The 144179-nt window shown below is 36.6% G+C and overlaps 1 protein-coding gene across 2 annotated transcripts; it reads left to right on the top strand.

Moving 5' to 3' along the window:
• The first annotated feature begins 45748 nt into the window (after positions 1-45748).
• Positions 45749-124282, top strand: PJA2 (praja ring finger ubiquitin ligase 2). 2 transcript variants are annotated; one of them, XM_036847859.1, is made up of 11 exons: positions 45755-45887; positions 52104-52165; positions 70665-70782; positions 72111-72311; positions 73765-74815; positions 86578-86763; positions 98691-98876; positions 104382-104493; positions 118139-118253; positions 118642-118763; positions 121098-124282. In XM_036847859.1, the coding sequence occupies exons 3-11, from the start codon at positions 70752-70754 to the stop codon at positions 121221-121223; spliced, it is 2130 nt and encodes a 709-aa protein (XP_036703754.1). In that variant the 5' UTR covers positions 45755-45887; positions 52104-52165; positions 70665-70751; the 3' UTR covers positions 121224-124282. The 2 variants fall into 2 exon arrangements, with proteins under 2 accessions (XP_036703753.1, XP_036703754.1); XM_036847858.1 differs by lacking the exon at positions 52104-52165 and having other exon boundaries at positions 45749-45887.
• Positions 124283-144179: the final 19897 nt, after the last annotated feature.

Genomic DNA, 144179 nt, shown 5'->3' with positions numbered 1-144179 from the left:
GTCCATTTACAAACCAGTTCTTCTTTTTTCACATGACATGTTCTTCCCCAGTGAAGATCATCTATGCCCATCAGGGAGTAAATAAAGGTACTGGCATCAAAGTAATTTGTGGACTAAGAAAGTCTTTTCAGAAGAGATTAGTCTGCAGGATAAGGAGGAGTTAGGTAGAAAAGAAAAAGGGTAAGGATATTTCTAGATGGAGGGAAGAGTATACATATCTAGAAAGACATATAGATAAAAGAGGGACAAAATTTGCAAGTCTAACTTAATAAATATTTGCTGTGAATATTGAATGAAAGAATGAATATTATAAAAGGATTTTTTACCAGAAAAAAAGTAATTATTTTGCTAAATCAGCCGTGCAAATTATACAACCTGAATGAAATTAAACTAAACCTATAAGAACCGGATCTGTGAGTAATTTGAGTGAATAAAAGTGAAACTATCGAATCCTCTAACTAGTAAACTAGTGTCTCAATCTGCTGGAAATTGTCAGCATAGCACTGTGCTTTAGGTCAGATTGATATGTGGGAAGCTCGTCTGGACAGCTTTGCAGATTGACAGTCTGTGAACCTCTCTCCAGATGCTATAAAAGATTTTGCAGCAGAACCTGAAAGTATACTTCACCACAGGGTGGAAGACCTTCATTTTTAGTTGTACTGCTTTTTAAGTCTATCAACCATAAGGGCATGTCAAAATCCAGTTGCTTTCAAATGTTAATACCCCAATGACACATGGAGTGGTGTGTATCCCCTTTGCGGATACAATTTTTAAAATAAACATTTTCATTTTCTTAGACTTCTCATTCTCTCAGCTGAGAGAATAGAATAGTCTCTCAAAGTTACAAATTCATATCCAAAAGCCGGAATGAAAAGAAGCCACTCTCAGCCTCTCTGCCTCTGTGAGGACAGTATTTTGACTACGTAGGTCATGGGATTTTTGCCTTTAACAGAATACTTCCTGTTGTTTAATCTTTATGTTTTTTTGAACTGACTGTTTCCATGTCTGTAAGATTCCTATAGCTGCATCAACAATGACTAAGAGCTTGAGGAGCAGTTCCCTGTGCAGAGTCAGAACTTCAACCGAGTCCTGTTGTTCCATTTCTCTGGACTGCATCGTTCTCATCTGTGCTAATATCACAGAACTGTTAAGAGAATCATATAAAATAAAATTGCTTCTTTACATCGTAGAATGCTATCATAGAGTTGTTGTAGAAATCTCCTAAACTTACAGGAACTACCTCCTGTTTGGGTTAAATTTCTTTTTATTACAATGAGAAAGAATTAACAGGATATCCACAGATAGAACATTTCATACTCCCTTCATTCCCTATGAATTCCCAATTAATAGTTGCTCCTAGTTCTTTGTCTAATGGTGAGAATCTTGTCTGAGCTGTCCTGAGCCCCAGAGCTGAGGTCTCTTAGGTGGCAACTGGGGAGTATATAACAGAAAATGTTTTTTCATAGTTCTAAATCCAAGTCTCTATCGGGTGGGGGGGGCTCCCCACATAAAGAAGAGTATATTCTGACCCTTTTTATTATTTTCCACAAGGTAAAACTGTGACCTCAATGAGAAATTCAATTATAGATTCATTGCAGGAGTTGCACAGATATTACCCACATACTCACACTCCAGACATACAGCCTCTTTTTCAGAAAAGGGCCCTGTGACCCTGGGATACTTTGCTGAAAAACAATGGTCATGAGCTAATAATTCCATGTTCCCATAAGAAAAAAAATCATCGCATAGAAACACCAGAGGTCTCAAGCCCATTTGGGAATTTTTAGGAAGCTCTCTCATAACAAGTAGTATAGCATGATTGCACAAGAACTGCCCCAAAGTAAGTAGAGCTGGATTCTAGTCTGGTCATCCTACTCTGTATTATGTGACAAGTCACAACTTTTGCAGTGTATGTTTCTTTACCAGCAAAACAAGTTCATATGATCTCCAAGACCCCTTACAACTCCAACATGCCATGATTTTTCTCATTACAGCTGTCTTTAAATACACAAACGCTGATGCCATGTATTGGAGGGGAGAACAAAACAGAGTTTGACATTGAAATTATTGCCCTCGGTCATCCATACCTAAAAACTTAAGGTCTGAATAAGCATACTTTATAACTTTAGCATGCCTAAATGGTCAAAATTGTAGAAAGGTAAATAAACAGTCTCATAAAAGCAGTAAGTTATAAAGAATCTGTTTTATGGAACAAGATTAAATTTTTTGCAAAGGAAAAACTAAAAAAATAAAAAACAGAGTTTGAATCTCTGTTTCAATGACTTAAAAAATTACAGTTTTTAATCAGAACGGCAAAATCTTTAGTGGTGATAATGAAGGACCAATAATGATTTTCTCTTCTTCATGCAAACGTAGAAGGATGTTATCTGCATAGAGGCTAATTTTGTACACCACTGAACCAGAACAGATCCAATGACTAGGCCTGAACATGTATCTCAGTGAGATTGCAAAGGGCATTGATGAGAGAGGAGGTGAGAGGAGATGAGGTCTCTGTATCAAGTAAATTATCTATTTGCATCTAAAAGCCACAGTGTCTATTCAAATGCCATGTTTTTGAAAGGGACAAATATTCCTTGGCTAGTTCAAAAGCTCTGAAGCCATTTTGGGGTTTCTATTCAATAGAATAAAAGGGAAGAACCAAGAATTTTAAGTTCAGTTCAGGATTGAAATACTCCTAAGTGTCAGCATGCTGCTAAATATATGCTACATGCATAATTTCCCAGACATCACTGACTATGTCTCTCAGTTTACTGATAACTTTGAAAAATTAATTTGATTCAGTATCAAAAGTTGTCAACATATTAAAGTAGTGACATCAGGGTTTAAGTATAGGGGAAGTCATCTTAGAAAGGTTGAACTTAACAAAAAAGCCTTGATTTTCTCCATACAAAGATAATCTTAATAAATTCAGATAAAAATTTTTTTAAAATTAAAATCACCTGCAAGCCCACCAGTCCATTAATATTATCATGTGTTTTCCTTTGAATTTTTTCATGTATAGGTGGGGTTGCTTTTTTTTTTTAACAAAAATAGGACCATGGTGCACATATTGCCTTTTAATTTGCTTTTCTCACCAACCCTGCATATTGAACATCTTCATAAATCCCTGAATTTTCATGTATAAACAGTTTCATACTGGCACTTTGAAGAGACCTAGAGCTTCCTCTGAGATTCCTGAGGTGTTTTCAGGGTTTGGACTGTGGCTGAGTGGACAGAGTGCCTCCCCACCCCGACCCCATCCCAATCCAACCTTCATCAATAGGAGATTTTTAAAAAAATATGCTTTACTTTTTAAAAAAACAACTTATCTCTTTCAAGGGTTCTGCTGCTAAAAAGAAAAATTAAAAATCACTGCTCTATATAAATTTTAATATCTGTAATTTGGGGCATATACATATATATATGTATATCATATTCTGATTAATAGATCCCTTTTGACATAGTAGGTAAGAGTCACACTTCCTAGGTTTGAATCCCAACTCTGTCACTGACCAGCTGTGTCACTATAGTGGTCTTAAAATACCCACAAATTCTTTGACACTCCTGCCATAAGTATAGATATAGATAGATATTAATCAAGAACCTGTATTAATCAGAATGCGTTCAACTTCAATGACAAATAATCCAACCCAAAATGATTTGTGCAAAAAGAAAAAAAAAGGAATTTATTTATTGGCTTACATAGCTCTTCATATTAGCTTCAGGTAAGGCTGGATCCAGGTACTCATCAAATCTCAGTCTGTTTCTAACTCTTGATCATTCAGTCATCCTTTCTTTTATGCTAACTTTATTTTAAAATTTATCTTCTTGTCAGGGCCCCTGAAATTTCTAGGTTTATATCTACCAGTTTTACATTATAGTCAGAGTTCTTACTTGTAACCACAGACTCTGAGTCTGAGGATTAAACAGAAAGTGAGCTTATTAAAAGACTACTTTGTAAGCTACAGAATGGTAAAGGCTAAAGAACCATGCCGGCAGCCAGGCTTCCAATAAGAATGGTCTAAAGAAACTACCACGATGCTGCCACTGACACCACCAACACTGGGTGCTTTGTTTACACTGGTGCCAAAAGCTCAAATGCTGATGGTAGTAAGGCCACTGCCAGTCCAGAACTCAACTGTGCAACCACTGCCACCCTCAAAAGCCATACATCTTAGTCGTTATCCTCGCCAGTCAAATAGGGCCCCGAGAGCTTCCTTCCTTGAGTTGTTGACTTCCCAATCAAAGTTTCGCATGACAGAGTGATTGATGGAGGCATATAGGTCATATGCCTGTTTCCTCACTGCTAAAGAGACTGGATTTTCAGTATTCTACCTTGGTGAGGCAGACCTCATAAAGTAGAAATTCTGTGAAACTTGGGCATTTGTTCAAAAATGCTGGGCCAAAAGCACGATGAATATCCAGAAGAACAGCTCCAGGGTAGAGTGACTGTGCAGGAGTTACTGGCTTAAATACAGAAGCAATTTCTCTATTATCCACACCCAGAGCATAGTTTGACTTCAGCCTCGTCTCCTCTCCAGAGTCAGAATATTTGCCTGTATGAACCAAAACCAAGATGGAACGGTGTCTTCTTTCCAGAATCCTTCCAGCAGGCAAGCTATTTCATACAACTAACGTATTGTGAGCTTTAAAATAAGTGCCATGTGAGAAAGGAAGTTAACCTGGCAAATGGTCAAAACATAAAATTGCAAATGAGTTAATGACATTTCATAATTTTAAACTTTGCCTCTTTGAAAAATAGTTGAGATTTACCACTATCTCATACATGAAAAGTTTAAGAAAAGAAGAATGTGCAGATGCCAGCATCTGAACAATTTTTAGCTGATAACATAGTTCCTTTGGTATTGTTAACATGCTTGGATCTCTCACTCAGATATGTGCTATGGTCTTCACAAAAGGGTTTTAGGACATTAATCACTCATTCTGGAAACAAATGTACCCTCATCTGATGCTGATTGCTATTATACAGTTAATAAGATAAAAATGCATCAAATATTAAAAATCAATTAAGTTACAGAAAACATGATGAATGATCCAAAAGGACTGAATGCCGTCTAGACTAAGAACAAATTTTTGCTTTGATTATTTTATGGATATATCTTTTATAATTAATTTAACTTGGCAACTCAACATTTTTGCACCTGTCTATTGCATTTCATAATATAAAGATAAATTTCTAAGGCTATTATCCATGCTTTTCTTACATGTTTTTCTCCATATGGAAACAAATTTCTTACATGCTTTTCTCCATATGGAAACAAATTGAAAGTGCTGTGCTTGTCAGAAGCTAGATTTGGTGTGTATAGAGAACTATATATAGAGATGGCCCTCAAGAACTTAGAAATGAAGGAAATGGATTGCTTTATGAGACAAACTGTAAAATGAGCATAATTACCATATCTTTGATGGGCAAATTATCCTGCAAAAGAGATAACTTTCTAGCCCTTCAGAACTATAAAGTTTGGATGATGTTTATATCCATACCTGTCATGTCAGCCCAGGAAATCCAGAAAAGGAGAGTCATGGAGTGTAGTTTGGGATCCTTCCCTGCACACACAAAGGAGAGTTATCAAGGATAACATTGGCAGTGTCCATCTCAATGGGTTCTTTTTTTTTTTTTTTTTTTTAAACATCTTTATTGAAGTATAATTGCCTTACAATGGTGTGTTAGCTTCTGCTTTATAACAAAGTGAATCAGTTATACATATACAATATGTTCCCATTTCTCTTCCCTCTTGCATCTCCCTCCCTCCCACCCTCCCCATCCCACCCCTCTAGGTGGTCACAAAGCACCGAGCTGATCTCCCTGTGCTATGCGGCTGCTTCCCACTAGTTATCTATTTTACATTTGGTAGTGTATATATGTCCATGACACTCTCTTACCCTGTCACATCTCACCTCACCCCCTCCCCATATCCTCAAGTCCATTCTCTAGTAGGTCTGTGTCTTTATTCCGTCTTGCCACTAGGTTCTTCATGGCCTTTTTTTTTTTTTCCCTTAGATTCCGTATATATGTGTTAGCATACTGTATTTGTTTTTCTCTTTCTGACTTACTTCACTCTGTATGACAGACTCTAACTCCATCCACCTCATTACAAATACCTCCATTTCATTTCTTTTTATGGCTGAGTAATATTCCATTGTATATATGTGCCACATCTTCTTTATCCATTCATCTGTCGATGGACATTTAGGTTGCTTCCATGTCCTGGCTATTGTAAATAGAGCTGCAATGAACATTTTGGTACATGACTCTTTTTGACCTATGGTTTTCTCAGGGTATATGCCCAGTAGTGGGATTGCTGGGTCGTATGGTAGTTCTATTTGTAGTTTTTTAAGGAACCTCCATACTGTTCTCCATAGTGGCTGTATCAATTTACATTCCCACCAACAGTGCAAGAGTGTTCCCTTTCCTCCACATCCTCTCCAGCATTTATTGTTTCTAGATTTTTTGATGATGGCCATTCTGACCGGTGTGAGATGATATCTCATTGTAGTTTTGATTTGCATTTCTCTAATGATTAATGATGTTGAGCATTCTTTCATGTGTCTGTAGGCCATCTGTATATCTTCTTTGGAGAAATGTCTATTTAGGTCTTCTGCCCATTTTTGGATTGGGTTGTTCGTTTTTTTGTTATTGAGCTGCATGAGCTGCTTGTAAATCTTGGAGATTAATCCTTTGTCAGTTGCTTCATTTGCAAATATTTTCTCCCATTCTGAGGGTTGTCTTTTGGTCTTGTTTATGGTTTCCTTTGCTGTGCAAAAGCTTTTAAGTTTCATTAGGTCCCATTTGTTTATTTGTGTTCTTATTTCCATTTCTCTGGGAGCTGGGTCAAAAAGAATCTTGCTGTGATGTATGTCATAGAGTGTTCTGCCTATGTTTTTCCTCTAAGAGTTTGATAGTGTCTGCCCTTACACTTAGGTCTTTAATCCATTTTGAGTTTATTTTTGTGCATGGTGTCAGGGAGTGTTCTAATTTCATACTTTTACATGTACCTGTCCAATTTTCCCAGCACCACTTATTGAAGAGGCTGTCTTTTCTCCACTGTATATTCTTGCCTCCTTTATCAAAGATAAGGTGACCATATGTGTGTGGGTTTATCTCTGGGCTTTCTATCCTGTTCCATTGATCTATATTTCTGTTTTTGTGCCAGTACCAAACTATCTTGATTACTGAAGCTTTGTAATGTAGTCTGAAGTCAGGGAGCCTGATTCCCCCAGCTCCATTTTTCGTTCTCAAGATTGCTTTGGCTATTCGGGGTCTTTTGTGTTTCCATACAAATTGTGAAATTTTTTGTTCTAGTTCTGTGAAAAATGCCAGTGGTAGTTTGATAGGGATTGCATTGAATCTGTAGATTGCTTTGGGTAGTACAGTCATTTTCACAATGTTGATTCTTCCAATCCAGGAACATGGTATATCTCTCCATCTATTTGTATCATCTTTAATTTCTTTCATCAGTGTCTTATAATTTTCTGCATACAGGTCTTTTGTCTCCTTAGGTAGGTTTATTCCTAGATATTTTATTCTTTTTGTTGCAATGGTAAATGGGAGTGTTTTCTTAATTTCACTTTCAGATTTTTCGTCATTAGTGTATAGAAATGCAAGAGATTTCTGTGCATTAATTTTGTATCCTGCTACTTTACCAAATTCATTGATTAGCTCTAGGAGTTTTCTGGTAGCATCTTTAGGATTCTCTATGTATAGTATCATGTCATCTGCAAATAGTGACAGCTTTACTTCTTCTTTTCCGATTTGGATTCCTTTTATTTCTTTGTCTTCTCTGATTGCTGTGGCTAACACTTCCAAAACTATGTTGAATAATAGTGGTGAGAGTGGGCAACCTTGTCTTGTTCCTGATCTTAGTGGAAATGGTTTCAGTTTTTCACCATTGAGGACAATGTTGGCTGTGGGTTTGTCATATATGGCCTTTATTATGTTGAGGAAAGTTCCCTCTATGCCTACTTTCTGCAGGGCTTTTATCATAAATGGGTGTTGAATTTTGTCAAAAGCTTTCTCTGCATCTATTGAGATGATCATATGGTTTTTCTCCTTCAATTTGTTAATATGGTGTATCACGTTGTTTGATTTGCATATATTGAAGAATCCTTGCATTCCTGGGATGAACCCCACTTGATCATGGTGTATGATCCTTTTAATGTGCTGTTGGATTCTGTTTGCTAGTATTTTGTTGAGGATTTTTGCATCTATGTTCATCAGTGATATTGGCCTGTAGTTTTCTTTCTTTGTGACATTTTTGTCTGGTTTTGGTATCAGGGTGATGGTGGCCTCGTAGAATGAGTTTGGGAGTGTTCCTCCCTCTGCAATATTTTGGAAGAGTTTGAGAAGGATAGGTGTTAGCTCTTCTCTAAATGTTTGATAGAATTCACCTGTGAAGCCATCTGGTCCTGGGCTTTTGTTTGTTGGAAGGTTTTTAATCACAGTTTCAATTTCAGTGCTTGTGATTGGTCTGTTCATATTTTCTATTTCTTCCTGGTTCAGTCTCGGCAGTTTGTGCATTTCTAAGAATCTGTCCATTTCTTCCAGGTTGTCCATTTTATTGGCATAGAGTTGCTTGTAGTCATCTCTCATGATCTTTTGTATTTCTGCAGTGTCAGTGGTTACTTCTCCTTTTTCATTTCTAATTCTATTGATCTGAGTCTTCTCCCTTTTTCTCTTGATGAGTCTGGCTAATGGTTTATCAATTTTGTTTATCTTCTCAAAGAACCAGCTTTTAGTTTCATTGATTTTTGCTATTGTTTCCTTCATTTCTTTTTCATTTATTTCTGACCTGATCTTTATAATTTCTTTCCTTCTGCTGGCTTTGGGATTTTTTTGTTCTTCTTTCCCTAATTGCTTTAGGTGCAAGGTTAGGTTGTTTATTCGAGATGTTTCCTGTTTCTTGAGGTAGGCTTGTATTGCTATAAACTTCCCTCTTAGCACTGCTTTTGCTGCGTCCCATAGGTTTTGGTTTGTCGTATCTCCATTGTCATTTGTTTCTAGGTATTTTTTGATTTCCCCTTTGATTTCTTCAGTAATCACTTCGTTATTAAGTAATGTATTGTGTAGCCTCCATGTGTTTGTATTTTTTACAGACCTTTTCCTGTAATTGATATCTAGTCTCATAGCATTGTGGTCGGAAAAGATACTTGATACGATTTCAATTTTCTTAAATTTACCAAGGCTTGATTTGTGACCCAAGATATGATCTATCCTGGAGAATGTTCCATGAGCACTTGAGAATAATGTGTATTCTGTTGTTTTTGGGTGGAATGTCCTATAAATATCAATTAAGTCCATCTTGTTTAATGTATCATTTAAAGCTTGTGTTTCCTTATTTATTTTCATTTTGGATGATTTGTCCATTGGTGAAAATGTGGTGTTAAAGTCCCCTGCTATGATTGTGTTACTGTCAGTTTCCCCTTTTCTGGCTGTTAGCATTTGCATTTTGTACTGAGGTTCTCCTATGTTAGGCCCATAAATATTTACAATTGTTATATCTTCTTCTTGGATTGATCCCTTGATCATTATGTAGTGTCCTTCTTTGTCTCTTATAATAGTCTTTGTTTGAAAGTCTATTTTGTCTGATATGAGAATTGCTACTCTAGCTTTCTTTTGATTTCCATTTGAATGGAATATCTTTTTCCATCCCCTCACTTTCAGTCTGTATGTGTCACTAGGTCTGAAGTGGGTCTCTTGTAGTCAGCATATATATGGGTCTTGTTTTTGTATCCATTCAGCCAGCCTGTGTCTTTTGGTGGGAGCATTTAATCCATTTACATTCAAGGTAATTATCGATATGTATGTTCCTATTCCCATTTTCTTAAATGTTTTGGGTTTGTTATTGTAGGTGTTTTCCTTCTCTTGTGTTTCTTGCCTAGAGAAGTTCCTTTAGCATTTGTTGTAAAGCTGGTTTGGTGGTGCTGAACTCTCTCAGCTTTTGCTTGTCTGTAAAGGTTTTAATTTCTCCATCAAATCTGAATGAGATCCTTGCTGGGTAGAGTAATCTTGGTTGTAGGTTTTTCTCCTTCATCACTTTAAGTATATCCTGCCACTCCCTTCTGGCTTGCAGAGTTTCTGCTGAAAGATCAGATGTTAACCTTATGGGGATTCCCTTGTGTGTTATTTGTTGTTTTTCCCTTGCTGCCTTTAATATGTTTTCCTTATATTTAATTTTTGACAGTTTGATTAATATGTGTCTTGGCGTGTTTCTCCTTGGGTTTATCCTGTATGGGACTCTCTGTGCTTCCAGGACTTGATTAACTATTTCCTTTCCCATATTAGGGAAGTTTTCAACTATAATCTCTTCAAATATTTTCTCAGTCCCTTTCTTTTTCTCTTCTTCTTCTGGGACCCCTGTAATTCGAATGTTGGTGCGTTTAATGTTGTCCCAAAGGTCTCTGAGACTGTCCTCAGTTCTTTTCATTCTTTTTTCTTTATCCTGCTCTGTAGTAGTTATTTCCACCATTTTATCTTCCAGGTCACTTATCCTTTCTTCTGCCTCAGTTATTCTGCTATTGATCCCATCTAGAGTATTTTTAATTTCATTTATTGTGTTTTTCATCATTGCTTGGTTCCTCTTTAGTTCTTCTACGTCCTTGTTAAATGTTTCTTGCATTTTGTCTATTCTATTTCCAAGATTTTGGATCATCCTTACTATCATTATTCTGAATTCTTTTTCAGGTAGACTACCTATTTCCTCTTCATTTAAGTCTGGTGTATTTTGACCCTGCTCCTTCATCTGCTGTGTGTTTTTCTGTCGTCTCATTTTGCTTAACTTACGGTGTTTGGGGTCTCCTTTTCACAGGCTGCAGGTTTGTAGTTCCCGTTGTTTTTGGTATCTGTCCCCAGTGGCTAAGGTTGGTTCAGTGGGTTGTGTAGGCTTCCTGGTGGAGGGAACTAGTGCCTGAGCTCTGGTGGATGAGGCTGGATCTTGTCTTTCTGGTGGGCACGTCCACGTCTGGTGGTGTATTTTGGGGTGTCTGTGGCCTTATTATGATTTAGGCAGCCTCTCTGCTAATGGATGGGGCTGTGTTCCTGTCTTGCTAGTTGTTTGGCATAGGGTGTCCAGCACTGTAGCTTGCTGGTCGTTGAGTGAAGCTGGGTCTTGATGTTGAGATGGAGATCTCTGAGAGATTTTTGCCGTTTGGTATTACGTGGAGCTGGGAGGTCTCTTGTGGACCAGTGTCCTGAAGTTGGCTCTCCCACCTCAGAGGCACGGCCCTGATGCCTGGCTGGAGCACCAAGAGCCTTTCGTGCACACGGCTCAGAGTAAAAGGGAGAAAAAATAGAAAGAAAGAAAGAGGCTATAATATAGTGAAGTAAAATAAAGCTATTGTAAAGCAAAGCTATACAGACAAAATCTCACCCAGAAGCATATACATATACACTCACAAAAAAAAGGAAAAGGGGAAAAATTAATATATCCTGCTCCCAAAGTCCACCTTCTGAATTTGGGATGATTCATTGTCTATTCAGGTATTCAACAGATGCAGGCACATCAAGTTGTTTGTGGAGTTTTAATTCGCTGCTTCTGAGGCTGCTGGTAGAGATTTCCCCTTCTCTTCCCTGTTCGCACAGCTCCTCGGGTTCAGCTTTGGATTTGGACCCGCCTCTGCGTGTAGGTCGCCTGAGGGCGTCTATTCCCCGCCCAGACAGGACGGGGTTAAAGGAGCAGCTGCTTCGGGGACTCTGGCTCACCCAGGCCGCGGGGAGGGAGGGGTACAGAGGAGGCGGGGCGAGCCTGCGGCGTCAGAGGCCAGCGTGACGTTGCACCAGCCTGAGGCGCGCAGTGCGTTCTCCCGGGGAAGTTGTCCCTGGATCACGGGACGCTGGCAGTGGCGGGCTGCACGGGCTCCCGGGAGGGACGGTGTGGAGAGTGACCTGTGCTCGCACACAGGATTTTTGTAGGCGGCAGCAGCAGCCCCAGCGTCTCACGCCCGTCTCTGGGGTCCGCGCTGATCGCCACGGCTCGCGCCCTTCTCTGGAGCTCGTTTAGGCGGCGCTCTGAATCCCCTCTTCTTGCGCGCCGCAAAACAAAGAGGCAAGAAAAAGTCTCTTGCCTCTTCGGCAGCTGCAGACCTTTTCCCAGTCTCCCTCCCAGCCAGCTGTGGTGCGCTAACCCCTTCAGGCTGTGTTCACGCTGCCAGCCCCAGTCCTCTCCCTGCGATCTGACCGAAGCCGAGCCTCAGCTCCCAGCCCCGCCCGCCCCGGCGGGTGAGCAGACAAGCCTCTTGGGCTGGTGAGCGCTGCTCGGCGCCAAGCCTCTGTGCGGGAGTCTCTCCGTTTTTTCCTCTGCGCCCCTGTTGCTGTGGGGTCCGCGCTGATAGCTGCGGCTCGCGCCCTTCTCTGGAGTTCGTTTAGGCGGCGCTCTGAATCCCCTCTCCTCGCGCACCAGGAAACAAAGAGGGAAGAAAAAGTCTCTTGCCTCTTCGGCAGCTGCAGACTTTTTCCCGCGGACTCCCTCCCGGCTAGCTGTGGTGCACTAACGCCTTCAGGCTGTGTTCACGCCGCCAACCCCAGTCCTCTCCTTAATGGGTTCTTAATGAGAGGGAGTCTTAGGCATCATACTTTGATTACTGTCTCTAGGGCAAGACTATGTCCATGGAGATTTGGACACATCAGCCCTGATAGTAACAATCATTTGATGTATCTATTGCCTGTTGCTAAAATTTTTATGTTCAGATAACCTTTTAATCATATAAACTTGATTATAAAGAGGGAAAAGCTCTTCATTCTGACTGTGGGTCTTCTAGTTCCCATGACAGTTGTTTTTCATTTTTAGTTAGTAAATTCACATTCTGATATCTCCTGCAATCTCCTGAGCAGCTTATGTTAAATCAGTGTCACAGGACTTCTAGAAATTGACCATTATCAGTGGCCTCTCCCTGAGCCCACTTGCAAATGCTAATCTATCTGGGAATTTCTATACTTGATCCTAAACTAAGCCACCATGGCTACAATATTAGAAACCAAATCAAGGTCTGTAAACCAGAGTTTGCTAAGAAAAAAACGAATTGGGGATGTCTGATATCACAAGGTGGATTTCAACATCCACCACTGTGTAGGTGGCCCAATCAACTGAAACCTACAAATGAACATTATTCTCAGAGCCTGGAACAGATAGATGTATGTGGCTCAAGCAGCCCTTGAAGTGAGATGTTCCTCCCTGCATAACTGTTAGTTTTATGGTGAACAGTGTGTGTGTGTGTGTGTGTGTGTGTGTGTGTGTGTGTGTGTGTGAGAGAGAGAGAGAGAGAGAGAGAGAATCTAAATAGATTTTCCTGATGTCTGACCTGGAAATCAAACTAATACCAGCTCATAATTGTCACTGTGGTGGCCATTGTGATAGGTATCGATCACGCAAGTAAGAAAGGGGGAGCAGGTTCGGAGTACCTCTCTGTGTAGCTGTGTATCGTATATCCTGGGCCTGACCTAATAGAGGATCCTGATATATGTATAATTCCCCGGCCAACATTGCTGCCTCCATTATGCCCACTATGGTCACTGTTACCCTCTTTCCAAACTCCCAAACCTAGGAGGGGACTGTGTATCAATTTCAAGCTGTCCATGAACAGAAATCTTCTCAAATGTGGGTTTTGCCACAAGTCAAATAACAATTTACTAGCTGACATTAGCGGAGTGCTTGGTATGTATCAAGTGGTTATGACTGTCCCTGTTAGCTAGAACTACTGGGATGGAGTGGGGTGGAAGAACACTTTTTAACAAAAGGTTAAAGGCTATCTCCAAAAGAGGAAAGATGTTCTGCAAAGACAAAATTAGAAATGTTTTAATTTGTATTTCTCTAATATAAGTGAAATTGAACAGCTTTTCACATATTTAACAGCAATTTTTGTATCTTTTTTTTGTGAATTGCCTGTTTCTCTCTTTCCCCCATTTTTTCTAATGATTTTTGATCCTCTCCCCCTTTATTTTTTATCTTATTTTATTTTGAAAATAGACATTGTTTCAGAACAGTTTTAGTACTAGTTAGATATTCCATACGATGTCCCACTAGTGGCATTTGTCTTATGTTTTCCTCATGATAAGACTGGGGTCATAGGTTAGGGGGAGGAAGACCCCACAGGTCAAGTGTTGTTTTCATCACATTTCATTGAGAGTATGTACTACCAGCAAATGATTTATGAATATTGAGGTTGATCTTGATCACCTGGCTGAGGTGGTATATGTCACGTTTCTCTGTTGTAAAGTTACTCTTTTTTCCCCACTTTCCATACAGTCCTCTTCAGAAGGAAGTCACTGTGCACAGACTGCCCTTAAGGAGTGGGGTGTTACGCTTCCCTTCCTTGAGGTTGGAGTATCTACATAAATTATTTGAAATTCTTCTGCACAGATTTGTCTCTTCTCTCCCATTTGTTACTTTATTTAATCATTTGTTTCTATCAGTATGGACTCATTGATATTAAGTTTCCACTCTGGGCTGTAATCCATACTACTTTATTTTCTTGCTCAAATTGTTCCCACTTTGGCCAGTAAAACCCTGGGTATGGAGATTTCTCTTTTAAAAGGTTTTAAACTACTAATTCAATTTCTTTGATAGTTATAAGACTAATTGTTATATATTTTATCTTTTGGTGTTAAGGAATTTGTCCATTTTATCAAATTATTGAATTTACATGTGTTGGGGGTTATTTTAGTGTTCCTTTATTATCCTTTTAATTTCTGCAGAGTCTATAAATATCCTCTCTTGAATTCCTCGTATTGGTAGTTGGTGTCTTCTATTTCCATTTGTCAGACTTGCTAGAGTTTTATCAATTTTATTAATCTTTTCAAAGAAACAGCTTTTAATTGATTTTTCTCTATTTTTATACTTTGTCTCATTAATTTCTGGTCTTTATTATTTTTTAATGCTTGCATTGGATTATTTTGTTCTTTTTCTAGTTTCTTGAGGTGGAAGCTTTATTTATTTGAAACTTCTTTTCTTACAGTATAAGAATTTTAATACTATAAATTTACCTCTAAGCACTGCTTTAGCAGTATCCCACAGATTTCGCTAAGTTGTATTTTCATTTTTATTTAGTTCAACATTTTTTATTCCCCTTGAGAATTGTCCTTTGAGTAGTGAATTTAGGACTGTATTTTAAATTCCAAGTGTTTAAAGATCTTTCTGTCATTTTTCTTTTATTGATTTCTAGTTTAATTCCATTATAGTCAGAATGCATTTTGCATGACTTCAATTCTTTTACAGTTGTTAAGGTTGTTTTATGATCTAAAATACGATCTATCTTGGTAAGTGTTTGTGCACTTCAAAAGAATGTGTTTTCTGCTGTTGTGGATGGAACACTTTATAAATGTTAACTAGATTCAGTTAGTCGATAGGATTCAGGTTCTCTCTGTCCTTGCTGATTTTCTTTCTACTGGGTCTATTTTACTGATAGGAGAGTATTGAAGTTTCTCCTCCTTTCTTCAGTAACAGAACTTCCAAATTATAGCTGGGCATTTCACTGCCTAGCTAGAGGTCGCATTCTCCAGCTTCTTTGCAGCTGAGTGTGAACTTGTGATTAGTTCAGGCAATGGGATGTGAGCTGAAGTGATATGTCACTTCCTAGTTATACCAAAAAACAATGCAACTACCTTACTCTTATCCTTTCCCTTTTTATTTGTCTGGGAAATGGGAAGAGCTAGAGCATAACTATCTTCATCCCACAGATGGAAACCACATGTTGAAGATGGCACAATAGCCTTGTACTGCCCAACCTTGGACTATTATGTTGAGAAAGAAATATGCTTTTATCTAGTTTTAAGCAACTCTGCTTTGAGGGGGTTTGTTACTTCTATTTAGCTTATGTACTACTAGATACCAACATTTAATGAATTATATTTATATATTTCATCATGTATAAAAGCCAAAAATACAATTTTCAGTGAAAAGAAGTTGTTGAATGATTTATACAGGTTTATATAAGTGTGAAAATATGAAAAAGAAAACTACGTATTGTTTATATATAAATAAATAAAATTATAAAATGTATGCACAGGAATGATACATTCAGGTTAGGACATATATCTAGGGAAGGTGGGAGGGAAATGAGATTTAAAAAACTGCACTCAAGGGACTTTGTTATATTTTATTTATTTTTAAAAATACTGAAGTAAATAATTATATCAATAAATATAATTGCAAAACTGTATGGTATACATGTATATTCATGATAAATTTCTCTAGATTTTTATAAATGTTTGAAATATTTCACAACTAAAAAATAATTAAAAATAAAAGCCTACATGGAGAAAGTGGTATTTCCCTTGAAGGATATATGGGATTTACACAGTCATATTTTATCAGTCTGTATTAGTTTCCTACTGTTGCTGTAACAAATTGCCACAGAATTAGTGGCCTAAAACAACACAGATTTATATCTTACAGTTTTGACGGTGAGAAATCCGAAATATGTCTCACTGGGCTAAAATGAAGATATCAGCAAGGCTGTGTGTTTCTGACGGCTCTAGGGAAGAATCCATTTCCTTACCTTTTCCAGCTTTTAGAAGCTGCCCACATTCATTGGCTTATGACTCCTTTCCATCTTTAAAGCCAGCAATTGCGGGTCACATGTTTCTCTCTCTTTCTGATTCTTATGCTTCCCTCTTCCCTATTTAATATTGTGTGATTACATTGGGCCACCTGGAAAAATCTCTTCATCTTAAAATCAGCTGATTAGCAATCTTAATTTCATCTGCAACCCTAATTCCCCCTTGCCATGTAGCATACTATATTCAGAGGTTCTGGTGATTAGGTTGTGAACATCTTTGGGGAGCCATTATTTTGTCTACCACAGAGGCCATCAGTATTCTTTGTTTACAAGCAATAGAAATTGTCTCTAACTTAAGCAGATAGAGAATTTATTAGATGGATAAAGGTTTAGCTCATAGAATTACAGAGAAGCTGAATAATTTTGTGTTGGAATGGATGTGAAACAGAGCAGCTCTGGATAGCTAGAAAGTAGGAGATGTTTGACAATCTTTTTAATAGACACTACTATCTTGATGAATAGTTCCAACTATGTTTATTCTTATGCTGTTCAAGATTGAAATTCCAGGGAGAGATAGATTCTGACTGGCTTTCCATAAGTAATGTATCTACTCCTTAGCCAGAGTTGGGATGAACACCTTGATTGATGGACCCACAAAAATTGTATGCAATGACAGGAAGTTCTTCCTCAATGGAAAATCTAGATATTATTACCAGAAGAAGGAGAAATGTATGTTAGGCAGGCAAAATAAGAGATGCCTTAAGGTAAGAAAAGGTATTCTGAGTAATAATAGCATTGGTAGCCAGTTGTAGTGGAATCACAATAAATTATATATATTATCAATAAGTTTAGTTTGGCTAACATAGAGCATGTAAATAGCCCTTCCAGGATAACAACAGGAAAGTAGGCTCAGCTGTGTAGAACTGTCCCTGAGTGTGCTGGTGAGAGATTTTACCCAATGTCACAGGGCATAGACAGCTACCAAATGCTTTAGGATTGAGGAATACTAATAGCCACTGTAGTTAAGCAATCTCAGGTCAATGGCTTTGGGAACAAACGGAATAGCAAGTTAGATTCAAAATACAGTTATGCCACTAATAGCTAAGAACAAATCTTACCTAGTTATTTCCATTCTCTCTTGCATTAGAAACAAAGTTTCTAGTTAGTGAAAGACAAGTATGATTTCCTCGAAATCAATTATTTCTTCAGATCTTTGGGGAAGAAGGCAAGATTCATGATTTTCTGTAAAGATATATCTAAAAAGTCCTACACAGAGACTCAGCATAACCTTCCATAATGACAATCATAGAAGCAAGCATACACAAAACCTTCTTTATCCTATCCCATTAATTTTTGTCTTTCAGGCCCCTTAATTATCTACCTCATCGTTCTTCCTACCCAGTAGCCATTTTTTCCCAGTTATTCAGTAAAGGAATTTGTACATTCATCCTAGCCAAATCCTTAACTAGAATATGCTCCACACAAAATTGTTAGATGATTTTCAAAGAAACTAATTTTAAAAGTCACACGTTTGAAGGTTGATGTTTAGGCTTCACAAAGAAAAATTGCTAAAGTAAGTAATTCGATGCTCAAAAATATTTGCAACTTACATCCACGACAAAGATAAAAAGAATTCCTGGCCAGAACTACTACTCCTCAGGAATCCTGGAAGCAATATGAAACTCAAGCTGTGAATCTGAAAAGGAATGTAAAGTATTAACAAGTACTATCAATGTACCATCATCATTGCCTAGAAATATTTTCCCCTTGCTTCTGAAACATCATCCATTTTTATCTGGATTATAACAGCTCCTCTTCTGTCTCCCTTGTTTTGTTGGCCAGTGGAATAGATGAGTCATTTCACCATCTGGGCTAGAGGAAAAGATGTATGGCTGAATAAAGCTGAATATTATCTGCATAATGATGGCCCTGCAGTCCAAAATATCTCTCTTTCTCAGTGTCCTCATCTACACTTAATCTTTCTTCAAAACAAAATTAAGGGGTATTCTACAAAAGCAATTTCTGGCTACTTCTTCCCACCTCTAAGTCAACATTTCCAAACTTTTGGCAATATAAACTCCAGGCAGCATTGACTTTTCAAAGTCTTAGTAATGGCTGAAAAGCCTGGATTAAATTAATTTAACAAAACAAATACACCATATTTTTTGAGGTGCCATTCAAAATTCTTCATAACAACATGCCTCAAAAGCAAAGTCAGCACTTGAAGAGATAAATGTCGGTCTTTGCTTAGAGGTAGAATTAGGGTTGCCCAAATGTTGCAAGTTTTCAGTTCATCGTTTGTGTGTGTGTGTGTGTGTGTGTGTGTGTGTATGTGTACATTCATATATACTTTGCTAAATGCCAGGGTACAGTGGAGAAAAGAAAAGACACATATCTTGTCTTCATAGAGTTTATAGAGGAGTGTGATCAAACATACAGACTATCTACAGAATACATATGTATTTCTAGGAATATAAGACCTGTGTTTAAGACACAGGTGATCATATTTTGTTTGTGTAAGATTACTTTCTTTTCATGAGTTAATGCAAGCCATATGGTTCATAGCTTTATATTGTTGTATTATATATATATATATACATATATATGGTTATGCTCTATTTTCAATTTTTAAAATACAACTAAGAATTTCAGTTATCTGAAGAAACAAGCCTACTAATAAAATAATAGCTTGAGTACTGACAAGTATTGCTGAGGAAACGTGACAAATGCTGTGAAGAGTCTGTTAAGTTATACAAGGTACAGTTGAGAGATCTGGTAATGTTCAGTATGAAAAACAGATGACATGTGTATACAGAATCTCAGAAATTTAGAGCTGATAGGGGCTTTATTAAGATAATTTAATCCAAATATTTCATTTTGCAGAAAGAATGATATGGTAACTTCTTTTAGTCTACGGAATTGGTCAGTGGTAGAATCAGGATTGCAACCGAAATCTCACAACAGTTCAGTGTTCTTTCTTCAGTTTCATTCTACATTTTCATGGCAGCTGACGTTCAGTTTCGGAAATGCTGTTATCATCATCATCATCAGTCAGTCAATCATTATCATCACTAATATTTGTTGAATGCTCACTCTGTGTTGGTTACTGATCTAAGCACTAAATTACTACCTTATACCTCATAATAACTCTCTAGGGTAGATGCTGTTATAATCCTTATTTTTCAGATGAAGAAAATAAGAATTAGAGAGGTCACCGAGCTAGTAAGAAACAAAGTCAGGAATCAAGTATTGGTCTGACTCCAGTAGTTAAAATAAAACTTTTAAGTATTGCACTCTATTCTGAATAACTAGAGTCATCAGATCTAGGATTCATGGGTGGATGTTATAAGAGAGAAAAGTTCATCTTATATAAGGAGGAAATTTCTAACATCACACTACTAACAAGTCCGTTGGAATGAAACCCCATTTCAGTGAGCTCCCTAAATACTGCAAGGGTTCAAATGGATCTTGGGGAAGGATTTCTGCATTGAGTAAGAAGCTGAACCATTGATAATCAACTCTTTCTTTTAAATCTTCAGATTTTTTATCTTTCAGAAATCATTTGATACAGTGTTGTAGATCTCACAGCCTATTTATCTCTGCATTTTGCTGTTACTATAATTAGAAGAATCTATTTTCTAAACATATTTAAGCATTCACATTTCTAAAAGTTATGCCGAATATTGGTTCTGAATATCGGCTATGTGCTCTGAGGAGGCCATTTATTACTTCTTTTGGTTACCTGGAAACCAAACTTCTTTGCTGTTTGAGGAATTTCTTACTATACAAATCCTAAGGGAAGGCAGAGCTTCCCATTATAGTAGCAGAAAATGCCAGATACCTGCTTTCCTACTCTCTACTGGCACATGACTTAGGCTCTGGTAATCAGATGCCCCTCCAGTAATTTTGACTCAGGAGCTGGTGATGTAAAGAAGCATGGTCAGGGAAGAATTCTTTTGGCAATAACAGCAACCAATTTTCAGAGGCAGAGTTGCCAAGCCTGCACTGGTGCAGGCTGTATCATCCAGTGCTCAGTGGGGTGGCAGCAGTGTACTGATAGCGTGGTTATATGGCATATCTTAGACTATGATTCTGCATGCCCAACCTCTATTTGTCCCTGCCATTTCCCCAAGCTTACTTCTCCAGTCTTCTATACACTTCTGGGAACTACCCAATATATATTTTTAATTGAAGTATAGTTGATTTATAATATTATATTAGTTTCAGGTGAACAACTTAGTGATTCTAATTTTTACAGATTATACTGCATTTCAAGTTATTATAAAATATTGGCTATGTTCCCTGTGTTGTACAATATTTCCTTGTAGCTTATTTATTTTATGCATAGTAGTTTGTACCTCTTAATCCCCTACCCTGATCTTGCCCCTCAACCCTCCTCATTCCCCACTGGTAACCACTAATTTGTTCTCTATAACTGTGAGTCTGTTTCTGTTTCTTATATTCATTTGTTTGTTATATTTTTTAGATTCTACATATAAGTGATAACATACAGTATTTGTCTTTCACTGTCTGACTTATTTCACTAAGAATACTATGCTCTAGGTCCAACCATATTGTTGGAATGGCAGAAATTCATTCTTTTTTGTGGCTGAGTAATATTCTATTGTATATATTTTAAAAACGCATCTTCTTTATCCATTCATCTGTTGATGGACACTTAGGTTGCTTCTGCATCTTGGCTACTGTAAACAATGCAGATCTGAACATTGGTTTGCATGTATTTTTTGGAATTTGTGTTTTCATTTTCTTTGGATATATACCCAGGAGTGGATTTGCTGGATCATATGGTAGTTCCATTTTTAGTTTGTTGAGAAACCTCCATACTGTTTTCCACAGTGACTGCACCAATTTACATTCCCACCAAGAGTATACTAGGGTTACCTTTAATCCACACCCTCACCAACATTTGTTATTTGTAGTGTTTTTGATGATAGCCATACTGACAGGTGTGAATTAGTATCGCATTGTGGTTTTGCTTTGCATTTCTCGGATGATTAGTGATGTTGAGCATCTTTTCATGTGCCTGTTGGCCCTGTGTATGTCTTCTTTGGAAAAACGTCTATTCTTGTCTTCTGCCCATTTTTCAATTGGGTTACCTTGGGGTTTTTTTTGATACTGTGTTATATGAACTGTTTATATGTTTGGATAGTAACCCGTTATTGGTCATATCATTTGCAAATATTTTCTCCCTTATAGTAGGTTAGCTTTTCATTTTGTCAGTGGTTTCCTTTCCTGTGCAAAATCTCTTAAGTTTAATTAGGTCCCATTTGTTTACTTTTGCCTTTGTTTCCTTTGCTTTAGGAGACCGATCCAAAAAAAATATTGCTATGATTTATGTCAAAGAATGTTCTGCCTATGTTTTCTTCTAGGAGTTTTATGGTTTATGGTCTTACATTTATATCTTTAATCCATACTGAGTTTATTTTCTGTATGGTATGAGAAAATGTTGTAATCTCATTCTTTTACATGTAGCTGTCCAGTTTGCCCAGCACCACTTATTAAAGAAACTGTCTTTTCTCCACTGTAATTCTTGCCTCCTTTGTCATAGACTAATAGAGTAAGTGCAGGGGGTTATTTCTGAGCTCTCTATTCTATTCCATTGATCTATATATCTGTTTTGTGCCAGTACCATGCTGTTTTGATTTCTGTAGCTTTGTAGTGTAGTCTGAAGTCAGGAAGTATGATACCTCCAGCTTTGTTCTTTTTTCCAAGATTCCTTTGGCTATTCAGGGTTTTTTGTGGTCCAATATAAATTTTAGGATTATTTGGTCTAGTTCTGTGAAAAATGTCATGGGTGTTCTGAAAGGGATTGCATTAAATCTGTGGATTGCTTTGAATAGTATGTACCTTTTAATAAAATTAATTCTTCCAATCCATGAAAATGGGATATCTTTCCACTTATTTGTATACTCTTCAATTTCCTTCATCAATGTCTTATAGTTTACAGAGTATAGGTCTTTAACCTCTTTGGTTAAATTTATTCCCAGATATTTTATTATTTTGGGGACAACTGTAAATAGGATTGGTTTTTTTAATTCTCTTTGTGATAGTCCATTATAGTGCATAGAAAAGCAACAGATTTCTGTATATTAGTCTTATATCCTGCAAATTTACTGAATTCAGTTAGTAGTTCTAATAGTCTTCTGGTGGAGACTTCAGGGTTTTCCATATATAGTGTCATGTCATCTGCAAAGAGTGACAGTTTTATTTCTATGTTTCAAATTTGGTTGCCTCATCTTTCTTTTCCATGTCTGATTGTTGTGGCTAGGACTTCCAGTACTATGTTAAATAGAAGCAGCAGGAGTGGTCATTCTTGCCTTGTTCCTGATTTTAGAAAAAAAGGCTTTCCGTTTTCACCATTATGATTTTAGCTGTGGGTTTTTTGTATATGACCTTTATTATGTTGAGATATGTTCCCTCTATACCAACTTTGATGAGTTTTTATCATGAATGGACATTGAATTTTGTCAAAAGCTTTTTCTTCATCTATTGAGATGATCATATGGTTTTTATTCTTCAGTTTGTTAATGTGGTGTATCATACTGATTGATTTGCAGATATTGAACCATCCTTGCATCCCTGGAATAAATCCCACTTGATCATGGTGTGTGATCCTTTTTATATATTGTTGAATTCAGTTCAGTAATAGTTTGTTGAGGATTTTGCATCTATATTCATAGAGATATTGGCCTACAGTTTTGTTGTATGTGATGTCTTTGTTTATAGTATCAAGGTAATTGTGGCCTCATAGATGAATTTGGGAGTGTTCCATCCTCTTCAATTTTTTGGAATCATTTGAGAAGGATAGTATTAGATCTTCTTTATATGTTTGGTAGAATTCCTCTGTGAAGCTGTTTGGTCCTGGACCTTTGTTTGCTGGAAGTTTTTTAAATTACAAATTCAATTTTACTACTAGTGATTGTTCTGTTCAGATTGTCTATTTCTTCCTGATTCAGTCTTGGAAGATTGTGTGTTTCTAGAAATTTATCTATTTCTTCTATGTTGTCCAATATGTTGGCATATAACTGTTCATAGTATTCTCCTATTATTATTTTTTATATCTCTGTGGTATTGGTTATTTCTCCTCTTTAATTTCTTATTTTGTTTGTGAGCTCGGCTAAAAGTTTATCATTTTGTTTATCTTTTAAAAAAAACCAGCTCTTTGTTTCATTGGAATTTATATTGCTTTTTTGGTCTCTATTTTATTTATTTCCTCTCTGATCTTTATTATTTCCTTCCTACAGCTGATTTTGAGCTTTGTTTTTTCTTCTTTTTCTAATTCTTTAAGATGGTAGGTTAGGGTGTTTATTTGAGACTTTTCTTGTTTCTTGAGGTATACCTGTATTGCTATAAACTTCCCTCTTACAATTGCTTTTGCTGTGTCCCTTAGATTTTGGAAGGCTGTGGTTTTATTTTCATTTTTCTCAAGGTATTTTCTGATTTCCTCTTTGATTTCTTCATTGACCCATTTGTTTTTTAGTAGCATGCTGTTTAGTCTCCACGTTTGTGTTTTTCTCATTTTTCTCTCAGTAATTGAATTCTAGTTTCATAATGTTGCGGTCAGAAAACATGCTTGACATAATTTTTAGCCTCTTAAATGCATTGAGACTTGTTTTGTGGCCTAGCATGTGATCTATCCCGGAGAACATTTCTTATGTTCTTGAAAACAATGTGTATTCTGCTGTTTGCGGATGGAATGCCCTGTAGATATCTGTTAAATCCAACTGATCTATTGTATTAATTAAGACCGCTGTTGCCTTAATGATTTTATGTCTGGATGATCTGTCCATTGGTGTAAGTGGGGTGTTAAAGTCCCCTACTATTATTATATTATTGGCGATTTCTCCCTTTATGTCCAATAATATTTGCTTTATATATTTAGTTGCTCCTGTATTGGGTACATATATGTTAACAAATGTAAAATCCTCTTCTTGTACTGATCCTTTTATCATGATATAATGTGATTCTTTGTCGTTTGTTATAGATTTTGTTTTAAAGCCTATTTTGTCTGATATGAGTATTGCTACGCCCACTTTCTTGTCATATGTTTGCATGAAATATCTTTTTCCATCTCCTCACTTTTAGTCTCTGTGTGTCTTTAGCTCTGAATTGAGTCTCTTATAAGCAACATATAGGTGAGTTTGTTTTTTTTTTTTAATCCAGTCAGTAACCATATGTCCTTTGATTGGAGCATTTAGTCCATTGACATTTAAATTGATTATTGATAGTGCTTAATGTCATTTTTTAACTTGTTTTCTGATTATTTTTATAGTTCTATGTTCATTTCTTTTTGTTTTAGTTTCTTTCCTTGTGGTTTGATGTTTTCTTTAGTGGTATGCTTGTTCCTTTCTCTATGGTTTTTGTGTATCTACTGTAGGTGTTTGATTTGTGGTTACCATGGGGTTCATATATGTTGACCTAGAACTATATTTACTTGTTTTAAACTGGTAGTCATTTAGGTTCAAAAAGAATCTAAAACATCTAAAATATCTACATTTTTTACTCCCCTCCCCTACATTCTATGTTTTTGATGTGTTCTACATCTTCAAGTTTATCCCTTCACTGTTTATTGTAGTTATTGTTTGTCTTACTTTTTTTGTCTTTTAATCTTTGTACTATTTTATTTAAGTGGTTCATCCACAGCCTTCAGTATACATTTGCTTTTACTAGTGGGATTTTTCCTTTCCTATAGATTCTTACTTCTTGTTGTAGCCATTTTTTTCTACTTAGAGAAGACCCTTTATATCTTTTAGGATAGGTTTAGTATTGATGAATTCCTTTAATTTGTGCTTGTCTGAGAAGTTCATTACCTCTTCTTCAATTCTAAATGATAATCTTGTTGGGTAGAATATCCTGGATTGTATGTCTTTCCCCATAGCACTTTGAATATATCATGCCACTACCTTCTGGCCTGCAAAGTTTCTGCAGAGAAATCAGTTGATAGCCTTATTGCGGGGGGGCGGGGAGGGGATGTCTCTTGTATATGACTCTTTTTTTTTTTCTTTTGCTGCATTTAGACGTCTTTCTTTAACTTTTGCCATTTTAATTATGATATGTCTTGGTGTGGGTTTGTTTGGGTTCATCTCTTTTGGGACCCTCTGTGCTTCTTGTACCTGGATATCTGTTTCATTTTTCAGGTTCAGGAAGTTTTCAGTGATAATTTCATCAAATCCATTGTGTACAACTTTTTCTCTCTCTTCTCCTGGGGACCCCTACAATGCAAATATTTGTACCCTTCATGTTGTCCTAGAGGTCCCTTAAACTGTAAAGTTTTTGTTGTTCTTTTTGCTGTTCTGAATGTGTGATTTCCAGCATTGTATCTTCCAGATCACTTCTGCGTTTTCCCATATCACCCAGTCTGCTATTAATTCCTTCTGGTGTATTTTTTATTTCAGTTATTGTATTCTTCAGTTTTGACTGGTTCTTCTTTCTTTAGTTCTGACTGCTTCTTCTTCATATTTTCTAGTCCCTTGCTAAAATTCTCACTGTGTTCACCTATTCTTTTCCCTAATTCACTTAGTATTTGTATACTAATACTTTGAACTCTTTATCTGATAAATTATTTGTGTTTCATTAGCTGTTTTTCAGGGTTTTTCTGTTGTTCTTTCATTTGAAATAAATACATTTGTCCTCTCATTTTGATGAAGTTTCTCTTTCTCTATGAAATTAGGTGAAATAGTTACCTATTGCAGTCTTGAAGGGGTTTTCTTACATGGGAGTGTCCCTTTACAGTCTTTGTGTACCCAGTGACTTTGGTGGGAGAATTGGATCTGATGTGAACATGAGTCATGCCCTCCTTCAGGGTGTGCTGATGGCTATCACCTTGGTAGAAAGTGACACTGGATCTGGAGGGACTAGAGCCAGAGGCAGTTGTGAGCCAGGGCTTCTCCTCTGCTCAGTGGCCAACACCACCCATCACCTTATGGGGGCAGGGTTGGGTCCCAAGTTGCTGGAGCAGAAGTCTTGATGGTTGGGTCCAAGCTGGCTCTGTTCTCTGTAAGAGTGAGATTTCCTCCACTGCAGCACTGACACTCTTGGCCCAGAGGGGAGCAATTCTGGAGCAAGAGCATCTGGAGCAGGTGCTCAGTGTGGAACGGGGTGCAGACTGTGTCAGAGTCCTGGACTGCTCCTGATCTACTGCCTTTATAGGCACCAGCAATGACCACCCTTACCCCATTCAGATGCCATTCTGGGTCCAGGCTTGTACTGTGCCTTGACAATTCCACACTACCATCAGCTCTGTCAGCCCTTATCTTAATGTGGTGTTGTGCCACAGAGCAAGTGTGGCCAGAGTGGGCGCTTGGCTCAGACTGGGGGGCACACAGTGGCAGTCACAGGAAAATGGCCAAAGTCCTGGGCTATTTCCATCTGCTTCCTCTGCCTTGTTTTGGGAGTAAGCAAGTGTTGGCTCACCCTTCACAAGAAGAGTCTAGGTTTCTAACAGCCCTCCTGCTAGTCTCACTGGTTTTCAAACCAGCTAAGCAAACCCATCTTCCAGGTTTGGATCCCAGGGCTGTGGTGCCCAATATGGGGCTCAAACCACTCATTCCCCAGGGAGGATTCCCCTCTTCTTCTGTGTTCCCTGATGAGTGTACAGGTCCTGACCTTTCTACCTATTATGTGTTGATTTTTTCTTACATCCTTGATTGTGCAAGAATCTTTCTGCCAGTCTCCACTTTGTTTTCAGTGAGCATTGCTGTACCTATAGATGTATTTTTGATGTGTTCATGGGGGGAGGGTGACACCATGTCCTCCTACTCCACCATTTTGATCTCCACACCAGTTTCTTTTTCAGTACTTTCACTTACCTCTTTAATTAACCACTTTGGGTTAATTACAACCTTAACTGATACAGTCCCCATCATAAGGAAACAGAATTCATCACTTTCAGTTTAAATATATACTCTCTTTCTCTTACAAATATGGATTAATTAGAAATTAAATGAATCCCTACTGTTTTTAGTGCTCCTTGCCTGGCAATGCTGAAGACATATCCGAGTATAAGATCCAGAGAAAGACTTCTAGGCTTGAATTATCTATTAGATCAAAGAGTATTTTTGAAACAACATGTTATGTCCTCTTCCTCTTGAATCTACATGAAAATAATATTTTTAAAAACTTATAAGTATAAACCCTAAATTATAAAGGTAATAAGAAGAAGGACATCAGCACATGAGAGACTTCAATTAATTTATAGGAAATAGAAATCAAATGGAAAATGTAACTGATGGAACCAGTCAGAAAAAAGCTAAAATCTCAAGGATACTTAGAAGGAGTTATAGCTGATGTGGGAAATTAGCAAACTTAAAAGAGCTTCAGACATACTTGGTATTCAGCAAGCTAGATATTAGAAGTACGAAAAGCATAAGTAAGATACGGAACTGAAAAAAGATAATTGAAAGCTCTATGTAAATGCTAAGCAACAGAAATATACTTTGAGCCACATATATAATTTTAAATATTATAGTACCCAAAGTAAAAAGAAACAGTGAAGTTAGTTTTGATATATTTAAATTAACCCAACACATATCTGAAATACTAATTTTCAGTAAGTAATCAATATAAAAATTTTAATGAGTTTTCTTTTTTGTACTAAATCTTTACACTCTGGTGTGTATTTTATACTTACAGCCATCTTAGTTCAGACGCTACATTTCATGTGCTCAGTAGCCACATGTAGCTAATGGCTACTATATTGCACAATGTAGCTCTATATGAAATTCCATGGGGAAAAGTGAACAGTCAAGTGTCCATCTCCAAGACAGAATAGTTAAATGTGCTTTCACTCCCCTGAAGAAACTGAATGGCCCTGGAGCAATATTTTGGCATTTTAATATCTGTGATTCTCACAGCAAAAGAGCTTCCTCCGCTTAAAGACAAATAAAAGGCTGTCTTCCAGTCAACAAGCCCCATTCATATTCACAGAACTTACAATTTACTTATTATTTTCAAATCAGAACACAAATCAAGGGTCATCATATATGTAAAGAAAGCTTGTAATAAAAGGGAGAGGAATATTGAGATTAAAAAATACTATAAATAACATTGAAGGAAACATAACAGAAGGGAGCTTTAAAAAAATAAAAGAAACCTTTAATTAGAATTTTTGGGGTCAGCAAGATGGCAGAATAGGAGTTTTCTATCATCATCTCCCCCACAGAACACTGATTCTGACAACCACCCATGGTTAAGATCACCTTTGTGTGAATCCAGGAGTCCAGTGGAGAAGTTTCAGCACGCCATTGGAACAAAAAAATCCAAGAATAGGTGTATTGAAGAAGGTATGAAGAATAGTTTCACTGTACCCATGATACCCCTTCCCCAAGGCAGCACAGCTCAGTGCTGAGAGAGGTCCCTTTAACCAACAATTTCTCCCACAGGGGAAAGTGAGAGCACAGTGAATGAGTACCCACAAAAATGAGACAAATAGATGTATCTATCTATGGAATATTATTCTACCTTTTAAAAAATTGCCATTTATACATGTGTGAACCTGGAGGACATTATTCTAAGTGAACTAAACTAGACACAGAAAGACAAATACTGCATGATCTCACTTACTTGTGGAATTTCAAAAAGTCAACTCATAGTAACAGAAAGTAGGATGGTGGCTACCAGGGTGAGAGAATAGGGGAGATGTTGATCATAGATACAAACTTTCAGTTATAATATAAACAAGTTCTAGAGGCCTGATAAATAGGCCTAATATAATATATGGTGTCTATAGTTAATAATGATGTATTGTATACTTGAAATTTACTAAGAGGGTATATTTCAAGTGTTCACACACACACGCACACACACATAAAGTAACTGTATGATGTGATTACTATGCTAATTAGCTTGATTGTGGTAATCACTCCAAAATGTATATGTATAGCAAGACATCAGATTGTATACCTTAAATATATACAATTTTTATTTGTCAATCATACTTCAGTAAAGCTGAGTGGGGTGGAATTAATCTTTGGAAAGATTCAAGAAAAGATTACATACAAAAAATAAGAGCAGTATGGCATAAAAAAGGAAAATATCTTAGAAATAAAAAATATGAGGGCTGAAGAAATAATTCAGTAGGAGGAATTAACATTTAGAAACTCTTAGAAAGCTGAAGAAAATTTTAGAGGATGAAAGAGTGAGAGCAAAGAATTGAAAGATATCTAGAGACAGAGCAAAGAAGAGAGAGTGAAGGAAATTATCAATTATAATAATATTTAAAAAAATTTCCCTGTGCTCAGATTTAAGTCTTCATACCAAAACTTACCCAGTGCCTAGCACATGAATCAAAATAGACCCACAATTTAGAACAAATTGTTGTAAAAGTTTAGGACACAAAAGATAACGGAAATCTTATCTAAAAAAAAAGTGCTAAAAGCTTCCAGAGAGGATAAACTACAGGTCCCCTACTATATCATTTAGAAACAGTTTCAGAAAACTGAAATCCACTCTAGTAAAATTTATTATATGATAAAAAATGGCTGGGAGGAAGGGCTGATGAAATAGGCTCTGATTTGGGCATCCAAGAACTATCCACAAAGTCACACTGAAAAGCTGGACCACCAAAAGAACTTCTGCCCTTGCCATGAACAGAAAAACAGAGTATCAGGAGCTGTTTGGCAATTCAAAGAAATGATCACCTTAGTTCCCAGCTCGAGAACTGCATCATCTCCACCACAATCGACACCAACAAAATGGATATCTCACCTCCTAACTCTGGACTGCCACAAAACTTAAGAGCAGACACCAGGACCTCGGCCACAGCTGCTAGAGATAATTCCAATTCTTCCAACCTGGGCTTACAGCAGAAATAAACAGAACAGTAGAAGGTAAGCATTGACTTGTGAGATTCACTTTCACCTTACAAATCTCACATGAGTGCATGTAATTGGCAGAACCTAAATCATATCTGGAAACTTAGCAGCAATAGAATCGAAGAAGGAGAGTTCTTAACTTTCCAGTTTTCAGATATCTCAGAACGTTGTAAGGAAAGCTGAAGAGGTCAATAATCATTGTCTGTCACACTCCAGCCCCCACTCTCTTCTTTTCATACTTAAACTTTCACACAAAAACAGCTACCATATAACTGCATTTAGTCTTTCTAGGAAAGAGAACCAAAGTCTTATTGGTCACTGCACCCACTTCTCAAAACAATATTGATGTTTTGAAACCCAATGGTTCTCAAATCCTAGCCTGCATTTGATTCACCTGGAGGGCTCATTAAACACAGAGTGCTGAACCTTAACCCCAATGTTTCTGATTCAGTAAGTGTGGGATACAGCTTGAAATTTTGCATTTTCAACAAGTTCCTAGGTGATGCTGTTGCACTTGTGCAGGTTCAATAGGTTGAGAACCACAGGTGTAAGTTTTCGTTTTTTTTTTTTTTTAGGTCTTAAAGCAACATTCATATTTGCTCATAATAGTTTTTATTTTATTTTATTTACTTTTTTATACAGTAGGTTCTTATTAGTCATCAATTTTATACACATCAGTGTATACATGTCAATCCCAATTGCCCAATTCATCACACCACCATCCCCACCCCACCACGGCTTTCCACCCTTGGTGTCCATACGTTTGTTCTCTACATCTGTGTCTCAACTTCTACCCTGCAAACCAGTTCATCTGTATCATTTTTCTACGTTCCGCATACATGTGTTAATATACGATATTTGTTTTTCTCTTTCTGACTTACTTTACACTATATGACAGTCTCCAGATCCATCCATGTCTCAACAAATGACCCAGTTTCGTTCCTTTTTATGGCTGAGTAATATGCCATTGTATATATGTACCACATCTTCTTTATCCATTCATCTGTCAATGGGCATTTAGGTTGCTTCCATGACCTGGATATTGTAAATAGTGCTGCAGTGAACATTGGGGTGCATGTGTCTTTTTGAGTTATGGTTTTCTCTGGGTATATGCCCAGTAGTGGGATTGCTGGATCATATGGTAATTCTATTTTTAGTTTTTTAAGGAACCTCCATACTGTTCTCCATAGTGGCTGTACCAATTTACATTCCCACCAACAGTGCAAGAGGGTTCCCTTTTCTCCACACCCTCTCCAGCATTTGTTGTTTGTAGATTTTCTGATGATGCCCATTCTAACTGGTGTGAGGTGATACCTCATTGTAGTTTTGATTTGCATTTCTCTACTAATTAGTGATGTTGAGCAGCTTTTCAGGTGCTTCTTGGCCATCTGTATGTCTTTGGAGACATGTCTATTTAGGTCTTCTGCCCATTTTTGGATTGGGTTGTTTGTTTTTTTAATATTGAGCTGCATGAGCTGTTTATATATTTTGGAGATTAATCCTTTGTCCATTTATTTGTTTGCAAATATTTTCTCCCATGCTGAGGGTTGTCTTTTCGTCTTGTTTATGGTTTCCTTTGCTGTGCAAAAACTTTGAAGTTTCATTAGGTCCCATTTGTTTATTTTTGTTTTTATTTCCATTACTCTAGGAGGTGGATCAAAAAAGATCTTGCTGTGATTTATGTCAAAGAGTGTTCTTCCTATGTTTTCCTCTAAGAGTTTTATAGTATCCGGTCTTACATTTAGGTCTCTAATCCATTTTGAGTTTATTTTTGTGTTTGATGTTAGGGAGTGTTCTAATTTCATTCTTTTACATGTAGCTGTCCAGTTTTCCCAGCACCACTTATTGAAGAGACTGTCTTTTCTCCATTGTATATCCTTGCCTCCTTTGTCATAGATTAGTTGACCATAGGTGTGTGGGTTTATCTCTAGGCTTTCTATTTTGTTCCATTGATCTATGTTTCTGTTTTTGTGCCAGAACCATATTGTCTTGATTACTGTAGCTTTGTAGTATAGTTTGAAGTCAGGGTGTTTGATTCCTCCAGCTCTGTTTTTTTCCCTCAAGACTGCTTTGGCTATTCGGGGTCTTTTGTGTCTCCATACAAATTTTAAGATTTTTTGCTCTAGTTCCGTAAAAAATGCCATTGGTAATTTGATAGGGATTGCATTGAATCTGTAGATTGCTTTGGGTAGTATAGTCATTTTCACAATATTGATTTTTCCAATCCAAGAACATGGTATATCTCTCCATCTGTTGGTATCATCTTTAATTTCTTTCATCAGTGTCATATAGTTTTCTGCACACAGGTCTTTTGTCTCCCTAGGTAGGTTTATTCCTAGGTATTTTATTCTTTTTGTTGCAATGGTAAATGGGAGTATTTCCATAATTTCTCTTTCAGATTTTTCATCATTAGTGTATAGGAATGCAAGAGATTTCTGTGCATTAATTTTGTATCCTGCAACTTTACCAAATTCATTGATTAGCTCTAGTAGTTTTCTGGTGGCATTTTTAGGATTCTCTATGTATAGTATCATGTCATCTGCAAACAGTAACAGTTTTACTTCTTCTTTTCCAATTTGTATTCCTTTTATTTCTTTTTCTTCTCTGATTGCCATGGCTAGGACTTCTAAAACTATGTTGAATAATAGCGGTGAAAGTGGACATCCTTGTCTTGTTCCTCATCTTAGAGGAAAGGCTTTCACTTTTTCACCATTGAGAATGATGTTTGCTGTGGGTTTGTCGTATATGGCCTTTATTATGTTGAGGTAAGTTCCCTCTATGCCCACTTTCTGGAGAGTTTTTATCTTAAATGGATGTTGAATTTTGTCAAAAGCTTTTTCTGCATCTATTGAGATGATCATATGGTTTTTATTCTTCAATATGTTAATATGGTGTATCACATTGCTTGATTTGCGTATATTGAAGAATCTTTGCATTCCTGGGATAAATCCCACTTGATCATGGTGTATGATCCTTTTAATGTGTTGTTGGATTCTGTTTGCTAGTATTTTGTTGAGGATTTTTGCATCTATATTCATCAGTGATATTGGTCAGTAATTTTCTTTTTTTGTAGTATCTTTGTCTGGTTTTGGTATCAGGGTGATGGTGGCCTCATAGAATGAGTTTGGGAGTGTTCCTTCCTCTGCAATTTTTTGGAAGAGTTTGAGAAGGATGGGTGTTAGCTCTTGTCTAAATGTTTGATAGAATTCACCTGTGAAGCCATCTGGTCCTGGACTTTTGTTTGTTGGAAGATTTTTAATCTTTACTTGTGATTGGTCTGTTCATATTTTCTATTTCTTCCCTGTCCAGTCTTGGAAGGTTATACCTTTCTAAGAATTTGTCCATTTCTTCCAGGTTGTCCATTTTATTGGCCTAGTGTAGCTTGCAGTAGTCTCTTAGGATGCTTTGTATTTCTGCAGTGTGTATTGTAACTTCTGCATTTTCATTTCTAATTTTATTGATTTGAGTCCTCTCCCTCTTTTTCTTGATGAGTCTGGCTAATGGTTTATCAATTTTGTTTATCTTCTCAAAGAACCAACTTTTAGTTTTATTGATCTTTGCTATTGTTTTCTTTGTTTCTATTTCATTTATTTCTGCTCTGATCTTTATGATTTCTTTCCTTCTACTAACTTTGGGTTTTGTTTCTTCTTCTTTCTCTAGTTCCTTTAGGTGTAAGGTTAGGTTGTTTACTTGAGATTTTTCTTGTTTCTTGAGGTAGGCTTTTATAGCTATAAACTTCCCTCTTAGAACTGCTTTTGCTGCAGCCCATAGGTTTTGGATCATCGTGTTTTCATTGTCATTTGTCTCTAGGTATTTTTTGATTTCCTCTTTGATTTCTTCAGTGATCTCTTGCTTATTTAGTAATGTATTGTTTAGCCTCCATGTTTTTGTGTTTCTTTCGGTTTTTTCCCTGTAATTCATTTCTAATCTCATAGCGTTGTGGTCAGAAAAGATGCTTGATATGATTTCAATTTTCTTAAATTTTCTGAGGCTTCATTTGTGACCCAAGATGTGATCTATCCTGGAGAATGTTCTGTGCACACTTGAGAAGAAAGTGTAATCTGCTGTTTTTGGATGGAATGTCCTATAAATATCAATTAAATCTATCTGGTCTATTGTGTCATTTAAAGCTTCTGTTTCCTTATTTATTTTCATTTTGGATGATCTGTCCATTGGTGTAAGTGAGGTGTTAAAGACCTCCACTATTATTGTGTTACTGTCCATTTCCTCTTTTATAGCTGTTAGCAGTTGCCTTATGTATTGAGGTGCTCCTATGTTGGGTGCATATATATTTATAATTGTTATACCTTCTTCTTGGATCGATCCCTTGACCATTATGTAGTGTCCTTCCTTGTCTCTTGTAACATTCTTTATTTTAAAGTCTATTTTATCTGATATGAGTATTGCTACTCCAGCTTTCTTATGATTTCCATTTGCATTGAATATCATTTTCCATTCCCTCACTTTCAGTCTGTATGTGTCCCTAGGTCTGAAGTGGATCTCTTGTAGACAGCATATATATATGGGTCTTGTTTTTGTATCCATTCAGCAAGCCTGTGTCTTTTGGTTAGAGCATTTAATCCTTTCACGTTTAAGGTAATTATCTCTATGTATGTTCCTATGACCATTTTCTTAATTGTTTTGGGTTTGCTTTTGTAGGTCCTTTTCTTCTCTTGTGTTTCCCACTTAGAGAAGTTCCTTTAGCATTTGTTGTAGAGCTGGTTTGGTGGTGCTGAATTCTCTTAGGTTTTGCTTGTCTGTAAAGCTTTTGATTTCTCCATCGAATCTGAATGAGATCCCTGCTGGGTAGAGTAATCTTGGTTGTAGGTTCTTCCCTTTCATCACTTGAAGTATATCATGCCACTCCCTTCTGGCTTGTAGAGTTTCTGCTGAGAAATCAGCTGTTAACCTTATGGGAGTTCCCTTGTATGTTATTTGTCATTTTTCCCTTGCTGCTTTCAATAATTTTTCTTTCTCTTTAATTTTTGCCAATTTGATTACTATGTGTCACAGCATGTTTCTCCTTGGGTTTATCCTGTACGGGACTCTCTGAGCTTCCTGGACTTGGGTGGCTATTTCCTTCCCCATGTTAGGGAATTTTTCGACTATAATGTCTTCAAATATTTTCTTGGGTCCTTTCTCTCTCTCTTCTCCTTCTGGGACCCCTATAATGCGAATGTTGTTGCGTTTAATGTTGTCCCAGAGGTCTCTTAGGCTGTCTTCATTTCTTTTCATTCTTTTTTCTTTATTCTGTTCCACAGCGGTGAATTTCACCATTCTGTCTTCCAGGTCACTTATCCGTTCTTCTGCCTCAGTTATTATGCTATTGATTCCTTCCAGTGTAGTTTTCATTTCAGTTATTGTATTGTTCATCTCTGGTTTTCTGTTCTTTAATTCTTCTAGGTCATTGTTAAGCATTTCTTGCATCTTCTCGATCTTTGCCTCCATTCTTATTCCGAGGTCCTGGATTATCTTCACTATCATTATTCTGAATTCTTTTTCTGGAAGGTTGCCTATCTCCACTTCATTTAGTTGTTTTTCTGGGGTTTTATCTTGTTCCTTTATCTGGTACATAGCCCTCTGCCTTTTCATCTTGCCTATCTTTCTGTGAATGTGGTTTTTGTTCCACAAGCTGCAGGATTGTAGTTCTTCTTGCTTCTGCTGTCTGCCCTCTCCAGGTGTAAGATTTAGAATAAATTGTGTCACAGGCTGTAATTGGTATAGTATTTGTAACCTCTTTTTCAACTACCTATTTCATGTTTCTTTTGCCCTGTTGGTGGTCAAAGTTCTTTTTAACTGTTCGGTGGGGAGTCTCAAAACAAACTGGGAACACGTGTTTGTAGATGACTCAGGCTCTTCCAGGATGGGTGATTGAATTACAGTATAAAGAAATACCTCTCCCCCATCCCCTTTCTCTCCCAGCAGTAGGTGGTCCTTATGTCTACAGGTAATATCAGTAGACTTCTCTTGAGTTACTCCATAACATTTTAGGCTTTATCTGTTACATTATCTAGTTTTGCTTAATTAATACAAGATTTCTTATAACAAAATATTGTAAATACATGGCACTGACCTAGCAGTTGGTCAGCAGATGGTAAAGTATCTGATAGCAGATGCTAGAAAAATGGAGATCCATGCTATGCAGTCTCAAAGCATTTGGTTAAAAAAGAGCTATCACTGTGGTAATTTGGGAGGCAGATAAGGTGCCTGCAGAGTCTACAAAATTTTGAAAACAGAATGTCAGACGTGTGTGCTGTTGCCACCGACAGTTTATCAAAGTATAAGATGAAAGAGATGAGCTCAGGCAAGAAATGGTTGTATGTAAATAGGAATAGAGAAATTCAGAAGTTTGGAGCTGCAAATTACTGGAAAAGTGGACTTCCACTCTAAGCTGTGAGATAAAAGACTGAGAAAGGTTTTGATCAATACAGGCCAATTAAGACTAATCTTCAGTCTTTCCCACCCAAGCCTGATGGCCTCAAGGTAATCACCATTAAATGGAAATAGAGAGGCATGGAGGTTAGAAAGCAAAGAATTAAACAAGACTTAGAAATAAAATCTGGGAAAGAAGTCTTGATATGGCTAATATCACCTAAGACTGCATGGAAGAAAAAATGTCAAAAGTTTAAGATTTGAAAAGAATTTTATTGATAAAGAACCATGATTCTAGATAGTTCATGACTAAAAATGCGTTTCCTTGTTCAAACTTTAAAACAGTCATCTGGTGTACTTCTGGTTGCAACCACAATTGATACACATCCATCAGACTAACCTTCCCACTGAAAGTAATTATAAAAATGGGGAAAATATATAAAACAATGTTTGAAGGCATTGAAGAGGTAACAATACAGGTAGGACTTAAGAACCTATGATTCTTGAGAGTAGTGAAACATATGGGAAGCTTCACATTCATCCTGGATTTTTCCTTGAGAGCATTTACCATATTGTGGTGCCAAGTACTAGAGTTCAAGCCAAAAGTGGCATTCTTAGTACACAAGGAGACAAGAAGTCAGAAGACAGAGGGCTGTACATAAATGATATTATTACCAATGGTTTACACAATCCAGAATCAGCATTCCAGGGAAATAAGATGGGTGTTTTCAGTAAAAAAAAAAAAAAAAAAAGGTGTGAAGAATGGAAATGCATTTTGTTAAAGGGGAAAATGCTAGTTTTGTCCTAGAGCTGTTTGTTTCTGAATGGAAAAGAAAATAGGGGACGGATTAATATGGATACAGAAAGTTATGCAAGGTTTGTGGAAGAGGAACACTGAGGGAGTTTTGTGCTTGGTCAGGATTGGCTATGATAAGATTGAATTTAATTAAGAAAATGGATTTAAGGGTAAAGTGTTACTAAACCTGAATTTTGTTTTCTCTCTAAGAGGACAAAGTTTTCTTAAAATATTGAACTGCTTTTGATTAATAGGTTGTGTGAGTTTCTTTGTATTTAAGTGATTTATTACAACTTTTGAGATCTTTTATTGTCACTTTGCTTGCGTGAAGGCATATTGTTTCACATCGACTTAAGATCCTATTTGACCAGGTGTTTTAAAACTTCTTGATATTTTTGACAAATTCCCAAACGTCAAATTTTAAATAAAGTTCATTTGACTTCTAGCTAACTTTGAGGTTTTCCAAAGGGTCCCTGAAACATCTCAAAATATTTGTTTTTTCTCTATCTCAGAGAGTAATATTAAAGTAATTAAGCTTATTTGGTATGTTGAATTACAAGGGAAACATTATTGAATGAGTGGTGATAAAACTTCTTTGGTTGTATTATGTGGGTAGATGTTATTAACATAGATATTCTAGAAATTATATGGAACTCCTAAAATTCTGGTATGTCCTGGTAAAATGTTATCAGTCATATTTCTAGTAATTATCTTAAATTGCTATATGTCATAGCAGTAGCCAAGTTTCTTTTCAATTGCATTGTAATCAGTTCTTTAACCTCGACTTTTTAAGTCTTTTGTCATTTATTGTTGTACTCTGATGCTTTTTCAAAAATGCTTTATCTTCAAGAAGATTCATAGAAATGACTTTTTGACAAGTACAGGTTTCTGATAACTTTCAGATCATACCACTGAACTGGGTAAGGAATTAAAGAATTCTAATGGAAAACCTGATGACTTCAAAAAACTATTAACAGAAGATTAAGATCAAGGATAAGTTACATAGGACTGAACAAACTTATGAGTATGGTTATAATTTTTCTTTCTGTCTGAAATATCACTGTTTTTTAACCTGTGTTTTCCAGATATAAGGAAAGCTTTAAATTATACCTCAATAAGTAGAACTGAAACATTTATCTTTCCTCTCTACCTGATCCCTCCAGAATTTGGAAACTCTTAAGTTCCCAGAAGCTTTCTCAGGCATAAGGAAGGCCAGTTTCTAAAAGGTGCCAGAATCTCAAGGTATTTGGCAACCTCCAGAAGAGAAGAATTCACCCAAATCCCTCACCCAAATCTGTAGATATCACAAGTGGAATCTATGACACACCCCTGGTGTGGCTTTCCTGGCCTTTTGAGAGTTTTTGGTTTTTGTTTTTTTAAAGTTCAATCTGAGATTACTTATGAAAAGTTCCAGCACAGCCAGTTTGAAAAAGCCTATGTCATCAATTAACCAGACTTATTTCACAAACAGATTAGTCTTAATTTGGCTATATTTGGTAGAAATGAGGGTAATTTTAGGGAGAAAAAGATTATGTTTTAGTGAATATTAAATTCTAGTTTTGTTAATTGAGGTCTGTATTTACTGGCTAAGACTCACTTTCTAGATAGCTCCTTGTAAAGTTTAGTTATTAAAAGGACACTCCAAGTTTGTTTCTGAAGCTTATCACAGTGATCTAACTTTGGCTGAAAGTCGGATTCACCATGACCTGCAACCAGGAGATTATGCATACTGGAAAAGATTTCACATAAAGGACTCTTTACAGCCACCTTGGAAGCAACCATCTCAGGCCTCTCCTGGATGAACTGCAACTCCTGTTTTTGACACTTGACTACAACTAAGACCAGCACTACCAGGGATGAGAAGAAGATGACATCTGAAGTATGAGCTAACCCAGGACACTGGACTAGGCCTGTATACTGATTACTTTGACAATTGCTCATGCTTTTGCTTATAAACCAAATGTATTTTTTCTTTGTGCTCAATCTTATGCAAGTTTCAAAAACTAATCAAATTGCTGGGTTTATGGCCAATTACCTATGTCCATTACTCCCTGTTTGCCTTGGTGGATTTCTCCTCTCCAGGGTTCTAACTGGATGGCTCTTAGAAATTTTTATTTTAAAGGAAAGAACTCTAGCACCACTCAAGCTAATGTTACCACCAATATCACTGAGACCCTCGTACCCAGTCAATTAATAATGCCTATTCTGACCTTGGCCATAAATACTCATTTTTATTAGATATTGAATATTGGGTGGCTCCTAACAGGATCTAATGGATTTCTGAACAAGTTTATGACCTTGGCTCTCTCCAGGTTGCTTAGGAAGGTATATAATTGGTGAAACAGCTCCTGCCAATCTGCCAATCTGCCTTTAATGCAGGCACATGGGGTTTGATCAGTTTTCCAATCATCAAAAGAAGGGTACGATCATTTGATCTCAATATTTGTTCCTTCACTTGGAATAGAAGATATCATTATTCATATAAAGGCTTTAGCAAAATTCACTCAGCAAGCTTTGAATGATAGTAATCAAACCATTAGCTGCTCAATTCGGAAGTCTCCATGATGAAAAAAGCAGTCTTACAGAATTGCATAGCCCTCAATATTTTAGCTACTTCCCAAGGGGGAACTTGTGCAGTAATATGTACTGAATACTGCATCTTTATACCTGACGAGTCTTCAGATGTAACCAGTCTTATGACCCATAGGAAGTGTCACATTTCTGCTCTGAACAATCCTCTTCCCAGTTTAGGGGAAACATTAGGAAAATGGTTTGATTCAGGAGGATCTTGGCTTAAATCTTTGCTAATGATGTTGTTGATCCTACTGGCAATTTTAGTTACAGTTTGTGGAACTTACAAGGTAAGAGTTTCTTGCCTTTCACGCTATGTGTCACTTGCTCATACTAAGATAATGATGTCTAAATGACTTGAAACTATAGATTACACCAATAGTTCTCTATAAAATAATGGACATATACAATGCACATGTGAGAAAAATTGGCTTAAGTCTTACTGGACAACCTAGAATTGACTGTCAGTCCTTGCCAAACATTCTGCTATTATAATCCCTCAAAAAAAGAGAGAACCAGGCTATTAAGACTTGGCATCAGGACTTCCCTGGTGGCACAGTAGTTAAGAATCCGCCTGTCAGTGCAGGGGACATGGGTTCGAGCCCTGGTCCGGGAAGATCCCACATGCCGCAGAGCAACTAAACCCGTGCACCACAACTACTGAGCCTGCACTCTAGAGCCCGTGAGCCACAACTACTGAGCCTGTGTGCCACAACTACTGAAGCCTGCACACCTAGAGCCTGTGCTTTGCAGCAAGAGAAGCCACTGCAATGAGAAGCCCGTGCACCGCAACCAAGAGTAGCCCCTGCTCTCCACAACTAGAGAAAGCCCGTGCACAGCAACCAAGACCCAATGCAGCCAAAAATAAATAAATAAATAAATAAATCTGTTAAAAAAAAAAAGACTTGGCATCAAGGGACATGATGATGCAGTGCAGGCAAGCAACCACCCTGGAAAATATTTGCTCACCTACTGCTTTCTATCGAAAGGTTAATAATCAAAAGGGGGAAATTGTGAAATAAAATTCATATTTCATGACAAGACAAGAAACATTTAACCATAAAAAAATTTTTATTCTTCTCCCTTTGGCTTCCTCTCTCCCCTCTACTGTTCATTATATATTGACCAAACCTCCCCCATCAGCAGAAATATCTGCTCAACCATAAAGAGCAACATTTTCCTGACATCAACAAGACAACTCCTTAAAAGATAACATTGCTTCTTGATCTTGTAAGGGACCACAATGATGCTTAGATATGGATTATGTAAACCGTCAATAATACATCATTTAATGCACAGCCCTGTCTCAAAAAGCTTATATAACTGTGCCTTGAATTGTAATGGGCGGAGTATTCTCAGAGCTTTCTGAGTTGCTGTTCCCTGGGTTATAATCCTCAATTTGTCTTGAATAAAATTTTCCATTTCTTTCTTATATTGACTGATTAATTTTTCATCAGCAGTGGTGTGTGGCCATTGATGATTCCATTTGGTTAGCTTCATGCTTATCTAATGATTAGACAGAGATTTCCTTAGATGCCTTGAATCAGTATGTCTCCCAGGGTTTGTTGAGGGTATGTGTGTGTGTGTGTGTGTGTTTTGGGCAGGGCTTCAACACCAAGCCAGGCAGTTGACAGTTCTCCCTTAGCCTTCACTTCTTGCTTATGCAAAGCCTCAAGGTCAGCCTTAGGTGAATGTTTAGGGCCTTCTCAGGTCTTTCCTGAGCTTACGCACTGCTTAGCACAGCCCTGGGCATGTGTGTGAGTTTCTGGATTCTCATGAATATGTTGGAGCTTACAAAGTTCCTACAGACAAATCTCTAGCTTTTCCTTTTAAACTTTTTGGTTAACCTATTGTCTTCCCCAACCTGTTTCCACTGCCTAAGGTGTGGCAAAGTTAATCAATTCCCTTTCATTGTGATATTTTTGTTTGTTTGTTTGCTTGTTTGTGTTTTTTTGTTGTTGTTGTCTCTTTGTTTTGTTTTGTTTTTTACAAACACTTCTGGGGAAAAGGCTTTTCCCCAGAAAACCACTGGTTTGGCTCTGAATCAAATCAAATTAGGATAGGCTTGCAAGTGAGATCTTCTGGGGAACCACCAGATAGGTTAAATGATGACTCTTCTCTTGGAATTAGGCTTTGGAGGAGTTCCAGCCTCATTCTGCCTTGTCTGGTATCTGCCAGGCTGCTCCTTCTCACCATGATTGTCAACTATTGTTTTTCAGTGCTATAGTGGAGTTGGAGATGATGGGATTAGATTATAACAAGCCAAAACATTACAAACCTTGCTCTTCTTACTGAGATTCAGCTGTTTTCTTGAATAAATGCTTCCTGGGTTGCTGCAAGCCCTTGGTTGATTTCCACAGTTCTGAAAAAGTTGACTCTGACAATTTTGCCAGTTTTCTCATTGCTTTTATGGAGAAAAGAATTTTCAGAGGTGCTTACATCTCCATTTTTGCTGATGTCACTCTAAGGATATAATTTGAATTCAGGTCCTCTCACTACTTTACCAATCCTCCTTCTGTTACATCTGTGGTTCTCCAACTTTGCGTGCATCAGAATCACCTCAAAGGCTTGCTAAGATACAGGTCGCTTGGCTCCACACCTAGAGTTTCCAATTCAGCTCTGAGGTTGGACCTACCTGAGAATTTGCATTTTTAAAAAGTTCCCAGGTAATGCTGATGCTGTTGGTATGGGGATCACTCTTTAAGAACTACTGCATTACATCCTGTGGTACCTTCAACTCATTGCCTTAGGGAGTGTTTCCCACCTCTGAAATCAATAATAATACATATGTCATTAATACATATCTCTCTCTATATATGTAATAATATAATACATAAACCACTATAAATATGTATTTAGTACTAAATACATGCTAGGTATGATATGTTTCACATTTATTAGGTTATTTAGTCTATAGTACAACAGCTCATGAGTAGGCGTTATTACTTTACACATATTTAAACTGGAAATTGAGGCCAGAGGTGTAAGAGTCCAGAGGCACTCAGCAATAAATGCGGGAGCTAGTATGAGAGTATAGTCTTTTGATTCTGGAATACATGCTATAAGCCTCCACAAGAGTGTTTCTCAAAGAGTAACATAGATCACTTCTGATGCCTTGGATAACTTTAGTTGGGACATGCATGCAGGATTAAAAACAATGACTCAGGGCTTCCCTGGTGGCGCAGTGGTTGAGAGTCTGCCTGCCAATGCAGGGGACGCGGGTTCGAGCCCTGGTCTGGGAAGATCCCACATGCCGCGGAGCAACTAGGCCCGTGAGCCACAATTACTGAGCCTGCGCGTCTGGAGCCTGTGCTCCGCAACAAGAGAGGCCGCTACAGTGAGAGGCCCGCGCACCGCGATGAAGAGTGGCCCCCGCTCTCCGCAACTGGAGAAAGCCCTTGAACAGAAACGAAGACCCAACACAGCCATAAATAAATAAAATTAAAAACAAAAAAAAAACAATGACTCACATAAGTGAGACAGTGATTCCTATTTTGGTTCTATTTTTCTATCCTTTGATTACATCATGATAAAAATGCCATTTGCCTACCTGCTTTTTAAATGTTTCTAGTGCTTGGTAACCCTCCCTTTTTACAGGGAGTAGTCTTTAGGCTGAGAGACCTTAGTAGAAAACATACTCTCTATCCCCAGAATTTTAAAACATTGTTTTATGTTCACTTTTCTTTCAGTTACTTTCAACTTAGGAGAGGTGATACAGGTTTTCCATTAATAGTAATTTATAAAGGTTTTACTCTTTCTTTAACAATTTTTATTTATTTATTTATTTATTTATGGCTGTGTTGCGTCTTCGTTTCTGTGCGAGGGCTTTCTCTAGTCGCGGCAAGCGGGGGCCACTCTTCATCGCGGTGCGCGGGCCTCTCACTGTCGCGGCCTCTCGTTGCGGAGCACAGGCTCCAGACGCGCAGGCTCAGCAATTGTGGCTCACAGGCCTAGTCGCCCCGCGGCATGTGGGATCTTCCTAGAGCAGGGCTCGAACCCGTATCCCCTGCATTGGAAGGCAGATTCTCAACCACTGCGCCACCAGGGAAGCCCAAAGGTTTTACTCTTAAAGAAATTAAAGGAAAGACACATTTATTTAAAGAAAATAATAAATACTACTGCGAGTGGTATACACAGATATGGTATGAAAGAGATTAAAATTTGGGGAAACCCTGCCCCAACAAACTGGTTAGTGTACCCAATTCAATCAATATGCAACAACCTAAAAGGAGATCAAGGAAATGTGATTAAAGTATCAATTCTCTTTCAAAGAAGGAGAGACTTGGATGGAGAAAGAGCCACAACTTCTAGAGCAACATGTGTAAAGCAGAGAAATATCAAGTGCGAAATGGTTTCTGGGTAAGAAATATACTACAAGAGTGGGCTGAGAGTTTGGCTTCACAAAATGTCAAGTAAATTCTCATAGTCCAAGTTTTATAGGAGATCTGGGATAATTTGTTTTCATCAACAGCAAAAAAATTAGTCTTGGTTCACTGGCAGGAGATTTCGCAGTTGCCAGGGACAGCACAAGAAATGGGGTTCTTAACTCTTGGCGGAGGGGATGCGATAAATGTATCTTGGGCATTGGGCATGTGTGCGGAGGGGGTGAAGAGGTGAAGAGAGTTGGGGGTAAGATGGGAGGAGAGTGGTAATCAGAGAAGCGGACACGTTCAGGATGAAAAAGAGGACCTATGCAGGACGAAGAAGCAATTTAGCATCAGTGACATGACTGACTAAACTGTTATCCTTGTTTAAATTAAGCAAGGTATCCAGGGACTACAGCTGTTGTATTTATTTTGGTTGCATATGATGTTACTTCCCGGCTTGACAACCCATCAGCCCCAAGGTGCAACTGGAAGGCTCTGGTCAGGCCGTGGCTATACAGAGGAAACGCAGGCATCCCCTATAACCCGCCCCCACTCCAAAAGAATCAGAAAAGAGGGGGCAGGCGACTGACTGGGGGACTGCGGAGTGGGAGGGGAGAAGGCACTATATACTGCGCAGGCAAGGTGGGCAGGGAGGAAGACCTGCCCTTCTTCCGTCTGCTATTTTCTCTTGGCCCACCCATATCTGAACTGCAAAGGTTTGAACTTTATGCCAGGAGACCCTAATCTTGTTAGTTAGGTTTCCAGTCAAATTAGTATTGATTCTAACGCCTCCATCTTGGTTGTTGCTGTTGGAATTTCTGAGAGTCTAGCTGCGCCAGTTCTTCCTTTAGCTCTCCACACCCCCTTCCCTTTCCCTGAGACCCCGCCCTTTTCTCCCAGCCCAAACCACAAAAGGCCTGCTGTTCCAGCCCTAGCATGGTGCCCCGCCCCCCCTCAAACGTCGCAGTGCTGCAGGGAAAGGAGGCGGGGCCAGGCAGGGGTGGGTTTCGTCCTTCCGCTCTACGGCCAATCGGTGAACTTCCCCCTGGGCGAGGAAGGGGGACCAGGGTGTAAAGACAGTCCAAGTATTTTTCCCTTTTTCTGCCACGTCCCAACCATTGACGTGAGCCCACTCCTCAGGTTCCGATTGGGTATGTGGATTTTTCCCTCAGAGGTCCTTTAAGCCTATTGGTCGACTCTGCTTTAGGGGCGGGGCTTGCGTTCCCTCCTCCTTCTCCTCTACCGCGGCGCAAGGGGCGGGACGCGCCGCGGCCGCTTCTGCTTCCGCCGCCGGCGCCGCCGCCGCCGCTGCCGCCGCAGCCGCCGCCGCCGCCAGCCGCTGCGCGTTCGGCGGGGGAGGAGTCGGAGGCGGAGAAGAAGGCGGTGGCGGCGGGTGGAGGTCCTAGCGCTGTTCTCGCTCCGGAGCCGCTGCACAGTTCGGTGAGGGGATTTGTTTGTTTTTTTTTTAAATATGGCTTGTTTTCGTGTTGGGAAGGTGAGGGACAAGGCGAGGAAACTGCTGCCTTCACCTCCTCCGTTTCTTAATTTCTGTCCTCGAGAAGGAGTGGGGCCTGTCCCTGGCCCGCCGCGCCGGCCATGGTGGGTGGGGTTGATGGCTGGGAGAGGCCTTCTTCGCCTTCTGGGCCCTGTCCAGCCCGAACCTGGGGCCACGCTCTTGTCGGTGGCCGCAGCGCCCGCTGCCTCCGGCGATGGCATAGATTGGTATCGGGGTCTCCACCGGCCGCTCTTTCTCGCTGCCTCTTCTGCTGTCCTTGGTGCCTTGGCCAAGGACCCCGCTGCCTTTCTCCCTACAATCGCGACTGTTAGAAGAGTGTGTCCCCTACTAACACCTCTCACCCGCCCTCTCTGCCCATTTCCAGTCACCCTGTGTAGAGCTGATCCATCTTACGCCACAGGCCTGCATCAGCACCCCTTCCCCGAAAAACCTTCCGTTGCCGTCGCTCTACTGACTGTATTTGCATTTTTCCCGATTGTTACCGAGGCTCTGTCACGCAGACACCCTGTACAGACCATAACAATCGTTCTTCTCCCGATATTAGCACCATTCCATCAATGCTTCTCCCAGTTAGCGCTGTCAGGTCAGAGCCCGCCTCTGGCGGATGCACCTTCAATTTCGGCCTCCCTGAGATTACTGCTTGTTAATCATTTTGCGCACATTCAAAATGGTGAGTTTAAAGCCGCTCAGACCAAGTTGAAGAGGGGAGGAGGTAGTCTTTTTTACTGAGAGGAATAATCTATTTAGGAGACTTAACCTCTCCAGGCATTGTTTTTTCTTCTTCTTCTTTTTTAACATACGCATAGGCACTGCTTTGAGTCTGCTGGTTCGGGGAAGTTTATGATTTTTTTAAAGGCTTAATATGTTGTTATTTTTATCATAACTGGTAAATTAAATTTCTTTATATTGGCAGCCACCTCTGGTGAAAACTATAGATCATTTGCAGAGTATGTAAATAAACATGAAGATAAACGTTTTAAAGATTTTTATAAACGTTTAAACTATTTTTTCCCATGTCCTCTGGAATTTATCACTTTTATATGAAATAACTTTAATTTTAAAAAATTAATTAGACATACGAACTAGATGTAAAATTCAGCAATACAGAAAATGAACTTTAAGTAAAATGTGAACATTTCCTTTCATCCCCCAGTCTCATTCCAGTGTCTATAGAGTTAACAGTATTGTACTTTTCTCATGTACACTTTTAAACACATATGCATACATGTAAAGTTGGGGGAGTTTGGTGGGGTATATCAAACACATTGGTATATAACTTGCTTTTTTCACTAAGTTACATACCTTGGCCATCTTTACTTGTTAAACCTAAGTCTCCCTGATACTTTTTAAAAGCTAAATGATATTTCCATAGCTTCAATGGGCTGTAATTTACTTAACCATTCCCTTACTGAAAGACATTTGAATTAATTAGTTTCTTTTTCCTATCACAAATAATGCTTTATTTGAAGCCAACTTTTACATTTATTTGTTTTTAGTTACAAACTTTAAATCTTCTTAAATTTTAAGACTTCAGACAGTATGGAAGACTGTAAGGTAAAAAGTGTACCTCCCACTTCCCCTTCTAGTTCTACCTTCATCCTAAGAGTCAGCTGTTCAGGAAACTTCCTCTTTATGTGATTATTTCTGGAGCATGGATTCCTAGAAATGGAATTGCTGGGTTAAAAAGAGAATGCATATTTAAAATTTTGATAACCATTTCTCCCTCCTTATTACTCTTTTCGAAGTTATTCTAGACTCTTATGCATTTTTTCTCCAAATGAACTTTCGACTCAACTTGTAAATTAAATTAAAAATCCTCAGGTATTTTGAATGAGGTTATATTGAAATTTTAGATTAATATGGGGCAAACTGACCTTCGTGATACTGAGTCTCTCCCCTCAGAAATATATGTATGTATGGTATGTCTCTACATTTTATTCACACCTTGCTTAGGGGAAGTTTTATAGTTTTATACCTATATGTATGACACTCCTTCTTAGTATTCCTAGCTATTTTATGATTTGATAGCTCTGGTGGATGGAAACTTTCTAGTCACATTTTTTCTCTTTTCTTCCCCCTACAGTTACACGAAAGCTTTTGAATTTTTTTCTGCTTATCATGTATCTAATCACTTTATTGAGTTGTTTATCTGAAAATACAGTTTTGTGGCTTTCTTTTAAATTTTATAATTTGTGTGTTTTCCTCATTGCTTTGTCTATTATACGTTTTATATAATGTTAAATAATAGCAGTGATAGTTCAACTTGGTGTTGTTTCAGACTTTAAGGGGATTGTTTCTGATGTTTTAGCCATCAGTTATGATGTTTGCGGAAGCTTTCTGATAAATGGAGAGTATAATAGGTTAAAATGTGTTCTTGTATTCTTAGTTTCCAAGATGATTTTATTGTTGTTTTTCATTTCTGATGACATTTTAAAAAACCATAAATGGGTATTGAATTTTATTGATGTTTTTGATATCTTTTGAGTGGTCGTATAGGGGCATCACCAGTATTCCCTGGTTAATATTTTCCCAAGAGAGCTCTTTTTTAAAGAATCAACGTTATTGAGGATAATTTACATACAATAAAATGTACAGCTTGGTGTGTTTTGACATGTATACACCTATGTCTCCACTACCACAATCAAGAATAGAATATTTTCATTACCACAGTAAAGATACAGAATATTTCTGTCATCCCCAAAAGTTCCCTTCTGCCCTTTTGCAGTAAGTCACATTTTCACCCTCAGCTCTAGGAAACAGTTTGTCCTCTTTTTCTCACTATAAATGGGTTTCATTTGTTCTAGAATTTTATATAAACAGAATTATGTAATATGTATTCTTTTGTATCCATGTTTTTTTCTTTCACTGTGACATTTTTGAGGATAATCCATATGTTTGTATGTTTAGCTGGTTCACCACTTTTTTTGCTGAGTAGTAGTTTATGGTATTGATTTACCATAATTATTGACCATTTCACCTATATATGGATATTTGGATTGTCTCCAGTTTGGGGCTGTTATTAGTAAAGCCGCTATGAACATTCATTCATGAGTTATTGTGTGAACATATGTTTTCATTTCTCTTGGATAAATACTTAGAAATGGATTTGTTGGGTTGTATTGTAAACAAGTGTTTAATTATAAGAACCTGCCAAACTGTTTACCATTTTACAGTTCTAGTTGCTCTACATTCTCATCAACACTTGGTTGTTTTATTTTTTTTAATTTTAGCCCTTCTAGTGGATATGTGGTAGTATGACACTGTATTTTAAATTTGTATTTATCTGATGATTAATGATATTGAGAATTTGTTCACGTGTTACGGGTCATTTGTATGTCTTCCTTTGTGAAGTACGTGTTCAAATCTTTTGCCCATTTTTAAACATTGAGTTGCTTGTCTTACTGAGTTGGAGGAATTCTTTATACATTTTTCTATACAAGTCCTTTGACCCACACAGATGCATATACAGAGAGTGCAGTCTGAAGCTTACCTTTTCATTTTCCTGTTTAAAATAGAGGGGCTTTTAATTTTGACTAAATTCACTTTGTCAGTTTTTCCTTTTATGATTTGTGTTTCTGTGTTCTGTTTGCTCAGTGCAAAGTTACGCATATTTCCTCTTACGTTTTCTTCTACAAATGTTATAGTTTTTATGTCAAGGTGTATCATCTATTTTGAGTTAATTTTTGTATATGGTGTGAGGTAAGGGTCAAGTTTATTTTCCCAATTCTAGCACCATTTTGGGGGAACACTTTCCTTTCCGACATTGAATTAACTTAGTCAAAAATCAATTGACCGTGTATGTGAGTCTGTTTCTGGACTGTCCCCTTGATCTTTGTATCTGTCATTTTGCCAATGCCACATTGTCATGATTATTGTTGCTTTATAGTAAGTTTTAAAATCAGGTAATGTAAGTCCTTCAGCTTTATTTTTTTCCAAAATCATTCTGGCTATTCTAGTTCTTTTGCTTTTCCATAAATTTTTTTAGAAATGACTTGTTGGTTTCTACAAAGAGTACTGAGGGGATGTTAATTTAGATTATATTGAATGCATGGATCCATTTGGGAAGAATTGACATCTTAATATTGAGTCTTCCCATCAGTGAACACACGATATCTCCATCTATTTTGTTTTAATCAAAGATCTTCATTTCCCATCATTAGCACTTTATAGTTTCAACATACAGATGATGTTGTTCATATTTTGTCAGATTTATATCCAAGTATTTCATCACTTCTGATAGTATTATAAATATAATTTTCCTAAATTTCCATGTCCAGTTGTTCACTGACAGTATTTAGAAATACAGTTGATTTTGTATACTGACTTTGAACCTGGCAACCTTGCTAAACTCACCTATTCTAGTAACTTTTTTTTTTTGTGGTAGATTCTTTTGGATTTTCTCATGTAGATAGTTGTATCATTTGTGGATATAGAACAGTTTTGTTTCTTTTGTTTTCAGTTTGTGTGTAACCACCTCCCCTACCACCCTTTTTTTTTCCTTTTGCACTGTCTAGGCCCTCCAGTATGATGTTGAACAGGAGTGGTGAGAGCAGATATCCTTGTCTTGTTCCTGAACTTAAGAGAAAAGCTTTCAGTCTTTCATTATTAAGTATACTAGGGTCTTTTATCAGGTTTTATTATATACTACATATTATTATATTAAGTATAATAATCCTTTTATCAAGTTAATGTTAATGATGTCCCCATTCTGTTTCTAGACTGCTGAGAGTTTTTAAATCATGATTGGACATTGTGCTCAACTATTTTAACTGTACTTATTGAGGTGATCTTATAGTTTTCTTTGGTGTGTTAATAAGATGGATTAGATTGATTTATTTTCAAATGTTGAGTCAACCTTGCATTCTCTATATATGCTTCACTTGGTTGTGATGTATTATCATTTTCATAAATTGGTGGATTAGATTTGCTAATAAATTGTTGAGTGTGTTTTGGTATCTGTGTACATGAAGAATACCTTTTTGTGTAATATTTTTGTTTCAGAATAATGCTGGCCTCATAGGTTTAAAGTGTTTATTCTCTTATATTTCCTGAAAAATCTTGGATAGGATTAGTAATTAATAATTAACATAAATGTTTGTCAGAGTTTTCAAGCTAACTCATCTGGGCCTAGTTTTCTTTGTTGAAAGGCTTTAAAGGATAAATTTAATTACTTTAATAGGTATAGGATGGTTAGGGTTATCTAATTTTTTCTTAAAAACTTTCAGTCTTTGACTATGTGAGTCACCTACTATATGAGCTTTAGTAGTTTGTATCTTTCAATGAATTTGTTTCTTTCATCTATTAATTGCCATGAAGTTATTTCTTTATTGTCCTTTTAATGTCTATAGCATCTATAGTGGTGTCTTTTCTTTCATTCCTGATATTGGCAGTGTGTCCCCTCTTTTGTCTTTATTAGTTTGTTTCCACGTTTATCAATTTTGTTAATTTTTCCGAAGATCCAGTTTTTTATTTTATTACTCAAAAAACAAATGTTTACAATTTCATTGATTTCTGCTCTTTACTATTTCTTCTTGTGTGCTTTGGATTTAAATCCACTCTGTTACAATTTTTTAAGGTATAAGCTTAGGCTATTGATTTGAGACCTTTCTTCTTTTCCTTCTAAGCACCACATTAGATGGTCCCACAATTTTATTTTTTTAATTTTTATTTATTTATTTATTATTTTTGGCTGTGTTGGGTCTTCGTTGCTGCGCGTGGGCTTTTTCTAGTTATGGCAAGTGGGGGCTACTCTTCTTTGTGGTGCGCAGGCTTCTCATTGCGGTGGCTTCTCTTGTTGTGGAGCATGGGCTCTAGGCGCGTGGGCTTCAGTAGTTGTGGCTTGCAGACTCTAGAGCGCATGCTCAGTAGTTATGGCACGTGGGCTTAATTGCTCCATGGCATGTGGGATCTTCTGGGACCAGGGCTCGAACCTGTGTCCCCTGCATTGGCAGGATGCTTAACCACTGTGCCACCAGGGAAGCCCTGGTCCCACAAATTTTTATGTTGATATTTTCTGAGTTCTTATGTGACTTTCACATTGACCCATGGGTTGTTTAGAAGTATATTGTTTAATTTCCAATTATTTGTTGATTTTGCCTCTCTCTTTCTATAATTGATTTCTATGCTTAATTTTGTTTTAGATGGAAAGCATACTTTGTATAATTTTGTTTGAATTCTTTGAAGTTTAATGACTCAGAATATGGTAAGTCTTGGTAAATGTTCCATGTGCAATTAAAAATAATGTATATTATGCTGCTTTGGGGTGGAATATTTTATAAATTCTACATTCCATATTAAATACTAAATTATATATTTATATGAAACATTCTGTAATTGTCAGTTGACTGGTAGTGCTTGTTAGTTTTTCTGTTTCCTTACTGAGGTTTTGTCTACTTGTTTTGTTGGTCACTGAGAAGAATTTGAAGTCTCCAAATATAATTGTGGATTTGTCTGTTTCTCCTCTTTGTTCTAACTATTTTTGCTTCATGAATTTTGAACCTCTGTTGTCAGATGCATATATGTTTAGGATTGTTATGTCTTCTTGGTGAATTGACCCCTTTATCATTATATAGTATCTTTCTTTGTCTCTGGTAATATTTCTTCTTCTGCAGTCTACTTTATCTTATATTAATACTGCCACTCCATCTTTCTTTTGATTCGTGTTTGCATGATTAAAAAAAAACCAAAACACCTTTTAAAGCATTTATTTAAAAAAAAAAAAGCACTTTAAAGGCACACATAATAAGAAAGTAAAACGATTGGATAAATATTTGCAAACACTCACCAAAAGAAGGCTGATGTGCCTATATTAATACTTTACAAAATAGACATAAAGGAGGAGGTATAAGAGATAAACAGGAAAGTATCATAATAAGTAGGTCCATTCATCAAGACAACATAATAATCCTAAGTGTGTGTTTACCTAATAACATAGCTTCTGAATATAGAAGTTAATATAATTAGCAGTAAAGATAGGTGTGCATTCATAGCTGGAGATTTTACATATACATTTGATGTAACTGATAGAACAATTATATAAAAATATCAGTATGGGAATAGAAAATTTGAATGACATGATTAATCAACTTGATATAATTGACATTCATAGAACATTTTATCTAAAGACTGAAGACTATACTTTTTTTTTCAAGTGCACTTGGGACATTTGCCAAAATATTCTGGTCCTTGAAGTGTGATCAAATTTCACAGAATTGAAATTATACAGTACATGTTTTCTGATCACTGTGGAATTAATTACAACTCAGTAACAGAAAATAGCTAGCAAGGCTCCAAATGTTTGAAAATTAATCAAGACATTTCTAAATAGCCCATGAATCAAAATGAAGTCACGATGGAAATTAGAAAATATTTTGATCTGAAAAACAACAGAAGTATCACATCAGAGCTTGTTGAGTGTAACTGAAGCAGTGCTTTGAGAGGACTTTATTGCTTTATACAGGCACACTTCGTTTTTATTGTGCTTTGTTTCATTGCACTTCGCAGATACTCTGTTTCTCTACAAACTGAGGTTTGCCGCAACCCTGCAATGAGCAAGTTTATCGGTGCCGTTTGTCCAACAGCATTTTCTCACTGATAGTTAGCACTTTTTTGGCAGTAAAATATTTTTTAATTAAGTTGTGTCCATTTCTTTTTTTTTATCCACAATGCTGTTGCATGCTTAATAGACTACAGTATAGCAGAAATGTAACTTTTATACACACTGTGAAACCAAAAAAAATTTACTTCCTTTGTTGCACTGTTCACTTTATTTTGGTGGTTTGAAACTGAACCCACAATATCTCCGAGGTATGCCTGTATGCATATATTAGTAAGGAAGAAAAGTTCAAAATCAGTGGTGTAAGCTCTCAACTGAAGGGAGCAACAACTCAAACCCAAAGAAAGCAGAAAGAGGGAAATAATAAATATAAAAGTAGAAACCAATGAAACAGAAAAATTTACAGTTTGTTGAGGAGACTTTTAAAAAATAATAAACCTGTAGTGACTGATGAAGAAAAAATTGGGGGACAACAGAAAATACCAATACTAAGAATGAAAAAATGAAGCATCACTACAAATCGTAAAGATATTAAATTGTTAAGGAAAATTATGAACAATTTTATATTAGTACATTTGATAACTTGAATGAAAGGTCATAATCTTTGAAAAACAAATTGAATTTATTAAAAACTTTTCCACCAAGAAAACCCCAGGCCCAGATGGCTTCACTGGTAAACCTCTCAAACATTTAAGTAAGATATAATGCTAATTTTACACAGACTTTTTCAAGAACTGAAAAAGAAAACATTTTCCTGAACATTTTATGATTTTCGCATAATCTTGGTAGGAAAAACCTAACAAGAACATGAGAAAGAAGAGATAATTACAGGCCAATATTTCTCAAGGACATAGATACTGAGATAATCCAGTGATATGTAAAAAAGATATCACAGATTTGTTCCAGGAATACAAGGTTGATTTGTTGTTTTACAGTTAATCAATGTAGTCCATCTCTTTAACAGTGTAGAAGACTCATACGATCATCTCTGTAGATAGACAAATCATTTGACAAAAGTCACCATCTGTCGTGTTAAAAATCCTCATCAAATTAGGAATAGAAGAAAACATTGTTAATTTTCTGGAGTATCAACAACAATAAAAAAAAATCCTACAGCTAATATCATACTCAATGAAAAACCTTGTTTCATGTCCCATATCTTTTTTTTTATTTAACATTATGCTGGAATTCTAACCAGTGCCCTCAGGATAAAAAAAGTTGATTTTAAAAAATGGAAAAAAATTTAAAAAGTGTTTACCAGCAAAGTTTTAGAATAAGTGAATTTAGCAAGGTGACTGGATACAAGGACAACATGCAAAAATTAATTGTAAGTTGTGTGCTAGCAACCAAAAAGTATGAAATAAAATTTAAAAAGTACATTTAGAATAGCTTCAAAATATGTAAGATACCTAAGAATAAATATAATAAAAATTTGGGCAAAACTTCTACACTGAAAAATATAAAACAGTGCTGAGACATTTTAAAATACTTAAATAAGTGGAGAAATATTCCATCTTCTGGTTCCTACCAGTTCCATATGGTAGGAACTCAATATTGTTAAAATGTCAATTTCCCCCAGGTTGAGCTATAGGTTCAATACAATTTCAATTAAAATCCCAGAATTAAAAAATTTTAATCAAATGGATTCCAAAATTTATATCAAAATGTAAATGTCTCAAGACTTGCTATAAAGTTACAGTAATTAAGACAGTGTTATATTAGCACCAGGTAGACAAAAAGACCAATGGAAGAATATGAGTGTCTAGAAATAGACCTTCACATATGTCGTTTCTTGGTTTCTGACAAAAGCTCCACTGAAGTTAAGAAAACACTTTTAATAGTGTTAGATAAATTGGATATTGGATATTTGGGAAAAAATGAACCTTGACTTTTACCTGATACTATATTCAAAAGCTCATTTGAGTTGGATCATAGATCTAAATGTAAGAGCTAAAATTATCAAGGTTCTAGAAGAAAACCTAGAAGTATATCTTCATCACCTTGGGGTAGGCAAAAATTTCTTAAATGGAACATAAAACTGATAAATTAGACTGCAATCAGTTGTGAATTTCTATTCATGAAGACATCATTAAAGAGAAGAGGCAAGCCACAGACTGCAAGAATATACTCACATTAAGTAAATCTGGTGAAAGACTTGTATCCAGAAAATATAAGTAACTCTTAAAAATGAAAAAGAAAAAGGCAAACAACACACTTTTTAAAATATGCAAAAAAGCAGGCAGATCTTCACAAAAGAAGTTATCCAAAAGGCCAATGTGCATAGGTAAAGGTGCTCTACATCATTGGTCCCCAACCTTTTTGGCACCAGGGACTGATTTCGTGGAAGACAGTTTTTCCATGGGCCGGCGAGGGGGGATGGTTCAGGCGGTAATGCGAGCAATGGAGAGAGATGGGGAGTGGCAGATGAAGCTTCCCTCTCCCGCTGCTCATCTCCTTCTGTGCGGCCTGGTTCCTAACAGGCTGCGGACTGGTAGTGGTCCACAGCCCAGGGTTTGGGGACCCCTCCTCTACATTATTACTCATCAGGGAAATGTCACAATGAGGCGCCATCACACCCCTGCCAGAATGGCTGAAATTAGAGACTGACAATATCAAGTGTTGCCAAGGATGTGAAACAATATCAAGTGTTGCCAAGGATATGAAACAACTGATACTCTTATATATTGCTGGTGGGAATGTCAAGTTGTTTCAGCCACTTTACAAAACTGTCAGTATGTGTTATAGCTAAACATAGCTCTGTACTGTGACCCAGTAATTTCAGGTCAGATGTACCCAAGAAAGGTAAACAAAACAAAACATGTACAAGGATGTTCATAACGTGAATGAATCCCAGAAACATTGTGTCAAGCAAAAGTAGACAGACACAAAAGAGTTCATGATGTATGATTCTACTTGTATGAAGTTTAAAATAGGAAAAACTAAACTGGGGTAATAGAGGTCAGGAGAGTGGTTGCCTTTGGGTTGTGAGGAGTCAGTGTCTTGGAAGGAGAGAGAGAGAGAACCCTCTGAAGTGATGGTATATGATTTACATCTTCACCTAGGTGGTAGTTATTCAGATATAGACGTATGTAAAAATTCATTGAATTGTAATGTATACTTGAGTTTTATACTTTATTATACGTAAACAATTTTTCAACAAATGATTGCAGAGAAAAGGAAAATAATTTAAAAGTTTTTATCATGAAAATTTCCAAACAAATTTCTATTGAGTACAAGGAACCCCCGTGTACATATCATCTTCCTTCAACATTTTGCCATGCTTGTTTCTGTATCTCCCCAACCCCCATTCACATATGTTCCTTTTTTTTTTTTTTTTTTTTTTGGTAGTGCTCACATCTAAATGTCTGTCACAGATACATTAACTTATTCTGACCATATTTTGTGTTTTTTAACATCAAATGAAATTTGCTACCTTTTCGTATACATAACATTTTATTTTTTATTTTCCTTATTTCCTGTACCCTTGTTTTTTCTTTTCCTGACTCATTGACATGAAAATAAATCTCTGCAGCTTTTTTTTTTTAATTGAAATATAGTTGACTTACAATGTTGTTAGTTCTCTGCAGCTTTTTTATTCTGAGCTGATTGACTTGCACATCTCAAAAGAGGGTAGGTTGAGCAACATCCTTATTTATGACACATTTGAATCAGAGATCTTCCTATCTAAATGAGAGGCAAATTTGAAGAATGTTCTTCATCTTGTTTTTTAATGAATTGATACTATATTTTTTCATCTTACTTTTCTTTTGTTAATCTTTTTCCCCCTTAGCCAATTACGCTTTCAGTAAAACATAGAAAATATTGTTCTAGTGTGTTGGGTATTGGGTGTATGCTCATTCAAGTCTTTTTTCAAAGATTGCTGTTGATAGTCTTTAAAAAAAACAGTATTTTATAACACTTTTTTTTTTTTTAACAGAATGAGAAGTTTATAAACACTTGGTGAGATAGAGGGTTTACCAGAACAGAATTTGAAAATATAGTTTTTTACCTACTTAAATATAACATTTTTGGATTATTTGTTTCTGATTATGTATATTTTATGTTTGAGTTATGTTTTATAATGTAATTTTCACTGTACCAATGCTGAGTTTACTGTTCCTCTTTTACAGTGGTTTACAAAAAAGTTTAGAGAGAAAAGTAGTAGTTAATCAAGTGTAGCCTTCTATCAGGTTACCTCTTGTAACTAGGGATAGCAAACTCATTTCATCTTAGAAGTTTAACAGTTGTACCTTAAAATTTCTCTCTGATTTAGGTATTATCATTTCTGCAGCTGTTCCTTGCAGAATTTGCCAGTCATAGCCTGGAAGTTTGCTTGTGTAGCAGCTTGTAACTTTCAAGTCTGTGGTTGATAATAGATTACTTGATTTACTGCAGTTAGTTTTAGTAATGTGTCCAGTTGCTTACAGTGATATATGGGAGTAATGTCACATCAGTCCTTATTTATTGTTTACTAGTTAGATGTACTGAATATTTTGTAGTTGTATATATGTATAAGCAACCATTTGTGCTTGTGGATAGAAGACATGAAAAATCTGGAGATACATTAACAATAATATGTAAGTGTGAAACAGAATCAAGTGCAAGCTTACATTGTTCAAAATGGATACTTTATAATCTCTTGGGATATTTACTTTGCCTTAGCAGCTGAAAGTGGAACGATGAGATAATGTTAGGAAGCTAGGTTTCAATGTAATTGGTTCCAACATATATGAAACAGCTTTCTAGTGGCATTTGTCAGAGTTTGTCATAAACTCATTTTGTCATGAAGTTTTTATTTCTGAATTTATAGCTCAAGTGTGATAATAATTACAAAATTTTGTATGACTAAAGAATTATCTTACTAAAAGGAAATGCAGGCTAGATAATTATTAAAGTTTGTTTTAAGATGAATTTTAAGAAACATTTCTAGGGCACTTTGGAAGCATATATGTAAAGCTAAATATGGGAGAATATAAAATAAATATTCCAGTGGGCTTGAGTAATCAAGACTTCCTTCTTCAAATAGTTGGATCAAATTGTATTTGTTTCTGAACTAATTTTTTGTTTTGTTCTGTTTTTTATATAACAGTATCTGCGTTTTAGGTGTCCAACATTATGATTCAACATCTGTGTTCATTACAAAGTGATCATTACCAAAAGTCTAGTTACCATTCATTACCATGTATTGTTGGTGGGAATGTAAATTGGTGCAGCCACTATGGAAAACAATATGGAGGTCCCTCAAAAAATTAAAAATAGAACTATCATCTGATCCAGAAATTCCACTTATGGGTATTTATTTGAAGAAAATGAAAACACTAACTTGAAAAGATGTATGCACCTCATGTTCACTGAAGCATCATTTACAACAGCCAAGATATGGGAACAGCCTAAGTGCCCATCAGTGGATAAATAGATAAAGAAGATGTGCTGTGTGTGTATATATATATATATATATATGTAATGGGATATTAGCCATTAAAAAGAATGAAATCTTGGTATTGTGACAATATGGGTGGACCTTGAGGGCATTTTGCTAAGAAATCAAACAGAGAAAGACGAATACCATGTGATCTCACAGATCACATGTGGAATCTTAAAAAACAAAAAAACCCAAACTCATGCATACAGAGGGCAGATTGGTAGTTGCCAGAGGTGGGGGTTAGGAGCAGGCAAAATGGGTGAAGGGGGTCAGAAAGTGCAAATTTCCAGTTATAAAATATGTAAGTCATGGGGATGTAATGTACAGCATGGTGACTAATAGTTAATACTTCATAGTACTATGTGGCATATTTGCAAGTTGCTAAGAGAGTAGATTTCAAAAGTTCTTTTCACAAAAAAATTTCATAACTCGTATAGTGACAGATATTAACTAGACTTGTGATTATTTCACAATATGTATAAATATTGAATCATTATGTTGTACACCTAATACAATGTTATATGTCATTAACACCTCTTTTTTTTTTTCTCCAAGTGAGTTTTTTCTGGCTCCCAGCAAATGGATCACAGTGGTATAGATACAGGCTTCCAGTTGAAACTTTTCCTCTGGAAGTTCAACTGATTTCTCTCTCCTTCTGCCTAAAACTTCATTTAAATTATTTAGATGTAAATTCTAAAAGTAAGTGTTCCTGATCCAGTAGCTTTTCAATGAGTATCTACTAGGTGATAGGTGGAGTGTAAGTGCTAAGCAGCAGTTCTGACACTGTCAACAAGCAAAAGACCAGTGTAATTCATTTTGGTACTGTCATCCCTAATGTGGCATTTTCCAAGCTGAGAATAAGTAGATCTTTTAAAGGGAGAAAATGTACCTTCATGAGATAGTATTAGAAAATCTTTGTTCTGCTGATAGGTGGAAATATAACAAAATTCAGAATCTAAGTACACGTAATTGAAATTGCTTGTATTTATCTAATACAGGATAATTTGTTATGCAGCAATAGACCTAGCAGCTCAGAACATTTATTATCTCATAGTTTCTATGGGTCAGAAATTTACGAGCAGCCTGGCTGGGTGGTTTTGGATCAAGGTCTCATGAGGCTACAATCAAGATGTAGGCTGGGACTGCAGTCATCTGAAGCCTTGACTGGGGCTGGAGGATCTGCTTCCTAGGTGATTCATTCACATGGCTATTGCCAGAAGACCTCAGTTTCTTCTGGCTTTTGGCGGAAACTGCTAGTTCCTCATCACGTGGACCTTTCCATAGGACTACTTGAGTGATCTTATGATGTAGCACCTGGCTTCTCCCAGAGAGAGTGAGCCGAGAGAGTAAGGAGGAAGCCACAATGTCTTCTGTGTCTGAATCTTGTACATCGCACACTGTTACTTCTATCATTTTATCTTCATTAGAAACAAGTCACTAATTATAGCCTACACTTAACGGGAACAAATTAGGCTCTGCTTTTTGAAGGGAGAAGAATCAAAGAATTTGTGGACATATTATAAAACCAGCACATTATTCTAACAGAGGTATGGTGACGTTACTGAAGTGAGTGGGCTACATCGCAAAAATAATAATGTGTAAGTTTTAAGTATTATACAAGCTGGTCTATTAGTTGACTACTCAGTGGTGTAGGAGAACTATGATTCTGAAGGCAATTCAAGGTGTAGGCTTAGTATGTATCAACTTCAGTGTATATTGTGTTCATTTATATATGTACACTCATCATTCTGTTTGCTTAAGTCTTTTGCTTTATTACTGTTTTATTTTTTTAACATATTTATTAGAGTATAATTGCTTTACATTGTTGTGTTAGCTTCTGCTGTATAACAAAGTGAATCAGCTATATGTATACGTATATCCCCATATCCCCTCCCTCTTGCGTCTCCCTCCCACCCTCCCTATCCCATCCCTCTAGGTGGTCACAAAGCACTGAGCTGATCTCCCTGTGCTATGTAGCTGCTTCCCACTAGCTATCTGTTTTACATTTGGTAGTGTATATATGTCAGTGCCACTCTCTCACTTCGTCCCACCTTACCCTTACCCTCCCTGTGTCCTTAAGTCCATTCTCTATGTCTGCGTCTTTATTCCTGTCCTGCCCCTAGATTCTTCAGAACCATTTTTTTTTTTTAGATTCTGTATACATGTGTAAGCATATGGTATTTGTTTTCCTCTTTCTGACTTGCTGCACTCTGTATGACAGACTCTAGGTCCATCCACCTCACTACAAATAACTCAATTTCATTTCTTTTAATGGCTGAGTAATATTCCATTGTATGTATGTGCTACATCTTCTTTATCCATTCATCTGTCGATGGACACTTAGGTTGCTTCCATGTCTTGGCTATTGTAAATAGTGCTGCAATGAACATTCTGGTACATGACTCTTTTTGCATTATGGTCTTCTCAGGGTATATGCCTAGTAGTGGGATTACTGGGTCATATGGTAGTTTTTTTTATTTTTAGATTTTAAGGAACCTCCATACTGTTCTCCATAGTGGCTGTGTCAATTTACATTCCCACCAACAGTGTAGGAGGGTTCCCTTTTCTCCACACCCTCTCCAGCATTTATTGTTTGTAGACTTTTTGATGATGGCCATTCTGACCAGTATGAGGTAATACCTCATTGTAGTTTTAATTTGCATTTCTCTAATGATTAGTGATGTTGACCATCCTTTCATGTGTTTGTTGGCAATCTCTATATCTTCTTTGGAGAAATGTCTATTTAGGTCTTCTGCCCATGTTTGGATTGGGTTGTTTGTTGATATTGTTTGATATTGAGCTGCATGAGCTGCTTGTATATTTTGGAGATTAATCCTTTGTCATTTGCTTCATTTGCAAATATTTTCTCCCATTCTGAGGGTTGTCTTTTCATCTTGTTTATGGTTTCCTTTGCTGTGCAAAAGTTTTAAAGTTTCATTAGGTCCCATTTGTTTATTTTTGTTTTTATTTCTATCTCTCTAGGAGGTGGGTCAAAAAGGATCTTGCTGTGATTTATGTCATAGAGTGTTGTGCCTGTGTTTTCCTCTAAGAGTTTGATAGTGTCTGGCCTTACATTTAGGTCTTTAATCCATTTTGAGTTTATTTTTGTGTATGGTGTTAGGGAATGTTCTAATTTCATTCTTTTACATGTAGCTGCCCAGTTTTCCCAGCACCACTCATTGAAGAGGCTGTCTTATCTCCATTGTATATTCTTGCCTCCTTTATCAAAGTTAAGGTGACCATATGTGTGTGGGTTTATCTCTGAGTATTTCATCCTGTTCTATTGATCTATGTTTCTGTTTTTGTGTCAGTACCGTACTGTCTTTATTACTGTAGCTTTGTAGTATAGTTTGAAGTCAGGAAGCCTGATTCCTCCAGCTCTGCTTTTCTTTCTCAAGATTGCTTTGGCTATTCAGGGTCTTCTGTGTTTCCATACAAATTGGGCAATTTTTTGTTCTAGTTCTGTGAAAAATGCCATTGGTACTTTGATAGGGATTGCATTGAATCTGTAGATTGCTTTGGGTAGTAGAGTCATTTTCACAATGTTGATTCTTCCAATCCAAGAACATGGTATATCTTTCCATCTGCTTGTATCATCTTTAATTTCTTTCATTAGTGTCTTATAGTTTTCTGCATACAGGTCTTTTGTCTCCTTAGGTAGGTTTATTCCTAGGTATTTTATTCTTTTTGTTGCAGTGGTGAATGGGAGTGTTTCCTTAACTTCTCTTTCAGATTTTTCATCATTAGTGTATAGGAATGCAAGAGATTTCTGTGCATTAATTTTGTATCCTGCTACTTTACCAAATTCATTGATTAGCTCTAGTAGTTTTCTGGTTGCATCTTTAGGATTCTCTACGTATAGTATCATGTCATCAGCAAACAGTGATAGCTTTACTTCTTCTTTTCTGATTTGGATTCCTTTTATTTCTTTTTTTCTCTGATTGCTGTGGCTGAAACTTCCAAAACTATGTTGAAGAATAGTGATGAGAGTGGGCATCCTTGTCTTGTTCCTGATCTTAGAGGAAATCGTTTCAGTTTTTCACCATTGCAAACTGTGTTGTCTGTGGGTTTGTCATATATGACGTTTATTATGTTGAGGTAGGTTCCCTCTATGCCCAGTTTCTGGAGAGTTTTTTTATCATAAATGGGTGTTGAATTTTGTCAAAAGCTTTTTCTGCATCTACTGAGATTATCATGTGGATTTTATCCTTCAATTTGTTAATATGGTTTATCACATTGATTGATTTGCATATATTGAAGAATCCTTGCATTCCTTGGATAAACCCCACTTGATCATGGTGTATGATCCTTTTAATGTGCTGTTGGATTCTGTTTGCTAGTATTTTGTTGAGGATTTTTGCATCTGTGCTCATCAGTGATATTAGCCTGTAGTTTCAGAAGGATAGGTGTTAGCTCTTCTCTAAATGTTTGATAGAATTTGCCTGTGAAACCATCTGGTCCTGGGCTTTTGTTTGTTGGAAGATTTTTAATCACCGTTTCAATTTCAGTGCTTCTGATTGGTCTGTTTATATTTTCTATTTCTTCCTGGTTCAGTGTTGGAAAGCTGTACTTTTGTAAGAATTTGTCCATTTCTTCCATGTCGTTCATCTTATTGGCATATAGTTGCTTGTAGTAATCTCTCATGATCCTTTGTATTTCTGCAGTGTCACTTGTTACTTCTCCTTTTTCATTTCTAATTCTGTTGATTTGAGTCTTCTCCCTTTTTTTCTTGATGAGTTGGCTAATGGTTTATCAACTTTGTTTATCTTCTCAAAGAACCAGCTTTTAGTTTTATTGATCTTTGCTATCATTTCCTACATTTCTTTTTCATTTATTTCTGCTCTGATCTTTATGATTTCTTTCCTTCGGCTAACATTGGGTCTTTTTTGTTCTTCTTTCTCTAATTGCTTTAGGTGTAAGGTTAGGTTGTTCATTTGAGATGTTTCTTGTTTCTTGAGGTAGGATCGTATTGCTATAAACTTCCCTTTTAGAACTGCTTTTGCTGCATCCCATAGGTTTTGGGTCATTGTGTTTCTAGGTATTTTTTGGTTTCCTCTTTGATTTTTTCAGTGATCTCTTGGTTATTGAGTAGCGTATTGTTTAGCCTCCATGTGTTTGTATTTTTTACAGTTTTTTCTGTAATTGATATCTAGTCTCATAGCATTGTGGTCGGAAAAGCTACTTGATATGAGTTCAATTTTCTTAAATTTACCAAGGCTTGATTTGTGACCCAAGATATGGTCTATCCTGGAGAATGTTCCATGAGCACTTGAGAAGAAAGTATTTTCTGTTGTTTTGGGATGGAATGTCCTATAAATATCAATTAAGTCCATCTTGTTTAATGTGTCATTTAAAGCTTGTGTTTCTTTATTTATTCTCATTTTGGATGATCTGTCCATTGGTGAAAGTGGGGTGCTAAAGTCCCCTACAATTATTGTGTTACTGTTGATTTCCCCTCTTATGGGTTTTAGCATTTGCCTTTTGTATTGAGGTGCTCCTATGTTGGTTGCATAAATATTTACAATTGTTATATCTTCTTCTTGGATTGATCCCTTGACCATTATGTAGTATCTTTCTTTGTCTCTTGTAATGATCTTTATTTTAAAGTCTGTTTTATCTGATATGAGAATTGCTACTCCAGCTTTCTTTTGATTTCCATTTGCATGGAATATTTTTTTCCTTCCTCTCACTTTCAGTTTGTATGTGTCCCTAGGTCTGAAGTGGGTCTCTTATAGACAGCATATATATGGGTCTTGTTTTTGTATCCATTCAGCCCCTCTGTGTCTTTTGATTGGAGCATTTAATCCATTTACATTTCAGGTAATTATCAATATGTATGTTCCTATTACCATTTTCTTAATTGTTTTGGGTTTGTTATTGTAGACCTTTTCCTTCTCTTGTGTTTCTTGCCTTGAGAAGTTCCATTAGTATTTTCTGTAAAGCTTTTTTGTTGGTGCTGAATTCTCTTAGCTTTTGCTTGTCTGTAAAGGTTTTAATTTCTCCATTAAATCTGAATGAGATCTTTGCTGGGTAGAGTAATCTTAGTTGTAGGTTTTTCCCTTTCATCACTTTAAATATGTCCTGCCACTCCCTTCTGGCTTGCAGAGTTTCTGCTGAAAGATCAGCTGTTAACCTTATGGGGATTCCCTTGTATGTTATTTGTTGCTTTTCCCTTGCTGCTTTCAATATTTTTTCTTTGTATTTAATTTTTGATAGTTTAATTAATATGTGTCTTGGCGTGTTTCTCCTTGGATTTATCCTGTGTGGGACTTTCTGCATTTCCTGGACTTGATTGACTATTTCCTCTCCCATGTTAGGGAAGTTGTCAACTATAATCTCTTCAAATATTTTCTCAGTCCCTTTCTTTTTCTCTTCTTCTTCTGGGACCCCTAAAATTCGAATGTTGGTGTGTTTAAATGTTGTCCCAGAGGTCTCTGAGACTGTCCTCAATTTTTTTCATTATTTTTTTTTTATTCTGTTCTGCTGTAACTATTTCCACTATTTTATCTTCCAGGTCACTTATCCATTTTTCTACCTCAGTTATTGTGCTGTTGATTCCTTTTAGAGAATTTTTAATTTCATTTATTGTGTTTTTCATCATTGTTTGCTCTTTAGTTATTCCAGGTCCTTGTATTTTCTTCTATTCCCAAGATTTTGGATCATCTTTACTATCATTACTCTGAATTCTCTTTCACGTAGACTGCTTATTTCCTCTTCATTTGTTTGGTCTGGTTGGTTTTTACTTTGCTTCTTCATTTGCTGTGTATTTCTCTGTCTTCTTCTTTTGCTTACCTTACTTTGTTTGGGGTCTCCTTTTTACAGGCTGCAGGTTCATAGTTCCCGTTGTTTTTGGTGTCTGCCCCCAGTGGGTAAGGCTGGTTCAGTGCGTTATGTAGGCTTTCTAGTGGAGGGGACTGGTTCCTGTGTTCTGTTGAATGAGGCTGGATCTTGTCTTTCTGGTGGGCAGGACTGTGTCAGGTGGTGTGTTTTGGGGTGTTCGTGAACTTACGATTTTAGGCAGCCTCTCTGCTAATGGGTGGGGTTGTGTTCCTGTCTTGCTAGTTGTTTGGCATGGGGTGTCTAGCACTGGAGCTTGCTGGTCGTTGAGTGGAGCTGGGTCTTAGCATTGAGACAGAGATCTCTGGGAGAGCTCTCGTGGATTGATATTATGTCGGCCTGGAGGTTTCTGGTGGTCCAGTGTCCTGAACTGAGCTCTCCCACCTCAGAGGCTGAGGCCTGACACCGGGCTGGAACACCTAGACCCTGTCAGCCACACGGCCAGGTACGTGGGGAGTTTCTTGCCTTTTGGGAAGTCTGAGGTCTTCCGCCAGCGTTCAATAGGTGTTCTGTAGGAGTTGTTCCACATGTAGATGTATTTTTGATGTATTTGTGGGGAGGAAGGTGATCTCCACATCTTAACTTCTCTACCATCTTGAAGGTCCTCTTTTATTACTATTTTAGATTTTTAGTTTTCTGAATTAGTTCTACTACCGCTAGCTTTCATTTAATGTGTGTAAGTATAAGAGTTGGAGTTAGAATATAAGTATTCCCAACTCTTCGTCTCTTTTCATTTTATTTTCATATTTCCATCAGAGAAAGGAGCACAGAATTGCCATTCATTCATTCATCCCTTTTTTCACAACTGTTTAAATTTGTATCTTGTTAGAGAATGTAAGGACACAGTGCGTTTAATAGATATAATGCACTTAAAACAAGGTCTTTATCTTTAAATTCACCACAGTCTTTCAGTTCTGCTGTGGGAGGTGTACACCCCACACCCATGCTTTTCCTTGTATTCTTTTGAAGGTTGTTTCCATTGCCTATCTAGAGCTGCTGGCGTACTATCCTAATTAAAATGATAAATGATGATATCTAGGTAAATAACTGGAAGATCTAGAATTAATACTTCCCTGATTAACTCCTTTATTCTTAGACAGCAGCACATTTATGGAGTTTTTTTGTTTTTCTTTTTGGTTATTGTTTTTGTTTTTACAATTAGGAAGACGTATATGAAGATTCCAAAGCATTTGAGATGAATAATCGTCACAAGTAGAGAGGAATCATGTTACCTATTAGGTGAATAGTACTAGCAAAGGAAACGTTTCTTTAGAGAAGACTCAGAAACCAAATGTTGCCAATAAACTTTAGGTACAAATTTGGCACTGATGAATTAATCATTTTAATCTTGACACACAGCTAGGTCTTTATTTTTTATTATTTATCCTCTCCTCCCTGTTTTGCTTTGTTTTCTCTTTTATACTTCAGAGATAGGAATGAGTTACATTTGTCTACATAGCTGGCCTCAGATAAAATAGAGGTAATTAGTGTCTACAGAAAGATTCTAGTCTACATTTTATTCATAAGACAAGAGCCACTATTGAAAATGATGATGATGATGATGATGATAGAAGAAGAAGGGAATAAGAAAGTGCAAGAAATTTTAAAAATTATTGTAGAGAATATTGGAAGGCTGGAATTTAAAGCAGATGAAAGCTACCATTCCATAAATTGAAAATGAGAAAGAAAAGTTTAGAGACAAAGGATTAAACTACGTGGGCCAAATATAGTGAAAATAGGAAGGAAAAGAAAAAAGGACATCTTTGAGACAATCTAATGAAAGCCTTTAAATTAAAGCAGCCCTAGTAGGGCTGTGCAGTAGAAATTTTTTAAATGGCCTAAGTCCTTGCGAAATTATAGAATACTGTTTATTAAGAGAAAATCCTAATTATTCCAAAGAGAAAAATTGGTTTACTTACAGAAGGATGAGAAATAAATTGGCAGAACAGTTTCTTAACAGCAACATGGGATGCTTAGAAAACATTGCCTTTTAGAGTTTGTAAAAAATGATTTTGTTTTGACCTGTATCCAAAGTGTAAGGGAAAGATGAAAATATTTTGACATGGAAAGACTCAACGTTTACCTCCTTACATAAAATTCCTGAAACAATTACTTGAAGATCTTCTAGTAAAGACAAAACAAACAAATGCACACCCCTTCCCAAAACAAACAAACAAAAGAAAGGAAAACATGGGTTTCAAATCAGGGGACCTAACTCAGAAGTACCATCAAAAGTTAGCACGGAAGTAGTTGGATCTTGAAAACAAGTAGACTAAATTTATATCAGGATGTTGGAGGGCTCCAAAAAGAATCTTTTAGAAAGAAGTGGATTCATGTTGAAGAAAAGTATGATTAAGAAACAGAGCGATTTTCATGATTTTGTACTCTTAACAGCACTCTCTCTTAACAGCACATTCTGATCAGGCATTTATACCCACTATTCTACCAAAGGTGCCCCGTGTCAGGAACTCCAGTAATCTTCCATGTTGCTAAGTCTAGTGGTCAGTTATAGATCCTTGTCATACTTTACCTTTTAGCAGCATTGGCACAGTGGATCAATTCTTTGGTCTAAAGCACTGTCTTCATTTGACATCCACACTCCTGGATTTTTTCTTTTCTCTCACAAGCCCCTCTCACTGGTTGGTTTTCCTGATACTTCTTTTTCCCTGGCCTCTTAGTTTTGGATCGTCTCAGGGTTCAGCCCATGAACTACTTTCCTTCTCCAAGCCTACTTAGACATCTCTTCCAAGTTCAAGCCCTTTTGAATATTGTCTATATCCTGATAACTCCCAAATTATAATGGCAGTTCAGAATTGTCCAGTGAACTCCAGCATCCTATTTAACATTTCTACTTGAATATCTAATAGATATCTCAAATTTAACACATCCAGAACTAAACTCAAGATACTTTCTCCAAACCTACGTCTTCCACAAATTTTTCTATGTCAGTTAATGGCAACTCTGTTTTTCTAGTTGCCCAGGCTATAAAACTTAGAGTCAACCTCAAATCCTTACCTTCTTTCATAACCTATATCAGAAAACTTTGTTGGCTGTACTTTCACAACATAGCCAGAATCTGACCATTTCTCACCACCTGTTTTTACTCTGGTCCAAACCACTGTGATCTCTTGTCAGTATTTCCATGGCTTTCTAGCCAGTCTCCCTGCCTTTGACCTTGTTCCCCTTCATCTAAACACAGTAGCCAGAGTGTTCCTTTTAAAACAGAAGTTCTCTTCTCAGAACTGTTTGGTGGTTTTCCCTCTCACTCAAAATGAAACCTACGTTTTTTTTATTATCCTGTAAAGACCTATGTAATCTGTTCCACCTTACTCCCTTCTCCCTAATTAACTTTCTAACCTCATCTGTTACTTTCTCTCTTCCTCATTCCATCCCAGACTTCTTGCTAAGGTAAATTCTGGAAATTCTCACTTCAGGATCTTCTGTTTATTCTGCTGAGAATGTTCTTTCCCTAGGTTTACACATGGCTCTCTCCTCACAGGTGTTTGCTCAGATGATCCCTCCTCAGTGAGGCCTTCCCTAACCACACTGCTTTAAACTGCACACCCCTAGCAGCTCTTAATTCTCTGCTCTGTTTTGCTCCATAGTATGTATTGTCTAACATATCCTTATTTTTTACTTATTTGTTTAATGTCTATACCCCATATTGGAGTTTTAGGAGGACAGGAATATTTGTCTATTTTGTTCATTGTTATATCCTCAGCATTGAAAATAGTGCCTGGAATATTGCCTTATTTCAAAGAAAAGGCTTTGGGTAAAATACTCATGAAGTTAAATCCATGGCTGACCTTTGAGTCTGCCATGTATTATACTGTGAATCTGTGAAGATTCAAGTTAATTGCAGATTATTTTTCTTACTATTAAAACAATATTAATCAGAGCTTGTGTTTTTGCCAGTATGGTAGAATTATTTTCTTGATATTCCTTTACCCTTTAGCTATTGTTAACCATCTGACTTGATTTAGCTATATTAGAGCATTACTGTACAACCTGTTGCTGAATTTATAATTTATATGGGAGAATGTGTGTACTTTTATGTATGTTAATTTATAGCTATACATGGCTAGATAGATAACATATACAGTTAAACTAATTTTAAGAACTGTCATCTTGTAACAAGGCAGTTTAGCAATAGCTCAAGTGTTTAAGTAATTAAGGTATTTAATTAAAAAGCTAAGCTCTGGACAAACTTTAAAAAAAGCACAGGTTGCAACTTTTAAAATAGTAAATAAATGGATTAATTTCAAAACAGATGAAGTCTTTTTATACTTTGCATGGTAAATTTTAGTTTTTCTAATTTAGAATGGGTTTTTTTGGGGATTAAAATATCCGAATGATCAATTGACTATTATTGTAAAGAATAAGTGTATCATTTTTATACACATTAATTATTAATTGTCATAAGCCACTATATATTTTTAACATGTACCACTATACATTTTTAAAATGAAGTTTGTATTCTTAGGGTTAACTTCTTTTAACAATGCCAGGGCTAAAGGAACTTTAGTGCTTGATGGAGAAGCAGATAGTGTGTAGTAGACCCCCAAACAGTTTGGTCACATACCCCAATCAGCACTTCTCCCAATATATTTGCTTCTTTACTTATAAATTATTTGTGTGTTATTATCATTGTCATTCTTAAGGATGATATATACTTAAGGCAAGGTTTTTCAAGAGGAGATCTAAATCTCTTTTCAAATAGCCATCTTCATAGTTTTGAGGTTTTTTGATTGACTTGTCAGATCCAATTGTGTTTTTCTGTGTTATTATGGGCTAGCTAAGAGCTTCACTAGAAGTAGTATTAGTTTTGCTATTTTTGTTTTGTGCCTGTATTATTAATACTTTGTTTAATCCATGGTTTCTTTGTAGGAATCTCCTGCAGCTTATCCATTGTGTGAGTAAAAGCTAAATAACATCCATAATTCCACTGAACTGGGCACACAAAAACTGCCATATATGTCACAGTATACTGAAAAAGAGCCAGCAGGTAAGCAAGGTGTCTCTGTCAATTCCTCTACATTGAGAACTTCATATTTTTCCTTCCAGATTCCTTGAGTACCATACATGATATGTGATCATGGTCTTACTTAAGGCCAGTTTCAATCCATGTATTGAATATTTATAAAGCTTAATTTCTAATTTTTGATATAAAAATGAGTATAAATAGAAACTCATATTTTCTTTCCATACCCCCTTTGCATCTATTGTGCTTTTCACTTTGGAGACTATTCTTGTGGAGGTGTTGTTAAGGGTACTGGTTCTGGAGTCATAATATTGGGTTATTGGACAAGTTTCTTAAATAATTCATTTTAACCCTAGTTTTTTATTCTTTAAAATAAAATACAGTATCCACCTCAACAGGTTTGTGAGGGGATGAAGTAACAATGTAACACTTGGTATCATATATTATAATGTTATAAATACATGTTTGTTTTTGTGCTTAAAAGCAATTATATTTCTTATTGCAATGCAATAAAACAAAAATGTGTAACTTTTTCATTTATTGACTATTCCGTATACTGTGAGAAAATATTTTGTTTAGTTCCTGCATAATATATGTAAAACTCAATTGACTAAGCAAACTTTTGCTCTATGTATATATGAGATAATGTCCTACTCAGTAAAAGATGCTACTGTTGCTACTATATATCCCTCAGGCATCAGAACTTAGTATTCGACTTGTTCAAATGTTGATGGTTTTTTCTTTTCATACATACCATATGTATACCATTGGTAGTTTTGAAAAGTTTGACTTGGCTCACCACTGTTTTCTTTTGGAGAATTTTACCTGACCCTGATCTTTGGGATATATTTTATTGTGGTCCCATTAGTTCTTTATAATTGTACAGATACCATTTAAAGAAAGTACTTGTTACCTTTGACTGGAATTTATTCACTTTTAACGTAATTGAAACCATTGTATCATGTGCGTGCGAGTAATTCACTCAACAAATATGTATTGAGCAGTTATACATAAGGTACTTTGATAACTTGGAGAATCATTCTCCAATCCTTAAGGAGCTTTTACAGTATAGTAATTCGGCAAGTGGAAAAAATTTGGGGTAAGTAACGTTATAAAAATCTGAAATACCTTAAAGGAACCAAATTTTAAAAGATATTTTGGGGGATAAGGGGGTCACATAACTCTCATAATATAGTATTTCATGTTTTCTTTTCAAGTATGTTTTATATTACTAGTAAGGGGCACTCGATGTTCAGTAGCATATGATTTGGCAATATATGTTGAAACATTACCCCAAATGTCAGAATAAGAGTCATTGCTGTGCCTCTTTTATTTTTAACTCTGTTTTTCAGCAATGGATCAAGAAGCCAGCAAGGCGGCCTGGCCCAAACCAGCAGGAGGATATCAGACAATCACAGGCAGGCGATATGGCAGAAGACATGCATATGTCAGTTTCAAACCATGTATGACCAGGCATGAAAGAAGCTTAGGTAGGGCTGGTGATGACTATGAAGTGTTGGAACTAGATGATGTTCCAAAAGAAAATTCCTCAGGTATGCAACATGGAATTATTTAAAAGCTATTAATAACCATGTAAGAATTGATCTTGTAATATTTGAAATAGTGAGTGGGTTTTATGTGTGTCTCTGAGTAAATCTTATACATTTCCTATCAAGAAATTCATTTCAAAATTTTCTGTTAACTTAATAGTATATACATTTAAACATAGAAAAAGATAGAATATGGCCAATCATTAAAATATAACTACATTGTCATGGCAGTGATTACATGTTGTCACATCCTTCAGCCAGAGAAAATCTTCATCTTTCAATCCAAAAAAATTTTTAGTGTGAACTGAGTATATTTTTCCCTGCATATTACATTTAAATAGCTGTTTGTTGTTTTATTTGTATCTCAATAATTTAGCTTGGTTAAGTTGATTCTTTTAGAATCATATAAAATATAAATGTCAGGTAATACATAGTTATTTAATTAAAATTTCCTAATTATTCATTAGTTTGAAAAAGTATTTTGCAGGTATCCATGTACTATAACTACACATTTTTGGGCTGGAATGTCATCTTCCTCTTGTCCTGAGCAAACTTGATAATTCTAGGTTATTTTTTTTACTGTCATTTATATACAAGAATCTGAATTATTAGCTAAGGTCATTCTGTTAAAGCAGCCTTTTTGTGATATGACAAGACTTCCCTTCAGTTATTTATAAATTTTTGTTCCAACAGGTCTTAACATCTTCATTTTTTGTTACTATGTTAGTGGTGGTAAAAGATAGTCATGTTTAAAGTTAATTTGTAGAGTAGATAGGATTTTACTCTTGTCTCAGAATTCTGACAAACTATGACAAAGAGAATCAACATATTGACTCTTTTGTTGTTTTTCACTGATAGCTGTAACATAGTTAAAGTTAACTCATTGTAGATATATTTTAACAATTCATTTTGGGGATAGAAATCTAATATATATCTAGGGACTGAGATATAATCTTCTGAATTGACATAAAACACAGTAGAGTCTCATTTCTGTTAGATCTATATATAGCCTGTTCTTATATCTATTATAACCACCGTTTAAAAAATCTACATATAATAAAGTAATTTAAGTCTGAATTGCACAGTCCAACGACTGGGAGGGCAGATTGGTTACCCTGTGACTTCACTTATGCCTCTCATTGTTAGTCTCTCATTAGCCTCTCTTTTAAATGTCTTTTACAGAATGTTTTAGGTATTAGGATTTAGGTGAAAAACCTACAGAAGACATCTGAGGGAGAGGATATTAAGAGCCTACACAGTGGCATAAATGAACCCATAGGGTAACCAGTCCGCCCTCCCAGTTAAGTTAGGGAGCCTAGAAGCACCTGTCAGAGAAATTCACTCATATTCTCAAATAAGTAATAATTGGTACGATTTCTAGTTAAAGAGTCATTATTAAATAAAACGTTATCTCAATTAATCCCTCTAAATATGTTTTCTTTTGTTTTCTGTGAAGGTTCCAGTCCATTGGATCAAGTTCATTCTTCTTTACCCAATGACCCTTTATTTGAAAAAACTGAAGCAGAAATTCCCATTTGTGATACAGCATTGAATCAAACCATTGAAAGCAGTCCATCCTTTGCTGCAGTACATCATAGCGAGGAAGGCAGGGAGACCTTAGGAAGCAGTACGGATCTTCACAGTCACTCTGAGGGAGAATATACTTCAGGAGTTTGTAATGCTTCAAGTGTCCAAAATGGAATTACATTGGTTCATACTGACTCTTATGATCCAGATGGCAGACACAGAGAGGATAATGACCGTCATCGGCTCTCTGCAGACGTTGTGGAAGGTGGTAGATATCAGGAAGCATTGGGCAATACAGTGTTTGAGTTGGAAAATGGAGAGGTAGAGGCATACACTGGTCTTTCACCGACAGGTCCCTCTTTTAACTGTGAATTAAGAGATGAGTTTGAAGAGGTAGATTCAGCACCTTTAGTGAAAAGTTCAACTGGTGATACTGAGTTTGTCAATCAGAACAATCAGGAATTTCAGAGGTCCTCTTCTGAAGATGAAGTGGTTAGAAAGAAACAACAAAATAATACTAGCCAGGAGAGACAAAGAGAAAATTCAGTTGAAGATTCAGCCTGTGCTCCCAGGCATATTTGCAGTGAGCAAAATACCAGTGATAGGGGCAAAAACCAGGGAAGTTCTCCTGAACAGGTAGTGAGGCCCAAAGTTAGGAAACTGATAAGTTCAAGCCAGGTGGACCAAGAAACAGGTTTTAATAGGCATGAGGCTAAGCAAAGAAGTGTTCAGAGGTGGAGAGAGGCTTTGGAAGTTGAGGAAAATGGCTCAGATGACCTCTTAATAAAATGTGATGACTATGATGGAGAACATGATTGTATGTTCTTGGATCTGCCGTTCGCAAGAGTTACACAGAGGGAAACAGAAGATAACCAAATAACACCAGAAAATGGAGCCACAGGAAGGCAGGAAGTTGTGGATAACACGTTTTGGAATGGCTGTGGAGATTATTACCAACTGTATGACAAAGATGAAGATAGGTAAGGTTTCGTGCTGTGCTTTGTGAGATGGTTTAGTGAGCAAAGTGGTTTATTTCTAGTACCATGATATTTGGTGGATGGGCTGTCTGACATGGTCAGGGAATTAGATATTTTGACTTGTCAAATATTCTTATTTACTGAGTGGTAACCATACATGTAAACTACTGGTTAGTTTTTCACAGTAACTCTCTTTGAGGGATTTCAGGAGTTTACAGAAATTGTAAGTTCAGGTAATGGTTATTCATTATTACAAAAAGACAGAGCTACTAATTATTTCAGTTCATGATATTTCAGTTAATAAAATGCAAGGTAAACATTTATTGTATTTTAAAAAATTTCTAAGCCAGTCTGGGTTTAAAAAGTGATTAAAATCACAGAAAATTTTGATTGGTAATATTGCATTAACTTTGCCAGTATTTACTAATATCACCTGTTTATTCTTCCTGTTGCTGTTCCTGTCACTGTTTATTTTTTACTTATTTTTGTTTAGCATTTAATTTTCATTAACAACTTTATGTGGTACATTCTATTATTTTTCGCATTTGTAGATGAAACTGAGGCATAAGAGCACTTACTAACTTCCTAAGGTCACAAAGCTAGTAAAAGGTGGAGCTGGAATTTGATTATCTACTTATTGACTAACTCCAGGCTCTGTGTTCTTCACCACTATAATTTACTATTTTCAAGAGAACATATAACTTTTCTTATAATAAGCATTCTGATTCCTCTTACATAGTTTCCTTTTTTTCCAAACTGTAGGACAACAGAAACAACAGAGAAATGGAGAATTTCTTTGTCCAACTGCTGACTTTTCATTACCCCAGAGTCACTTTCACTTATCCTTTTAAGCTAGTGGGAACCCTTGCCATGCTCAATTACAGTGCAATTTCAAGATTTTATTAATATAAAGAAATAGTTTTTTTTAACTAGAAAGTACTGCAAGGGAAGAATTTATCCTTTTGAATATGAATGCATTTTATATATTTTATTTCATATCATAAAGTTAATAAAATCTTTTTGCTTTTCATTGGCTGTATGAATTAAGCTTCCGTAGTATAGTATAAGTAACTTGTAGAAACAATTGAAATTTTTCTACTGCTATCTTGAAGTTTGTAATCTTCAAGGGTTAGCAGACAATATTTATGTAACCTACTATTTTCTAAGCTAAGAATAAAGTTAGTTAAGAACTTGTGCCTGGGACTTCCCTGACAGTCCAGTGGTTAGGATGCTGCACTTCCACTGCAGGGGGCACAGGTTCTATCCCTGGCCGGGGAACTAAGGTTTTGCATGCCGTGTGGTGCGGGCAATAAAAAAAAAAGAACTTGTGCCTGATTTATTTCTGTTTTTTCAGTTTAGGTCCACAGTCTTTTATCCAAAATCCACAAAGTTCTAAAAACAGAAATTGACAACAAAAGCTGACCTAATATTAACTTACTTGATGGCAGATCTAGATCTAAAATAAAACGAGGACATTTTCAAGTATTCATACATTTTGCTACAGAAATATGAAAGTGTTTGATTTCTGGGTGCTGGTTTAGACCCCACTGGGAATTGTTAAGTAGTATTTCTAAGCATTTTTTACTACATTTTGCTTTTTTGAAGAAAATCATTTAATTTGGCTGTGCTTTCTCCATTATAGACACTAATCAAAAATAAAATCTTCTTTTGTTTGCTTTTTATAGTTAGGCCTGATGTCATCTAATGAAGTTGATGAAATATTTACACTGTTTTCCAACCTCAAGAAAAAGGGTGGTTTTCTTGGCTCTTGGTTTTTTTTTTTTTAATTATTTTATTTATTTATTTATTTTAACATCTTTATTGGAGTATAATTGCTTTACAATGGTGTGTTAGTTTCTGCTTTATAACAAAGTGAATCAGTTATACATATATACATATCCCCGTATCTCTTCCTTCTTGTGTCTCCCTCCCTCCCACCCTCCCTATCCCACCCCTCTAGGTGGTCACAAAGCACCGAGCTGATCTCCCTGTGCTATGCAGCTGCTTCCCACTAGCTATCTGTTTTACATTTGGTAGTGTATATATGTCCATGCCACTCTCTCACTTTGTCCCAGCTTACCCTTCCCCCTCCCCATATCCTCAAGTCCATTCTCTAGTAGGTCTGTGTCTTTATTCCCGTCTTGCCCGTAGGTTCTTCATGACCATTTTTGTTTTGTTTTTTAGATTCCGTATATATGTGTTAGCATACGGTATTTGTTTTTCTCTTTCTGACTTACTTCACTCTGTATGGCAGACTCTAGGTCCATCCACCTCACTACAAATAACTCAATTTCGTTTCCTTTTATGGCTGAGTAATATTTCATTGTATATATGTGCCTCGTCTTCTTTATCCATTCATCTGTTGATGGACACTTAGGTTGCTTCCATGTCCTGGCTATTGTAAATAGAGCTGCGATGAACATTGTGATACATGACTCTTTGAATTATGGTTTTCTCAGGGTATATGCCCAGTAGTGGGAATGCTGGGTCATATGGTAGTTCTATTTTTAGTTTTTTAAGGAACGTCCATACTGTTCTCCATAGTGGCTGTATCAATTTACATTCCCACCAACAGTGCAAGAGGGTTCCCTTTTCTCCACACCCTCTCCAGCATATATTGTTTGTAGATTTTTTGATGATGGCCATTCTGACTGGTGTGAGATAATACCTCATTGTAGTTTTAGTTTGCATTTCTCTAATGATTAATGATGTTCAGCATTCTTTCATGTGTTTGTTGGCAATCTGTATATCTTCTTTGGAGAAATGTCTATTTAGGTCTTCTGCCCATTTTTGGATTGGGTTGTTTGTTTTTTTAATATTGAGCTGCATGAGCTGCTTGTAAATTTTGGAGATTAATCCTTTGTCAGTTGCTTCATTTGCAAATATTTTCTCCCATTCTGAGGGTTGTCTTTGCCTCTTGTTATGGTTTCCTTTGCTGTGCAAAAGCTTTTAAGTTTCATTAGGTCCCATTTGTTTATTTTTGTTTTTATTTCCATTTCTCTAGGAGGTGGGTCAAAAAGGATCTTGCTGTGATTTATGTCATAGAGTGTTCTGCCTATGTTTTCCTCTAAGAGTTTGATAGTGTCTGGCCTTACATTTAGGTCTTTAATCTATTTTGAGTTTATTTTTGTGTATGGTGTTAGGGAGTGTTCTAATTTCATTCTTTAACATGTAGCTGTCCAGTTTTCCCAGCACCACTTACTGAAGAGGCTATCTTTTCTCCGCTGTATGTTCTTGCCTCCTTTATCAAAGATAAGGTGACCATATGTGCGTGGGTTTATCTCTCGGCTTTCTATCCTGTTCCATTGATCTATATTTCTGTTTTTGTGCCAGTACCATACTGTCTTGATTACTATAGCTTTGTAGTATAGTCTGAAGTCAGGGAGCCTGATTCCTCCAGCTCCGTTTTTCTTTCTCAAGATTGCTTTCGCTATTCGGGATCTTTCGTGTTTCCATACAAATTGTGACATTTTTTGTTCTAGTTCTGTGAAAAATGCCAGTGGTAGATTGACAGGGATTGCATTGAATCTGTAGATTGCTTTGGGTAGTACAGTCATTTTCACAATGTTGATTCTTCCAATCCAAGAGCATGGTATATCTCTGTATCTGTTTGTATCATCTTTAATTTCTTTCATCAGTGTCTTATAATTTTCTGCATACAGGTCTTTTGTCTCCTTAGATAGGTTTATTCCTAGGTATTTTATTCTTTTTGTTGCAGTGGTAAATGAGAGTGTTTTCGGCTCTTGGTTTTTAAATTGATTTTGTTGTTGTTGTTGTTGTTAATAGTAGCAATATTTTCTTTGCCTAGAATGATTCTGGACTTTTAAGGGTTATAGGGTGTTGTCTTAGTATATTTATTTATAAGTTTTTTCCTTGAGTGATAATGTCAGTACTCTGAAAAATGACAGATTTTTTTATAAACAGAATATACAGATGAGAAAAACACAGTTAATAGAAACTTTTTTTTCTTTTGACTTTTTAGTAATATATTGACTTACAGAACCTGTAGTTGGGGTGTACTTAAATGATGGAACTAATTTTAGAGTATTCTTTAAGACACATTGAAATGCCAGAAACACTTACTGTTTTGTTTTTGTTTGTTTGTTTTTTAAGGCTCTCATCAAGGATAACAATTTTACCTAGGATTCTGCTTATATATGCATCTGTAAGCCTTAAGATATGTTTTAGGTCCTCATTTCAATAGCCTGTACAATCTTGGGGAGTAATTCTGTTTCTGTGCTACTGTTTCCAGTTCCTCTACCCTTACTCTCTGCAAAAGATCAAAGTTCCAGAATGCCTTGTAATATGGCACCAGATAAATGTTGAAATTTCGTAGCTGTACACTCCGGTTTAGTTTCATTTTGCCACTTGTTCATCTTCCTAATGTTTTACTGTAGTTCTGCTAAGTTCTGGTGTTTGCAGATTGGAGAAATGGGGAAACACAGTGACTCTCCCACCAGTACCTTGAGAAGGAAAGTATAAATAGCTTCTGCTTTGAGTCTGTGAGGGTTTTTTTGCATTTTCTCTGCTTTGTAAAACTTGAAGATGATATATTTGAAGAGTTTTCTTGTTATGTTAGTATTATAATAGCTACAAATAGAACTCTCTTATAAAGAACATAAACTAAAATTTACTGTGACATTTCAAGGTATAGGAATTTTTGGCCACTTGAAAAGTATATAGTTTATTCTTTACAAGTGGAAAAATATTTTAATGAATGTATGACCTGATTCCCTGAAAAATTCTAAATGATCACTTAATCACATCTGAAACATTACACTTTATGGGATAAGCATTATAGCTGGTTGCATTGCTCTGAGCTGTTTGAGGAGAACTGAACGCCACCTTATTAAATTAGAACTGCAAGGGGAATTTTAACAGGCAGCATATAATTACCAGACGTGGAATTAGACCAGAGAGTTAGGTTAATACCCTGCTCTTTTGAAATATACCCTGAGAACTTTAATAACTGTTTGAGGACAAGATCTTGAGTTTAAAAGAACCTTTCAGCCATGCCAGCACATTTTAACCTTAGGCCTAATTGTTCTGAAGAGAGGTGTGCTATCTCCTGACCACTTCTTATAGTACGTGAGGTTTTTTTGCAGAGTTTTTCTGTCCCTAGGCCTTAACCTTGCTTAAAAGGTAAAAAACCTTACCAAAGATAAAAATGTCAGGACAACTTTTTTGTTGTTGTTGATGACTTTGGGAGAATAAAAGGAATATTGGTTATATAGTTGATTACGATTTGATATACTTAAAAAGGATTTATTGAAATCCTCCCAGGGGTCACATTTTGTTTCAGGTACTCTGTAAATACAAATAACGATGATTCCTTTTGCCTTGGTGTTCACCAGCCTTATGAGGAAGACAGAATATACAGATAATTATCATGAGGCTAAATTAAGCTCCTTTCCTCTCCTATATGTTCACTGAAAGCCATGAAGAAAGCTCCTCTGATCTTGCTATCTCCCAACAAGTAAAACATCTATGAACAGCCAAAACAAAGATCTTTAAGCACACACTCTAATATTTTAGGAAAACTTTTTATCTTGTTTCCAAGTTCATAGACGTTTAAAAGGAGTAAATTGGGGATAAATAACTTCGTTCCTCAGGCATGCTTAGGGAGTCATAGATTACAGTATTTTGATATTAGGGGAAAAGATCAGAAAGTTGTAAAAGGCAGGCACAATTCAAAAAGATAAACCAGGGACTTACCTGGAGGTCCCGTGGTACTGCCAAGGGCTCAGGTCCGATCCCTGGTCAGGGAACTAAGGTCCCACAACCTGCATGGCACAGCCAAAAAAACAAACCATTTGGGCCTTATTTACTAAATTAAGTAGATATAGATTTGAACAGCTTCCATTTGTATTACTTTATTACAACATAGTTCAGTGTTAGTACTAGTAAAAAGTCCCAAACTGCTTAGATTATGTTTAGTATACTATTTTGGAAAATGCAGAGAATTATATAATATGTTTTAATATAATTTCCTTCCAGAGTATTTTCAATAAAATTCAGAAAGTGTTTTTGATCCACAGCTGGTCAGATAAGAAAATTATCTAAAATTTCACTCTTCCCTAAGCTCCTATATAGTTGAGTTTTTGTGGATGTGATAAATATCAGAGAAGACAAACAAACCAATTCCTTGGGGGACTAGGGAATAAGAGGTTGCTTTTGGCTGGTTTTACTTCTGTATCTTCTTTCTACCTAGATTTGTACATAAAATGTTTTGTCTAGAAACCACATATAATTTTATTTACATGAAAAAGGTTTTTCGATTCACAATTGAATCTGTAAAGAGTGTAATACTTGAGTAAGTTATAGTTTTCTGCTCTTGCATATAGCTCTAAATGTTAATGGGAGACAGTACTAATGAAAGACCATATAAAAGTCACAGTGGTATTTTAGTTTTTACTTTGAAAAATTTTTAATGTTTAACTCATACGCTTTTATAATCAAGAACAAATGGGTCCTCGCTAGTCCATGACCATTTTGTGTCCTGTTTGTTCTGTTGCTTGTTCTCCTTGAAAGGTTATTTTAAAATCTTTTCTCTTTTTGCTTTTAGTTCCTTATACTCCTGTCATTCTTAGTAGATAATTTTGTCTCTGCTTTCCTGGAGATACTGAAATAATTAAATGTGAACTTTCTTGTTTTCCTCTCCTCCATCAGAATACATATTAACATACTAACATATTTGAATATGTTGGTATTGGTTCCTATTTTAAATTTCTTCTTCAATGAAGAGAGCTGACTTTTTCTCATTCTGTGCCTGCAGTCATATCTGACACCTTACATATCTGTTACCTTTACTCCTGGGTTCCTTCTCTAAATTTTCTAAATCCTGGGGGCAGCCTTCATTGATCTTGCTCCCTCTTTTAACTATTTGCCTGTTTATATTTTCTCTTCCACTGCTGAATTTTCAGAATAAATGTTCCACATCTACTGCTTCTATTCCTTCACTATCCACTATTATTAAATGCCTCAAAATCTAACTCCCTGTATTATTTCTATATTCTCCCATGTTAACAGTGACCTCCCAATTTCCATAGCCAATTGATTTTTTTCTCTACCCATTTTCTTTGACTTCAGTGCTACCATTGAGCTGTTTGCTCACCCTTTTCTGCTCCATGGTTTCTCTTCCATTGACCTATGTTCGATGCTTCTTTGCTGCGTCTTCTTTGGGGTCTGCAAACTTTTTTAAAAAGGTTGACCAGATAGTAAATATTTTAGGCTTTGTGGACCAAAAGGCAACATTGAGGATATTATGTGGATACTTGTATGACCATGTTAAAATGAAAAAAACATCCTTAGCTTCCGGGCCACTAAAAAACAGACAGGTAGCCGGATTTGGCTCCTGCTCCAGGGCATAATTTGCTGACCTCTGGTATAAAGCTGTTGGGTGACCAGGAGGCTGATACTGCTATTCAGTAAGACAGACCAGAGGATGTCAAGTAGATTTTCTTTGGTAGAGAAAAGAGGAAAATGGTGGTGTGCTGGTAGGAAATCCAAATGAAATTTCTAAGCAAACAGCTTATATAATGAAAGAAGTAACTACCTTTATTAAATGTTTACCATTTTCCAAAAATTGTACAAAACATTTTATCTGTGGTATTCATTTAAACAGCACTGTAGACCTGAAAAGTAAATATTAATATCCTCATTTTACAGATGAGGAAAAGTGAGCTCAGGCAAGTTCATTCATTGCGCAGGCTTATACTAGTAAGTACTGAGCAGATCCTAACCTAAACTCTATCAGACTTCAAAGCTTGCTCTTGCCATTGTGGTGTTCCACTGCCACGGTGAAAAAGGCTATCATATGTTGTAGATGGAACTTTCACCTGATGTTAAATGTAGTATTTTGTTTCTTCAGTAAAGAAATTGCCTGTGGTAGGTTTTTTGTTTTTCATAGTAAAAAATCTTAGCCATCGATTCATAGTTTCCTCTGACTAGCCCTCTGAGCCAGTTTGGACTTTTAGAGCTACAAATTAGTAATAGACATTAAGTTTGAAATTTGTCATAGATAATAATGTTCAGAATGAAATATTAATCGGAAATTATTGATATATTACTTTCTATCACTTATATCACAAATGTGTATTAATTTCTGGGGAACGTACTTTAAAGACGATTAATTGTTGGCCCTTTTTAAATAAACTGATATCACTGAAAGTTCTCTATGTAAAGTCGTTCGATAGCACAGTCTTAGTTAACTTCCAAGAGCTTACAGGTACTTCACAATTCAGACAGATCTCCTTAGATGCTTTTCTGGGAAAAGGAACTGTGATTTTGCACTTAGAAAAATACTTCTAAATGCAGTGTTAAAGAAGCAGCTGCACTTTAGTGGTTTAGACTGAACGAATAAGAAGGCTAGTCCATGAATTAATTGAAAAACAAAAGAAGCAGTGTTGTAGAGGAAGGTCTTGAAAGAGTGATCTGGTCCTGAAATGGGAAAAAAGGTGAAGTGATTGTGAAGACATTCTTGGTGGTGGGAGGAATAGTTGTGATAAAAATTCGTATTTGGGGGACAGCATTTGGAATAGAGCATATTGGAAGGAAAGAGTTGGATGTAAGGATGTACTCATAACTGGGATCAACTGTAGTAAATCATAAGTGCCATTCGAAGTTCAAACTTTTTTTTTTCTGTAGGCCAGTATTTTTTAAAGTGGGTAAAATAAAGTGGCACACAGACAAGTGTTTTTAATTTTTATCATTATATATTTATATTAATGTGAATCAAAAAAAATATAGCTAGCACATCAAATTTGGAACTTTATGGATGAAACCCCTGGGAGGATTTCAATAAATCCTTTTTAAGTATATCAAATCGTAATCAACTATATAACCAATATTCCTTTTATTCTCCCAAAGTCATCAACAACAACAAAAAAGTTGTCCTGACATTTTTATCTTTGGTAAGGTTTTTTACCTTTTAAGCAAAGGTTAAGGCCTAGGGACAGAAAAACTCTGCAAAAAAACCTCAAGTACTATAAGAAGTGGTCAGGAGATAGCACACCTCTCTTCAGAACAATTAGGCCTAAGGTTAAAATGTGCTGGCACGGCTGAAAGTTTCTTTTAAACTCAAGATCTTGTCCTCAAACAGTTATTAAAGAGATAACTAAAATGTATTTGAGTGAAAAAAAAAAACTGTTGTTTAAAAAGAAGATTTGATAATAGTTGCTGATGACATTATTTACTAAGCACTGTTAGAATGTTTTCTATATATTAACTCATTTATTCCTCAAATGAACTCAGTGAGATAGTGGATACTATTATATTTACCTGATAGGTGAGGCAATAAAGGTACAGAGAGGTTAAGTAACTTTTTCACAGCTAATAACTGGTGCTTTCAAATCCAGGCCAGCTGACTCCAGAACCTGTGTTCTCAACTGCTGTACCTTAAGACACAGTGTTAATGTACAGCTGTAGCAAAAATTGTGAGGACTGTAGGCAAATGGCTTAAGTTTATGAAATGCAGCTTTAGTAGAGAGGAACTGTTGAAGATTTTTGGAGTAATGTTATAAATGTACTGTTTGATATAAATGGAAGTGATAGGGATATTCAGAATGCGTTCTTTAAGTGAGTTGAGGGAGTTGGGATTAAGTTTAGGGACACCAGTTAATAATTGATTGTCTCAATCTAGGTTTGGAGAAAAGCACTTGAACCAAGGTTTTTTAGGGGAAATGGAGAACAAGGAGCTAGGATATAAGAGCCATTGAACAGAAAGAATGGAAAGTACAAAAGGACTTAAATGTGGGGACTTTGTGAAGAGTCACAGATATGTGGTTTCCAGCTTAAGGGCAGGATAATACCATTAGATAGAATATCAAGAAAGGGACTTAAATGGCAGATGAATTTTGTTATAAAAATACAATTTTTAAAAGGAGGCTGAAAATCTAAAAATGTTTGATGGGCAGTTAGTGGTTATGAAAGCTTAGTATGGTGATCAGGGCTGGGGATATATATTTAAAAGTTATCTACTTCGAGGTGAGTGTTATGTGTAATGAGTAATAATGATGTAGGCCAGGGGTCTGCAAACTTTCTTAAGGGGCCAGATAGTAAATATTTTAGGTTTTGCTAACTAAGAGGCAAAATCCAATATAAATAGGTAAAAAAAAAAACATTTTTAGCTCACATACCATAAAACAAACAAACAAACAAAACAGGCAGCAGGGCCAGATTTGGCTAAAAGGCTATAGTTTGCCAGTCCTTAACATAAGCTTCTTAAATATGTTGACTGTTTATCATAGACATTCTTTTTCTATTGAAATTTGGGAGATATTCCATCAGTTATTTCATTAATTCAGAAAAGTTCAGAAGTTTCATATGTTATCTTTCTGGACAGGATCAATCTCTGAGAGAAATGTTTAAAAACTGAAATTCGCTTTTAAGTAAGGATGTTAAAAATTGCCAGAAATTAATCCAGAAATCCAACCCTACTTCTTAAAAACATTTCAGAACTGGAGTTGGTAATTTAGCTGTGAATTTGAGAAGCTTCATAGTCAAGGAAAGTTAGCTCAGTAAGCTCCTTTAAAACTGTTTTCTGTGTTAGATTTTGACACTGATACAAGTCTGGAAATGATTTACTTGATCTTAGATTATTCTTTGGGTCACAGAAAATTTTACAGAATATAAGCAGTTTTGGCTCGCACCCAGTGAAGGAACACCTTTTATTTGCTATGCCAGGGCTATGTTCTATTTCTTCTCCAGGATGTTTGGGCCCTGAAAATTGGAAGTTGATTTTATTTTTTTTACTTCTGCTAATTTCTCAGAGCTCAGATTAATGCTGCTCTTTGTTAATTGCATCTTGATCTCTTGGGTTTATCTGCCTGGAGAAGGAGACAATACCAATTATCACTTCCTTTCAAAAAAGTAAATTGAATTTTGTTATTTTTGGGTTTCTTAAAAGTCAGTGCACAAAAGGTAATATCTTTAAGAGAATTCTTGACCAGAATGGTTGATATGGTTAGAAAAAGCATTTAAGATTTATTTTCAACACTGTTAAGTAATATTTTACCTTCTGGTAATATAAGATGTCTGATGCTTTGCGAGTTGTTGAATGTAACCAAATTAACCAAAGTTAAATACGTATACTATCTAAAAGTAATTCTTCGGAGATTTTTTTATTAACCCTTTTATCACACTTTTTCATTCCTTATCTAAATATTCTCTTGAGTTGAAATTTATTTTGTGTTCACAGTCCTACCAAAGGACTTCAGTAACGATTTGTCAGTGCTGCTTTTTATGAATTGAATCTCTCTCCATTGTAAAGTGTTTTTTGTAAAAAGAAGAGAAAAGTAAGCTTTTAAAACATGGTAATAGTGAAAATTTATTCATAGAGGATATGATATCAGTTGTCAGTATGTAATTAGAAAGTTGTTTTAAGTCAGGTGAGTAATAACTCTATTATTTATTCCAGATAGCATTTAATCTGGCATTACCGAATAAATTACTGAAAATTTTGTGTAGAAGTATGTCTAAAATATAAAGAACCTGTGTCTAAGCACCACGGAATTAGTTACTTTAATGAAGAAAATAATAAATTGATAATTTCATAACTTGCCATATGCTGTATTCATTTGAAAAAGTTACATTCTGCTGAATATTTATCTCTGTATTTATTTTTAAAATATGTTAAAATTTAATTGGCACCTCATGAAACATGTAGAGCATCATTACTCCACTCTCTACCATGATGGCTGGTTAACACTCCAAATGATAAATGCACTCACTTGTAATGACAGTATATTTCTGTTCTAAATTTGCAGTTCAGAATGCAGTGACGGAGAATGGTCTGCCTCTTTGCCTCATCGATTTTCTGGTACGGAAAAAGATCAGTCCTCAAGTGATGAAAGCTGGGAGACTCTGCCAGGAAAAGATGAGAATGAACCTGAACTACAAAGTGATAGCAGTGGTCCCGAAGAGGAAAACCAAGAATTATCTCTTCAGGAAGGGTATGTTAACAGTAAGAGTTGTTATTTTTATGCATACTGCACAAGAGTGTTATGCATCACATTCAGATGTTGGATATGGTATTAATTGCATTTACAAGCCCTATGTAGGACCAGTAGATCCTGCTGAATTTTGTTATGCTTTCAGTATTTTCCAAAGAACAATTAAATTGAAAATTCTGGTAATTACAGTGTCTTGTCTTAGATACAGTATGTGTTTCCATTTTGCTTTATTAAAGAAACCTTGGACATTTAAAAGATCGTTTTGGTAAGTCAGGTATGAGTGAATCAGAGCTGCCATTGCTCTTCAGTGAAGATAATAGCAAGGGAGAAGGGAAGCCCTCAGAGGGAAATCAGTGATTTTTTCATGGAAATGCAGGCAGTTGTAAAAGTTGAAGTATTAATATTTCTCTCTAATTGCATTGGATGATATCTCCAGAAATTAGTGGTTGATGATATATATCTTTGTCTTTTCCTAACTTTAATGGGAATGCTCTAGTGCAGGGCTTGTTAAATTTACATTACGAAGGGCCAAATAGTAAATATTTACAGCTTTGTGTGTCAGTCTCTGTTGGAGCTACTCAGTTCTACTGTTATAGTATAAAAGTAGCCATAGACAGTATGTAAATGAATGGGTGTAACTGTCTTCCAGCAAAATTTTATTTATAAAACCAGGTGGCAAGCTGGAAATAACCTGTGGGCCATAGTTTACCAGCCCTTGCTCTGCTAGTATTTCCCTAGTAAGAATGATTCTGGGTTTTAGGTTGATTTCATACATATACAAACACATATGCACAATTTTTTTTGTCTTAAATCACACTAGGGAAATTTAAAAACAAATTTTTTTTAAATTGGGGTATCGTTGCTTTACAATGTTGTGTTAGTTTCTGCTGTACAGCAAAGTGAATCAGCTATATGTATACATATATCCCCTCTTTTTCTGGATTTTCTTCCCATTTAGGTCACCACAGAGCATTGAGTAGAGTTCCCTATGCTATACAGCAGGTTCTCATTAGTTATCTATTCTATACATATTAGTGTATATATGTCAATCCCAATCACACTAAGGAAATTTTACCCTGTTTGTATTTTATAGGTTTCTGGCAAGAATGTTTGTTGAATTTTATTAAACTCTTGTTAGCACCAATGGAAATGATATAATGATTTTTTACTTTTGGCCTAATGGTCATGAACAATTATTCTGTTACTAGATTTCCTAATATTCAACCACCCTTACTTCTATTTAATTAACCCAACATGATCACATAGTCATGGTTTATTGTTGTTTTAATGAGCTGCTAGATTCTGTTTGCTAATATTTTACATAGGATTTTTATATTGAGACCTGTAAGTATGAATTGTCTCTAGCTGTGTTCTGGTTGGGTTTTGTGTTTTTTTTAATTTTTTTTCTTGATAAGTTTGATACTCGCTTTGCTAAAAGACCATATATATATATATTTTGTGTGTGTGTGTGTGTATCTTTTGGTGTTTAAATAGCTATTTATTCCTTTAAAGGCTGTTAGTATTTGCTTGTGAAACCTTCTAGGCTTGGTGTTTTGTTACAAGGGAGTATTTCTTTGATAATTAAATTTTTTTTCTATGATAATTGGTTCTAATTTAGTCTCTCAAGGGACCTATTTTGGTAAATATGTTTTCTTAGGAAAAAACTATTTCAACTTGGACATTAAAATTTTTACTTCTCAAAAAGTATAAATTTCCAGTTTCAGATTACTTCTGTAAGAAACTCCGGAAATAAAGCATATTAGAAAATTTGTAAAGAAAGAAATGTAAGAACATAATTAGTTTTGATAGTGGTAGGTTGAGGTGGCATTTTTTTCCTCTTCCTAACTTCATGTTTGATCATCTCTAATCACTATTAGTTAGTTTACTAAGTTTTATTACATTTTTCATATGTAATTTGTGATAGTAACTATTCATGCAACAAATATTTATTGAGCATATAGTATGTGACAAGCATGGTACTGGATCCTGGGATTATATCAGTGCACAAGACAAATAAGATTCTCCCATGAAGTTTACATTATGGTGGGAGAGGCAGGTAATAAACAAGATACAAATATGATAAATTACAAACTGGTAATTACTGTGAAGGGAATAGAACACTAATGTGATAAAGTAACTGACAGGGGCTTACATTAATTAAAGTGATCAGGGAGGACTTCTCTTAGGAATTGACTTTTGAGCTGATGTCTAAAAGATGAGAATTAGCAGTTAGTTGAAGGAGAGCTTTCTAGGCAAAAAGAAAGATGAGAGCAGAGGTACTAAAAAGGAAAGGGCTTGGCATGTAAGAAGGTAGTGGGGCTGAAGCAGATGAGTGGAAAGAATAGTAATATGAGATGAAGTTGGCAGGAACCAGACTATGCAGGACATGTAGCATCTGGAATTTATTCAGAGAGCAGTGAAATTTTAAGTGGGGAATTAACTGATTTGACACACATTTTTAAAAGATCACTCTAACAGCTTTGTGGAGATCGAATTGGAAAGGGACTAAAGTGAAAAAGAGGATGAGAGTGGATTAGGCTGTGAGGGGATGGTAGTGAGAATTTAAAAAGGTGAACAGGTTTGAGAATATTTTTGAGTTATAAATATTAGGAAAGATTGGGTGTGATATGAGGGAGAAATCAGTCAGTTATGCCTAGGTTTTTTGGTTGGAGCATTGGGTAGATATTAGTGTTGTTGACTGAGATGAGGAAGCCTGAGGAGAGGACTGGGAAATAGGAACTCCTTTTTGAAATTTAAATGCCAGTTAGACATGCATTGTAGATGGCAGGAGGCACTTGGGTATTTAACTTACAAGTTTAACGAAAGTATCCTGAATTGTAGGTAGATGTACAGGTATATGTATAAACAGAAACACATTTGAAAATCATCAGCTACTTGCATTGATATCCTACAATAATAAAACCGGTAATTTGATTAAAAAAAAAATAGAAGTCAAGTGGTGAGGGGGACAGAACTAAAATGCTGGACAGCAGTAGTGTTTCAGTTGATGGGAGAAGATGATGGGGGAAGATCAGAGTTGAAGTGTATAGTTTGGGAGAGGTCTGAAAGTTAACTGTTGACATAAGTTAAATTTGTATGGTAAAATTTCAAGGGTAACAACTACAAGAATAAATACAGAGTATATGTATTGGAAACCAGTAGAAGAGGAAAAAAGGAATTTAAGACATGGAAAAATAACATTTAAAGTCAATCCAAATAACAGTAAAAAAATAAAAAGGAAGAAAAAGCATAAAAAAGGGAAGAAAAATAGAGATGAAAAAAGCAGGATGTAAGAAAAAGTCCTGTAATAAATATAAATTGCTTACTCTCTGCTCGTGAAAGAAAAGCTTCAAATCAGTTGGATTTTTTTAAAGTTAAATGCTGTTTACAAAAGACACACTTAAAGCATTAATAATACAGAAAGATTGAAAGTAAAAGGGCAGAAAATGATATTTCAGGGAAACACTAACCAAAAGAAAATGGACTAATTATACTAACATTAGCAATTTAGACTTAAAGACAGAAAAAGCATTAATGGGGAGAGTGAAGGTCACTATGTAGTAAGTCCAATTTACTAGTAAAATGTAGCAGTTTTAAACTTGAATGCACAGACTTAAAATATATACATCAAACTTTAACCAAACTAGAGAATATTGACAGATTTTCTATCATATTAGAAAATTTTTAAATACCTTTCTCAATTAATAATTCATGGATATAAAAAATTAATTGAAGATTTGAACAACTTAAGCATGCTTTAATGAACACTGCATGCTGTGGAATACACAAACACGCAAAAACTGAACATGTACTAGACTGCAAAGTACAGGTTAACACATTTCAAAGAATCAATATCCTGGAGACCATTTTCTCTGACCACAGTGCAATTAATTTAGAAATAAATAATACAAATATAAATTCTTAATATATAAATATACTTTATATGTATATAAAACCCTCCATGCATTTTAAATTATCCATCCTTTTAAAAAAGCAGTAGGACAAAGAAGAAATCATACTAGAAGTTTAAAATTCTCACCAACTCAATGATAATGGAAATACCACCAATCAAAATCTGTGGAATTGCAATGAAATTGATATTTAAAGGGAAATTTATCTTTATAAATGCTTATGTTAGAAAAGAACAAAAGCTGAAAATGGAGTAGCTATGCATTTAACTTAAAAAATAGGAAAGGAATATTAGAATCAACAAAGAAACTAAGGAGATAAGAATTAGAATTAAGGACGATAAGAACAAAAATCAGTAAATCAGAAAACAGTTACGATAGAATCAAAGAAATCAGAAGCTGATACTTTGAAAAGATTAAGAAAAAGAGACATTCTACTTGATAGTGAACAGGAAAATAAAGATGACACAAATAAATAATACTGAAATACAAAAGTGGACACAGCTGCAAACACAATAAAGTGTGTATAGACTTTTTAAAAAGAGTTAACTATGAACTTTTTACCAGTAAATTTGAAAACTTAGAAGAAGTTGACAAATTCCTAGAAAAATAGAATTCACCAAAACTCACTCAAGAAGAAATAGGAAACCTAAATAATATGATAACTGTTACAGATACATAATCAGTGGTTTAAAATCTTCCCATGGAGAAAAAAACTGATCCAGGTGATTTTAGAGCTGAATTCTCTTAAACTAAACTTTCAAGGATCGTATCACACTACCTTTCAAGAGAATGGAAAAAGAACTATTTCTCCAGGCATTCAAATAAGACCAATACAACCCTAATACCAAAAGAGTTTGTGAAGAAAATTATAAACCTATTTCGTTCATTAAAATACATATCAAAATCTTAAACAAAATTATTGGAAATCTGAATTTGTAAGTGTATTTTTTTTAACAGATAAAACTCAGTTACCAATCTGAGTTTATTCCAGATATGCAAAGGTAGTTTCACATTGAATACCTGTAAATGTCATCACCAAATCATTAGCAAAATACAGGAGAAAATTCATATGATAAATTCTGTAGATGCAAGGGAAAAAGTCACTTAGTAATGTTCAGTGCCTTCTTATGATAAAAATTCAGAACCTAACATCAGAACAGAATTTCCTTGCCCTCATAAAAACTATCTAAAAACAAAATAGAAATCATTTCAATAAGGAAGCATTAAAAAAAATTCCCCCTTAAGATCAGGAGCAAGACAAGTTGCACCATTTCTGTAGCCATTGGGGGGGGAAGTATTAGCATGGCAGGATGGGAGAATAATAAAAGGCAGAAAAATAAAAGAAGATGTAAAGGAAGAGACACCGAAAAGGAAAGAACCAAACTAGGAAAATATATTTATAGTATAAAGTCTTAATGTGCAGAATGTATAAAGAACTCCTAGACATCAGTAAGAAAAACTGACAGTCTGATTGCAAAATCATCAAAACATTGAGCAGGTAATTCAATGAAGAGGAAATATTAATGGTGAATAAAAATATCAAAAGATGCTTACTTAGATCATTAGTAATCAGGGGAGTGTACATTAAGATTACAAGGAGGTATCATCTTTTGCCCACCCATCAGATTAGCAAATATTAAGAAATATGACAATGTCAGGTGTTTTGGAGGATATAAATCAATTCTTACACACTGCTTGTTGAGGTGGATATTACCCAAGTATTAATTAATAAGAGAAAAATTAGTGGCATATTCGTACATGGAGTATTACACAGCAATGGTAATGAATGAGCCACAGCTATGTGCAAAAACATGGATGAACCTTACAGGTAGAATGTTGAGTGAGAACAAGCATTCCTGGGAAAATGTGTATGATACCTATTTCATAAAGCTTAAAAACAAGCAGTAGTAAATATCTTGTTTAAGTATGCAAAAATAGTGAAAACATCTTTCAAAAAGCAATGGAGGTGGGGCTTCCCTGGTGGCACAGTGGTTAAGAATCCGCCTGCCAGTGCAGGGGACACGGGTTCAATCCCTGGTCCGGGAGGATCCCATGAGCCATGGAGCATCTGGGCCCGTGCGCTGCAACTGCTGAGCCTGTGCTCTAGAGCCAGCGAGCCACAACTACTGAGCCCACGTGCCACAACTGTTGAGGCCCTCACGCCTGAAGCCCCTGCTCCGTGACAAGAGAAGCCACCGCAATGAGAAGCCCGTGCACCGCAATGAAGAGTGGCCCCTGCTCGCTGCAGCTAGAGGAAGCCTGCGTGCACAGCAACGAAGACCCAACGCAGCCAAAAATTTAAAAAATAATAATAATAAATATTTTTAAAAATAGAAAAAGAAAAATAGCAATAGAGGGACTTCCCTGGTGGTCCAGTGGTTAAGAATCCTCCTTGCAATGCAGGGGACGCCGGTTCAATCCCTGGTTGGGGAACTAGGATCCCACATGCCAAGGGGCAGCTAAGCCAGCACACCACAACTAGAGAGCCCATGTGCCACAACAAAAGATCCCGCGTGCTGCAACCAAGACCTGACGCAGCCAAAAAAAATGAATAAATATTTAAAAAAAGAAAAAGGCAGTGGAATGACAACAGCATCAACAAGATAATACTTTGCTGTGTGGTCAGGCCAAGGGGATAGGAAAAGTGTAGAAAACAAGGTATATGCTAGTCAGTGGTAATATTCTAGTTCCTGGCTTAGGTGGTGGGTTATGAATGTTCAGTATAATATGCTTTATAACTAAAATAGATTGTATATATTTTGCATTTGAAAAAAAAGGAATTAAAAAATAAAGGGAATTGAAGGTGAGAAAATGGAGATACCCAATTCTTTACTAAAGTGGAGGGATTACAGGTGGATTTGGGGCCTAGAAAAGTGTTGTTCTCACCCCTAAAAACCTACAAGCATGATTGTTTGCTTGTAGAATGTTCAAGAAGAAAGTAACTAACTGATAATTATAGCAAAGATAAAGTAAAGTTCTTGAGAAGATGAGAAGATGAGAAGGGATCCAGAGCTCAGGGAGAGGGTCTGTAGGAGCAGAGACTCCTCCATTGTAACTAGTGGGAAAGTAACAGGTAGGTACAAGTGTAGGTGAGTCTGTAGATTTGCAGCTGGGAAGAAAAGATGAGTCTCGAGTGACTTCAGTATTCTCATTGTTACTAGATGTTGAGAGATGGGGAGGATAGGAAGATGAAATTTAAGAAGAAAAAGGTGGGAAATGGGCTTTCAGAGAACCAGGCAACAAACTTACTAGGTAGACACTTAGTAATTGCTGGACAGTATTAAGTGTCCATTTGAGATTTATGTTTTTGAATTTAAAGTTAAATTAGAGACATCACACTTTTGTATTTTTCTTTAGGCTTTTCCAGCTGTTCTGGTGACTTTACAAACTTTTAATGTAAATACTCTTAACATTTTTTAGTAAAAATTTAATAATAAAATTTTTCTATTAATCAATGCTAAATATATTAGAATAAAGAAGCAATTCTTCAAATTAAGTGCTGGGAATCCATCTTTGCAACTGGATGCCATGGAATCCATGCAAAGGATTTGCAACAGTGTACCCTTGATTTTGTAAGCTGTAATTCCCTTTAGGCTTTTTTAACTCTTAAGTCAAATTTCATTTACTTTCCTCTGTACTTTACCTCCACGATAGGGATTAGAAATCTTAAACATTTGCTATACAATTAGAATTATTAAAAATGAGCTTAGGGCTTCCCTGGTGGCGCAGTGGTTGAGAATCTGCCTGCCAATGCAGGGGACACGGGTTTCGAGCCCTGGTCTGGGAAGATCCCACATGCCATGGAGCAAATGGGCCCGTGAGCCACAATTACTGAGCCTGCGCGTCTGGAGCCTGTGCTCCGCAACAAGAGAGGCCGTGATAGTGAGAGGCCCGCGCACCGTGATGAAGAGTGGCCCCCGCTTGCCACAACTGGAGAAAGCCCTCGCACAGAAACGAAGATGCAACACAGCCATTAATGAATAAATTAAGCACACCTAGTATAGTGTAATTTAAAAAAAAGAAAAAAAAGCTTAAATCTAAAGCTTAGCAAGTACTTAAATGTATGTGTGTCTTGAGTTATAAAATGAAAACCAGTTAGTTAAATACCATTTAACTAGGAATGTTTATTATGCTCTCCAGAATTTTATAAAATAAATTTCTTATAATATAGCTATATTATTTTATGAAAGCCTTAGCCCTTTAAAATGTTGGTATTAACCTGAAGATTTAATATTCTGTGCTGTTTTTAATGGATACTCAAATTGCTGATTTTATTAGCTAAAGGAAGCCACTCAGATTTGTAAAATCAGAGTAGTTAGTGTTTTCAGGGATTTAAGTTGATTTGTCTGCCTTTCATTTTCTTCATTTCTCAGGAAATTCTATGATGCAAGATTATATAATAGCATATTTTAAAACTTTTTAATGAAAATTTCTTTAAGATACCCAGTAGTATTAGTTTATTGGTATATCTTAATACTTTTAATATTGCTATTCCAGTAATGTTATTAAATTTAGTTTCTGTTATTGAAGAATAGAGATCTTTAATCATGAAGCGTAAATCATAAAGGGAGCAACAGTCTATTTATCTGAAGCTTTGAAGTAACAGTATAGCCTGTAATTAAGAGAATATCATGTGGGTGGTCTTCTAGGATTTTCACTGGAAGTAGGTTGTGCAGATACCTGATGGGGCATTTTTGTCTTCCTGTTACGGCAGCAGCATTCATTTCCTCCAAACTGTGCTGAAATTGCTCAAAAGGAAAGAACAGATTGGCAATTTCCCTTCCCAGGTGAAATACTTGTGACGTTGGTAGTAGTGGCGGTAGGGCTTCTGCATCTTCCATCTACTGGGTTACTTTTTTAGACTTGACCATTTGGAGATATGATTAGATAATATGTCTTTTTAAGTCTCATAAATTACTGTGTAACATTGTAATGACATTTTGTTGATTTTTGAATTACCAAAATGAAAGGGACTTGGAGGTCTAAATTTTTGTGAATGTGTTACATATGGTGTGTGTGTGGTATGGGCATATGTGTATATATATATATAGGGAGGAAGAAAACAGAGATTGCTGAAATGTTTTCAAGATTTTTTAAGCATCTAAACTTACATTATATACTTACATTCCCATGGGGATATTTGCTTCTCTTGTTAGCTACACAAAATAAAAGATACTTTTGACCCTATTGTTCAGAATCTCTTTTTTTTTTTTTTTAAAGATCAAAATTCCTTTTGTTATACTATCAAGCCAACTCTGGCCCAGCACATGGCTACTCTTCTAGCCTGATAAGTTTTGTGTTAAATGGTGAATGAACTTTATGTAACATGTTGAAAGCATATGCTACACAGCACTTATTTTCTGTTTCTGTAACTGTGTTATAATGAGTCGTGAAAGACAATCAAATGTTTAAGCAAAATATGTAGCCAAGAATTGTTTATATAGTAAAAGAGTATTAATGACATTATTGTTTATTGATTCAGAATTATTTATTTTAGTTTTCTTCTTTGAATTTAGAAAAACTCAAAAATTAATGTTTATTTCTTATACTGAATCATTTTTACCAATGTATTTGAGTTTTATGTTATATATCTGAAGTACAGAGTAACAGAGTCATTTTGATGGCTGTATAATAGGAAACAGAAATGTATTTAGAAATAACATTAGAAATAACAGGCATTTCCAAGGACTATTCTGGGCTTAATCTCTAAATTATTCGACTTTTAAAAGATTATTTTTCAAGGATTTATTATTACATTTGCAACACAGAGAGAGAGAGAGAACCTATGATGTGTCAAGCACTTGTTACAGGAAGTGAGGCTACAATGATGAGAGACAACATTGTATGCCCTTGAGAAGTTCCCAGTCTAGGAGAAGACAAGTGAGTCACCAGAAGAGTTACAGTACAATGTGGCAAGTACTCTCATAAAGGTGTGAAGAGAGATGTGCTGCTTAGGATTTTGTATTTTAAAACCATTTGAGGCTTAATTTTTCATTGGACCTAATTATTATGCACGAAAAGAAAGCATCTACTATCTTTATGTATTAGACATTGAAAATTTAACAAAATAAGCACATTTTGTTATGCTAATTTCTCTGATTTTACGAGACTAAATCTTATAAATGTGTTATTCTGAAGTGTAGTTTAGGATCTGAAATTAAAGAAACATTTATGAATTTAGCTATACAAAGAGATACTGTTTCTTTGTATTTAAAATGTGTTGGGGCTTCCCTGGTGGCGCAGTGGTTGAGAGTCCGCCTGCCAATGCAGGGGACACGGGTTCGAGCCCTGGTCCCGGAAGATCCCACATGCCGCGGAGCAGCTGGGCCCGTGAGCCACAATTACTGAGCCTGCGCATCTGGAGCCTGTCCTCCGCAACAAGAGAGGCCGCGATAGTGAGAGGCCCGCGCACTGCGATGAAGAGTGGCCCCCACTTGCCACACCTGGAGAAAGCCCTCGCACAGAAACGAAGACCCAACACAGCCATAAAAAAATAAAATAAAATAAAATAAAATGTGTTGATTCTTGTATGTGGGCATTATCTGCATCTCTTTCATAAGTATTTTTATCCCTCAAGTTAAATTTGCACATTAGAATGAATAGAATTCTAATTAGAGTTGTTCTTCAAGTTGAAATACATAAATTGTTGTATAACATTATTTCTCATCTTAAAATCCAAACTAAAATTAAACTTTACCAAGACTATAATATTCAACCTCCTTTTGATATAGTAAAAGGTATTTTTTTGTTAAATAAAATGAAAAAGAAAATCCTACCAGTATAATTTATTTATAAATGGTCATTGCAGCCTTGAAATACCTTTTTTTTCTTATATATTATAATTATTAATATTTCTCAATTTGGTCTTTGTGTCCAGATTTTTGGTATTTTGACTTTTCTGTAAGTGTTTTCTTTAATGTGTGTGTTGTGAAATTTAACAATCTGTTTATCTTTGGCTTCAAGGTTTTGCATAATGTTTAAAATGACACTGAGATTTTTGTAAAAATGTCTCTCCTGATTCTTCTAGTACTTTTTTTGTTTAGTGGTGTTGAGGATGGACATGCATTTTTTAAAAGTAGATCTGGAATTTATTTAAGGCTAAATAATGACATAGAGATTTAACTCCCTCCAGGTGGATACCCAGTTGTCTCAATATCATTTATCGAGTGATCCTTTTCCTTATAGTTTTGAAATACTTTTCATCTTTCTTATTTTCTTTATTGATTTCTCTGTCCCTGTTTCTGTGAGCTTATTTTCTAGTGGGAGAGTGACTAACAGTAAACAAATAAGAAAATGATAAGTAAAAGTAAGTTCTGTAATGAAAACAAGAAGAATGACATATAGTCAGTGACTGGTGGTCTACTTAAAATGAGTGGTCAAGACAGGCTTCCCTGAAAGAAGTGACATTTACTCTGAAAACCAAGGAAGGAGGCTGTGCAAAACTCTGGTGAAAGTACATTTCAGGTAGAGGAAATGGCCCCAAGGTGAATGACCTCCATGTGCTCCAAGAGAAGAAAGAATAGTAGGAGTATAGTAAATGCGGGATGGGGGAAGAGTGGTGAGGAACATAGGAAGAGTTGGAAAAGAGGGCTGAGGAGAAAGCATGTATTATGTAGAGATTTGTAGGCCGGGCTGAGCACTTAGGTTTTATTTTAACTGTGAAGATCAGGGCTCAAGATCAGGGCTTAAAGATTCAGGTTGTCTAGGATGAGTTTTTCTTATTTTTCTCCTGCAAAAGAGGAAATACAGGAACATAGATAATATGTATATCAAATAAACAGGTTATTATGTAATTAGGAGCTATTTCTATATACATATGACCCTATAACAAATTTGCTTCCCTTTTAAATAATTTTACATTTTAAAGAAAACAGATTTTTAGAATCATCTAAGTACCAAGAATTTAGAACTCAAAGAATAAAGTATCTACTTGCACTAAATAGAACTCTTTAAATAAAAAATTTATGATGTGTTTTAAAAATAATATTTTTTCTTCCATTAAAATGTTTGTATTAGGGAACAGACATCCTTGGAAGAAGGAGAAATTCCTTGGTTGCAGTACAATGAAGTCAATGAAAGCAGCAGTGATGAAGGAAATGAGCCTGCCAACGAATTTGCACAGCCAGAAGCTTTCATGTTGGATGGTAACAATAACCTTGAGGATGACTCCAGTGTGAGTGAGGACTTGGATGTAGACTGGAGGTATGTAGCACAGTGTGATTACCGTCCTTAATTGATCATTGAGTAGAATTTGTTTTTGATTCTGAATTATGAAAACTGAATCTCTGACAGTCAGCTAAGAAATACCTGTTTTCTCATCTGTCAGTCTTCCTCTCCCTCAAAGCTCATTTCAGATGTCGCTTCCTACGTGAACTTCTTTCTTACTCCAGTCAGTGACCTCTTCCTTCTTTGACCGTTAGCTCTATGGAAGCTCACCTTATATCCTAGTTATTTATACACTTAATGGTTTGAGGTTTCCGACTTTTAAATTTGGCTTTTTTAAAAAAATTTTTTTATACAACAAATACATGTCATGTATCCCAATCTCCTTAATATAACACTTAGTATAATCCTTTAAAAATAAGTCCATGATGAATACTACCTGAAGAATTTCAAAACCTGTGATTGAATCATAAGACTATAGTTTTCCTTCTCCATATGCAAAATATGGAAAATATAATTGTACCTTCCCAGAGATGTTGAATGTATTAAATTTACTTTATGCTGACAAAGAACAGTGAGCTTCAAATAAAAGTAACATATAAATTAAATGGATTATAGAATTGTTACGGCTCATGATATAATGATCAGAATTTAACTGTTTTGGTTTATAAACTTGGACTTATTTTTCAAGTGTGCAGTAACCCTCTGGAAGCAGCTGATTATTGAGATGTAGAGGGAATGTTCCAACTAATCCCTTTTTGTTACTTTTTCTGGAAAAATCATGACTTGGTACTACTCTTGTTTTCATCTCTGCACAGATATATTTTTAAGAATTGGTCTTGTTTTTCCAGTTAAAATTCCATTACAGAAAATTTAGAAAAATAAAGGTAAGAAAAACTCATTCATACCCCTGGTAACCCTGCAGGTTTCTAGAACTTATGTTTTTAAGGCCTGCTTTGTGTCTTCACTTTCTCTTTCTGAGTGTTTAGTTACTTCTTTGTACTTCTCCAAATTGTTCCAGACATGAAACTCAGCATCTCCGTGAATTCCTCCTTACCGTTTCCTTTTCTCACTCCCCAGGGGAAGAAAAAAATTATATGTTCAGAGCAGACTCTTACTGACCATGTTGTGGAAATAGAAGTGGGGTTTCCTCACAGCCACACAAACAATTTGTAATTCCATCCTAAATATTCTCCTCCAAAACCTATTTTCTGTCTTCCCAAACATTGTGGAAAATCAGTGGCTTCACCTAGTCCTAGTCTTGGTGATCTTGACACCCCCTTCGTTTCTTCCCTATTTTATGTCTGCCCATTCCCCTGTTACTGAACTCCTTGTTAATTCTGATGTCTTCTCTGATGACATTATACAAAGTCATTACAGTGCTCAGCAGGTGACAGAATTGCCTATTTAGTGTCATCTATGTGTGTTGGGAGGCAGTTATGGTTTTACATGAGGAATTTTGTTCTTTTGCACATTTTTGAAATTTTATGAATATAATTTTTACAGCTCCATTATATAGGTGCTCCATCCTATAGATGCACTAAAATTTAATTATTTCCCCATTGAAATAGTGCAGCAAACTCCCCCCCTATAAAACTTGATCTGTACTTCAGTTTATTTCTTTAGGACAGATTAACAAGAGGTGACATTACTGAGATGTGTGATATTTTTTAAGATCTCGATGTATTGGATATATTTCTAAATAACTTTCAAAACAGGTTTCACATAAAAAATTTTTTTTTCTCCACTTGTTTTTGCAGTCCATTGGTCCCATCAGCTTTTTTTTTTTTTCTTAATTTATTTTATTTATTCTTGGCTGCGTTGGGTCTTCGTTGCTGCGCGCGGGCTTTTCTCTGGTTGTGGCAAGCGGGGGCTACTCTTCGTTGTGGCGCGCAGGCTTCTCATTGCAGTGGCTTCTCTAGTTGCGGAGCACGGGCTCTAGGCATGCGGAGAGTGCAGGCTCAGTAGTGGTGGCGCACGGGCTTAGTTGCTCCCTGGCATGTGGGATCTTCCCGGACCAGGGCTCGAACCCGTGTTCCCTGCATTGGCAGGCGGATTCTTAACCACTGTGCCACCAGGAAAGCCCTCACATAAAAATTTGAAGGTATAATCGAGGTCTTTATTGAACAAAATTTAGCTTAAATTTGAAAACTTCTGATTCATTGATGATCTTTCTGGATATGGCTGTTGTATTAAGATTTTAGAGACATTGCTGATTGTTCCAGAATTTGGGGAGCTTCAAAGTACTTTTTTTTTTAATATGGAAAACAATTTAGCATTGATTTTAAGACAAAATTTTTGAAGGTTACTGTTCTGAATTTTGTCTAGATATGACAACACCTCCTTATTTGCTTTTGTGGTACTCTATTCAATTTATGTGGTAATAGCTAAGTGTTGATAAGGTGAAAATGTGGTTTGATTTTTATATTAAAATAGCATGTCATTTTGACAACTAAAAGGAAAAGCCATGACAAACAGCAGCAATTCTTATCTAAAGACAAAATTTGACACACTTTCTTTTCAGTTTTGCCACTGCTTAGGAAAAAAATTAAAGCCCTTTGGTTTTTTTATTTTAGCTTAAAGGAAAATGGAAAAAAGTCCTCTATCAAAAGTTTGTTTGTTTATTTGTTTTGATTAAGTCACAGAAATATTGTAGAATAACCAGAGAATATTTCATAGATTGCTGCGGTAGGAGTTGATGTGGAGAAAACATAGATTTTGGATTTAGACATATCCCAAATGTACCATTTATTTATTCTTTGATAACAACTTAAGCTTTCTCTTGGTTAGAAATTGGGGTTATAATTATTATTTTTTAATAATTATTAACCTAATAAGAAATCAGGGTTATAATAATTAACCTAATAAGATTGTGAGAAATTAATTCTTTGTGGATATAACCATGCTTTAATAATAGAATTTTTAAACTCTTTTGAAATTATTTCAGACTTACAGAAAAATAGCAAAAGTAGTACAGAAAATTCCCATATATCTCTAAGATTCCCTAAATGTTAACATTTACCACATTCATGTTACCATTCTTTCTTTCCTTTCTTTATATTCATGATATTTTTTTTCTGACGCATTTATGTGTAAGTTGCAAACATGATGCCTCTTTACTCATAAATAGCCTAGAATGAATTTCATAAAAACAAGGATATTTTCTTATATAGCATAATAAAGTTGTCAAAATGAGGAAATTAACACTGATACAGTACCATTATCTAATCTACAGACCTATTCAAATGTCTATAATTGTCCCACTAATGCCATTAGAGAAATTTTTTTTGGTCCAGTCCAAGACCACCATGTTAGTTAACATGTTTCTTTAGTTTCTTTTAATCTGGAATATTTCCTCAGTCTTCTTTGTCTTTTATAACTTTGACATTTTTAAAAGTACAGGCCATTTATTTTGTAGAATGTCCCTCAGGTTGGTTTTGTCCAGTGTCATAATTAGATTCGAGTTACACATTTTTAGTAGGAATATCATAGAAACAATGTTCTGTTCTTCTCAGTTCATATCAGAAGGCACATGGTGTCGAATTGTCCCATTACTGATGATGTTAATTCTGATCACTTGGTAAAGGTTTTATCTTTCAGATTTCATCACTGTACAGTTGCCATTTTTAGCTTTATATAAGCGTCTAGTGGGAAGATAACCTGTTTCCTTTCAAACTATCAAGCTTCCATCTACTAGTTTTAGTGTCCTTGGTGATTGTTGTCTGAGACAGTTATGACCATGGTGTTTACCAAATGAATGATACTAGAATTTTTAATATTAGCTGATTATTCTTAAGTTACCAAATTACAACCAAATACCATGCTCTGAGTGTCTAGATTTGTTTAGCCCAGAGAAGAAAAGAATTATTGGGGGATAGTTGACTCCAATCATTTGAAGGAGTTTTCTGCAAAGGGAAAGTGGGCATAGTTTGTGTTGCTTCAGCAGGCAGAACTAGAGCACTTACTTCACATAAGTTTCAAACTTCTATTAGGGCTCTCCCATACTGCATGCTCCTGCTTAGAAAGCGGTAAGTTTTCCGCATGGAGGAAATGGTTCTACTGTTTCTTGAATGCCTACTCTGGTGCCATCTCTGTGCAAGGCACCTGTGTGCATCTACTCATTTAATTTGTTTTTCAGATAAAGAAACAGTAACAGTTAAATAATATTTTCATACTGTTTAACTATGACTCAGTTAAATGTGACATTAAATTCCTATCTGACTCCAAGACTCTTCCTCTTTGCACTACATTTCACTGATAGATGAATGAGTTCTAGTATTGCAGAGGAGGTTTATTCAGTCATCTTAGTTTTAATTCTAATTCTAAAATCTGTGATTGTATGAAAATGTCTGTTCCTTTGTACCATGTGATGTCTGCTGATTTCTAGATACTACTAAGCTTTAATATATTCTTCATAGGAATACTTCTGTATCTCTGGGCAATAGATTTGTAATTTTAATGGTGGCACAAAGATTGACATCATAACTATTTTGAGCTAGCATGTGTAACTGGATTTTTCTGACTATGATATTCAGTTTCTGATAGAAATGCGGAAGTCAACAGAAGTTTTCCTTTAGGTAGACAAAATAAGCTCAGTTTTGGAGATCTGGGATTTGAGGTGGTAGGAGTTCATTGAGGTAAAGTGCCCCACAGAAAACTAAAAATGTAGCTCAAGAACTCAACAGGGATTTTGGAATTAGATAGAGGTTTAGGAATTATCTGTAGAAAGGATAATTGAAGGGGTGGACTTGAATGTAATTGCCAAGGGAACAAGATTTAGAAAGAAGAGGACTGAGGATATACTTACGTTTTCTGAATCTTGAAATACTTAGTATTTCCAAGACTAGAGAAAAAGGAGGAATCCGTATATATGTAGGCATGGAGGAAGAAGATAAGGACCAGATTAAGACATAATATTTTTCTTCAAGGGGCTTACAACCCTTCAGAAAAAAAATAATAATAATAAAAATGAGCAGTTAGGAGCTAAATCTTTTTCAAACTGAATAATATAAGGGAGGAGCCCTTGTTTTTAGAAGAGTAGAAGAGAGATTAATGAGATAAACTTGAGAAAATACAATTTTCTTAAGCCTGAAGTAATTAAGCAGTACAAGGTAAGAGAAGAAAAAGAGGCTTTGACCAATGATAGAATTAAAATAAATGCAGTATTCTTAACATGTTCTCACCTAAATTTAGATTGGAAACTAAAAGAGGAAAGATACGGTAAAGAATTAGGAGGGAAAAAGTACTACCTTTATCCCAGCCATAAACAGTTCCCAGAGCTAGAACTAGAAACATAGAGAATTTTTTTACAAACTTTGTGCAGTGAGTGTGGCAGCCTATTGGGAATGGGAATGGTATCTTAACTCCTTATGCTTAGCATTTAACTTTTCTGTTGGGTTCTTCCTGCCCCTCACCCCATGAGATTTATATTAAAATATTTTAAGGTTTTCTGCTTGTAGCATCTTTATTGGCTTGTCAGTATGCTAATATAATTATGTCTTCACTATAAAGGCTTCCCAAATCACGGTTGTACTTTTTTTCCAGCCTGTTTGACGGCTTTGCAGATGGACTAGGAGTTGCTGAAGCTATTTCTTACGTGGATCCTCAGTTCCTCACTTACATGGCACTAGAAGAACGCTTAGCCCAGGCTATGGAGGTATTGTCGTGCTTATTTTAGTGCTCTGGTACCCATATGTAGGTTGGTGGGATGCCAAGTGACAAAAACTAAAGGTTTCTTTAACTGCTTTTAAGAAAAGGTAAATAATTTTCTTATCAATTTAATAACAGTTACTGAATTGTGATTCAGTATGTGTATAGAAATTGTACTTGACATCCTGCCAATTTGCCTAAAATCACAATATTTTCCAGTTTTTACTACAGAATGTAAAGTGTTTGTTTTGCTTGCATTTAGAAAATGTTCTTCCTCTATAGAATTACTGTATACAGGTCTGTGAATCTGAATATTTTATACACACACAGACAGGTATATTTGTTAAATGCAGTTAAAGATCTCTAAAGATATATTACAAATCACTTACCTTTTTTGGTTCTTATGGCTTCTAAATCTATCTAGCTGCTTAATGTAGTTAGAAAAGTTATTCCCTCTCATCCCCACACACATACACAGGTTAATAAATGTGGCACATTTGGTGCCTGTTTGTCTTGCCTTCTTTGCTTTATTTGACCAAAACACAAAAACTTGTTCATAATTGTATTTGCCTATGGTCAAAAGCCCAAGCATTTTCATGTTTGGGAACTTCCACTACACTAGTGGATTTTGTTGTAAGAAGTCTTTCTTTAAATCACTATTTCCACAGTGATTTCCAAAGTAGAGGAACAGTAATAACGTGAATGAGTCAAAAGTGAGAGAACAAAAATGAAAGACGAAACTTTCAGGAACACTATAATACCATTTTATCTTGAAATGTTTTGAGATTAGAAAGCCCAGTTTAGATTTATAAATTAGGTATTAGGTAGATAGAGAGATCCAGACCTATTTATCTACACACACATACGCATGCACAGGTGCACACACAAGTTAGCTCTGCATTGGCATCACTTTTTTCAGTGTGTGTAATCTTCCATGGAGATCATTGCTGTCAATTATGCATTATAGTGTATGTTTTTCTCAAAGTGACCATAGCGGAAATACTATGTATCATGGTGATCATTTTGAAATGTATAGAAATATCAAACCACTATGTAGTGTAACGAACTAATACAGTGTGGTAGTTCAATTATACTTCAAAAACAAACTCAGGAAAAGAGATCAGATTTGTGATTACTAGAGGCGGGGGGTTGGGGGGAGGGGGAATTGGATGAAGGCAGTCAAAAGGCATAAACTTTCAGTTATAAGATAAATAAGTACTAGGGATGTAATGTGCAACATGATAAATGTAATTAACACTGCTGTATATTATATATGAAAATTGTTAAGAGAGTAAATCCTAAGAGTTCTCATCACAAGGAAATAACTTTTTTTCTATTTCTTTAATTTTGCATCTATATTGAGACGATGGGTGCTCACTAACCTTATTGGGATAATCATTTCATGGTGTATGTAAGTCACATCATTATGCTGTATATGTTAAACTTACATGGTGCTGTATGTCAATTATATCTCAATAAAGCTGGGAGAAGAAAAAGAAAAATACTATGTACTAGAAGAAAAGTCAGAATATCGTGAGACAGGATAATACACTTAGGACTTTTCCCAGATTATATAACTTGCCTTGCCAAATTCTGACACATGGGAAACAGTGGCACAGCATGATAACCACCTGCATCAGGAATAGAATATATAAAGATTAAGGATCACTAACTTCCTTGAGTTAAAGACATTTTAAGTGACCACATGGAATATACATCAATATTAGAGTCTGGTTTCACACTGCTTAAATAGTTTGTTTCCATTATTATGCTAGTGGTTTATGATTCCTACAATATGGAGATGTCTTTATAAAAAAGTTGTGAAAATTAAAAGTTTTATTATTTATTACTAATGGGAACTGTGACATTTGATTGGCATCTTGAAAGAAGAGCGAGAGAGACTGGTCATGCGAGGTCATGCTAGGTGAAGGCATTAGCAGAGTGGACAAGACAAGAGGAAGGAAAGAATGTAGTGGGTCCAGGGAACATAGAGTCTCCACATTGTTGCCTCCTGCTCTCCGGAACCCAGTGGCACTGCCACTCTCAGTGGTTCTTACCCATCTATCCTTCTGTTTCAGATTAATAGCATTAAATGTCTCCCCTTCCCCACAGCATAACAGCTTCTTCAGATTTAGTGCTCAGCTTTATTTTATTTGAATCTGATTGAGACATGCTTCTCTCCTAGAGAATCAGTACAGTTCCTTCTTCCTACCACTCTCTAGAAATCTTTATTTTTCTACCATGCACTTATTCATTTTGAAAAATGAAACAAATAATTTATAATTTAGGACTTTTCCTTTTAAATTTAACACTAACATTCTTTAAATAAAGCAAAAACAAGTAATAAGACAAACTGAGTGCTTTGATTTGTTTTTTTTCTCAGCAGCCCTGTCTCTTTCTGGCAGTGGTTGTTTTCATTTCTGTTATTTTTCCAGTACTAGGCTGATCTTTCTTTTCAGGTAGTAGATACTGGTGAATATATTGGCAATAAACATTTGCTTCATATCTCTGTCTCAGATATGAGGGCAAAATATTTAAGATATTTAACTGTTTGAAAAAATGATTTTAAAGCTTTTTACTCACTCCCAAAGAAATCTTGGAAAAAAAAAAAAGTATTCCTTTGCACATCTTTAGGTTGACATCTAAAATTTTTTGGCATAAATCCTAAGTAATATTATTTACCCTATTATATCACTTTTGCAATAAAAATATGTTCAGGAATTTAAATGTAAAAAAAATTGGTTTAGATTGAGTTAAAATTGTTTGTTGTGTCTATTGATCAAAAACAAACTGTTATAAAATTTGGTAAATAATTACTTAAACATAAAGTAAAAATTTTACTAGAAATGCATCTCTTAATGAGAGAGAAGCTTTTTTTCCTTCCTAATTACTTTGTGAGTGAATTTTATTCCTAGAATGAGGCATAATTCAGCATCAACTTTATTTCTGATTTTTATCTTTATGAATGTAGGTTGAAAAACCTTATTCAAATAAGTAAATTGGTAGGGATGGAAGGAGTTTATCATACCATTGTCACTGAATTCTTCTGAGATATTTACCAAAATCACAAAAACTTGGCAAGTTGTTTAGATCCTCCTATTTTTTTTGAAAGTAGAAAATGGGAAGCCATCTACAAAGATCTGTTATCAGTCATTATAGTTCAGTTTGACCCCAGTATTTCAGATTACCCCTTTGAATGGGGAAGAAGTATGCTTTTATTTATAAAGTGGAAAAACGGTGAGTATAAAAAGGAATGTGGGAACAGGAGAGCCAGCTGGATACTGTGACTGCAGGTGCATTGTTAGGCAGATTCCTTTGAGGAAAGATTACATAAGATAGTTAATTGAAATTGAGTCTCTTAAGACTCTCCATGCCCGTGGACCCCTAGGAAAGTCTTTATATATTTACAGAGTACCTCATTTACACTAAGGTGTAGGCCTTAGGAAGATAGTACGTGAGGTAAGCGCATAGGCTTTTGAGTTAGATTGATTCTTTTAGACTATGTGACCTTGGATAGTTCACTTAACCTCTTTAATCTTCAGGTCCTCATCTATGAAATGGGAATAACAAAATTTACCTCATGGGTTATTGTGAGATTGTGTTAAATCACTTAGCAAAATACCTGATGCCATGGTAAGCTCTCAGTAAATGGATATATTCAAAGATACATTCAAATTATCAGTCAACCAAGTGGTAATCATCTAGCAAATCTGGATTCAGTGGTCATTCAAAATCAGTATTAAATCATTTGTTGTAGGTATTGATTCTTTAAAAACTAAATTATGTTTTATTCTTTAGAAACTAGATTTTGTGCTGACAAAATCTTTAAAACTAGATGTATTTAAAACTAGATATATTCCAGTTGGGCTGTTTAGGCCATCTAGTTGTCTTCCTGACACTTGGACTAACATTTGAATAAATATTGTACTAAGTTATAGACAGATTTTTATGGATTTTCATAGCAGTGGCTATAAAATCGTCTCTCTTGCTCTTGTTGCTTATAAGTGATCCCAGATCACCTTAAATATATGTCAGTACCAAGGCAATGAATTATTTTTACATATATTGAAATTTCAGGTATTTATTAGCACTGCAAATATGCAGATAGTCTTCAGAAAGGAATAAGGAACCCATTGACACAAACATGTATTAAAGCATAGTTAGCCTGGAATAACCTACCCAAGTGGATCTTCCTGTAAATAGTATCCCTTCTTTTTGTTTATGTGTAGCACAGATAAGTTCTTGCAGAGTCTGCCTTGAGAAGTACATAGGGAATTGGAGGAGATTCATGATTATAGCTACAGTTATTCATGAGACAGAAGGGACAAATAATAGGCTCTTACTTTCCATTTCCTATCTCCTGATGGGAAAGTTTAATATAAAGAGTTATTAACTGTAACAGGGGATTAGAGTAAAAAGTGATTGTTTAATAACAAATAAAGATCATTCTAAAGAATACAGGAGAAGTACACATAAGGAACAGCTACCACCCAGGATCACCTAAGGGAGAGTTCACACTCTGCTCCAGGGCTGGGATCCATACCTTGGTGGAGATGGCATAGCTGTGGCTCACTGAATAGCTGAGAAGTCGCTGTGATACCGGGGTGGCAGAACTTGCTGAAAATCAGCCCTGTAGGGTGATGTCTAACTGGAAACCCTCTACAAAAGAACTGTCCAAGGTGGGTGCTGGAGGAAGCTACTGGCCACGTGCATTGCAAGAGCTAGACGCTGGAGAAGCTGTGCACATTGCAGGAGTCTGGTGCTGGAGAAAGCTATGCATGCCGCAGAAGCCTGTCAAGGCTTCTCAACCAGGATCAGAAACAAAGCCCTTTTCCTCCTGCACTGTCTCTTCAGCATCCTCTATGAACAAAGCTTAACATCATGACAACTGTCAGAAGGGAATATATTTAAGTGGCCCAAATCCATTTTCACAGAGCTTACAAAAACAGTGAATTTAGATCTGAGAAGCAATAATTGATTATTGGAACAGTCCGTATTTTTGACTACTTGGATTCTGTATACACCTTTCTACACACGTTTCAACTGCCGTCCAACAACAGTACAGCTATATTTCTACCTAACAAGATACAGCTATTCTAACAAAAGAAGAAGTTTTCACCTTTTCCCCAGAATGAACAGATGAACAGTCCCAAGAGTCATTGTATTCATCGCTGGCTATATTAATTACTTCATAAATTGTCAGTCATACTGAATATTCTCTTATATAAAGATTAAATTGTAAAGTTGACTGCTATATAAAATAAAAATGGGAAGGACGGAAAAAAAGAAAATGGTTAGTAGATACAGATAAATATATACATATAACAAGCAAATAGAAAATATGCAAAGCTACTAGTCCTTGTTTCTGTATTTGGTCACAGACTGTAATTCATAGCTATAGTGTCTTTCTTCCTTATTTTCTCTGTCATCAGCAAGAATCTCACCTGGTTGGGATTCTTTACTTGGTGGTGTGACCCAAACCTACATTTCCCAAGAGTCTGTGTCCTCAATCATCCTGCCTTTTTTGGCTGCTGTAGTTTTCTGGTAACTTTATACCATTGGGCATAGAAGTACTAAGAGATGTATACTCTATACTTGAAATTATCACAGGACTTTCAAGTAGAGGAAGGCTGGTTTGTGGAGGGTGAGCTACTCCTACTGGTACAAGGAGGCTCAGAGTGACATGGGGATTCAAAATAGTCAGTTTCATCTGAGTTCAACCAGATGTCCCCACTCTAAGTCTCAGAATCCTGTTTTTTAACCAATCAGTGATATAACTTTTGAGACACTTGACTGAGAATTAATTTAATTTAAAATGTATGTTTGATTTTCAGAAGTAAGAGATTTTTTTCAGGGCTCTCATGGACATGCTCTGGTTCTCATACTGTGCTTCACTTTGAGAGTTAATGGGCCCAAGTCTGTCATTTTCTCTTTGTAAGCATGCAGGAGCACTCAGAAGGATCCATCCCACATCACAGGTTTTATAGTCATCATTACTGCCGTTAGGTCAGGTGCAGCAGCCACCTGGGTTCCCAAGACGTGTGCTTTAGGTGGCACTTCATTGTGTTCAGCCACAGTGATAGTTTAGTTTTGATGCCACTGAAGACCATGGATTGATAGCGTCCCTCTTCAGTTGGTAAAGAGCTCAGCAGTGAGCTCAAGCCCAAAAGCTCAACCAAACCAATCCCATTCTTACTTCATGGAATCATGCCTGATACCAATTCTGTATCAGTCTGAGCTCAGTCACAAGGGAGAAAACAATTAATTTGAATGGGGTAAGTTTAGTATAAAGAATTACTAACTATAGTTAGGCTACTAGGAAGTAAAGTGAATTCTAAAGAATATAGGAATAGCAGATTTAAGGAAGAGCCTTAGGGCTGAGATGAAGCACTCTACCTTCCCACCCCCCAGGGCTGAGATCTAGGCTGTGTTGAAGAGGACACAACCATGGCTCTTAGAGAAGTGTTTATGCTACTATGCTGGCAGAACTTGCTGGAAATCTGCCCTCTGGATCTTGGCAAAAATCTACCTTTGGAGTGCTAAAGAAACTATTCACAGGGAAGAGACTAACTGGAAGCGCTCCTGCCACAAAACCACCCAAGATGGGTGCCAGGGGAAGCTGCTGGCCACCTTATACTGCAGCTGTCAGGCACTGGGAAAGCTGCATGTGCTTCCGGATCCAGGTGCTGGGGACACCTTTCACGCTGGAGGAGCCTGGTGCAGAAGCCGTCTGTGCTCCAGAAGCCCACAACAGGGAAGCCTCACACACTGCTCCCAACAAGCCCGCTAGAACTGAACAGCCCTCTCCTCCTGTGATGTCTCTCCAGCACCCTCTCCTGCAGAGCCTAAGATCATGGTAGCTGACAAAGGAAAAATATTTAAAGGGCCCAGATCTATTTTCACAGAACAGAAATGAAAGGTGTATTTGTCAGAGGCAATCATTCTGTTACTGGCACACTTTTTCTTTTTGCAATATCTATCTGCAAATCCAGAGTCAAATATGGTGTTCAATGTTATTAACTATGTTTATTAACTTTTATTACAATGAATTTATTTTGCTCGCTCTTTTTTTATTCCTGACTTTGCTTTGGCCTTGGCCCTATCCTTTATTGTAAGTCATCTCAAACCCTTTTTGGAAAGACAGTTCCTAAAATATCTTGGCTAGATCTTGAGGAGTATACAAAAGATTATGTTTGCCATCCAAGAGAACGCAATGTTAACCATCAGGCAGAATCCTATTCCTACCTAGGAAGCCTAGTTTGTTTATTTTTTATTGTGGTAACAGGCACATAATGTAAAATTTACTATTCTAACCACTTTTAAGTATATAGTTAAATGGCACTATACATAAACAATTAACCGCATTCCCTCCTTTCCTCATCCTGTGGCAACCATCATTCTACTGTTTATCTTATGAATTTTACTACTTTAAGTACCTCATATCAGGTATACAATATTTATCCTTCTGTAACTGGCCTATTTCACTTAGCATAATGCCTTCAGTGTTCATCCTTGTTTTAGCATGTGTCAGAATTCCCTTCTTTTGCAAGGCTGAATTCTACTCCATTGCATGTGTATACCACATTTTTCCAGCTTTATTGGGATGTATTTAACATGTAACATTGTGTAAGTTTAAGGTGTACAGTGTGTTGATTTGAACTTATATATTGTGAAATTATTATCACAGTAGGGTTTTTAACCTCCATCATCTCACATAATTACCATTTCTTTCTTGTGGTGAGAACATTTAAGATTTACTCTCTTCCAACTTTCAAGTATATAATACAATTTGTTATCTATAATCACTTTGCTACCTTGGATCCCCAAAACTTATTCATCTTATAACTGGAAGTTTGTACCCTTTGACCAGTAACTGCCCATTTCCCCCAACTCCCAGTCTCTGGCAACCACCATTCTACTTTCTGTTTCTGTGAGTTCACCTTTTTTAGATTCTGTGTATAAGTTATATTATACAGTATTTGTGTTTCTCTCTCCGACTTATTTCACTTAGCATAATGCCCTCAAGTTTCATACATGTTGTCACAAATGGCAGGATTTCCTTTTTTCTTATGGCTAAATAATATTCCATTTTATAGATAGATCTATACACACACACACACACACACACACACACACACACACACACACACACACACACACACCCCACACCTTCTTTATCCATTCATTCATAATTGGATGCTTAGGTTGTTTCTATATCTTAGCTATTGTGAATAATACTGCAGTGAAGATCCTGATTTTATTTCCTTTAGATAACTATCAAGAAGTGGGGTTGTTGGATCATATGGTAGTTCTATTTTTAATTTTGGGAGGGGAACTTTCTGCTGTTTTCCATAGTCGCTGCATCAATTAACCTTCCCACCAACAGTGCATGAGGGTTCCCTTATCTCCACAGCTTTACCAACACTTTGATTTCTTGTCTTTTTCATGATAGCCATTCTAACAGGTGTGAGGTGGTATCTCATTGTGGTTTTGATTTGCATTTCCCTGATGATTAGTGATATTGAGCGTCTATTAACGTACCTGTTGGCCTTTTGTATATCTTCCTTGGAAAAATGTCTGTTCAGTTCCTCTGCTCACTTTTTTATTGTTTGTTTTTTAGCTCTTAAGTTCCTTACATGTTTTGAATATTGGTCCCTTACCAGTTACATGATTTGTAAATATTTTGTCCCACTTTGTAGCTAGGCTTTTCATTTTGTTGATTGTTTTTTTTTCCAGTGCAGAAGCTTTTGAGTTTAATGTAGTCCACTTATTTATTTTTGCTTTTGTTGCTTATGCTTTAGTTGTCACATCCAGAAAATCATTGCCAAAACCAATGTCAAGGAACTTTTTCTCAGTATTTTCTTCTAGGAGTTTTATAGTTTCAGGTCTTATGTGTAAGTCTTTATTGCATTTCAAGTTAATTTTTGTGAGTGGTGTAAGGTGGGGGTTCAGCTTTATGCATGTGATTATCCAGTTTTCCCAGTACCATTTATTGAAGAGATTATCCTTTCCCCATTGAGTATTCCTGGCTCCCTTATCAGTTGTTCTTATTTGCCAGGGTTTATTTCTGGTCTCTTGATTCTGTTATTTGGTCTATATGTCTGTTTTTATGCCAGTACCATACTGTTTTAATTACTATAGTTTTGTAGTACAGTTTGAAATCAGGAAATGTGATGCCTTCAGCTTTGTTGTTTGCTTTGGCTATTCAGGATCAGGATCTTTTGTGGTTCCGTGCAAATTTTAAGATTTTTTTCTATTTCCGTGAAAAATGCCATTGGAATTTTGATAGGGATTGCATTAAACCTGTATATTGCTTTAGGTAGTATGGACATTTTAACATATATTTTAATTCTTCCAATCCATGAACATGGGATGTCTTTGCATTATTCATGTCTTCTTTCAGCAAAGTGGTATGGTTTTCAGTGTATAGATCTTTCACCTCTTTGCTTGAGTTTATTCCTAAGTATTTTATTAAGTTTTTTATGCTGTCATGAATGGGATTTTTAAAAATTTCTTTTTCAGATATTTTATTATTAATGTATAGAAACACAAGTGATTTCTATATGTTGATTTTGTATCCTGCAACTTTACTGAATTTGTTGATTAGTTCTAACTTTTTTTTTTTTTTTTGTGGAGTCTAGGAATTTCTATACATATAAGATCTTATCTGCAAACAAAGACACTTTTACTTCTTCCTTTCCAATTTGATGCCTTTTATTTATTTTTCTTGCCTGATTGCTCTGGCTAGGATTTCTGTACTATGTTTAATAGGAGTGGTGAGAGTGGGCACCCTTGTCTTGTTCTTGACTTTAGGGGGAAAACTTTCCACCTTTCACTGTTGATTATGATGTTAACTGTGGGCTTTGTGTGCCTTTATTATGTTGAGGTATGTTCCTTCTATACCCATCTGTGAAAAGTTTTTATCATGAAAGGACGCTGTGTTTTGTCAAATGAGTGTTTTCTTTTTCTTTTTTTTTTATTTGCATCTATTGGGATGATCATATGCTTTTTATCTTTTCATTTTATAAACGTGGTGTATCATATTTATTGATTCATATGTGTCGAACCGTCCTTGCATCGCAGGGATAAATATCACTTGATCATGGTGTGTGATCCATTTATGTGCTGTTGAATATGGTCTGTTACTATTTTGTTGAGGATTTTTGCATCTATGTTCATCAGGATTATTGGGCTGTAACTTTCTTTTCTTGTACAGGCATACCTCGGAGATATTGCGGGTTTGGCTCCAGACCACCGCAGTAAAGTGAATATCACAATAAAGCAAGTCAACAAATTTTTTCATTTCCCAGTGCATATAAAAAGTTATGTTTACACTATAGTTACTCTATTAAGTAGGCAATAGCATTATGTCTAGAAAAACAATGTATATACCTTAATTTTTAAATACTTTATTGCTAAAAAAGCTAACCATCATCTGACAATGCAAGGTTGCCACAAACCTTGAATTTGTAAATAACACAATATCTGTGAAGCGCAATGAAGCAGAACTCAATGAAACAAGGTATGCCTCTTGTGTCCTGAACTGGCTTTGCTATCAGAGTAATGCTGGACTCATAAAATGAGTTTGGGAGTGTTCCCTCCTCCTCTTGAAAGAGTTTGAGAAGGATTGGCATTAATTCTTTAAATGTTTGGCAGAATTCCCCAGGGAAACCATCTGATCCTGGGCTTTTCTTTTGGGGGAGATTTTTGATTACTGATTCATTCTCCCTACTTGTATTGGTCTGTTCAGTATTTCTGTTTCTTTATGATTCATTCTTGGTAGGTTTTATGTTTCTCTTCTAATATATCCAATTTGTTGGTGTACAGTTATTCATGATAGTCTCCTCTGATACTTTGTATTTCTGTGTTATCAGTTGTAATGTCTCCTCTTTCATTTATTATTTTATTTGGGTCTTGTCTTTTTTTCTTAGTCTAACTAAAGACTTGTCAATGTTATTTTTTCAAAAAAACAGGTGTTAGTTGGTATTTTCTATTTTTCTGGTCTCCACACTTACTTCTGCTCTGATCGTTGTTACTTCCTTCCTCCTGATAACTTTCAGCTTAGTTTCTTTTTCAGATATTTTGAAAAACATTTTCAAACTATTTTCTACTTCCTTGAGGTGTAAAGTTAGGTTGTTTGGTATATTTCCTTTTTCTTAATGTAGGCATTTTTTTGCTATACACTTCCCTCTTAGAACTGCTTTTGTTTTGTCCTATAAGTTTTGGCATATTGTGTTTCCATTATTGTTTGTTTCAAGATATCTTCTGATTTCTTCTTTGCCTCATTGGTTGTTCAGGAGTGTGTTGTTTAATTTCCACATATTTGTGAATTTTCCAGTTTTCTTCCTATTGTTGATTTCTCATTTTTTGCCATTTTGGTCAGAAAAGATAATTGGTGTGATTTCAGTCTTCTCAAATTTGCCAAGACTTGTTTTGTGACATATATGATCTAACCTGGATAATGTTTCATGTGCATTCAAGAAGAATGTGTCTTCTGCTGCTGTTTTGTGGAATGTTCTGTATATGTCTGTTAGGTCCATTTTACCTAAAGAATAGTTCAAGTCCAATATTTCCTTTTTGTTTTCTGTCCGGATGATGTCTCCATTACTGAAAGTGAAATATTGAACTCCCCTAATATCGTATTGTTGTCTAATCTCACTTCAGATCTGTTTTTATTTGCTTAATATATTTAGGTGCTCTTTTTTTGGGTACATATTCATTTATGATTGTTGTATTCTCTTGATGAGTTGATTCTTTATCATTGTATAATAATCTTCTTTGCCTCTTGTTACCATTTTTGGCTCAAAGTCTCTTTTGTCTGATATAAGTATAGCTGCCCCTGCTCTCTTTGGTTTCCACTTGAATAGAGTATCTTTTTCCATCCCTTCACTTTGAACCTGTGTGTTTCCTTAAAGCTGAAGTGAGTCTCTTACAGGCAGCATGGAGTTGGGTCTTGTTTTTTTTTCCATTCACCACTGTATGCCTTTTGATTGGAGAATTTAGTCCCTTTATATTAGAGTAATGATTGATAGATAAGAACTTACTAATGCCTTGTTATTATGTTTTCTGGCTGTTTTGTAGTTCCCTTGTTACTTTCTCCCTCTCTTATTGTCTTCTTTTGTGACTTGGTGATTTTTTTACCTTTTGTGAATCTAATGTAGACTTGTGCTTTGTGGTTACCATGAGGTTTACATAAAACATCTTAACAGCCTACTTTATGCTGATAACTTCAATTGCCTACAAAAACTCTACCCTTTTATTTCCCCAGTCTTATGTTTTTGATGTCACAGTTTACCTTTTTTTATATTGAGTATTCATTAACAAGCTATTGTATAATTATTTTTAATACTCTTGTCCTTTAACGTTTATTCTTAGTAAAGTGGTTAATATACTACCATATTACAGTATCAAAATATTCTGAATTTGACTATATATTGAATATTTATCTTTACTAACCACATTTTGTTCATCCATTCATCTGTCAGTGGATACTTGGTGTGTTTCTACCTTTTAGATCCTGTGATTACAGGTCGTATCTGCAGTTCTAATCTAATTGTAGCCATAAGGGCTAGTCAAGCCACAAAAGGATGAGGGTGACTCATACTAGATGGTCATATGATTTGCTGTTCTTTCCATTCCTGTTAGTGACTTTTTCCAGACATTTGAACCCCTAAATAAAGTTCACAACCCAGATAACCTAGGAATACAGGCATACCTCAGAGATATTACAGGTTCAGTTCAAGAGCACTACAATAAAGTGAGTCACACAAATTTTTGGTTTCTCAGTGCATATAAAAGTTATGTTTACACTATACTGTAGTCAATTAAGTGTGCAATAGCAGTTATGCCCAAAAAAACGTACATACCCGAATTAAAATACACTTTATTGCTAAAAAATGCTAACCATCATCTTAGCCTTCAGTGAGTCATAGTAGTAACCTCAAAGATCACTGATCACAGATCACCATAACAATTATAATAATATTGAAAAAGTTTTAAATATTGTGAGAATTACCAGAATGTGACACAGAGACATGAAATGAGAAATGCTGTTGGAAAAAGTGGCACTGATAGATTTGTTTGAGCCAGGCCTGCCAGAAACCTTCAATTTGTAAAAACATGCAGTTATCTGCACAGTGCAATAAAATGAGTTGTGCCAGTACTAGTGAACCAGTAATGTGGGTGTGCTGACTCTATGCCAGTAGTAGATACAGCCGTTCAGGAATGCACTATTTGCTTCCCTACCTTGAACATCTTGTAACCTTGGCCACATTTTATCTTTCATGAGTTGAACCTGTCCAGAGTATTTATTTTCTTTCATGTTATTGATCTCACACATAAGCTCATAAGTTGGAAGAGGTAACCACTCTTGAAAATATAAGTATGATGGGCAAGTAAATGGTTATTGAGACAAGATAGATTTTTGTTGTACTTGTGAAAAGTGGGGATTTTTTTTTCCTGTGTTTTTTGATTTTTTGGTCTGGTGATGGTTTCTTTTGGAAGGAGGCAAAAAGGGCAGGGACTGAAGCAAAAGAAACCAGGAGGAAGAGGATAATGGTGGATATAATTTTGGAAGATACCTTTAAAAATAGTTTTTCGTTACTGTTTTAAAAAGTGTTTCCTAACAAAGAAATGCGACTTTTCATTTTCAGACTGCCCTGGCACATTTAGAGTCTCTTGCAGTGGATGTTGAGGTGGCCAATCCACCAGCCAGTAAGGAGAGCATTGATGGTCTTCCAGAGACCCTTGTTCTTGAAGATCACACTGGTAAGGGCAAAGTTGATCTCTAATGTTGAATGACACTTTGCATATTCAAGTATATTACCAATGCACCTAGAAGGTAAAATAGTGACTGTCAGAAACTTTCATTAGATTTTGTATGAAACCTAATTCAGACAAACTTTTACCTAGTGGAATTTTTTAATTTATCAAGTGATAGGCTGGGACAAATGTTCACCAGTCAACTTTTCTACAAAAGCAATGTTTATTAAATTCCAAATTGTCATGTATTAAGCTGAAACACTTTTGCCAATTAATTCACCAAAGTCTGGTTCTTTTGTCTTTCATAGGTATTGTCTATGAGTCAATATGTTGGTTTTCAGTTTCATTAAAATTGAACTTTATGGGATTGATAAATCAAATTATTTGTTTTCAGCTATTGGTCAGGAGCAGTGCTGTCCAATCTGTTGCAGTGAGTATATTAAGGATGATATAGCAACAGAGTTACCCTGTCATCATTTCTTTCACAAACCTTGTGTCTCAATTTGGCTGCAGAAGGTGAGTTGCAGGTTTACTTTTTTAAAGTTAATAGTTTCTCCTACAAGTTAATGATGATAGTAGTGTCTTTTAAGCCTATTTTATTTAGCTACATACTCGTAGTAATTTTTAATTCAGTGTTTAAAATTGGTTACCTTTTAATGATTACAGATTAATGATATATCAAACTATTTTACCTTACTAACATTGTCTAAAAACAATATAGGCAAATGATTTTAGGATAAGGCTAATTAGATCTTTGATTATATATCCCTGAAATTTGATGTTTTCAGGAATATCTTAAGTAAAGAAGCCTTTAGGACTACTCAGAGTACTATAACAGTGTACAGATATTCTGCTAATATGAGATGGTATCTCTAAAAATGTATATGAGGAAAAGCAACAAGATCCTACCATATAGCACAGGGAACTATATTTAATATCCTGGGATAAACCGTAATGGCAAAGAATATGAAAAAGAATATATATATGTATAACTGAATCACTTTGCTATATAGCAAAAATTAACACAACATTGTAAATCAACTATACTACAAGAAAATATTTTAAATATTAAAATGTATATGATATTTAATAACCTACCAAGTACCTCCTATTCAAATTTTTATATACTGTTTTTCAATGTTTACCCAATAATTTTTAAGTATATTTGAATTACTTAAGAAAAAAAAGTTTTACTTAAATCTCAGTGAATTCTATTCTTGCATAAAGGATATTTACATGCAGTTCAGTAGAAATTCCCAAATCACATTCCCAGTTTAATTACTTATGGATATGGCTCCCTTTCTTCTCTATAACCACTCCCTTCCTTCTCTCCTCTCTTACTTCCTACCCTCTCCTTTCTCTCTTCTTTTCTTTCCTTTCTCTTTCTTTGCTGTTGCTCCCCCTCTACTGCTACTTCATCTTTGTCAAAACTCTAGTGAATATCTAAAATCCAGTGCAGAAATGTTCCTGATTCCTTTATAAAATCTAAAGTTTCTGTCTAGGCTTTCCAGGCCTTCTGTGATCTAGTCTGTCTCGTCAGATTTACTCCTCTGTACATTTACTCATTTTTGCTTAGCCTGGTGTGATCTTCCCCTTACTGTAAGAATAGATGATCTAGGTAGGTCCGCTTAAATTCGACCTTTTCTATCCTTACTATCCTCTTTTTTAAACTCCCACAATAGTATCAGAGCCTTAAGAAGGATCTAGCGTTGTCTGTGCCTGCTCTATGTCACGTATCGCTGGATGATGTGTGTTTTCCCATTTAATCCTAACAGTAACTCTGGGACACATTGGTATCCTTATTCTCATTTTCCAATCATTGTTATTCATCCAAGGTTACACAGCTAGTGTGTGGTTGATTGAGACTGTACTCATATATTTGACTCTAAAATGTTGCTCTTTTGGCCCCATCTGTATGGCAAGTGCACAATAAATGTTTGCTGAATTAAATTCTTGAATTGTAAATATTATGTATGTTGTACAATCTTGAATTGTCATTGATTTTGCTTTAACCCAAGGTAATAATCTCTTTAGTCTGTCTCCCATCAGGAAGCAGCTCATTGTGAAGCCTTTCCTCTAGGGCGAAGGTTTCCAAGTTCTAAATCTTTGTCACCTTCAACAGCCTGATTTCTTCAACCTTTTTTCTATTCGGGAGATCTCTGGGAAAAAGACAAGATTTGTGAGGGGATAACATATCGCCAGATGACACATCTCTATAACCTTCCATTGGTCCTAAAATAATGTACTCCCAGTCTAACTGCTTTCCCTGTTTCACCTTCCCTCATTGATTTGTTTTATCATGTAGAAGGCACCTAACTCTCCATATCTTTTTGAAAAGGAAGTATATGGCTTATAAAGAAGGTCTGCGGTCCATCTGCTTTGACATATCTGTGCTACACTAAAGTGAGGCTTTAGTATATATGAGGAAGATCCTAGGGGGATAATTTGGTATAATAAATATGTGAATTAATTAGGTCTCTGGTTTCTCTAACACATGCATTCAGTTCAGGTGAAGACATGCCCTGTGACTCCTTGCTCACCCTTGTAGCACCAGTGCCAAGTGGAGCGTGTAGTAGACTCTTAATTAATACTCACTAAATGAAAGATGCGTGACCTAAAAGATGCAGACATGATTAGGAGACACTGTTTACCCTCAGAGAAATTGAGTCTGATTGGGATGAAGAGGAAATAGCATCAAAATTTTGCCTCTCTGTACTGTGTGGATTTGAAGTTTATTTGGTTTTGTTTTTAAGTTATTTGACTTGTTTTGAGGATAATGATACTGTTCTGATACTTTGTAGCAGTTAAGATCTTTCCATTGGCTGTGAACTTGTTTTATTCTCCCCCCAGTCAGGGACATGCCCTGTGTGCCGCCGTCATTTCCCACCTGCTGTGATGGAAACACCTGCAGCTGCTTCCTCTGAGCCTGATCATGATGCCCCACCTGCAAACGACAGTACTGCAGAAGCCCCCTAAACCTGAACACTTGAATGAGATCGGTCTATCAAAGTAAATCAGCAGATCCTTCTAAATCTGATGTGCAAATAATTATATATAAATATATTTAAAATGCTATATATAGTCTATGCCATAGTTTAGAAAGAGAATATTAACCTTTCTAAACTAAATTTAGGTTTGCAGAAAGTACTAAACATTTTCAAGCTGAATGTTGAAGTAGTGCATTCATTTTCTTTAGTTTAATATGTTATTAATTGTAATGTCAAGCTTATCAATTAACTTTATCCAGAAGAAATAATCATCTGTGTGGCACACATTATTGGTTTTGTCTGAAGTACTGCCACTAAGTGATTATAATTAAGCTTTCCTATTTGCATCAAATGTGAAGATTGTGATCACAACAGTAGTAAAATTTGGTTTCGTCGGAAATAAAAAAGAATTCTAAAGCATGCTTTTTTTCATTGGTCCCTTTGCTTTTGCTTCATCAAAACCTCTTGGTTCATAATACTGAGTGGTTTTATAAGAAGATAACCTATTCTTTCATCTTTGTTTAAAATTAGGACTTTTTAGAATGCCAAACAAAACTTCTGGCTAGAGCATCACAAAATTTTAAAATCTTAAATGTAATCTCCTTGAAATGGTTAGGTAGTAAAATAGGTTATTATATTTGAAATGGTGGATGTGCTTAAAAGTAAGGTTAGTAAAGCATATAAACAATCTCATGTGCTCAGTGCTTGGTACAGTGAGATGAATTAGATGGCCTTATAAAATCCTTTCTGTTTGGTTAAAATTATACTTGAAGGTCCAGAACACTCATGGCACATTTGTGTAATAGTGGATATAGTTAAAGGTAATTTTGGCTCTGAAATATTTTGGAAAGTCTGAAAACAAGCATAAAGTGTTTTAAAACACTCATTCTGTTGTATACCGAAGGAAAACCTGAATCCTTAAAAAACTAGAAGATTAATTGTGCTGTCTTGTATAAAGCATAAAACTGATGGGGTCCAGGACAGATTTGGCCATACCTTTTTACAACATATCTAAACCTTACTATGTTATAATTTATTATTTTAAAATATTGTTGAACAAGGATTAGTCATATTACATTATCAGCCTTTGTTTCTTTACACTAATTTATTTTGGGAAAATTATTCACCTGGAACTAAAATAAAAACAAGTAGTTTCAAATTAATCCATGGGTGAAAAAGGAATAGATTGTGTGATTGCCTAGTGACTGTATGAACAGAACTGAACAGGTAACACAGTTCCGTTCTTAATTTCCTTTCTCTAAAAGAGAAAAGAAGATGCTGACCTCACATTTATCCTCTGAAAGAGATCTGTTCACAAGCTTTTACAAAAGTGAGGAAATCAGCTTTCCTTACTTTACATTTTTTTTAATGGGAAACTTGACCCACATGGTCATCTTTGTAATTATGTAACCAAACGAAGAGCGCACAGCTTTCTGTTTAGGTTATCACACCCAGTAGGCAAGTATGTATCAACATGGACATAATATTTAACTTATGGATGTGATTCGGTATCAACACCAGAGAATGATGGGTGTTAGAATGCCACATTTGAGCAAGTAAAATAGTAAAACACACAGTGAGTGTACATCCATCCAAGTAGTACAATGATACTTTAGTTTAGACACATAAAAAGAATTGTTTATATGGCTTCCCAAATGCAAAATTACATTTTATTTGTGTAATTAATTTCTCTGCATATTTATATTCCATCTCTTTTCTTCATTCTTAAAAATAAATGTATTTTCACTGTTGGCATATTTGAGGCTTAAATATAAGGAACATAACACTTGCATTCTAATTTTTGCATATATTGTAAATGTGTCTGGTACTTACAGCAAAATACTGTGTATCCTTTTATGGGTAAAACAAAACTGAACATTGCATGCATGTAATGTGGTGACTTTGTAATTTAGGGGTTCTTTGGGGCTTCTGTGACTTTGGAAATGCTTACATTCAAGCCTTAATGTTGCATTAGGTAGCATGTTTTCCTTCTGATGTATATAGTCACTGTTGTATAAACTAATCTTTGCTTGTTTTCTACTCTGTGATCTTTCCATACCATATTTCATTGATGATCAGTTAGTGTCAAGGAGTCAAATCAAATTAAAATTAATTCTCATGTGTATATTGTGGAAATTTGTGGCTAGTGTGATTTTTATTGTTGTTTGTTTCCTTTAAATAATAATGATCAGTTGTGACACTTAGTGGTTAAACTGACATTGTTACAGATTTCTCTGTAATAAGCCACACATTATATTTAGGCAGTATAAAGGGACCTTGGTTTTCTTCTCCTAGATAGCAGCTGTCCCAAAGAAAATATTTCTTCTTTGGCTGTTAAGATTTAGCTATTATCTGCCAGTTGTTAAGAGGTTTTGGTTCCAAATTCAACCAGCAGTGTTGAGAGCTGAACTTAAGATAGCTGTTGTACTTTTTGCTTTCCATCTGTTTCTGCCCTTCATTCTTGGCTCCCTACTATCTGTAAACAGCTGCTATGAAGGAGAAAAGTTGAATAAGAGTTGGCTTAAAAATTCTTTTAAAAAGAAAATTGAGGTTTTAGAATTTTCATTGTAACAAGCTGTTATAAGCTGAGGCTGACAAGTTAGGACACCTAAATATTGTTTGATCACATCTTGGCTCCTTTTGAAAAAGTAAAGAATATATGAAGGTAAATTAGAAATATAAATATTAATAAAAGTATTGTTTCTCTTATTTCTCTATTATATGTTAAATGACTTGACCTAATAATTTTATTTTTTTAAACGTTTTCTTCTTTCTTGTAATTTGAATGCTGATATTTAAAGGTAGATCTATGTGGTTTTCTTTCGTGTTTCTTAATTGTTTATCTCTAAGCTAACTAACTCTTTGTGATCTGCATTTATATATAAACTGTTAAATATATGTGAACTGTTAAAATGGAATGCAAGTTTTTCAAAAGCCCAGGTCTAAACGCAATGATTGGTTTATTGTTCTACAACCCCAATCCATCATTTTTCGTGTAAATCATAAACAATAAACAGGATATACTCAGTGGTCATTTCTAATATTTAATTGTGTAGTCTTATCACTTCTATAATGTAACCCCCTGGAGGATTTAGTGTTTATAGCAAAGTACACAGCTACTAAGGAAGTCTGGAATAGGCTCCTGAGCACATGATTTTATAGTCCTTTAACTGTGATCTAAGAAGGAAAACCCTAACAGACCTCAGCTGTACAGAAGTGGTTAATGGACTTCCAGAGTTGGAGCCACTCAGCACCCCTACAAGGGTTGGATTTCGTTAGAAGAGTATCACCCAAATGTTCCTATAAATAGCACATATGTGAAGCTAGGCAGAAAGGTTCTGTCTCTTCTGTGTGGCCACCTCTTCCTATCTTCCCTCAGGCTTCACACTTTTCTCAGATCTTGCATGATATCTATTCTAGACCAGCCTGGCATTGGCTATTTCCATCCCTCACTTAAAATGTGTTGCTCAGAACTAAACACAGTTCTTCTGTTGTCTGACTAGAGCAAGGTCCAGAAGCATTATTGCCAACATCAAAGTGATTCTCATATGACTGTTATGACTCGTGTATGTTGATGTTATTATCATTACCATCATTATTAGGCAAGCATATCACATTGTTGTCTCTTGCTAAACTTCAAGGTATTGCTGGTAAGCCAAGTCTGTTCCTAATAATTACTTACACAATTTCTTCTTAACCCAATTGGACTACATTCATCCTTACTAAATTTAACTAGTAAAGGTCCATATGAATTCTGATTCTTCTCTCATCCTGTATCAGTCCCAATTTTGATGAAGCATGCCTTTTGTGTTTAGTGGCTTTGTCCAAGTGACTGATAAATACTGAATAGAACAGGATGAAATACAGACCCTCTTCAGAATGCCACTGTAGACTGCCCTCTAGATGACTTTGATCCACCAGTCAGTACTCTGGGTACAGTTGTTGAAGCAACTACCAGTCACTTAAGTGCTTTTGTTCCTTCATGGTTCCTAAAAGGACACCGTAAGAAATTTTGTCCTGTTTGGTCAACAAGCACTATGGAAGTAGCCTAATCTGCTAGTATATTAAATCAAGAAAATAAGTGAAGTTAGCCGGAAATGCTTCGCTCTTAGCGAAGCCATACAACCTCCTTTTCTAACTGCTCACATGCCATCTGTTAATCTTCCCTAGAATTTGATAAGTGATCAATGTCAACCTCATTTTTCTAATTTTTGGAATCTACTTTTTTTCCTCTCAAAAATTAATGATATTTGAAGTAACATGACCTTGACAAGTCACTTAATCACTCTGCTTCTGTTTTCTGTATAAAGACTGTGAATTAAAGGTTCAGTACTCCTGTTTGTGCATGGGTAAAGGTTTGAAAAAAATGTTCTTTGTTGATGTGCAAAGTCATGGGGAATAAAAAAGCATCTTAATCACCTCTCAGGAGCGGAAAGAATTTGACATGGAAACTTTATTAAATCAAAAGAAATAAAATTTAATTAATGTCAGTTTTACTAAAAGGCTACATGCCTGGATATGGCAGTTTATTCCATTTTGCATTCTTAGTTTATAATCAATATGCAGTTTTTTAGTAAATATTAGAGAAGGGAGGTCTTTATCTTATTTTTTTGGAAAGATAATACCTCTTAGCCATTCACTGTCAGTAAGAGAAATTATGCAAGCCACCATTATTTCTTTTCCTTTGATTATAAAACAGCAATTCTTCTTAATAAGATTCACTGAGAAAAATGCATTTTTACATTATAAGAATAGTTCCCATTTATGAAGTGCTAAATATTAGACATTGTGTTAGGCTTTCTGTTTTAGCTCATCTTCATAATGAATCTGCAGCGTAGTTTATATTGTTCCAACTTTTACAAAAAAAAAATTGAGTCCTGGTTCTTAAACAAGAGCCTGAGAGTTCTGTGTAGTTCATGCCACCTTCCTGGGTAGGAACAACCTATATGATCAATGTTAATATTTACTAAGTTGTTTGAAATGTAGTCTGAGTTTTGAAAATGGGAAAAGTGGGGGGTCTTTAAAATTTTGAAAAATATTTTGTTAGTTTTTCCTTTTTGTATTATTTTGCTAAATTGTTACAGAGAGACATTTTTGCCTTAAGTAATATACTGCTGACCAAAGTTATAATGTCCTACTTAGTGAAGTTTCTTAGTCACCATTAAGATCTGATGAGAACTTCCTACCTTTGCTGTATTATTTGGGATCCTTAAATTATTCTACAGAAACTCTCTCTGGCCTGAGAGGTGTGTGGCATCCTCTTGTCTCTTCAACCAATGAGACCTTACTAATGCAGATATCGGTCTATAAGCAACTAGCCCTACCCTTTCCAAAAGTCTCTGGATTTCTTCCTTCGGAAGCCATGGACATTTGCCCTCACAGTTGCAATCACTCAGAGTGGAGAACTTACCCCCAGATTGCTTCATCATTAGGAACAAACATTTGACACAGGGTTTCTTTTTGATTTCAGTCCTTAAATGGTATTTTAAATTCTTTCCAGGCATTTAAGCTATGCCCTAGTTCTCTTGTCTATTCTATTTCCATTTTCTTGTTAAAAGACCTCAAGTGTTACAACAATTATAAGGGGCTTCACTACGTACCACCATTGTGATCAGCCTTTGGCCTCCACAAACAATTCCTCCTCCTGACCCGAAGCAAGGATCCTTCAACCCTGGTATTGCAGTACCCTAGGTTTGGTGCCACTAAAGAATGTCAAGAGTTTTTATTTTAGTTTAAATTCACATTTAAGGCAGATGAGGATAGGAATTGGGGAACTTACAGAATCAACCTTGTCTGGAAAGCAAGCTCTAGCCTAGATGGGATGATGATGACTCACAAGTGAACCGGGGTTATAGCCCAATCTAAATGAGTAAATAGCACATGGAAGAAGATGTTTACATTTTTTAATAAAAATTAGTTGGCTTATAAAATAATATATTAAACATATCAGGCTGGCATCCTCCCTGAATCTGTGGAAACAACACTTTCATCAAATCCAACAAATTAACTCCATATGCTGAGCTGCTATCTGTTTAACAAATGTTTATCAAGTGCCTAATCTAGCACAACGTTTAGCAAGATCATCAAACTCCCTGGCCTCCTGGAGTGTTCCCTGTATTGAGGAGACTCTATTACACGTTTTTCCCAAAGCAGCTGGATTCACTGTATGGGAAGGAGTTCATCTTGGCCTGGAGGATGCCTGTGATTATCCAAGCAAGAAACAACCAAAGCAGGGAGAAAGAATAACACGTGCCGAGCCCCCCAAGGTGACTAGCTACCGGCAGCTACCCTCATTCCCCAATGATCTGTATCTGTGTTACTGTATTTATAGGTTGAAAATCTCTTAGGAGGTTATATGCCCTATGGCCCCCAGCAGGTCATGATATCTCACAACCAGAGAATTTGGAAAGATTTTTTTTTTTTCCCAGAGTTGGGGCTGGCCATAATGAAGAGAAGCAAAACTTAAAGTGTTTCACCTTATTTGTGTTGTATTATTACCTTTGCCTCCTACTCCCTGTGCTCTAAGGCATTTACACGTAAGCATCCAGTGTGCTTTTCCCCGGAAAATGGAACATAAAGCAGGCAATTCTGAGTCATTGCTTTCCTGCTGGCTTTTGTAACCATGCTGGAGGACCAGAGCTAACATACCCTGAAAACTGTCTTACTAAGGGCTGGACAAGGAGTAAGCACCACTGTCAAATTTTCTACACTGTGATTACCATAGAAGCTGAATGAACTGGGCAGCAAGGGCACTAAACGCTATGCAGATGCACAGTCGTGTTAGGACAGCCCCTGCCTGACTCAGCAGCAGCACCATGGTACACAGAGGTGCCACATCTACGCATGCCAAGGGTCACTCAGGGAGGGCAGAAATGTTGCGCAATCCTTTGGGTTCTTTGGGTCTCCTCCCCACCCCCACTGCCGTATAATGCATTTTTCTCCCCCAAATCAGGTCCTGGAGAAGCCCCTAGAGCTTATTTAATCCTTCTGTAGGTGCCACTTTATAAAGAGGAAGCAGAGTGGAAGGCTGCATTAGATGGTGCCTGCCATGGCCACTCTACTTGAAGCATCCCTTCTCATTGTCCAGAGCTGCAGAGGGTCTGAGAGTTTGCCCTGCTTGTAAGCTAACACATTTCATAGATTCTGGCTGAACCTATGGGACCCCTGGATCAGAGACAAAGGGTTTTATTTCTCATGGTACAGTGGGCAGCATGAGCTGCATAATCGCCTAAACAGTTCCCGTTGCCCGCATGTCCCTCACGGACGATGCAGAGCTTGGCCCAGGTGGACACTGCGCACAGAGCAAGTCTGTCACAGATGAGAAAATTCGAGCTTAGGAAACCCTAGTCTTATAAAGGGACTGCTGGTAAGCCTGCCTAACCTTGCCCTGGAGAAAGACATTATATGTTATCTTGGTCAGGAAACAAATCTGTCCTCTGACCTGGGGGGATGAGGGAGGGATAATATATATCTGTTTTCTAGGATTTTTCTATACAGACTCCAGTACAGAACAAAGCTGTCAATGCCTCTTGCGCAGAAGACATGAGAAACACAAGGAACCCATGAATTGTCTCCCAACACCTGTAGACCCTGCTAAAGGGATGGGATACTGCAGGTCAAGAAACCCCACTCACCCCAGCCACAGCTGATTTGACTGATGGGGGCACCAGTCTCAAGGCCCGTCCATTCAGAGGTTGGCCAGTGGCCAGGGGCTAAAGGTTAGGCAGGCCAGCAGGTCCTCTCACTAATCTTGGTTGGGAAATAGGCAATTCCCAGTAGGAAATGGGAGATGAATTCAGCAAAAGTGTTGTACGAGGAGGGATTAAAGTTGTGAGTAGCCACGATCATGCTGAAGCGATGAGGCAGCAGAAAGTAAGAGCAACTAGAAACTACGAGTGGGAGAAGATATGCAAGAGTGGATTGGGAAGGAAGGCAACTGCAGTGGAGGGCAGGAAGCGGAGCCTCATTACTGTGGACACTAGAACGGAGAAGCAGTCGTAGCTCCTTACTTTTCATCCCCATCTGCTCCGCACACCAAAATGGGCATCCGTTATAGTAACACATACACAAGCCATTACTGCAGAGAATTTGAGTGAGTCTTTAGTTGAAAAAGAACTCAGGTTATAAGGAACAGAAGAGGTGCAGAAAGATGTCATAGGACAGCAAGTTGGCTAACATTTATTGAGTGCATACTATATGCCAGGAACGTTTGTAGGTAGTTTTACATGCATTATCTTAGTTAATCCTAACAAAAATTTTTAGATGTAGACTTCTAATCTCCAAAGGGCATCGAAAGGTTAAGCAGCTGCCAAGGGTCACACAGCTAGTAAGTAGGGGAGTCAGGATTCCAATCCAGTGCTCCTCACTGCTTTGTTCTATGGCATCCTGCATAGGCAAGTGAGTTAACACTCAAGGTAAGAATAAATGAAGTAAATTTCAGCTTCAGTACTGATAGTTCTCGCAGACGGACCTGCAAGTTCAATAGCCTAACCTAACATTTGGACCAAAAACTACTCTGAAGTTGGTAATTACCTTTATCAATAAGCCCAAAGAGGCTGAGAGGAGCCTAAACATATTAAATTGCTTTAGTCTCCTACCTGAAAAAAGAAAAAGATCTCAGCAGCTGCAGAAGTTTATGTTACTTTCCAATCCACTGCAGAGAGAATTCTGCCTCAATCATTCTTCTCTTGTCAGTCTCTGTGGTACCCACAGTACCAGTGACTACTACCCACATCTCTAAGTAAGCAAGAACAATAATGTGGTCAAGGAAGCCTGTTATTTTTCACACTGGTAAGGCCTGGGTAGAAAGCAGGTTGTGATTGAATGGGGATAAATGTCAAGTCCCTACTATTCTTCACCCTTAATCCACTCCACATGGTCTTGTTCTGTCCTAATTAGTCTCTGTCCCAGATAGCGAAGCCTTTTGGTTAATGAGTACCCACGGCCTCATCATCTCCAGTTACAGATACCACGGGAAGCTGGGAGAGCATTGCCCAAGCAACTTGGCAGAAGGTGCTTTACTATTCATAGACTGCTGTGCTTAGAATCAATGAAAACTTAACAATTAAATCACCAACATATTACCTCGCCTAAGGAGGAAGCAACGGCTTGCCCATGATCGTACAACCAGAAAATGCTGGAGCTAGGACTTGAAGGCATGTCTCCTGACCATGTCCCAAACTGCTCTTGCTTTCTGGCCCAGTGTCATCCTCTGGTGAGTCAGGGCAGCAGCAAGATTAGATCAGAAATAGCTGGTATTTACCTCCAAACCTGCTCTGTGTGCAGGTCCTCAGCTGTCAGCAGACAAAGTGAGAAAATAATGACAAATAAGCAGATGAAGACTTTTGCTTGCGAATTCCTGTTTTTATTCTTCCATTTTGGGACCTTTTTAAGTTAGGAAAGACTTGGGGTGAGGAGGTAGGGGGAGAGAGAGAGAGAGAGAGAAAACAGAGTGGCAGAGCGGGGAACTAGAATGAGACAAAAAATAAAAGCAATGTCAGTGGTTCTCTGGCTTCCAGCACCTGCGGGAATTTCTCAATAGGTGTTCCGTGCTCTTGCAGAGCACAAACGTTAAACTTCTAAGGAGTTTTAAAATACAAATGTCACGAGTTTAAAAAATAAATTTTAATAACATTGCAAAAATACCCGAGAAATTAAAAGAACATATAGCAAATCCCTATATACCCATCATCTGTCTGCAGTGGATTTGACAACTTAAGAACTATTAACATTTTACCACATTGACAAAAAAATGCTCATATGTATATTTATGTATAGTAGTCGTTCCTTTTCCTCAAAAAAGGGCCGTGTCCCTAGGAAAGTTGTTTTGACTTCAACCTCCACTACCTGATTCATTCTCAGAGGCCCTTCTAAAACCACATATGTCTCCCACCGTCAAGGATTATAAATAGGCTTTGCCTAACTTGTCAACTCTGATCAGTTTGCTGGAGGGAGTACAGTGGAATCCAGGCTCAGAGAGAGAGAGTGCCACGATTGGGAAGGTATGTCTACCTCCAGTGCGGGAGAGGTGGCTTGGGGGCTGAGAGCTGTGCTTGCTCCCAGCTCTACCTCACTACGCCCTGCTCCCCACCCCCAAACCTCTCTGTTTACTGTGGGATGTGCCACAGCTGTTCAGCCCAGCAGCTAGATAAGCTTCCTACCCTGCGAGCTTTCAGAGATTGCACTGTTATAATGCTCTGCTCCCAAATCACTGTAAAAGTTGAACTGCACTGCATTCAGGAAGACATGTCTTAAAGGAATTAGTTTATCCTTCTCTGGTTGGACTCCCTCTGCAGAAAATTCTACCTCTAACCTCTGGCCTGTTTTCCACCGTAGTTCCTCCCTGGAAAGTCTGTGGAAGCCCTCACGGGAAGCAATGTTTCTTCAGCTCCAGGCAGGAGGTGAGGTGCATTTCATCTCTTCTAGACTGGAGCCTAGCCTGCCTTTGCGTTTCTGACAGCTTGCTTTGCAGGAGACCCTTTATTAAAATGAAAGTACAGGGTGAAATTTCGAGCTTTTTAAGGATAACACTGATTAATCATCCCTAGGAGCTGGTGATTGCTTCGTGGTCCTGAAGTAGCGAACCTGCTGGGTAAAAAAAAAATCATGTTGAAGGGAACACTCTATCTTGTAAATTGAGTAATAGCATTCTCTGGTGTTAAAAGTAAGAGATGATGTACACAAAAGTGAGGATAAGCTTCATTGCACCCAAGGAGAATATTTTTTCTTTTCAAATGGAAATACAAATTTCAGGTTGTTCTGTGCAGACTTTCTTGAGCCTGAGAAGAGGGAAGCTGAAGCAATATTTACACAATCCAAGTTACAAGGGAAGAGAACACCTCAATCCTGCTTGTTACTCCAGAGGTGAGAGGCACTAGCTTTTTCTACTCTTCTCTCTCCCTCCTTCCCTCCTCCCCTTCCTTCTTTTACTTCTTTCCTTCATCAGCCAGATTGGCTCAGTTGAAATCCTAAATCCCACCATTTACCGGCTGTGAAATCTTGGGCAGTTTACTTGACCTCCATGTGTGTTGTCTCATCTATACAACAGGGGTAGATAGTATTTCTCTTGTAGGGTGGTCAGGAGAGTTGAGTGAGTCAGTACAGGTGATGAGAGTTGAGTGAGTCAGTACAGTGATACTTGAGTCTGGTCAGGCCCCTAATAACTTTCAGGGGGGAACACTTCTTCCCCACTCCCCATGTTTCCCTCCACGGGGCGGGAACTCCTCTGCTGAGACACTCCCAACCTCTCTCGCTCTCACTTGCTGGGCAGTGGCTTAATCCGGTTAGAATTAGGGTGAGTAAACCGGCGTGCTTGTCTCAGCTTCTCTTCATCTCTTGGAAGTGAGTAGTCGCCTCTGCCCTTCCGAGGGCGGTCCTCATACGAGACTGGCTCTGGCCCAGCGCTGTAACGGCGGCGCCAGCAGGCTAATCCCAGATTCCCTATTGAGACGAGCCGCGCTGCGCTTTGCCGCCAGTGAGGGTACTGCGCCTTGGCGTTGCTTCCTCAAGGCGTTCCTGGTCCCCCTCCAGGGCCTGGGGCTGGCTGGACAGGCCGTGACGTCTGGGCAGGTATCCCTGTGGGCCCCAGACCCGGCCTTTGCTCCCTCACCCTCTACCATGCAAGTGGGTGCAATGAGCCATGGCCCGGCTCTGGTCCCGGGAGGATGACCTGGCCAGCAACTTTCTCCCGCTGACTGACAATATTTCTTTTGAAAAAGTGGACAAGATTAGGCCGCCAGAATCATGCTGATCCGGAGTGCCTCTCACTCACATCAGAAAGGGAGCAAGTTCAAGTCTTGGCTTGAGCTGCATGTGTTGGCCTGTGTCACTGAAGCCGCCTGGTCTATGGCACTTAAGGTGGGGGCCAGCAGGTGTCCTTTACCCTGTTCCACTCCCACCGCTGGCACCCAGGGCAGTCACCCACCCCCAGCAGGTCATCTCTGGGGTGGCAGTGCCATCTCCTCTGAGGACCCTGGAGACCATTGCCCCACCACACCAGTGGGACCCTTTCCACCCGTGTCTCCTGCCTCCAGTCGTGGTGACATCGTGGTGCTCTCACAGGTTGGTCTTAAACTGTGCTGGATGAGGGAGGGATCGACATTTCTCGTGCGGAAGGAACTGCTCTCTCCCGCCAGCTGACACCTGTTCTCTCTGTTGATGGTGTGGAAGAGGTCTACATGGAAAGAGATCACATTCGAGGAATGAAGTGATTGCAGCCTAAGGAGTTCAAGAGAGGATGTAGTTGGAAGATACGCTGTTCTGTTTATGCCATAAAATTCAGAACAGTACATTTAACGTATCTAGAAGATGAGTTATTGTTCCCATTTTCCTGCCTACTCTGGATAAGACTTGCACATGTGGTCATCATCAATGAAGCACAATAACAACCTTTGATGGAGTCTTTGGAAGCCGGTATCCACAGGCCACACTTTGAGTGATACAGTGGCATCAGGAGTAATGATGTAACCAGCATTAAATAATGGAAGGAGGAATCTGCAGAGGCAAGAAGAACTATGTTTCAATACAAACAGGTTCTGAAAGCCATGGCCTCATGAGTAATAATGCTATTGCTATCATTTCCTCCTTGTGGGAGATACGAAATTAGCCAGGTACGTTGCATGTGATAATAAAAAACATGAATAAATGGTTCCTGAACCTGGACGGGAAGAAATGGTGCCTGCATAGTATGAAGAATATTCACATGCACTGATGGATAATAAACAAATATGTAAGTACATCTTCTTTTCTCATTATTGGTTCTAAATCTTGATTGATGAATCACAGTACCTCACATGGGTCCATGAGTTTTATAATATATTTTTAATCAAATTATTTATATAAACAAGGGCCCAACAAAAATATTTTTGGAGCCTTGCACACCTTAGGGGTTGTCCTGGAGAAAAGCACTTGCTCATAGAAAAAAGCTATTCCCCCATCCTACCTTTATCAGTAACAGAGGTGCTATTTTTGCCACTAACTGCAACCCTTTTGTCTTATTCCTCAGTTTGTTTAGAATTTGGTCAGGAAAGAGGGGTGCTATTTATTCAAGCCCTCTCAAAGTCCTCAATAGTAAGCACTCCAAGTTAGTTATTATCATTTTTTAAGCATTCAGGTTACATTTTTTTAATATTGAGGTAAAACTGACGTATAACATCATGTTAGTTTCAGGTATACAACATAATGATTCAGTATATATATGTATTACAACATGATCACCACAATAAGTCTAGTTAACATCCATCATCACACATAGTTACACATTTTTTTTCCTCGTGATGAGGACTCTTAATGTTTGCAAATATTTTCTCCCATCCAGTACATTGTCTTTTCATTTTGTTGATGCAAAGGCTTTTTTTTTTTTGCAGAGGCTTTTTTTCTTTTTAAATAAATTTATTTATTTATTTTTGGCTGCATTGGGTCTTCGTCGCTGCATGTGGGCTTTCTCTAGTTGCGGTGAGCAGGGGCTACTCTTCATTGTGGTGCGTGGGCTTCTCATTGCGGTGGCTTCTCTTGTTGAGGAGCACAGGCTCTAGGCGCGCGGGCTTCAGTAGTTGTGGCACACGGAGCTCCTGACTTCTTTTTTTTTTTTTTTTTTTTTTAATTTTATTTATTTATGGCTGTGTTGGGTCTTCGTTTCTGTGCTAGGGCTTTCTCTAGTTGCGGCAAGTGGGGGCCACTCTTCGTCGCGGTGCGCGGGCCTCTCACTATCGCGGCCTCTCTTGTTGGGAGCACAGGCTCCAGACGCGCAGGCTCAGCAATTGTGGCTCACAGGCCTAGTCGCTCCGCGGCATGTGGGATCTTCCCAGACCAGGGCTCGAACCCATGTCCCCTGCATTGGCAGGCAGATTCTCAACCACTGCGCCACCAGGGAAGCCCTGCAGAGGCTTTTTGATTTGACGTAGTCCCACTTGTTTATTTTTGCTTTGTTGCTTTGCTTTGGAGTCAGATCCAAAAATCATTGCTAAAACTGAGTCAAGGAGCTTACCGCTTATGTTTCTTCTAGGAGTTTTATGGTTCCAGTTCTTACACTCAAGTCTTTAATCCATTTTGAGTTAATTTTTGTGTACAGTGTGAGATAATGGTCTAGTTTCATTCTTTTGCATGTGGCTGTCCAGTGTTCCCAACACCATTTATTGAAGAGACTCTCCTTTCCCATTTGTATATTTTTGGCTCTTTTATCATAAATTAATTGACCATGTATGCGTGAGTTTATTTATGGGCTCTCTATTCTGTTCCATTGATCTATTCATGTGTTTTTATGCCAATAAAATACAGTTTTGATTACTTTAGCTTTGTAATATAGTTTGAAGTTAGGGAGCATTATGCTGCCTCCTTTGCTCTTCTTTCTCAAGATTGCTTTAGCTATTCAGGGTCTTTTGTGGTTCCATACAAATCTTAGGATCGTTTGTTCTATTTCTATGAAAAATGCCATTGGAATTTTGATAGGGATTGCATTGAATCTCTAGATTTCTTTGAGTAGTGTGGACATTTTAACACTATTAATTCTTTTTTTTTTAACATCTTTATTGGAGTATAATTGCTTTACATTGTTGTGTTAGTTTCTGCTGTATAACAAAGTGAATCAGCTATACGTATACTTATATCCCCATATCCCCTCCCTCTTGTATCTCCCTCCCACCCTCCCTATCCCACCCCTCTAGGTGGTTACAAAGCACTGAACTGATCTCCCTGTGCTATGCAGCTGCTTTCCACTAGCTATCTGTTTTACATTTGATAGTGTATATATGTCAGTGCCACTCTCTCACTTCATCCCAGCTTACCCTTCCCCTCCCCGTGTCCTTAAGTCCACTGTCTATGTCTGCGTCTTTATTCCTGTCCTGCCCTTATGTTCTTCAGAACCATTTTTTTTTTTTAGATTCCATATATATAACACTATTAATTCTTAAAATTCATAATCATGGATGTCTTTTCATTTGTGTCTTCTTCAACTTTTTTCATCAATGTTTATAGTTTTTAGTGTACACCTCCTTGGTTAAATTTATTCCTAGGTATTTTATTCTTTTCGATGCAATTCTAGATGGGATTATTTTCCTAATTTTTCCTCCTGATAGTTTGTTATTAGAGTATAGAAACACAACAGATTTTTGTATATTGATTTTGTATCTTGCAACTTTATGTATCATTGATTAGTTCTAACAGTTTTTTGGTGAAGTCTATAAGTTTTTCTATATGTATTATTATGTAATCTGTAAATAATGACAGTTTTACTTTTTCCTTTCTGATTTGGATGCCTTTTATTTCTTTTTCTTGCCTAATTGCTCTGGCTAGGACTTTCAGTACTATGTTGAGTAAAAGTAGCGAGAGTGGACATCCTTGTCTTATTTCCGATCTTAGAAGAAAAGCTTGCAGCTTTTTACCATTGAGTAAGATGTTAGCTGTGGGCTTGCCAAAAATGGCCTTTATTATGTTGAGATACATTCCCTCTATAACTACCTTGTTGAGAGTTTTTATCATAAGTGAATATTGAATTTTGTCAAATGCTTTTTCTGCATCGATTGAGGTGATTATATGGGTTTTAAGCCTTCATTTTGTTAATGTGGTGTGTCATGTTGATTGATTTACGAATGTTGAACTATCCTTGTATCCCTGGAATAAATCTCATTTGATCATGGTGTATGATTCTTTTAATGTACTGTTGAATTAGGTTTGCTAATATTTTGTTGAGAATTTTGGTGTCTATGTTCCTTTGGGATATTGGCCTATAATTGTCTTTTCTTGTTTTTTTTTCTGGTTTTGGTATTAGGATAATGCTGGCTTCATTAAATGAGTTTGGAAGTGTTTTCTTTTCTCTCTTTTTTTTTTTTCTTGGAAGAGTTTGAGAAGGTTTGGTATTAATTCTACTTTGAATGTTTGGTAGAATCCCCCAGTGAAGCCATCAGGTTCTGGACTTCTGTTTGTTGAGAGATTTTTGCTTATCAATTCAGTTTCCTTTCTAGTAACCATTCTATTTAGCTTTTCCATTTCCTCATAATTCAGTCTTGGAAGGTTGTATGTTTCTAGGAATTTATCCATTTCTTCCAGGTTGTCCAATTTGTTGGCATATAATTATTTATAGAAGTCTCTTATGATTCCTTGTATTTCTGTGTGTGTATCAGTTGTAACATCTCCTGTTTCATATGTGATTTTTACTTATTTGAGTCCTCTGTCTTTTTCTCTTGATGAGTCTAGCTAAAGTTTTGTCAATTTTGTTTATCGTTAAAAGAATCAGTTCTTAGATTCATTGATCTTTTCTCTTGTCTTTTTAGTCCCTATTTCATTTATTTTCACTCTTATATCCTTCCTTCTACTAATTTAGGTCTTTGTTCTTTTTTTTTCTAGTTACTTGAGATGTAAACTTCATTTATTTGAGGTTATTTTTATTTCTTAAGGTACTTACCACTGTGAACTCTCTTAGAACAGCTTTTGTTGCATCCCACAAATTTTGGTATGTTGTATTATTTCCATTTTCATTTGTCTGGAGGTATTTTTTGATTTCTCCATTGATCCATTAGTTGCTCAGTAGCATGTTGTTTAATCTCCACATATTTGTGAAACTTCCAGTTTTTTCTTGTAATCGATTTCTTGTTTCATATCATCGTGATCAGAAAAGATGCTTGATATGATTTCAGTCTTCTTAAATATGTTAAGACTCGTTTTGTGGCCAAATATATGATCTATCCTGGAGAATCTTCCATGTGCACTTGAGAATATGTAATCTGCTTCTTTTGGTTGAAATGTTCTGTATATATCTATTAAGTCTAATGTGTCATTTAAGGCTGATATCTATTCATTGATGTAAGTGCGGTATTGATGTCCCTTACTATTATTGTATTGCTGTCCATTTCTTCCTTTAGGTCTATTAATATTTGCTTTATATATTTAAGTGCTCATATATTGAGTGCATAAATATTTGCAAATGTTATATCCTCTTGTTGGATTGACCCCTTTATCATATGTAATGCCCTCCTTTGTCTGTGATTACAGTCTTTGTTTTAAAGTCTGTTTTGTTAGATATAAGTATAGCCACCCCAGCTTTCTTTTGGCTTCCATTTTCATAGAATATTCTTTTCCATCTCTTCGCTTTTAGTCTGTGTGTGTCCTTACATCTGATATAACACTCTTATAGGCAGCATATGGATGGGTCTTATTTTTTTAATCCATTCAGCCACCCTATGTCTTTTTTTTTTTTTTAATTTATTTATGGCTGTGTTGGGTCTTCGTTTCTGTGCGAGGGCCTTCTCTAGTTGTGGCAAGAGGGGGCCACTCTTCATCACGGTGCGCGGGCCTCTCACTATCGCGGCCTCTCCCATTGCGGAGCACAGGCTCCAGACGCGCAGGCTCAGCAATTGTGGCTCACGGGCCCAGTTGCTCCGCGGCATGTGGGATCTTCCCAGACCAGGGCTCGAACCCGTGTCCCCTGCATTGGCAGGCAGATTCTCAACCACTGCGCCACCAGGGAAGCCCCTACCCTATGTCTTTTGATTGAAGAATTTAATCCATTTTTTAAATGTAATTATTGATAGATATGTACTTATCCATGTTTAAAATTGTTTTCTGTTTTTTTATTCTTCTCTTGCTCTCTTCCCCTGTGGTTTGATGACTTTCTTTAGTGGTATGCTTAGATTCCTTTCTCATTATCTTTTGTGCATCTACTATAGATTTTTGCTTTGTGGTTACCATGAGGCTTACATATAACAACCTATATTTATAACAGTGTATTTTAAATTGGTAACAGCTTAAGTCTGAACACATCCCAAATCTCTACATTTTTCTCTCCCCTACCACATTTTATGTTTTTGATGTCAGATTTTACATCTTTTTATCTCGTGTATCCCTTAATTATTGTAGTTATAGTTATTTTTACTACTTTGTCTTTTAATTTTCATACTAGTTTTATAAGTGATTAATCCACTACCTTCACTATAAATTTACTTTTACCAGTCAGATTTATACTTTCATATGTTTTCTTGTTATTAATTAGTGCCCTTTCTTTTCATCTTAGAGAAGTACTTTAACATTTCTTTTCAGGTCAGTTTAGTGGTGATGAACTCCTTTAGCTTTTGATGGTCTGAAAACTCTTTATCTGTCCTTCAATTCTGAATAATAATTTTGCCAGCTAGAGTATTCTTGGTTGGAAATGTTTTTCTTTCAGCACTTTAAATATATCATGCTTTCTGGTCTGCAAAGTTTCTGCTGAAAAATCTGTTAATAGTCTTATGGGGGTCCCCTTGCACATAACAAGTTGCTTTCCTCTTGCAGCTTTTAAGATTCTCTTCTTGTCTTTAACTTTTGAAATTTTAATTATAATTTGTCTTGGGTATCTTTGGATTCATCTTATTTGGACCTCTGCGGGCTTTCTGGATCTGGATATGTTTCCTTCCCCAGGTTAGGGAATTTTTCAGCCATTGTTTCTTCAGATAAGTTTTCTGCCCCTTTCTCTCTTCTGCTGGGAGCCCTATAAAGCAGATATTAATCTGCTTGATGTTGTTCCATAAGTCCCTTAAGCTATCTTCACTTTTTAAAATTCTTTTTATTTTTTGCTGCTCTGATTGGGTGAGTTCCATTGCCCTGTCTTCAAGCTGACTGATCCTTTATTCTGCTTTATCTAGTCTTCCACTGAAACCCTCTAGGGTGTTTTTCAGCTCAGTTATTGTATTCTTCAGGTCTGTGACTTCTATTTAGTACTTTCATATATTTTCTGTTTCTTAGTTGAAATTCTCACTGTGTTCATTCATTCTTCTTTCAGGTTCAGGAAACAACTTTATGACCATTACTTAGAACCCCTTATCAGGTAGATTACTTATCTCCTTTTCAGCAAGGTTTTTTTCTGAGGTTTTATCTTGTTCTTTCGTTGGAACATATTCCTCTGTTTTCTCATTATGTTTGACTCTCTGTGTTTGTTTCTATGTAGTAGATAAAACAGCCACCTTTCCCACTCGTGAAGGAGTAACCTCATGCAGGAGATGAACCTTGTTCAACCTTGTCCTAGCTCTTTGTTGTCCCTTGAACCTTTGGGGTTGTCCAAGTAGTCTGTTTTATTTTTAATAGCTCTCAATTTTTGAGGGTGTTCCAAGACCTGTCAGTGTCCCAGAGGGGTGGAATCTCAGCACCTAGATTCAGGCTGATTGGAAGCCACAGCTTCAGGTGGCAAATTTAAAGTATGCAAATATATACAGTCCTGTGTAACTGCAACTGTAAGCCCTGCCAGACACCAGAGCAGGCAATCTGGAGTGTCCCCTGGATGATAATCACAGAAATCAGGGCTTTACGTGATCTATAGGCTCCTTTCTGGGAGGTACCAGCAAGGTGTAGTGAGGCAGAGGAAAAGCACAAAGATGGTGTCCTCTGGCCTATGTTCCCTGAGAGCACTTCCCTAGGCCCCTAGATGTGTGCCAAACCTGAAGCCTACCCCTCAGGCTGATGCTCCAGTGTAAGCAAATAGGCCTCTTTCCTAGAGAGGCTGGGGGTGTATTTCAGTCAGCTATCTGTGTAGTACCTTGGAGGTGGTAGCCTGCCAAGAACTGTCTTTCTGATTGTTACAGCCCCCTTGGACACAGGAATGCAAGATCCCCTGACCTCCAGAGCCTGGTGATGAAAGGGCATCCCCTGGGCTGCAGCTGTAAAAACTGAGGCACCAGATGTAAGAACTGGGGCATCAGACATGTGTGAAAGCTCCCCTTTGGGAGATGCAGACGGAGAGTGCAAAGATGATGCCTGTCAGTTGGAAGATAAAGATGGCACTTGCTGAGAAAAAAACAAAGATCTAGAGTAAAAAAAAAATAGTAATGTCTGCTGGCTTTAGCAAGGCAGAGGGAGGTATAAAAATGGCACCTGCCAACTCTTCCATCCCCAGAGAATATCCCAACAAGCCTCTGCTCCTCTGGCTAACACTTTAAGATTAGCAAATGAATCTCTTTCACATGAAGTCCAGGCACATTTCAAATGGCTGCTTCTGCCCTGGGACCTGGGGTGGGTGACAGCATGCACGAGCCCTTTAGGAGGTGTTTCTCAGTTCATTACAGCCCTTTGGTTCTCGTGGAAACGAGCCCCATTGGTCAGCTGTTTTAGGGGCTTGTTGGTCGGGTGCATGTCTTAAAAATTGAGGTGTCTGATGTGAGGTATGAACCTTTCACTTCTCAAGAAGCTCAGGGTTTGTGAGTTCCCTCCTGATTGTGGGTCCCTACACTGGGGGTGCGGTTCATGGTGAGACTGTGTCTCAGCCTCTCTGACTCACTTCAATGTGACCTTTTTCTCATTTGCCACATGTGTAGGAGTTGCTCAGCTAGTTTTAAGACCTTTTTCTGAGGAAATTGTTCCATGTGTGGCTGTAGATACAGTATGTCTGTGGGAGGAGGTGAGTTCAGGATCTTCCTACATTGCTGTCTTGAACCACTTCCTCAGTTTGCATTTTATGTTTCATTTTTCTCCTTCCCTTCCATTCTCAAAAGCTTATAAACTGTTATCTGAGCTCTGCAAGATCCCTGGATTTTTTGTTGATGTTGTTGTTGTTTGTTTTTATGATTATTCTGGAGACCTGGACAATAGCACAGAAAGAAATCCCCTTCTTTCTTAATATCCTTCAGTAGTTTGGACTGAATGAAAATTCTTTGCTTCCTAGCCCTCAACTACAGTGCTCTTGAGGCCCATAGACTGTACCTGGGCCCTGACTTGAGGGAAAGATGACAAGAGAGATGTATTCATGGGTTAAAAAACAAAATACCCAGAAAGAAGTGTATCTACCTTAAGCATTTAATTCAAAAGGGCAAGGGTTATAGGAATGAAGGTATTCAACATAGCAAAATTGGAAGCAAACTAAATGTTCACTAAATGTAGGAAGGACGTGATAAAGTAAGTCATTGCTAAACCAATCAATAAACCAATATGGAGTGCTTTGCCATTATGTTAGGGAGGCCAGGGAGAGACAGGGAATAAGACTTCTGTGAAATAAAATAAGGAGGAAAGGAGGCAACGCAATTTTATAAATGTATATCTTGTGATTATAACTAAGGAAAATTTAACATCTGAAAAAATGATGTGAATAAAGTGATAATAGAGAGTATGTTAGAGTAATTGGATTCTATTTCTTACTGCTTTAAAGAAAATGTAATATAGTTATATTACTTTAATATAATTTAATAAATGCCTTCTTTCTAAGGGAGGGTCAGCCATTGCCTTTCTCCCAGCAATCTGCAGCCCCAGGGTCTCCATGCCTGAGTCACACTAAGCAGTCTTGTCTCCTGTGACAAGACTTGCTCTTTTCTCTCTAATTTGTTGTTTCTCAAAATATGCTCTTTGTATCATTTAAAACAGTCTTTGGGGATGGAGCTCAGGAATCTGCCTTGTAAACAGATTCCCGGGTGCTCACTAAAGTTTAGAGCAAAATTTTTTTTTGTAGGCAAAAGCCCTCAAGGAAACGCACACAGGGATTTCTGCGATCTATATTATTTCTTAAAGCAAACTGAATCCTGTGAAAGTATGCCATGTGTGTGTTTAGTGAAAAACTCAGTGAACAGAGTGTTATTTATCCTCAAAGATTTTCTTTAGAAATTTTTATTTATAATTTAATAATTTCTGCTTAGAATATTATCTTTTAAGCAAGCTGTCCTGTCATAGGATTGTTATTTGCTTTCCCTGCACTTTGAGGCCTGCCTGCCATAGTTAGCACTGACTGACTATTCAGGACACACTTCACTTGGTTCTTGATCACAACAAAACAGAAAGCATAGGACTCTGGAGCCCTAAGCCTGGCCAAAGTGTTTCAGTTTTCCTTTATTCTCTATTATTATAGTGCTGTGAAATACCCAGTCATGATCCCACTGCTTCCAGCCCTCAAACCAAAGGTGGGATCCTCCACTGTCCCAAAGTCCTGGGCCTCCAGGCAGTGGGGTGCCAAGAGGAGCGGGCCTGTCCCCTGTCACCACAGAGCCTCCGCTGCACTAGAGAGGAAACCCTTCTGAAGTGGGGCACGTTCTCCACTTTAGAGACTTCACTCAGACAGTGAATTTCACTCAAGGCAGAAATTGAGAGCCCAAGGTTTCACCCAATCAAAATTGTATTTTATCTTTTTAAGAAGAAGGGTAAGGTACCTTCTGTAGGGGCAAGAATTTCCCTAATCTTTTTCAGAAACATAAATAGTAAGCAAGCATGTTTTCTAAGACAAATGAGGCTTTTTCCTGGCCATTTATGGCTCTAGCGTGAACTCCTCCCTCACTGCTATTTCTTGGGTGGGCTCCATAGGCCGCGAGGGCTCTGCTCATGGAGGAGGGCCAGGCGCACAGGCTGGGGTCCAGCCAGTTGGTGCCACGTGGCGTTGTCAGGAGGTCCCTGTGCTCATCTTGCCAAGTTCTGCTAAAATAGAGCTCCCAACACCCAAATTCAAACTTCCCTCACCTCCTGTGTGTGTAAATAAGCCTACTGGGTTATTTAAAAAAACTCATGCTTTCCTTTATAATCATTTGTAATTTCTGTCCAGGATAAAATGATCATCCAGATTTTCACAGAATTCATGAATAATAATCAAATCCACTAATAACCCACTCTCCTAAATAGCAAGGGTTCCATTAAGTAGTGTGCTGAATAAATAAAATTTATTTTCAAATCTTTGAAGATAAATTATGAAGCCTCCCAGGACATGAGCTTTTCTGTAGCAAAAGAAAAATATATTTGAGGGTCAAGTTGCTAAGGCAGCTACGGAGGCCAGAGCCATGGGCCAGGAGGCCCTCTGAAGTATGCATGCAGTTATCCTCTATAGGGTACAATTAGTGTTGAAGAACCCAGCTGAGGTGCCCCCAAGGCTGGGCCAATGGTAGTGGTTCCCTAGGCCTGTTGTCTCTCTTAGCCATTAAGGGGAAAAGCACTTTCTCTGTGCTGGGACCCGCTTCTATAAAGACATTCATAATCCCTTCATCTATTACTCTCAACAAAAAGCTTAAGCGAGGACCAGACT

This window comes from Balaenoptera musculus, chromosome 3 (assembly GCF_009873245.2).
Source record: "Balaenoptera musculus isolate JJ_BM4_2016_0621 chromosome 3, mBalMus1.pri.v3, whole genome shotgun sequence".
NCBI classification, from domain to species: domain Eukaryota; kingdom Metazoa; phylum Chordata; class Mammalia; order Artiodactyla; family Balaenopteridae; genus Balaenoptera; species Balaenoptera musculus.
Note: the sequence above shows the minus strand (reverse complement) of the source record. Positions and strands in the feature narration are given on the sequence as shown.

Excerpts from the sequence above, each read along its gene's own strand:
- PJA2 (XM_036847858.1), top strand. The coding sequence starts at position 70,752 with ATGTCACAGTATACTGAAAAAGAGCCAGCAG. Across the intron at positions 74,816-86,577 it reads TATGACAAAGATGAAGATAG|TTCAGAATGCAGTGACGGAG; the intron begins GTAAGGTTTCGT and ends CTAAATTTGCAG. Across the intron at positions 104,494-118,138 it reads GCTTAGCCCAGGCTATGGAG|ACTGCCCTGGCACATTTAGA; the intron begins GTATTGTCGTGC and ends TTTCATTTTCAG.